General features: G+C 38.6%; 20 protein-coding genes and 1 pseudogene across 25 annotated transcripts; 7 read left to right on the forward strand and 14 right to left on the reverse strand.

Moving 5' to 3' along the window:
* Positions 1-1,308: 1,308 nt before the first annotated feature.
* LOC106645661 (uncharacterized) lies at positions 1,309-4,365 on the reverse strand (annotated as a pseudogene).
* Positions 4,297-7,192, forward strand: LOC106642362 (uncharacterized). Its single transcript, XM_089595379.1, has 3 exons — positions 4,297-4,464; positions 4,541-5,425; positions 5,493-7,192. Exons 2-3 carry the CDS (start codon positions 4,546-4,548, stop codon positions 7,178-7,180), a joined length of 2,568 nt encoding a protein of 855 aa, XP_089451505.1. The 5' UTR covers positions 4,297-4,464; positions 4,541-4,545; the 3' UTR covers positions 7,181-7,192.
* Positions 7,193-7,282: 90 nt separating this feature from the next.
* Positions 7,283-8,870, reverse strand: LOC149373909 (uncharacterized). Its single transcript, XM_089595380.1, has 4 exons — positions 8,546-8,870; positions 8,203-8,464; positions 7,867-8,124; positions 7,283-7,795 (listed from the first exon to the last, which is right to left on the reverse strand). The coding sequence occupies exons 1-4, from the start codon at positions 8,582-8,584 to the stop codon at positions 7,491-7,493; spliced, it is 864 nt and encodes a 287-aa protein (XP_089451506.1). The 5' UTR covers positions 8,585-8,870; the 3' UTR covers positions 7,283-7,490.
* A 2,833-nt stretch (positions 8,871-11,703) lies between these two features.
* LOC149373910 (uncharacterized) lies at positions 11,704-13,291 on the reverse strand. Its single transcript, XM_089595353.1, has 4 exons — positions 12,967-13,291; positions 12,624-12,885; positions 12,288-12,545; positions 11,704-12,216 (listed from the first exon to the last, which is right to left on the reverse strand). Exons 1-4 carry the CDS (start codon positions 13,003-13,005, stop codon positions 11,912-11,914), a joined length of 864 nt encoding a protein of 287 aa, XP_089451479.1. The 5' UTR covers positions 13,006-13,291; the 3' UTR covers positions 11,704-11,911.
* A 2,831-nt stretch (positions 13,292-16,122) lies between these two features.
* On the reverse strand, positions 16,123-17,710 carry LOC149373911 (uncharacterized). Its single transcript, XM_089595352.1, has 4 exons — positions 17,386-17,710; positions 17,043-17,304; positions 16,707-16,964; positions 16,123-16,635 (listed from the first exon to the last, which is right to left on the reverse strand). Exons 1-4 carry the CDS (start codon positions 17,422-17,424, stop codon positions 16,331-16,333), a joined length of 864 nt encoding a protein of 287 aa, XP_089451478.1. The 5' UTR covers positions 17,425-17,710; the 3' UTR covers positions 16,123-16,330.
* A 2,820-nt stretch (positions 17,711-20,530) lies between these two features.
* On the reverse strand, positions 20,531-22,118 carry LOC149373912 (uncharacterized). Its single transcript, XM_089595350.1, has 4 exons — positions 21,794-22,118; positions 21,451-21,712; positions 21,115-21,372; positions 20,531-21,043 (listed from the first exon to the last, which is right to left on the reverse strand). Exons 1-4 carry the CDS (start codon positions 21,830-21,832, stop codon positions 20,739-20,741), a joined length of 864 nt encoding a protein of 287 aa, XP_089451476.1. The 5' UTR covers positions 21,833-22,118; the 3' UTR covers positions 20,531-20,738.
* A 2,831-nt stretch (positions 22,119-24,949) lies between these two features.
* On the reverse strand, positions 24,950-26,537 carry LOC149373913 (uncharacterized). The gene is made up of 4 exons (XM_089595351.1): positions 26,213-26,537; positions 25,870-26,131; positions 25,534-25,791; positions 24,950-25,462 (listed from the first exon to the last, which is right to left on the reverse strand). Exons 1-4 carry the CDS (start codon positions 26,249-26,251, stop codon positions 25,158-25,160), a joined length of 864 nt encoding a protein of 287 aa, XP_089451477.1. The 5' UTR covers positions 26,252-26,537; the 3' UTR covers positions 24,950-25,157.
* Positions 26,538-29,368: 2,831 nt separating this feature from the next.
* Positions 29,369-30,956, reverse strand: LOC149373914 (uncharacterized). Its single transcript, XM_089595349.1, has 4 exons — positions 30,632-30,956; positions 30,289-30,550; positions 29,953-30,210; positions 29,369-29,881 (listed from the first exon to the last, which is right to left on the reverse strand). Exons 1-4 carry the CDS (start codon positions 30,668-30,670, stop codon positions 29,577-29,579), a joined length of 864 nt encoding a protein of 287 aa, XP_089451475.1. The 5' UTR covers positions 30,671-30,956; the 3' UTR covers positions 29,369-29,576.
* Positions 30,957-33,775: 2,819 nt separating this feature from the next.
* LOC149373915 (uncharacterized) lies at positions 33,776-35,363 on the reverse strand. Its single transcript, XM_089595348.1, has 4 exons — positions 35,039-35,363; positions 34,696-34,957; positions 34,360-34,617; positions 33,776-34,288 (listed from the first exon to the last, which is right to left on the reverse strand). Exons 1-4 carry the CDS (start codon positions 35,075-35,077, stop codon positions 33,984-33,986), a joined length of 864 nt encoding a protein of 287 aa, XP_089451474.1. The 5' UTR covers positions 35,078-35,363; the 3' UTR covers positions 33,776-33,983.
* Positions 35,364-38,181: 2,818 nt separating this feature from the next.
* On the reverse strand, positions 38,182-39,769 carry LOC149373916 (uncharacterized). The gene is made up of 4 exons (XM_089595347.1): positions 39,445-39,769; positions 39,102-39,363; positions 38,766-39,023; positions 38,182-38,694 (listed from the first exon to the last, which is right to left on the reverse strand). The coding sequence occupies exons 1-4, from the start codon at positions 39,481-39,483 to the stop codon at positions 38,390-38,392; spliced, it is 864 nt and encodes a 287-aa protein (XP_089451473.1). The 5' UTR covers positions 39,484-39,769; the 3' UTR covers positions 38,182-38,389.
* A 1,773-nt stretch (positions 39,770-41,542) lies between these two features.
* On the reverse strand, positions 41,543-48,971 carry LOC149373917 (uncharacterized). Its single transcript, XM_089595200.1, has 6 exons — positions 48,504-48,971; positions 48,301-48,432; positions 47,313-47,567; positions 44,787-45,246; positions 43,377-43,761; positions 41,543-43,284 (listed from the first exon to the last, which is right to left on the reverse strand). Exons 1-6 carry the CDS (start codon positions 48,558-48,560, stop codon positions 42,048-42,050), a joined length of 2,526 nt encoding a protein of 841 aa, XP_089451326.1. The 5' UTR covers positions 48,561-48,971; the 3' UTR covers positions 41,543-42,047.
* Positions 48,972-50,583: 1,612 nt separating this feature from the next.
* Echs1 (Enoyl-CoA hydratase, short chain 1) lies at positions 50,584-54,190 on the reverse strand. 2 transcript variants are annotated; one of them, XM_089595172.1, is made up of 6 exons: positions 53,915-54,190; positions 52,862-52,864; positions 51,686-52,017; positions 51,048-51,372; positions 50,909-50,976; positions 50,584-50,831 (listed from the first exon to the last, which is right to left on the reverse strand). In XM_089595172.1, the coding sequence occupies exons 1-6, from the start codon at positions 54,000-54,002 to the stop codon at positions 50,766-50,768; spliced, it is 882 nt and encodes a 293-aa protein (XP_089451298.1). In that variant the 5' UTR covers positions 54,003-54,190; the 3' UTR covers positions 50,584-50,765. The 2 variants fall into 2 exon arrangements, with proteins under 2 accessions (XP_089451298.1, XP_014212612.2); XM_014357126.2 differs by lacking the exon at positions 52,862-52,864.
* A 1,133-nt stretch (positions 54,191-55,323) lies between these two features.
* Positions 55,324-59,451, forward strand: LOC106642381 (integrator complex assembly factor Brat1). Of its 2 annotated transcripts, none has more exons than XM_089595364.1 (11): positions 55,324-55,544; positions 55,626-55,922; positions 56,001-56,225; positions 56,326-56,741; positions 56,807-57,022; positions 57,084-57,425; positions 57,497-57,695; positions 57,771-57,943; positions 58,022-58,119; positions 58,185-58,446; positions 58,518-59,451. In XM_089595364.1, the coding sequence occupies exons 1-11, from the start codon at positions 55,409-55,411 to the stop codon at positions 59,040-59,042; spliced, it is 2,889 nt and encodes a 962-aa protein (XP_089451490.1). In that variant the 5' UTR covers positions 55,324-55,408; the 3' UTR covers positions 59,043-59,451. The 2 variants fall into 2 exon arrangements, with proteins under 2 accessions (XP_089451490.1, XP_014212634.2); XM_014357148.2 differs by having other exon boundaries at positions 56,001-56,216; positions 56,287-56,741.
* On the reverse strand, positions 59,272-61,422 carry LOC106642360 (uncharacterized). Its single transcript, XM_014357117.3, has 2 exons — positions 61,215-61,422; positions 59,272-60,879 (listed from the first exon to the last, which is right to left on the reverse strand). The coding sequence occupies exons 1-2, from the start codon at positions 61,263-61,265 to the stop codon at positions 59,893-59,895; spliced, it is 1,038 nt and encodes a 345-aa protein (XP_014212603.2). The 5' UTR covers positions 61,266-61,422; the 3' UTR covers positions 59,272-59,892.
* Positions 60,961-97,298, forward strand: stv (BAG domain-containing protein starvin). 2 transcript variants are annotated; one of them, XM_089595365.1, is made up of 7 exons: positions 60,961-61,152; positions 64,891-65,237; positions 93,408-93,611; positions 93,699-93,956; positions 94,042-94,624; positions 94,704-95,047; positions 95,582-97,298. In XM_089595365.1, exons 2-7 carry the CDS (start codon positions 65,028-65,030, stop codon positions 96,224-96,226), a joined length of 2,244 nt encoding a protein of 747 aa, XP_089451491.1. In that variant the 5' UTR covers positions 60,961-61,152; positions 64,891-65,027; the 3' UTR covers positions 96,227-97,298. The 2 variants fall into 2 exon arrangements, with proteins under 2 accessions (XP_089451491.1, XP_014212637.2); XM_014357151.2 differs by lacking the exons at positions 60,961-61,152; positions 64,891-65,237 and adding exons at positions 85,964-86,226; positions 87,424-87,584.
* Positions 71,045-73,625, forward strand: LOC149373918 (uncharacterized). Of its 2 annotated transcripts, XM_089595367.1 has the most exons (6): positions 71,045-72,158; positions 72,229-72,503; positions 72,578-72,799; positions 72,903-73,034; positions 73,117-73,369; positions 73,455-73,625. In XM_089595367.1, the coding sequence occupies exons 1-6, from the start codon at positions 71,162-71,164 to the stop codon at positions 73,472-73,474; spliced, it is 1,899 nt and encodes a 632-aa protein (XP_089451493.1). In that variant the 5' UTR covers positions 71,045-71,161; the 3' UTR covers positions 73,475-73,625. The 2 variants fall into 2 exon arrangements, with proteins under 2 accessions (XP_089451493.1, XP_089451492.1); XM_089595366.1 differs by having other exon boundaries at positions 73,117-73,625.
* A 172-nt stretch (positions 97,299-97,470) lies between the features above and the next one.
* On the forward strand, positions 97,471-99,712 carry sta (stubarista 40S ribosomal protein SA). Its single transcript, XM_014357125.2, has 6 exons — positions 97,471-97,531; positions 97,973-98,135; positions 98,205-98,410; positions 98,620-98,904; positions 99,201-99,443; positions 99,536-99,712. The coding sequence occupies exons 2-6, from the start codon at positions 98,003-98,005 to the stop codon at positions 99,623-99,625; spliced, it is 957 nt and encodes a 318-aa protein (XP_014212611.2). The 5' UTR covers positions 97,471-97,531; positions 97,973-98,002; the 3' UTR covers positions 99,626-99,712.
* Positions 99,713-99,855: 143 nt separating this feature from the next.
* On the reverse strand, positions 99,856-101,301 carry LOC106642359 (SUN domain-containing protein 1-like). Its single transcript, XM_023390151.2, has 8 exons — positions 101,280-101,301; positions 101,070-101,204; positions 100,787-100,998; positions 100,683-100,725; positions 100,455-100,600; positions 100,222-100,389; positions 100,066-100,149; positions 99,856-99,992 (listed from the first exon to the last, which is right to left on the reverse strand). Exons 2-8 carry the CDS (start codon positions 101,197-101,199, stop codon positions 99,858-99,860), a joined length of 918 nt encoding a protein of 305 aa, XP_023245919.2. The 5' UTR covers positions 101,200-101,204; positions 101,280-101,301; the 3' UTR covers positions 99,856-99,857.
* A 330-nt stretch (positions 101,302-101,631) lies between these two features.
* LOC106642365 (abscission/NoCut checkpoint regulator) lies at positions 101,632-103,324 on the forward strand. Its single transcript, XM_014357124.2, has 5 exons — positions 101,632-101,789; positions 101,892-102,091; positions 102,168-102,390; positions 102,452-102,622; positions 102,691-103,324. Exons 1-5 carry the CDS (start codon positions 101,739-101,741, stop codon positions 102,928-102,930), a joined length of 885 nt encoding a protein of 294 aa, XP_014212610.2. The 5' UTR covers positions 101,632-101,738; the 3' UTR covers positions 102,931-103,324.
* A 122-nt stretch (positions 103,325-103,446) lies between these two features.
* Positions 103,447-106,978, forward strand: asun (integrator complex subunit 13 asun). 2 transcript variants are annotated; one of them, XM_014357120.3, is made up of 9 exons: positions 103,447-103,645; positions 103,849-104,123; positions 104,193-104,267; positions 104,345-104,631; positions 104,701-104,791; positions 104,867-105,454; positions 105,523-105,684; positions 105,762-106,096; positions 106,189-106,978. In XM_014357120.3, the coding sequence occupies exons 2-9, from the start codon at positions 103,905-103,907 to the stop codon at positions 106,478-106,480; spliced, it is 2,049 nt and encodes a 682-aa protein (XP_014212606.2). In that variant the 5' UTR covers positions 103,447-103,645; positions 103,849-103,904; the 3' UTR covers positions 106,481-106,978. The 2 variants fall into 2 exon arrangements, with proteins under 2 accessions (XP_014212606.2, XP_014212609.2); XM_014357123.3 differs by having other exon boundaries at positions 103,447-103,562.
* Positions 106,979-117,928: 10,950 nt separating this feature from the next.
* On the reverse strand, positions 117,929-124,369 carry Amun (protein amun). Its single transcript, XM_014357153.2, has 4 exons — positions 122,839-124,369; positions 120,227-120,323; positions 119,656-119,971; positions 117,929-119,543 (listed from the first exon to the last, which is right to left on the reverse strand). The coding sequence occupies exons 1-4, from the start codon at positions 122,988-122,990 to the stop codon at positions 118,996-118,998; spliced, it is 1,113 nt and encodes a 370-aa protein (XP_014212639.2). The 5' UTR covers positions 122,991-124,369; the 3' UTR covers positions 117,929-118,995.
* Positions 124,370-133,220: the final 8,851 nt, after the last annotated feature.

The following is a 133,220-nucleotide window of genomic DNA, read 5'->3' on the forward strand; positions in this document are numbered from 1 at the left end:
TATGTGCCTAGTACCTCAGGGTGGTTCTCAAACGAATGTAATATTTTATTTATGTCTCTATAAATTTTTATTTCGTAGTTGGTTTATTGACGATTTTTTTATTTTTTTTATTGTTTATTTCAAAATGAACCTCTTATTTATCTAAAATTTGTTCTGCACTTTTTTATTGTATCTTGTTACTTAATGCAGAGATAAAAAAAATGTTTTAGAAGAAAAAGTTAAAAATATTTTATGCATTAGTATTTTGTGCTGATGAAAATTGTGTGGTAAGTTGTTACAAAAAAAAGATTGGTTTTTCAGGAAACTTAGAACAAGCCACTGTATGTATTAAATATTAAAAAGATTTGAAGATAAAAGAAAAATAGTAAATCGTTAATTATTTTTTAGGCTTTTTATACTGATGCGTATTTACTAGCAAACATTTTTATTTTCTAATACTAAACGTATATGATGTTGAAAACAGTTGTTACACTGTATTTTTAAAAATAATACAGACACAAAAGGTAGTACAATTTACTTCATACACCTTATCACATGCGTTATACGTATATTTTTTGCTTTACTTTTATGCTATTCATCTTGCAAAAAGTGCACATTCCTTAAAATAAAATTTTTTTTTAACTCATTTCCGACCAATTGTATTTTTCTCATATTTATTGATATAAACATTTCATGCATTTTTTTTCAATACAAAAAATTTTTTTTACAATACAAAATAAAAGTGGGGTTTATTCCACGAGAATAAAGTTTATTGCAAAGTTTTTTAATAAATATATTTCAATACTATAACTTTTTTTTCCCACAAAATTATAGTTATTAGTATTACATTGAATATGTAAAATTAAAGCCGAAAATAACATATGTTAAAAAAAAAATTCAGTTCAAAGTATAAAAAAAAAAAAAAAAATCTCTAACGAACTACGGTAATAACAGTATCCTAATACAATATATACAAACGAATAAAAAATCAATCTAAAGTCCAGAGAAAAATTTATTGGCGCGCGCTTATTCACAACGATTTAATTTTCGGCTCACGATACTGCGTTGACCATAACGATGTTTAATTTTCGCCCTTTATTAGTCACGCAAGTTGTGAAGAAAATGCGTCCATCCACTGTAATGCTGTTGGCATATGGCGGGCTAAATTTGAGTAGAACATCTTGTAATTTATGTAAATTTTACAAATTGGGGACTTGGGGATGGATCGTGATTTAAAAAATACATCATCAAGTACATTTTCAATGACAAAAATTTTATTTACTATACATTTTTATTTATTCGAAAATATATTAAAGAAATTCATGGGGATACAACGAGTACAAGGTAGAAATGGAGTAAAAAAATTATTTGCCATTTTGAGTGATTGCAAAAGTGAGCTTTGATTCCTTAAACGTCCTATCAGACCTACATATACGTATAAACTTACCTATAGGATAAGGCGTGCGTTATTTTCCATAGGAAAAAAGTGCTTGGTCTCCCCATACGGAGAACATATTATTACACGTCAGTCAACGACTGACCTACTCCTGTTCATATCACAATAGTTTACTGCCACGACTCGAAAAATTATCTCAGTAAACGTGTAAACGCCGAAATATCAAAATCCCGGAGTAAAAGATGCGATACATGATTGTAAAAACCGTAAGCGCTTCTGATACTTTGCTCTGGGTATTGAGGAAAAAAAAAATCATCTCAGTACAACTCAGCCATGATCAAAACCACGAGAGAACTCCATCCAGTGAACGGATGGCTACCCCTGCCCTCGCCAACCTCGTCCCCATAGTTTTCCCAGATGTACCCCGTCCTTTTGTACTGCTCGAAAACGTTGTCCATCAAGTTCTTCCTCAACTCCGAGTAAATCTCCTTGGCTTCGGCCTGATATGGTCCATCGACTGTCGAGTAGTGATGCAACGCAGCAACGGCCAGGTAGTTCATGTTGATCCAAATAGCCCCGCGCCAGTACGGCGGATCGTGCTCCGTATTGTACTTGTTGTAGAGGGGCGAAGACCTGGCCAGTGACCTCAGACCCACGCCCGTCCACAACAGGTCTGGTTTCTTGAGATCATGAAGAATCCTGAGCAGGTGGAGCGAGTCTGGCCTCACTAGGCGCAAGAAAAACGGAAAGAGCGATACGTAACCGAAACTCGAGTCGACAAACTGCTTCTTGGGCTGATCCAGCACAACGCGGGTCACCTCGAGCGTCGCCTGCTCGTTGTTACTCGACATCCGCTTGATTTTCCTCAGCTTGACCTGATCACTGTGCAGACCATAATCCGAGTAGCTGTTGCTCGTTGGCGACCAGTGGAGCTCGTTGAGTAGCCGATTGTCGGCCAAGTACTCGTACGTGTTTGCGTACTTGTGTGAAGGTCTCTGGAGGACGTCGGCTACGTTGGCCATGACTTTGGAAGCCATAGCCATCCAACAGCGTAGATCCACGTGACGCTCGTCACTGCTTGGATGCGAGGCTCTTGGGTAATCGTCCAAGCCAGAGGTGAGGGTCTTGGGATTGAGTTCTCTGGTCCCACTGGGGTTCCTTCCTCGCCACCTGTAGGTACTGGGCAGCTCGCCTCTCTGCGTCGTGTTGTACCAGTCGTACCAGAGCTGCAGCCTTGGGTAGAGCTTGTCGAGGAGGTCCAGGTGCCGGGCTGAGAACTCGTCGCGTTTGTGCTCCAAGATGTAGTTCAAGGTCATGAGGAACGTCGGTGGATTGGCGTTGGTGTTGAATTGAACGACAAACTCCTCGGGTACCTTGGCCAGTGCCTCGTCGCCCAGGATCATTTCTCGAGGGATCCAGCCTTCGATGTTCATCAGGTCGAACCAGTGGCTGATCACGTCCATCTCCAGGTCGAGGTTCCAGTGGAGCAGCAACAGTCCGTGAAAACCCTCGTCCCAGAGGAAACCACGTGGAAAGAAGCTTCGGCTCGGCACACCCGTGAACAGAGGAGCCCTCCAGTAGGGCACGGGTCTCTGGGTGTGCTCGCTCTGTACTTGGGACGACCCAAAAAAGTAGCCTACTGAGCCTATCATGTTGGAAAAAGCCAGTTTGGCAAAGTCGATCCTCTCGTCGTCGAAGCCCTTTTCTCTCAGCTTGAATACCCTTTCGAATTTGTCGTCAAACTCCCTCTCGTGACTCACCAGTGCCTTTGGGTAGTTTTCACCCGTGATCTTTTCTCTCTGGTCCTTCCTGCTGTCGCGCTCGAAACTCACCTCCAGCTCCAGAGGGAGATCCGCTGTCACTTGCGTTACAATGAAATTGGGTGACTGGCTGCTTGTTGGATACCTCACCTCTCCGGGCAGTGTTTTACCATCTTTTGCAAACCTCAAGCTGTGAGCCACAGTTTGCGTCAGCTGACTCAAGTTAGGAGCTGAAGTCGACAGGTACGAGTACTGCACGTTTTTGCCCTTCAAAGTGTTGAAGTTTATCCTGAAGAATCCCAGCTCGTCGGTCTGTCCGTCTATGCCCTCCAGCTTGGTTTCAGAGTCCATCACGGACGTGAGGTAACCGTTGGTCTTGTTCTCGATGGCGGCATAGTAAAGCAAGGATACCCTCCTGTCGTGGCTCCCAGTCACGTTGATGTGAGCCGTCCAGTCACCGCCGTGTCTTCCATGAATATTCTTGACGAACGACGTTCTCAGCATCACACCCCTGTCCACAATCTCCTGCACCCCAAAATTCTTCCCATCGTGCTTGAGCCATCCGTACCTGTCCAACCGGTCGTTCTGGTCGCACCAGTGCCTCAACCTGATGGGCTCGTTTTTCCCAGCCTCGTACCACATCAGTCCAGTGACCAGAGAGTACGGCACCCTGGTCTTTGTCCCAAAGTACACCCCCGGTCTGTAAGTGCCCCAATAGTACTCTTGCTTGTCGAGGGGACTCGACTCCGCCAGTTTTTCATTGCTGAAGGGAGTGTTGACTCTCGTCGATTTGAACCCGAGGTAGGCAACGTAAGCCACACCCGCCACGGACGCGACCACCACGAGCTTGTAGCAAAAGGATACGTGCCAATTGCTCGGCTCCGGTGACACCGATGACCCACGGTAGTAATTGCTACCCTTGCTCGAGAATTTCGGCGGACGGCTGTTAGTGTAACCGCCACCCTCGGGTGCTTTTTGTCTACGGTTACGCATTTTTTTTTTTTTTTTATTCCTATCACTCTTTTACTTGTAACCTGATGGTCGTCATTTTGTGTTTATACTTACGCGCGTGGTGAGATTTTTCGTTTTGTTTGTTACTTAATATAACTTTGTGAGTGACTTAATATAATTTTGTAAGCAAACGAAAAAGAAGCATCATCGCCAGTCGCTCTTTTTTTGACATGACTGCAGCAGACGACTTTTCACAACAAGAGCACATAACCTCTATATTATTTTGAGTGAACGCGCGCGAAGTTATGATGCACGCAGTGACAGAAATGCGGTGATTTAAGTATTAATCAAAGTGTCATTAACATTTTTCGTGAGAAGGTAAGAGAATGCACGTGCAAATGTTATTTTCAAATTACGACAGTCGTCTGGAATCATGGAATACGTTTATTTGCAGTTACAATGGCATCGAAGACGCTGTTCGAGAGCGTGATGTGGGGCACGTCCAAGCAGGTCCAGGACATCCTGAACAAGCGCGACTTGCCAATCGACGACAACTACACGGACTACGCGCTTCTGCTAACCTCGCTGCGCCGGAGGCGCAAAGAAGTGGCCAAGATTCTGCTGAACAAGGGCTGCAGGGTGAGAAAAGTCCCCTCCAACGACAAAGCCGACTCGCCCTTGCATCTGGCTGTCAAGCTGGGCGACGTGGAAATCGTCAAGATGCTCCTCGACAGGGGGGCAGCCGTGGACACCGTCGACCAAAACGGTGAGTCGCCCCTGTACTTAGCCATGAAGAAGGGCTGTCACGACATCGTCGACTTGATATTGTCGGCCAGTGACGTCGACTGCGCCAACACGAGCAATAAGGATGGATTGTCGCACTTTCACGTAGCTTGTATCAGGAATAACGTGGGAGTCGTCGAGAATTTCGTGAAAAAAGGGGTCGACGTGAACTGCACGGTGAACTTTGCAGCCAGCGAGCACCCTGGTTTTGCACCTCTGCACTTTGCAGTTGAGTACAACTGCGTGGACACGGTTAAGCTGCTGTTGAGATGTAACGCCGATCCCACGGTTAAAAATGCGGATGACAAGACTCCCCTGTACTTGGCCATGCAGAAACAGAGCAATGAGATGGCGGATGTGATATTGTCTCTGGTCAGCGACAGCGATTCTAATCCCGTGGACGACGATGGGCTCTCGCACTTTCACATTGCTTGTATGAAGCACCACTTGAGTGCCGTGAAGAATTTCTTGCTTCACGGCGTTGATGTCAATCAAGCTGTCAAGCCGACCTCGACTCTGTGGCCCGGGTCCACGGCTCTGCACTTTGCAGTCAGAGGTACACTTATTTTTCTTTATCCCCATTTTACGTTTGTACTACTCTCCATTTTTTACATTTTTTATAGGCTTGTCGGTGCATTGTAAGGATCAGATAGAAGTGATCGAGTTGTTGTTGAGGCACAAAGCTGACGTCAATGCCCAGGACGTGCAAGGCCAAACTCCGCTGCATCTGGCGTGTTTGCAGAGCGACGAGAAAATTTCGAAACTGATACAAGACATCTTTCGCTCGCTGAATGCGGACGAAGGAGTGTCGGGATCGCTGTTTGGTGAAAAACTGTCGAGTGCCATCAGCCAGATAGATCAAGTGAAAATTGTCGACTTGCTGCTGAAGCACAAGAGCGACGTTAACGTGGCGAACATCGTCAACGAGACCCCACTGTTTTATTTGTACAAGTACGATCGCTCGAAAATATCCAACAAGTGTAAGCTCGGCGACGACCTGATAACCCACGTCATCGGAGAGTTTAACAAAAACCGTCGCGAAATCTTGAAAATTCTTCTGAACCACGGTGCGGACGTGAACGCTCAAAACGACACGGGTCAGTCAATACTTCACGTGATCGCGGGTATCAGCAAAAGCTGCGACGACGATCAGAAGGAAGAAGTGGCCGAGCTGGTGCTCAACAGAGGAGCCAACGTGGACGCCAGTGGAAAGTACGGATCGACACCGCTGCACCTGGCGTCTCAAAATGGCCATGTCAAACTGATGGAGCTGCTTCTGCGCTACAAAGCCGATGTAAACACCAGCGAGGCTTTCGATCAGTCAACACCTTTGCACCAGGCAACGACCTACCAGCAAACGAGGGCCATAGAAGTTTTGCTAGCCAACGGCGCCGATGTTACGGCCACCAAGTGCAACAATATGAACGTCCTTCACATAATGGCGCTGATAAACCCGGACGCCTCGCAGGAGCCGGAGTTCATCGAGTCGTACGAAAAGATCATGAACACTTTCATCGAGTGTGGCTGTAAAATCAACGCGCAGGACCTCAACGGTAGGACACCTCTGCACCTGGCTTCCTGGGACAACAACAACGCAGCCACCTGGATTCTCCTGCGTCACTTTGCTGACATCAACATCGAGGACTTTGCCGGTGAGACGCCTTTGTCATTTTTAATGAACAGTTCAGACCCTCGGGACAACATATACTTTATAATCCGGGATTTCATCAACATGCTGAGGTTCACGGGTTTTTACGTGAGCAAAAAAAACGAGAGGTGTTACAATGAGATATACAAAGGTGTGTTTCTCAATACGGAGGATGATTTTTTGGTTCAGTGCAGGGAGGAGATTGAGAGAATGAAGTTCGTTAGGATAAACAACGACACGTCTTTGTATGACATTATGTTTAAGAGTTCCAACGAAATGGTTGTACACGCGGGCAATGAGATACTGGAGGAGATTTTAAAATCGAGCGAATTCGAGAGCCAGTATAACATTTACAAGTATTTGTTAAAGTCCCAGTTTAGAAAGGGACTAGCCAGGAAGCGTTTGTTGAAAAGTGCCAAGGACTCGTTGGAGTTTATGACGGGTTTTGGCTTCTCGGACTCTTGTTCTGACAAAATACTTCAACACCTGTGCAACGAGAGTTTGAGAAATGTGGTGAAAGCAAAAACGGTGGCACTCGCCCACAAAGGGTCGCTAGTGCAACAAAAAACTGCTCACGAAGCAGATAATTCCAGCGACTCGGTGGAAAAAGCACTAGCTTACTGTCAAAGTTTGTTCGACAGACAAATGGAGATTGAAACGTAGTTTTAAGTACACAGTCAGTTTACGCTTGTGATTGTAAATAAAATACATATTTATTTATAAAAAAACTATTTTTTTATTTTAGTTCACTAAACAAATCACATTTATCAATAATACAAGTACCAAAAAGTCCCATTTAAAATACACGTATTAAAATTGTACAATAATTATCACAGAAATCAATAACAATCGTTAGATTTACCCACCCGGTAATTAAAACTTACACCTAAAATTGACTACATTTATACATCATACTTTATATTGCAGCAAAGCGCATTGTCACCCATAACACGACCAAATTAAATTTAAAAATCTACCGCTGAGTCTCGAGGAAAGACGCGTCGTTGCTGCCCGGCTGGGAATACCTCCGGTAATCTCCGCTATTGTTAAAACTATCCTTGCCATCGTCACAAACTTCATCAGTCGATTTTCTAGGCCTGTTATTGTCTCCTGCAGTCCTGCAACAACACAGCGAACCGAAGAATTTCTTGGTCCTCTTTAGGCTGAAGTTTCTGTAACGTCTGCCGCTCCGTTTCTTGTCGCAGCAGCTGGCATCAACAACCGTTTCGACCGTTGCAGGTAACGTGGTCTTGCCCTTCATTTCGTTCACTTGGGATTCTGGAAGGAAACACTTGCTACGTTACAAAAAACTACATCACCCATGGGTGACACATATGATTCCCACTTACCTAGACCCTCAAACTGGAATTTGACCTGCGACTCCAGTTTGGTGAAACGTTGTTTCAAGGACGCCAACTTCTTGCATACAGCGTCATGGGTCTCGAGCAGTTGTTGGTTTTCCCGGACGAGCACCTCAAACCGAGCTTCGATGCCCTTCGATCGGCTGGCTTTTTTCTCGTACACCCCGACCATCTGACCCAGCAACTCGACTTTCGACTCATTCAACCTCGGCTTTGTTCCGATGGCCGTTTGCCGCAGTTGTTCCTCTGTGGCGAGTAAAACAACGTTTCGTTAAAAAAAAACAATGAGATACAAGGTAAACACGTAACAAGGAGAGAACATACCTAATTTATGGATCTTCGCATTCGCAGCCGTAAGTTGGCCTCGCAGCCGGTGCACCTCCTCGGCCCTCTGTACCTTCAACTCGGCGATGTCCTTGTTCCGAGCTTCCAAGAGTTCCTCGAGTTTGCACGTCCTAAACTCCTCGTCCCCGAGGATCGAAAAGTACTCCGTCGTCTCGTGGATGCCCGAGCCGGTAACGTCGAAGAACTCCTCGAAACTCGAATCGGTTGTAACGCCAAAGTCGGGCAGACAGTCGCTCGATACCTGTAAAAATACGTACATTGTTTTGTTTGCTTGCTTTTGCTCGTTGGGTTTGGTTGGTCGAAACGAAGTTTGTCAACTCACCCATCCCGCGTGTACCTCGACCTGCGTTTGCGGTGCCATTTTCCTCTTCGAACCAAGTGACTCGAGAACACAAGAACTGTTCAATGTTCTTCAACGGCCAAAAGTTACTTGATCTTATGCGAGTTGGAAGCAAAACGTCACAACTGCGGAGTGCTCGACCTGAAGCGTTAGCGATCAACCAATGTACTGTAGGACCAACGAGTTGAACACAAGAACTTCTCGGGTGCAGTTTCAGAAAGTAACTGACGGTTCGACCTCTGTCGCCTTGCCGTAGGTAGTCATCAATGCGTCATTGTCGCCCCTTGCGCACATCAGCAACTGAGTGTAACTTTCTCGTGCTTTCTAATTCTTTGGAAATTCCGGGGTAGGAATAGCTGTGGTCGAATGAAAGCTGTGCCATTACGCCAAGGGCACTGATAACATATAGGATTTCTAAAATGGTCATTATTTTCCGATTTGGATTTTTCGTTCTTGTACCCTTTTGTGATCTCTTTGTATATTCTGTACATAAAATCGAAGCATTGAAAATTCGAACATTTTGAAAGTTAAGACATGTCGCCAGGACAATTTTCCATTTGTATAATTATATACGGTCCTGGATTTCAATTTTTCAGCGTCGTTTGATTTTTTTCCAGATTTATCGGCCATTGCTTGAACGTGATATACGATTTTGATCAGGTCAAAAGAAGTGTCCAAAAAAAATTCAAGGAAAAAAAAAACCCAAAATATCGTATTTTTTTCACACAGTCCTTTTGAACTGAAAAAAATTACATCAATACCTAGCAATACATAGTAAATGACGTTGAATTTTATGAATATTAAAACAGTTTTTAGATTTTTGGGGGGTATGGATTACTATAGATATAACGGAGAGATTTAAAGGACATTACATCGCAGATTATTAGATGTTTTTCTCGTCGTTTCCGATTTTAATTCAGGCAAAATCTTTTCTGAATTCGTCACTTCGTTAGAAAATAGGTAAACAAATAATTATTTTGCAAATTATTGTAAATAATTATTTTAAATTCACAGTGAAAAATAAAAATTAAATTGCGAGTGACAAGCCAACAAAATATGAGAATTTAGATATATGTGTTTTAGATACATTAGTACGAAGTTGTAATATTACGATGTTTATAATAATTTTGCGTAAAGCATCGTTATAAAAATCAACTAGTCTTCATAAATTTACAAAATAATAACCACGTACATATACATTGAAATATTTCAATTTTCACATAACAACTGACAATAACCAAAATTAAAAATTATTTTAGTACAGACTTGAGACTGAAAATAAAATTTTATAACTGTTATTAATAGTATGCAATCAGTCGTCACTTTTTTAATTTTAGTTATTAATGACATCTCAGAAAAAAAAAAAAAAAAAAACTAAAAACTACTTTTATGAATTATGACTAATTTAAACTTACAGTTAATAATATTTATTTTTTGTTTCATGTTACTATAAAATTTTCTAATTACTTACAATAATTTGTACAAACTATAACTAATTGTAAATAGTTTTATCGTTATTGAATGATGAAATTAAACGACATTTTTCAACTCAAATTACACAAATCAAAAAAAAATAATAAATGATAATAATCCTTGAAAAATTTTACTGAAAGCATAAAATAAATAATAATCATTAGTAAATAATTTTAGTGTTAGGTCATACACTTGTAATCGTAATAGTAGTGATATCGGTAAGCATGTGAAATAAAAAGTATCGGTTTGCTTGTTTTATTTATTTATTTATTAATTTAAACCATCACTACCAATATAGTTACTTTACATATTACGTAGTAAAACACACATGAAAAAGTCAGTATCCTACGCAAATGAACCTGTGCGTAGATCTAGTAAATTAGCGTTCACTCGACTACTAAAACTTATAACTAAATTTACGTGTGCTTCAATAAAGTATATGTATGAAATGTGTAATAGATAAAATACAAACTTTAAAAATTTCCATATATTCTGATCGAACGAGAATATATATATATATATATATATATATATATATATATATGTTTAAGTATTTTTAATATATAATATGTGATTAATATCATCTTAAACTTAAACATTAATCTAGTTGTATAAATAATAAAATTTGATTATCTAGTATTTGTTAAAACATGCTACTTGTCTAAGAAAATTGACGTATACTGAATTCACAATAGTAAGTGTTGTTACTTTATCACAGTTGAAGATTGTGTCGAAAAAGCTACATGAATCATTTTTGAGGTTAAATGCGAAAAATTAATACACTGTATGCAAGAAACCATGTGGTCAGGTGGACTTTGAACAAAAAAATATATGTATATTAGCTGAAAAAGAATGTACATAAGCGTCACCCATCACCCCGTCTCCCGAACCTCCAGAGTAGATCCACCGAAACGTTTGTAAAATTGGTAACCCCTCAGCGAGCACCTCGACTTCCCCCTCTTAAACCCTTGATTGTTTGTTCTTTAAATCCACAGGGGTTTTTTTTATTACGATTATGTTATATCTCGCAAAGCCGCGTTGCATCGGAGTCAATTTTACAAATAAGTTGGGTTTGGACGTGGTGATGGTACCCCAGAACCCCACCAACTAGAAATAATTACACGGCTTTGGATCCCCAGTCCCAGGGCCTCTGCCCTCCTTTACCCTCGTCTTCTCTAACATTCAAGCCAACCCCACTAGTGGGTTTTGTCGTGTCAGCCGGCAGGGGCATCGGGGGTTTCAGCGTTTTCATCGCCGATGGCGGCCTCGCCGGTGGCTTGTAGTAAGTGGGCGGCGGGGGTACGGGTGGCGGCGCGTCCTTGAGCGCCTCGACGGAGTTGAAGGGCGTTGGGGTCGTCGGAGAGAACCGACTGCCGGGCACCTCCGACAGTGGCGACGAGAGTTTGAGAAATGTGGTGAAAGCAAAAACGGTGGCACTCGCCCACAAAGGGTCGCTAGTGCAACAAAAAACTGCTCACGAAGCAGATAATTCCAGCGACTCGGTGGAAAAAGCACTAGCTTACTGTCAAAGTTTGTTCGACAGACAAATGGAGATTGAAACGTAGTTTTAAGTACACAGTCAGTTTACGCTTGTGATTGTAAATAAAATACATATTTATTTATAAAAAAACTATTTTTTTATTTTAGTTCACTAAACAAATCACATTTATCAATAATACAAGTACCAAAAAGTCCCATTTAAAATACACGTATTAAAATTGTACAATAATTATCACAGAAATCAATAACAATCGTTAGATTTACCCACCCGGTAATTAAAACTTACACCTAAAATTGACTACATTTATACATCATACTTTATATTGCAGCAAAGCGCATTGTCACCCATAACACGACCAAATTAAATTTAAAAATCTACCGCTGAGTCTCGAGGAAAGACGCGTCGTTGCTGCCCGGCTGGGAATACCTCCGGTAATCTCCGCTATTGTTAAAACTATCCTTGCCATCGTCACAAACTTCATCAGTCGATTTTCTAGGCCTGTTATTGTCTCCTGCAGTCCTGCAACAACACAGCGAACCGAAGAATTTCTTGGTCCTCTTTAGGCTGAAGTTTCTGTAACGTCTGCCGCTCCGTTTCTTGTCGCAGCAGCTGGCATCAACAACCGTTTCGACCGTTGCAGGTAACGTGGTCTTGCCCTTCATTTCGTTCACTTGGGATTCTGGAAGGAAACACTTGCTACGTTACAAAAAACTACATCACCCATGGGTGACACATATGATTCCCACTTACCTAGACCCTCAAACTGGAATTTGACCTGCGACTCCAGTTTGGTGAAACGTTGTTTCAAGGACGCCAACTTCTTGCATACAGCGTCATGGGTCTCGAGCAGTTGTTGGTTTTCCCGGACGAGCACCTCAAACCGAGCTTCGATGCCCTTCGATCGGCTGGCTTTTTTCTCGTACACCCCGACCATCTGACCCAGCAACTCGACTTTCGACTCATTCAACCTCGGCTTTGTTCCGATGGCCGTTTGCCGCAGTTGTTCCTCTGTGGCGAGTAAAACAACGTTTCGTTAAAAAAAAACAATGAGATACAAGGTAAACACGTAACAAGGAGAGAACATACCTAATTTATGGATCTTCGCATTCGCAGCCGTAAGTTGGCCTCGCAGCCGGTGCACCTCCTCGGCCCTCTGTACCTTCAACTCGGCGATGTCCTTGTTCCGAGCTTCCAAGAGTTCCTCGAGTTTGCACGTCCTAAACTCCTCGTCCCCGAGGATCGAAAAGTACTCCGTCGTCTCGTGGATGCCCGAGCCGGTAACGTCGAAGAACTCCTCGAAACTCGAATCGGTTGTAACGCCAAAGTCGGGCAGACAGTCGCTCGATACCTGTAAAAATACGTACATTGTTTTGTTTGCTTGCTTTTGCTCGTTGGGTTTGGTTGGTCGAAACGAAGTTTGTCAACTCACCCATCCCGCGTGTACCTCGACCTGCGTTTGCGGTGCCATTTTCCTCTTCGAACCAAGTGACTCGAGAACACAAGAACTGTTCAATGTTCTTCAACGGCCAAAAGTTACTTGATCTTATGCGAGTTGGAAGCAAAACGTCACAACTGCGGAGTGCTCGACCTGAAGCGTTAGCGATCAACCAATGTACTGTAGGACCAACGAGTTGAACACAAGAACTTCTCGGGTGCAGTTTCAGAAAGTAACTGACGGTTCGACCTCTGTCGCCTTGCCGTAGGTAGTCATCAATGCGTCATTGTCGCCCCTTGCGCACATCAGCAACTGAGTGTAACTTTCTCGTGCTTTCTAATTCTTTGGAAATTCCGGGGTAGGAATAGCTGTGGTCGAATGAAAGCTGTGCCATTACGCCAAGGGCACTGATAACATATAGGATTTCTAAAATGGTCATTATTTTCCGATTTGGATTTTTCGTTCTTGTACCCTTTTGTGATCTCTTTGTATATTCTGTACATAAAATCGAAGCATTGAAAATTCGAACATTTTGAAAGTTAAGACATGTCGCCAGGACAATTTTCCATTTGTATAATTATATACGGTCCTGGATTTCAATTTTTCAGCGTCGTTTGATTTTTTTCCAGATTTATCGGCCATTGCTTGAACGTGATATACGATTTTGATCAGGTCAAAAGAAGTGTCCAAAAAAAATTCAAGGAAAAAAAAAACCCAAAATATCGTATTTTTTTCACACAGTCCTTTTGAACTGAAAAAAATTACATCAATACCTAGCAATACATAGTAAATGACGTTGAATTTTATGAATATTAAAACAGTTTTTAGATTTTTGGGGGGTATGGATTACTATAGATATAACGGAGAGATTTAAAGGACATTACATCGCAGATTATTAGATGTTTTTCTCGTCGTTTCCGATTTTAATTCAGGCAAAATCTTTTCTGAATTCGTCACTTCGTTAGAAAATAGGTAAACAAATAATTATTTTGCAAATTATTGTAAATAATTATTTTAAATTCACAGTGAAAAATAAAAATTAAATTGCGAGTGACAAGCCAACAAAATATGAGAATTTAGATATATGTGTTTTAGATACATTAGTACGAAGTTGTAATATTACGATGTTTATAATAATTTTGCGTAAAGCATCGTTATAAAAATCAACTAGTCTTCATAAATTTACAAAATAATAACCACGTACATATACATTGAAATATTTCAATTTTCACATAACAACTGACAATAACCAAAATTAAAAATTATTTTAGTACAGACTTGAGACTGAAAATAAAATTTTATAACTGTTATTAATAGTATGCAATCAGTCGTCACTTTTTTAATTTTAGTTATTAATGACATCTCAGAAAAAAAAAAAAAAAAAAACTAAAAACTACTTTTATGAATTATGACTAATTTAAACTTACAGTTAATAATATTTATTTTTTGTTTCATGTTACTATAAAATTTTCTAATTACTTACAATAATTTGTACAAACTATAACTAATTGTAAATAGTTTTATCGTTATTGAATGATGAAATTAAACGACATTTTTCAACTCAAATTACACAAATCAAAAAAAAATAATAAATGATAATAATCCTTGAAAAATTTTACTGAAAGCATAAAATAAATAATAATCATTAGTAAATAATTTTAGTGTTAGGTCATACACTTGTAATCGTAATAGTAGTGATATCGGTAAGCATGTGAAATAAAAAGTATCGGTTTGCTTGTTTTATTTATTTATTTATTAATTTAAACCATCACTACCAATATAGTTACTTTACATATTACGTAGTAAAACACACATGAAAAAGTCAGTATCCTACGCAAATGAACCTGTGCGTAGATCTAGTAAATTAGCGTTCACTCGACTACTAAAACTTATAACTAAATTTACGTGTGCTTCAATAAAGTATATGTATGAAATGTGTAATAGATAAAATACAAACTTTAAAAATTTCCATATATTCTGATCGAACGAGAATATATATATATATATATATATATATATATATATATGTTTAAGTATTTTTAATATATAATATGTGATTAATATCATCTTAAACTTAAACATTAATCTAGTTGTATAAATAATAAAATTTGATTATCTAGTATTTGTTAAAACATGCTACTTGTCTAAGAAAATTGACGTATACTGAATTCACAATAGTAAGTGTTGTTACTTTATCACAGTTGAAGATTGTGTCGAAAAAGCTACATGAATCATTTTTGAGGTTAAATGCGAAAAATTAATACACTGTATGCAAGAAACCATGTGGTCAGGTGGACTTTGAACAAAAAAATATATGTATATTAGCTGAAAAAGAATGTACATAAGCGTCACCCATCACCCCGTCTCCCGAACCTCCAGAGTAGATCCACCGAAACGTTTGTAAAATTGGTAACCCCTCAGCGAGCACCTCGACTTCCCCCTCTTAAACCCTTGATTGTTTGTTCTTTAAATCCACAGGGGTTTTTTTTATTACGATTATGTTATATCTCGCAAAGCCGCGTTGCATCGGAGTCAATTTTACAAATAAGTTGGGTTTGGACGTGGTGATGGTACCCCAGAACCCCACCAACTAGAAATAATTACACGGCTTTGGATCCCCAGTCCCAGGGCCTCTGCCCTCCTTTACCCTCGTCTTCTCTAACATTCAAGCCAACCCCACTAGTGGGTTTTGTCGTGTCAGCCGGCAGGGGCATCGGGGGTTTCAGCGTTTTCATCGCCGATGGCGGCCTCGCCGGTGGCTTGTAGTAAGTGGGCGGCGGGGGTACGGGTGGCGGCGCGTCCTTGAGCGCCTCGACGGAGTTGAAGGGCGTTGGGGTCGTCGGAGAGAACCGACTGCCGGGCACCTCCGACAGTGGCGACGAGAGTTTGAGAAATGTGGTGAAAGCAAAAACGGTGGCACTCGCCCACAAAGGGTCGCTAGTGCAACAAAAAACTGCTCACGAAGCAGATAATTCCAGCGACTCGGTGGAAAAAGCACTAGCTTACTGTCAAAGTTTGTTCGACAGACAAATGGAGATTGAAACGTAGTTTTAAGTACACAGTCAGTTTACGCTTGTGATTGTAAATAAAATACATATTTATTTATAAAAAAACTATTTTTTTATTTTAGTTCACTAAACAAATCACATTTATCAATAATACAAGTACCAAAAAGTCCCATTTAAAATACACGTATTAAAATTGTACAATAATTATCACAGAAATCAATAACAATCGTTAGATTTACCCACCCGGTAATTAAAACTTACACCTAAAATTGACTACATTTATACATCATACTTTATATTGCAGCAAAGCGCATTGTCACCCATAACACGACCAAATTAAATTTAAAAATCTACCGCTGAGTCTCGAGGAAAGACGCGTCGTTGCTGCCCGGCTGGGAATACCTCCGGTAATCTCCGCTATTGTTAAAACTATCCTTGCCATCGTCACAAACTTCATCAGTCGATTTTCTAGGCCTGTTATTGTCTCCTGCAGTCCTGCAACAACACAGCGAACCGAAGAATTTCTTGGTCCTCTTTAGGCTGAAGTTTCTGTAACGTCTGCCGCTCCGTTTCTTGTCGCAGCAGCTGGCATCAACAACCGTTTCGACCGTTGCAGGTAACGTGGTCTTGCCCTTCATTTCGTTCACTTGGGATTCTGGAAGGAAACACTTGCTACGTTACAAAAAACTACATCACCCATGGGTGACACATATGATTCCCACTTACCTAGACCCTCAAACTGGAATTTGACCTGCGACTCCAGTTTGGTGAAACGTTGTTTCAAGGACGCCAACTTCTTGCATACAGCGTCATGGGTCTCGAGCAGTTGTTGGTTTTCCCGGACGAGCACCTCAAACCGAGCTTCGATGCCCTTCGATCGGCTGGCTTTTTTCTCGTACACCCCGACCATCTGACCCAGCAACTCGACTTTCGACTCATTCAACCTCGGCTTTGTTCCGATGGCCGTTTGCCGCAGTTGTTCCTCTGTGGCGAGTAAAACAACGTTTCGTTAAAAAAAAACAATGAGATACAAGGTAAACACGTAACAAGGAGAGAACATACCTAATTTATGGATCTTCGCATTCGCAGCCGTAAGTTGGCCTCGCAGCCGGTGCACCTCCTCGGCCCTCTGTACCTTCAACTCGGCGATGTCCTTGTTCCGAGCTTCCAAGAGTTCCTCGAGTTTGCACGTCCTAAACTCCTCGTCCCCGAGGATCGAAAAGTACTCCGTCGTCTCGTGGATGCCCGAGCCGGTAACGTCGAAGAACTCCTCGAAACTCGAATCGGTTGTAACGCCAAAGTCGGGCAGACAGTCGCTCGATACCTGTAAAAATACGTACATTGTTTTGTTTGCTTGCTTTTGCTCGTTGGGTTTGGTTGGTCGAAACGAAGTTTGTCAACTCACCCATCCCGCGTGTACCTCGACCTGCGTTTGCGGTGCCATTTTCCTCTTCGAACCAAGTGACTCGAGAACACAAGAACTGTTCAATGTTCTTCAACGGCCAAAAGTTACTTGATCTTATGCGAGTTGGAAGCAAAACGTCACAACTGCGGAGTGCTCGACCTGAAGCGTTAGCGATCAACCAATGTACTGTAGGACCAACGAGTTGAACACAAGAACTTCTCGGGTGCAGTTTCAGAAAGTAACTGACGGTTCGACCTCTGTCGCCTTGCCGTAGGTAGTCATCAATGCGTCATTGTCGCCCCTTGCGCACATCAGCAACTGAGTGTAACTTTCTCGTGCTTTCTAATTCTTTGGAAATTCCGGGGTAGGAATAGCTGTGGTCGAATGAAAGCTGTGCCATTACGCCAAGGGCACTGATAACATATAGGATTTCTAAAATGGTCATTATTTTCCGATTTGGATTTTTCGTTCTTGTACCCTTTTGTGATCTCTTTGTATATTCTGTACATAAAATCGAAGCATTGAAAATTCGAACATTTTGAAAGTTAAGACATGTCGCCAGGACAATTTTCCATTTGTATAATTATATACGGTCCTGGATTTCAATTTTTCAGCGTCGTTTGATTTTTTTCCAGATTTATCGGCCATTGCTTGAACGTGATATACGATTTTGATCAGGTCAAAAGAAGTGTCCAAAAAAAATTCAAGGAAAAAAAAAACCCAAAATATCGTATTTTTTTCACACAGTCCTTTTGAACTGAAAAAAATTACATCAATACCTAGCAATACATAGTAAATGACGTTGAATTTTATGAATATTAAAACAGTTTTTAGATTTTTGGGGGGTATGGATTACTATAGATATAACGGAGAGATTTAAAGGACATTACATCGCAGATTATTAGATGTTTTTCTCGTCGTTTCCGATTTTAATTCAGGCAAAATCTTTTCTGAATTCGTCACTTCGTTAGAAAATAGGTAAACAAATAATTATTTTGCAAATTATTGTAAATAATTATTTTAAATTCACAGTGAAAAATAAAAATTAAATTGCGAGTGACAAGCCAACAAAATATGAGAATTTAGATATATGTGTTTTAGATACATTAGTACGAAGTTGTAATATTACGATGTTTATAATAATTTTGCGTAAAGCATCGTTATAAAAATCAACTAGTCTTCATAAATTTACAAAATAATAACCACGTACATATACATTGAAATATTTCAATTTTCACATAACAACTGACAATAACCAAAATTAAAAATTATTTTAGTACAGACTTGAGACTGAAAATAAAATTTTATAACTGTTATTAATAGTATGCAATCAGTCGTCACTTTTTTAATTTTAGTTATTAATGACATCTCAGAAAAAAAAAAAAAAAAAAAACTAAAAACTACTTTTATGAATTATGACTAATTTAAACTTACAGTTAATAATATTTATTTTTTGTTTCATGTTACTATAAAATTTTCTAATTACTTACAATAATTTGTACAAACTATAACTAATTGTAAATAGTTTTATCGTTATTGAATGATGAAATTAAACGACATTTTTCAACTCAAATTACACAAATCAAAAAAAAATAATAAATGATAATAATCCTTGAAAAATTTTACTGAAAGCATAAAATAAATAATAATCATTAGTAAATAATTTTAGTGTTAGGTCATACACTTGTAATCGTAGTAGTAGTGATATCGGTAAGCATGTGAAATAAAAAGTATCGGTTTGCTTGTTTTATTTATTTATTTATTAATTTAAACCATCACTACCAATATAGTTACTTTACATATTACGTAGTAAAACACACATGAAAAAGTCAGTATCCTACGCAAATGAACCTGTGCGTAGATCTAGTAAATTAGCGTTCACTCGACTACTAAAACTTATAACTAAATTTACGTGTGCTTCAATAAAGTATATGTATGAAATGTGTAATAGATAAAATACAAACTTTAAAAATTTCCATATATTCTGATCGAACGAGAATATATATATATATATATATATATGTTTAAGTATTTTTAATATATAATATGTGATTAATATCATCTTAAACTTAAACATTAATCTAGTTGTATAAATAATAAAATTTGATTATCTAGTATTTGTTAAAACATGCTACTTGTCTAAGAAAATTGACGTATACTGAATTCACAATAGTAAGTGTTGTTACTTTATCACAGTTGAAGATTGTGTCGAAAAAGCTACATGAATCATTTTTGAGGTTAAATGCGAAAAATTAATACACTGTATGCAAGAAACCATGTGGTCAGGTGGACTTTGAACAAAAAAATATATGTATATTAGCTGAAAAAGAATGTACATAAGCGTCACCCATCACCCCGTCTCCCGAACCTCCAGAGTAGATCCACCGAAACGTTTGTAAAATTGGTAACCCCTCAGCGAGCACCTCGACTTCCCCCTCTTAAACCCTTGATTGTTTGTTCTTTAAATCCACAGGGGTTTTTTTTATTACGATTATGTTATATCTCGCAAAGCCGCGTTGCATCGGAGTCAATTTTACAAATAAGTTGGGTTTGGACGTGGTGATGGTACCCCAGAACCCCACCAACTAGAAATAATTACACGGCTTTGGATCCCCAGTCCCAGGGCCTCTGCCCTCCTTTACCCTCGTCTTCTCTAACATTCAAGCCAACCCCACTAGTGGGTTTTGTCGTGTCAGCCGGCAGGGGCATCGGGGGTTTCAGCGTTTTCATCGCCGATGGCGGCCTCGCCGGTGGCTTGTAGTAAGTGGGCGGCGGGGGTACGGGTGGCGGCGCGTCCTTGAGCGCCTCGACGGAGTTGAAGGGCGTTGGGGTCGTCGGAGAGAACCGACTGCCGGGCACCTCCGACAGTGGCGACGAGAGTTTGAGAAATGTGGTGAAAGCAAAAACGGTGGCACTCGCCCACAAAGGGTCGCTAGTGCAACAAAAAACTGCTCACGAAGCAGATAATTCCAGCGACTCGGTGGAAAAAGCACTAGCTTACTGTCAAAGTTTGTTCGACAGACAAATGGAGATTGAAACGTAGTTTTAAGTACACAGTCAGTTTACGCTTGTGATTGTAAATAAAATACATATTTATTTATAAAAAAACTATTTTTTTATTTTAGTTCACTAAACAAATCACATTTATCAATAATACAAGTACCAAAAAGTCCCATTTAAAATACACGTATTAAAATTGTACAATAATTATCACAGAAATCAATAACAATCGTTAGATTTACCCACCCGGTAATTAAAACTTACACCTAAAATTGACTACATTTATACATCATACTTTATATTGCAGCAAAGCGCATTGTCACCCATAACACGACCAAATTAAATTTAAAAATCTACCGCTGAGTCTCGAGGAAAGACGCGTCGTTGCTGCCCGGCTGGGAATACCTCCGGTAATCTCCGCTATTGTTAAAACTATCCTTGCCATCGTCACAAACTTCATCAGTCGATTTTCTAGGCCTGTTATTGTCTCCTGCAGTCCTGCAACAACACAGCGAACCGAAGAATTTCTTGGTCCTCTTTAGGCTGAAGTTTCTGTAACGTCTGCCGCTCCGTTTCTTGTCGCAGCAGCTGGCATCAACAACCGTTTCGACCGTTGCAGGTAACGTGGTCTTGCCCTTCATTTCGTTCACTTGGGATTCTGGAAGGAAACACTTGCTACGTTACAAAAAACTACATCACCCATGGGTGACACATATGATTCCCACTTACCTAGACCCTCAAACTGGAATTTGACCTGCGACTCCAGTTTGGTGAAACGTTGTTTCAAGGACGCCAACTTCTTGCATACAGCGTCATGGGTCTCGAGCAGTTGTTGGTTTTCCCGGACGAGCACCTCAAACCGAGCTTCGATGCCCTTCGATCGGCTGGCTTTTTTCTCGTACACCCCGACCATCTGACCCAGCAACTCGACTTTCGACTCATTCAACCTCGGCTTTGTTCCGATGGCCGTTTGCCGCAGTTGTTCCTCTGTGGCGAGTAAAACAACGTTTCGTTAAAAAAAAACAATGAGATACAAGGTAAACACGTAACAAGGAGAGAACATACCTAATTTATGGATCTTCGCATTCGCAGCCGTAAGTTGGCCTCGCAGCCGGTGCACCTCCTCGGCCCTCTGTACCTTCAACTCGGCGATGTCCTTGTTCCGAGCTTCCAAGAGTTCCTCGAGTTTGCACGTCCTAAACTCCTCGTCCCCGAGGATCGAAAAGTACTCCGTCGTCTCGTGGATGCCCGAGCCGGTAACGTCGAAGAACTCCTCGAAACTCGAATCGGTTGTAACGCCAAAGTCGGGCAGACAGTCGCTCGATACCTGTAAAAATACGTACATTGTTTTGTTTGCTTGCTTTTGCTCGTTGGGTTTGGTTGGTCGAAACGAAGTTTGTCAACTCACCCATCCCGCGTGTACCTCGACCTGCGTTTGCGGTGCCATTTTCCTCTTCGAACCAAGTGACTCGAGAACACAAGAACTGTTCAATGTTCTTCAACGGCCAAAAGTTACTTGATCTTATGCGAGTTGGAAGCAAAACGTCACAACTGCGGAGTGCTCGACCTGAAGCGTTAGCGATCAACCAATGTACTGTAGGACCAACGAGTTGAACACAAGAACTTCTCGGGTGCAGTTTCAGAAAGTAACTGACGGTTCGACCTCTGTCGCCTTGCCGTAGGTAGTCATCAATGCGTCATTGTCGCCCCTTGCGCACATCAGCAACTGAGTGTAACTTTCTCGTGCTTTCTAATTCTTTGGAAATTCCGGGGTAGGAATAGCTGTGGTCGAATGAAAGCTGTGCCATTACGCCAAGGGCACTGATAACATATAGGATTTCTAAAATGGTCATTATTTTCCGATTTGGATTTTTCGTTCTTGTACCCTTTTGTGATCTCTTTGTATATTCTGTACATAAAATCGAAGCATTGAAAATTCGAACATTTTGAAAGTTAAGACATGTCGCCAGGACAATTTTCCATTTGTATAATTATATACGGTCCTGGATTTCAATTTTTCAGCGTCGTTTGATTTTTTTCCAGATTTATCGGCCATTGCTTGAACGTGATATACGATTTTGATCAGGTCAAAAGAAGTGTCCAAAAAAAATTCAAGGAAAAAAAAAACCCAAAATATCGTATTTTTTTCACACAGTCCTTTTGAACTGAAAAAAATTACATCAATACCTAGCAATACATAGTAAATGACGTTGAATTTTATGAATATTAAAACAGTTTTTAGATTTTTGGGGGGTATGGATTACTATAGATATAACGGAGAGATTTAAAGGACATTACATCGCAGATTATTAGATGTTTTTCTCGTCGTTTCCGATTTTAATTCAGGCAAAATCTTTTCTGAATTCGTCACTTCGTTAGAAAATAGGTAAACAAATAATTATTTTGCAAATTATTGTAAATAATTATTTTAAATTCACAGTGAAAAATAAAAATTAAATTGCGAGTGACAAGCCAACAAAATATGAGAATTTAGATATATGTGTTTTAGATACATTAGTACGAAGTTGTAATATTACGATGTTTATAATAATTTTGCGTAAAGCATCGTTATAAAAATCAACTAGTCTTCATAAATTTACAAAATAATAACCACGTACATATACATTGAAATATTTCAATTTTCACATAACAACTGACAATAACCAAAATTAAAAATTATTTTAGTACAGACTTGAGACTGAAAATAAAATTTTATAACTGTTATTAATAGTATGCAATCAGTCGTCACTTTTTTAATTTTAGTTATTAATGACATCTCAGAAAAAAAAAAAAAAAAAAACTAAAAACTACTTTTATGAATTATGACTAATTTAAACTTACAGTTAATAATATTTATTTTTTGTTTCATGTTACTATAAAATTTTCTAATTACTTACAATAATTTGTACAAACTATAACTAATTGTAAATAGTTTTATCGTTATTGAATGATGAAATTAAACGACATTTTTCAACTCAAATTACACAAATCAAAAAAAAATAATAAATGATAATAATCCTTGAAAAATTTTACTGAAAGCATAAAATAAATAATAATCATTAGTAAATAATTTTAGTGTTAGGTCATACACTTGTAATCGTAATAGTAGTGATATCGGTAAGCATGTGAAATAAAAAGTATCGGTTTGCTTGTTTTATTTATTTATTTATTAATTTAAACCATCACTACCAATATAGTTACTTTACATATTACGTAGTAAAACACACATGAAAAAGTCAGTATCCTACGCAAATGAACCTGTGCGTAGATCTAGTAAATTAGCGTTCACTCGACTACTAAAACTTATAACTAAATTTACGTGTGCTTCAATAAAGTATATGTATGAAATGTGTAATAGATAAAATACAAACTTTAAAAATTTCCATATATTCTGATCGAACGAGAATATATATATATATATATATATATATATATATATATGTTTAAGTATTTTTAATATATAATATGTGATTAATATCATCTTAAACTTAAACATTAATCTAGTTGTATAAATAATAAAATTTGATTATCTAGTATTTGTTAAAACATGCTACTTGTCTAAGAAAATTGACGTATACTGAATTCACAATAGTAAGTGTTGTTACTTTATCACAGTTGAAGATTGTGTCGAAAAAGCTACATGAATCATTTTTGAGGTTAAATGCGAAAAATTAATACACTGTATGCAAGAAACCATGTGGTCAGGTGGACTTTGAACAAAAAAATATATGTATATTAGCTGAAAAAGAATGTACATAAGCGTCACCCATCACCCCGTCTCCCGAACCTCCAGAGTAGATCCACCGAAACGTTTGTAAAATTGGTAACCCCTCAGCGAGCACCTCGACTTCCCCCTCTTAAACCCTTGATTGTTTGTTCTTTAAATCCACAGGGGTTTTTTTTATTACGATTATGTTATATCTCGCAAAGCCGCGTTGCATCGGAGTCAATTTTACAAATAAGTTGGGTTTGGACGTGGTGATGGTACCCCAGAACCCCACCAACTAGAAATAATTACACGGCTTTGGATCCCCAGTCCCAGGGCCTCTGCCCTCCTTTACCCTCGTCTTCTCTAACATTCAAGCCAACCCCACTAGTGGGTTTTGTCGTGTCAGCCGGCAGGGGCATCGGGGGTTTCAGCGTTTTCATCGCCGATGGCGGCCTCGCCGGTGGCTTGTAGTAAGTGGGCGGCGGGGGTACGGGTGGCGGCGCGTCCTTGAGCGCCTCGACGGAGTTGAAGGGCGTTGGGGTCGTCGGAGAGAACCGACTGCCGGGCACCTCCGACAGTGGCGACGAGAGTTTGAGAAATGTGGTGAAAGCAAAAACGGTGGCACTCGCCCACAAAGGGTCGCTAGTGCAACAAAAAACTGCTCACGAAGCAGATAATTCCAGCGACTCGGTGGAAAAAGCACTAGCTTACTGTCAAAGTTTGTTCGACAGACAAATGGAGATTGAAACGTAGTTTTAAGTACACAGTCAGTTTACGCTTGTGATTGTAAATAAAATACATATTTATTTATAAAAAAACTATTTTTTTATTTTAGTTCACTAAACAAATCACATTTATCAATAATACAAGTACCAAAAAGTCCCATTTAAAATACACGTATTAAAATTGTACAATAATTATCACAGAAATCAATAACAATCGTTAGATTTACCCACCCGGTAATTAAAACTTACACCTAAAATTGACTACATTTATACATCATACTTTATATTGCAGCAAAGCGCATTGTCACCCATAACACGACCAAATTAAATTTAAAAATCTACCGCTGAGTCTCGAGGAAAGACGCGTCGTTGCTGCCCGGCTGGGAATACCTCCGGTAATCTCCGCTATTGTTAAAACTATCCTTGCCATCGTCACAAACTTCATCAGTCGATTTTCTAGGCCTGTTATTGTCTCCTGCAGTCCTGCAACAACACAGCGAACCGAAGAATTTCTTGGTCCTCTTTAGGCTGAAGTTTCTGTAACGTCTGCCGCTCCGTTTCTTGTCGCAGCAGCTGGCATCAACAACCGTTTCGACCGTTGCAGGTAACGTGGTCTTGCCCTTCATTTCGTTCACTTGGGATTCTGGAAGGAAACACTTGCTACGTTACAAAAAACTACATCACCCATGGGTGACACATATGATTCCCACTTACCTAGACCCTCAAACTGGAATTTGACCTGCGACTCCAGTTTGGTGAAACGTTGTTTCAAGGACGCCAACTTCTTGCATACAGCGTCATGGGTCTCGAGCAGTTGTTGGTTTTCCCGGACGAGCACCTCAAACCGAGCTTCGATGCCCTTCGATCGGCTGGCTTTTTTCTCGTACACCCCGACCATCTGACCCAGCAACTCGACTTTCGACTCATTCAACCTCGGCTTTGTTCCGATGGCCGTTTGCCGCAGTTGTTCCTCTGTGGCGAGTAAAACAACGTTTCGTTAAAAAAAAACAATGAGATACAAGGTAAACACGTAACAAGGAGAGAACATACCTAATTTATGGATCTTCGCATTCGCAGCCGTAAGTTGGCCTCGCAGCCGGTGCACCTCCTCGGCCCTCTGTACCTTCAACTCGGCGATGTCCTTGTTCCGAGCTTCCAAGAGTTCCTCGAGTTTGCACGTCCTAAACTCCTCGTCCCCGAGGATCGAAAAGTACTCCGTCGTCTCGTGGATGCCCGAGCCGGTAACGTCGAAGAACTCCTCGAAACTCGAATCGGTTGTAACGCCAAAGTCGGGCAGACAGTCGCTCGATACCTGTAAAAATACGTACATTGTTTTGTTTGCTTGCTTTTGCTCGTTGGGTTTGGTTGGTCGAAACGAAGTTTGTCAACTCACCCATCCCGCGTGTACCTCGACCTGCGTTTGCGGTGCCATTTTCCTCTTCGAACCAAGTGACTCGAGAACACAAGAACTGTTCAATGTTCTTCAACGGCCAAAAGTTACTTGATCTTATGCGAGTTGGAAGCAAAACGTCACAACTGCGGAGTGCTCGACCTGAAGCGTTAGCGATCAACCAATGTACTGTAGGACCAACGAGTTGAACACAAGAACTTCTCGGGTGCAGTTTCAGAAAGTAACTGACGGTTCGACCTCTGTCGCCTTGCCGTAGGTAGTCATCAATGCGTCATTGTCGCCCCTTGCGCACATCAGCAACTGAGTGTAACTTTCTCGTGCTTTCTAATTCTTTGGAAATTCCGGGGTAGGAATAGCTGTGGTCGAATGAAAGCTGTGCCATTACGCCAAGGGCACTGATAACATATAGGATTTCTAAAATGGTCATTATTTTCCGATTTGGATTTTTCGTTCTTGTACCCTTTTGTGATCTCTTTGTATATTCTGTACATAAAATCGAAGCATTGAAAATTCGAACATTTTGAAAGTTAAGACATGTCGCCAGGACAATTTTCCATTTGTATAATTATATACGGTCCTGGATTTCAATTTTTCAGCGTCGTTTGATTTTTTTCCAGATTTATCGGCCATTGCTTGAACGTGATATACGATTTTGATCAGGTCAAAAGAAGTGTCCAAAAAAAATTCAAGGAAAAAAAAAACCCAAAATATCGTATTTTTTTCACACAGTCCTTTTGAACTGAAAAAAATTACATCAATACCTAGCAATACATAGTAAATGACGTTGAATTTTATGAATATTAAAACAGTTTTTAGATTTTTGGGGGGTATGGATTACTATAGATATAACGGAGAGATTTAAAGGACATTACATCGCAGATTATTAGATGTTTTTCTCGTCGTTTCCGATTTTAATTCAGGCAAAATCTTTTCTGAATTCGTCACTTCGTTAGAAAATAGGTAAACAAATAATTATTTTGCAAATTATTGTAAATAATTATTTTAAATTCACAGTGAAAAATAAAAATTAAATTGCGAGTGACAAGCCAACAAAATATGAGAATTTAGATATATGTGTTTTAGATACATTAGTACGAAGTTGTAATATTACGATGTTTATAATAATTTTGCGTAAAGCATCGTTATAAAAATCAACTAGTCTTCATAAATTTACAAAATAATAACCACGTACATATACATTGAAATATTTCAATTTTCACATAACAACTGACAATAACCAAAATTAAAAATTATTTTAGTACAGACTTGAGACTGAAAATAAAATTTTATAACTGTTATTAATAGTATGCAATCAGTCGTCACTTTTTTAATTTTAGTTATTAATGACATCTCAGAAAAAAAAAAAAAAAAAAACTAAAAACTACTTTTATGAATTATGACTAATTTAAACTTACAGTTAATAATATTTATTTTTTGTTTCATGTTACTATAAAATTTTCTAATTACTTACAATAATTTGTACAAACTATAACTAATTGTAAATAGTTTTATCGTTATTGAATGATGAAATTAAACGACATTTTTCAACTCAAATTACACAAATCAAAAAAAAATAATAAATGATAATAATCCTTGAAAAATTTTACTGAAAGCATAAAATAAATAATAATCATTAGTAAATAATTTTAGTGTTAGGTCATACACTTGTAATCGTAATAGTAGTGATATCGGTAAGCATGTGAAATAAAAAGTATCGGTTTGCTTGTTTTATTTATTTATTTATTAATTTAAACCATCACTACCAATATAGTTACTTTACATATTACGTAGTAAAACACACATGAAAAAGTCAGTATCCTACGCAAATGAACCTGTGCGTAGATCTAGTAAATTAGCGTTCACTCGACTACTAAAACTTATAACTAAATTTACGTGTGCTTCAATAAAGTATATGTATGAAATGTGTAATAGATAAAATACAAACTTTAAAAATTTCCATATATTCTGATCGAACGAGAATATATATATATATATATATATATATATATATATATGTTTAAGTATTTTTAATATATAATATGTGATTAATATCATCTTAAACTTAAACATTAATCTAGTTGTATAAATAATAAAATTTGATTATCTAGTATTTGTTAAAACATGCTACTTGTCTAAGAAAATTGACGTATACTGAATTCACAATAGTAAGTGTTGTTACTTTATCACAGTTGAAGATTGTGTCGAAAAAGCTACATGAATCATTTTTGAGGTTAAATGCGAAAAATTAATACACTGTATGCAAGAAACCATGTGGTCAGGTGGACTTTGAACAAAAAAATATATGTATATTAGCTGAAAAAGAATGTACATAAGCGTCACCCATCACCCCGTCTCCCGAACCTCCAGAGTAGATCCACCGAAACGTTTGTAAAATTGGTAACCCCTCAGCGAGCACCTCGACTTCCCCCTCTTAAACCCTTGATTGTTTGTTCTTTAAATCCACAGGGGTTTTTTTTATTACGATTATGTTATATCTCGCAAAGCCGCGTTGCATCGGAGTCAATTTTACAAATAAGTTGGGTTTGGACGTGGTGATGGTACCCCAGAACCCCACCAACTAGAAATAATTACACGGCTTTGGATCCCCAGTCCCAGGGCCTCTGCCCTCCTTTACCCTCGTCTTCTCTAACATTCAAGCCAACCCCACTAGTGGGTTTTGTCGTGTCAGCCGGCAGGGGCATCGGGGGTTTCAGCGTTTTCATCGCCGATGGCGGCCTCGCCGGTGGCTTGTAGTAAGTGGGCGGCGGGGGTACGGGTGGCGGCGCGTCCTTGAGCGCCTCGACGGAGTTGAAGGGCGTTGGGGTCGTCGGAGAGAACCGACTGCCGGGCACCTCCGACAGTGGCGACGAGAGTTTGAGAAATGTGGTGAAAGCAAAAACGGTGGCACTCGCCCACAAAGGGTCGCTAGTGCAACAAAAAACTGCTCACGAAGCAGATAATTCCAGCGACTCGGTGGAAAAAGCACTAGCTTACTGTCAAAGTTTGTTCGACAGACAAATGGAGATTGAAACGTAGTTTTAAGTACACAGTCAGTTTACGCTTGTGATTGTAAATAAAATACATATTTATTTATAAAAAAACTATTTTTTTATTTTAGTTCACTAAACAAATCACATTTATCAATAATACAAGTACCAAAAAGTCCCATTTAAAATACACGTATTAAAATTGTACAATAATTATCACAGAAATCAATAACAATCGTTAGATTTACCCACCCGGTAATTAAAACTTACACCTAAAATTGACTACATTTATACATCATACTTTATATTGCAGCAAAGCGCATTGTCACCCATAACACGACCAAATTAAATTTAAAAATCTACCGCTGAGTCTCGAGGAAAGACGCGTCGTTGCTGCCCGGCTGGGAATACCTCCGGTAATCTCCGCTATTGTTAAAACTATCCTTGCCATCGTCACAAACTTCATCAGTCGATTTTCTAGGCCTGTTATTGTCTCCTGCAGTCCTGCAACAACACAGCGAACCGAAGAATTTCTTGGTCCTCTTTAGGCTGAAGTTTCTGTAACGTCTGCCGCTCCGTTTCTTGTCGCAGCAGCTGGCATCAACAACCGTTTCGACCGTTGCAGGTAACGTGGTCTTGCCCTTCATTTCGTTCACTTGGGATTCTGGAAGGAAACACTTGCTACGTTACAAAAAACTACATCACCCATGGGTGACACATATGATTCCCACTTACCTAGACCCTCAAACTGGAATTTGACCTGCGACTCCAGTTTGGTGAAACGTTGTTTCAAGGACGCCAACTTCTTGCATACAGCGTCATGGGTCTCGAGCAGTTGTTGGTTTTCCCGGACGAGCACCTCAAACCGAGCTTCGATGCCCTTCGATCGGCTGGCTTTTTTCTCGTACACCCCGACCATCTGACCCAGCAACTCGACTTTCGACTCATTCAACCTCGGCTTTGTTCCGATGGCCGTTTGCCGCAGTTGTTCCTCTGTGGCGAGTAAAACAACGTTTCGTTAAAAAAAAACAATGAGATACAAGGTAAACACGTAACAAGGAGAGAACATACCTAATTTATGGATCTTCGCATTCGCAGCCGTAAGTTGGCCTCGCAGCCGGTGCACCTCCTCGGCCCTCTGTACCTTCAACTCGGCGATGTCCTTGTTCCGAGCTTCCAAGAGTTCCTCGAGTTTGCACGTCCTAAACTCCTCGTCCCCGAGGATCGAAAAGTACTCCGTCGTCTCGTGGATGCCCGAGCCGGTAACGTCGAAGAACTCCTCGAAACTCGAATCGGTTGTAACGCCAAAGTCGGGCAGACAGTCGCTCGATACCTGTAAAAATACGTACATTGTTTTGTTTGCTTGCTTTTGCTCGTTGGGTTTGGTTGGTCGAAACGAAGTTTGTCAACTCACCCATCCCGCGTGTACCTCGACCTGCGTTTGCGGTGCCATTTTCCTCTTCGAACCAAGTGACTCGAGAACACAAGAACTGTTCAATGTTCTTCAACGGCCAAAAGTTACTTGATCTTATGCGAGTTGGAAGCAAAACGTCACAACTGCGGAGTGCTCGACCTGAAGCGTTAGCGATCAACCAATGTACTGTAGGACCAACGAGTTGAACACAAGAACTTCTCGGGTGCAGTTTCAGAAAGTAACTGACGGTTCGACCTCTGTCGCCTTGCCGTAGGTAGTCATCAATGCGTCATTGTCGCCCCTTGCGCACATCAGCAACTGAGTGTAACTTTCTCGTGCTTTCTAATTCTTTGGAAATTCCGGGGTAGGAATAGCTGTGGTCGAATGAAAGCTGTGCCATTACGCCAAGGGCACTGATAACATATAGGATTTCTAAAATGGTCATTATTTTCCGATTTGGATTTTTCGTTCTTGTACCCTTTTGTGATCTCTTTGTATATTCTGTACATAAAATCGAAGCATTGAAAATTCGAACATTTTGAAAGTTAAGACATGTCGCCAGGACAATTTTCCATTTGTATAATTATATACGGTCCTGGATTTCAATTTTTCAGCGTCGTTTGATTTTTTTCCAGATTTATCGGCCATTGCTTGAACGTGATATACGATTTTGATCAGGTCAAAAGAAGTGTCCAAAAAAAATTCAAGGAAAAAAAAAACCCAAAATATCGTATTTTTTTCACACAGTCCTTTTGAACTGAAAAAAATTACATCAATACCTAGCAATACATAGTAAATGACGTTGAATTTTATGAATATTAAAACAGTTTTTAGATTTTTGGGGGGTATGGATTACTATAGATATAACGGAGAGATTTAAAGGACATTACATCGCAGATTATTAGATGTTTTTCTCGTCGTTTCCGATTTTAATTCAGGCAAAATCTTTTCTGAATTCGTCACTTCGTTAGAAAATAGGTAAACAAATAATTATTTTGCAAATTATTGTAAATAATTATTTTAAATTCACAGTGAAAAATAAAAATTAAATTGCGAGTGACAAGCCAACAAAATATGAGAATTTAGATATATGTGTTTTAGATACATTAGTACGAAGTTGTAATATTACGATGTTTATAATAATTTTGCGTAAAGCATCGTTATAAAAATCAACTAGTCTTCATAAATTTACAAAATAATAACCACGTACATATACATTGAAATATTTCAATTTTCACATAACAACTGACAATAACCAAAATTAAAAATTATTTTAGTACAGACTTGAGACTGAAAATAAAATTTTATAACTGTTATTAATAGTATGCAATCAGTCGTCACTTTTTTAATTTTAGTTATTAATGACATCTCAGAAAAAAAAAAAAAAAAAAACTAAAAACTACTTTTATGAATTATGACTAATTTAAACTTACAGTTAATAATATTTATTTTTTGTTTCATGTTACTATAAAATTTTCTAATTACTTACAATAATTTGTACAAACTATAACTAATTGTAAATAGTTTTATCGTTATTGAATGATGAAATTAAACGACATTTTTCAACTCAAATTACACAAATCAAAAAAAAATAATAAATGATAATAATCCTTGAAAAATTTTACTGAAAGCATAAAATAAATAATAATCATTAGTAAATAATTTTAGTGTTAGGTCATACACTTGTAATCGTAATAGTAGTGATATCGGTAAGCATGTGAAATAAAAAGTATCGGTTTGCTTGTTTTATTTATTTATTTATTAATTTAAACCATCACTACCAATATAGTTACTTTACATATTACGTAGTAAAACACACATGAAAAAGTCAGTATCCTACGCAAATGAACCTGTGCGTAGATCTAGTAAATTAGCGTTCACTCGACTACTAAAACTTATAACTAAATTTACGTGTGCTTCAATAAAGTATATGTATGAAATGTGTAATAGATAAAATACAAACTTTAAAAATTTCCATATATTCTGATCGAACGAGAATATATATATATATATATATATATGTTTAAGTATTTTTAATATATAATATGTGATTAATATCATCTTAAACTTAAACATTAATCTAGTTGTATAAATAATAAAATTTGATTATCTAGTATTTGTTAAAACATGCTACTTGTCTAAGAAAATTGACGTATACTGAATTCACAATAGTAAGTGTTGTTACTTTATCACAGTTGAAGATTGTGTCGAAAAAGCTACATGAATCATTTTTGAGGTTAAATGCGAAAAATTAATACACTGTATGCAAGAAACCATGTGGTCAGGTGGACTTTGAACAAAAAAATATATGTATATTAGCTGAAAAAGAATGTACATAAGCGTCACCCATCACCCCGTCTCCCGAACCTCCAGAGTAGATCCACCGAAACGTTTGTAAAATTGGTAACCCCTCAGCGAGCACCTCGACTTCCCCCTCTTAAACCCTTGATTGTTTGTTCTTTAAATCCACAGGGGTTTTTTTTATTACGATTATGTTATATCTCGCAAAGCCGCGTTGCATCGGAGTCAATTTTACAAATAAGTTGGGTTTGGACGTGGTGATGGTACCCCAGAACCCCACCAACTAGAAATAATTACACGGCTTTGGATCCCCAGTCCCAGGGCCTCTGCCCTCCTTTACCCTCGTCTTCTCTAACATTCAAGCCAACCCCACTAGTGGGTTTTGTCGTGTCAGCCGGCAGGGGCATCGGGGGTTTCAGCGTTTTCATCGCCGATGGCGGCCTCGCCGGTGGCTTGTAGTAAGTGGGCGGCGGGGGTACGGGTGGCGGCGCGTCCTTGAGCGCCTCGACGGAGTTGAAGGGCGTTGGGGTCGTCGGAGAGAACCGACTGCCGGGCACCTCCGACAGTGGCGACGAGAGTTTGAGAAATGTGGTGAAAGCAAAAACGGTGGCACTCGCCCACAAAGGGTCGCTAGTGCAACAAAAAACTGCTCACGAAGCAGATAATTCCAGCGACTCGGTGGAAAAAGCACTAGCTTACTGTCAAAGTTTGTTCGACAGACAAATGGAGATTGAAACGTAGTTTTAAGTACACAGTCAGTTTACGCTTGTGATTGTAAATAAAATACATATTTATTTATAAAAAAACTATTTTTTTATTTTAGTTCACTAAACAAATCACATTTATCAATAATACAAGTACCAAAAAGTCCCATTTAAAATACACGTATTAAAATTGTACAATAATTATCACAGAAATCAATAACAATCGTTAGATTTACCCACCCGGTAATTAAAACTTACACCTAAAATTGACTACATTTATACATCATACTTTATATTGCAGCAAAGCGCATTGTCACCCATAACACGACCAAATTAAATTTAAAAATCTACCGCTGAGTCTCGAGGAAAGACGCGTCGTTGCTGCCCGGCTGGGAATACCTCCGGTAATCTCCGCTATTGTTAAAACTATCCTTGCCATCGTCACAAACTTCATCAGTCGATTTTCTAGGCCTGTTATTGTCTCCTGCAGTCCTGCAACAACACAGCGAACCGAAGAATTTCTTGGTCCTCTTTAGGCTGAAGTTTCTGTAACGTCTGCCGCTCCGTTTCTTGTCGCAGCAGCTGGCATCAACAACCGTTTCGACCGTTGCAGGTAACGTGGTCTTGCCCTTCATTTCGTTCACTTGGGATTCTGGAAGGAAACACTTGCTACGTTACAAAAAACTACATCACCCATGGGTGACACATATGATTCCCACTTACCTAGACCCTCAAACTGGAATTTGACCTGCGACTCCAGTTTGGTGAAACGTTGTTTCAAGGACGCCAACTTCTTGCATACAGCGTCATGGGTCTCGAGCAGTTGTTGGTTTTCCCGGACGAGCACCTCAAACCGAGCTTCGATGCCCTTCGATCGGCTGGCTTTTTTCTCGTACACCCCGACCATCTGACCCAGCAACTCGACTTTCGACTCATTCAACCTCGGCTTTGTTCCGATGGCCGTTTGCCGCAGTTGTTCCTCTGTGGCGAGTAAAACAACGTTTCGTTAAAAAAAAACAATGAGATACAAGGTAAACACGTAACAAGGAGAGAACATACCTAATTTATGGATCTTCGCATTCGCAGCCGTAAGTTGGCCTCGCAGCCGGTGCACCTCCTCGGCCCTCTGTACCTTCAACTCGGCGATGTCCTTGTTCCGAGCTTCCAAGAGTTCCTCGAGTTTGCACGTCCTAAACTCCTCGTCCCCGAGGATCGAAAAGTACTCCGTCGTCTCGTGGATGCCCGAGCCGGTAACGTCGAAGAACTCCTCGAAACTCGAATCGGTTGTAACGCCAAAGTCGGGCAGACAGTCGCTCGATACCTGTAAAAATACGTACATTGTTTTGTTTGCTTGCTTTTGCTCGTTGGGTTTGGTTGGTCGAAACGAAGTTTGTCAACTCACCCATCCCGCGTGTACCTCGACCTGCGTTTGCGGTGCCATTTTCCTCTTCGAACCAAGTGACTCGAGAACACAAGAACTGTTCAATGTTCTTCAACGGCCAAAAGTTACTTGATCTTATGCGAGTTGGAAGCAAAACGTCACAACTGCGGAGTGCTCGACCTGAAGCGTTAGCGATCAACCAATGTACTGTAGGACCAACGAGTTGAACACAAGAACTTCTCGGGTGCAGTTTCAGAAAGTAACTGACGGTTCGACCTCTGTCGCCTTGCCGTAGGTAGTCATCAATGCGTCATTGTCGCCCCTTGCGCACATCAGCAACTGAGTGTAACTTTCTCGTGCTTTCTAATTCTTTGGAAATTCCGGGGTAGGAATAGCTGTGGTCGAATGAAAGCTGTGCCATTACGCCAAGGGCACTGATAACATATAGGATTTCTAAAATGGTCATTATTTTCCGATTTGGATTTTTCGTTCTTGTACCCTTTTGTGATCTCTTTGTATATTCTGTACATAAAATCGAAGCATTGAAAATTCGAACATTTTGAAAGTTAAGACATGTCGCCAGGACAATTTTCCATTTGTATAATTATATACGGTCCTGGATTTCAATTTTTCAGCGTCGTTTGATTTTTTTCCAGATTTATCGGCCATTGCTTGAACGTGATATACGATTTTGATCAGGTCAAAAGAAGTGTCCAAAAAAAATTCAAGGAAAAAAAAAACCCAAAATATCGTATTTTTTTCACACAGTCCTTTTGAACTGAAAAAAATTACATCAATACCTAGCAATACATAGTAAATGACGTTGAATTTTATGAATATTAAAACAGTTTTTAGATTTTTGGGGGGTATGGATTACTATAGATATAACGGAGAGATTTAAAGGACATTACATCGCAGATTATTAGATGTTTTTCTCGTCGTTTCCGATTTTAATTCAGGCAAAATCTTTTCTGAATTCGTCACTTCGTTAGAAAATAGGTAAACAAATAATTATTTTGCAAATTATTGTAAATAATTATTTTAAATTCACAGTGAAAAATAAAAATTAAATTGCGAGTGACAAGCCAACAAAATATGAGAATTTAGATATATGTGTTTTAGATACATTAGTACGAAGTTGTAATATTACGATGTTTATAATAATTTTGCGTAAAGCATCGTTATAAAAATCAACTAGTCTTCATAAATTTACAAAATAATAACCACGTACATATACATTGAAATATTTCAATTTTCACATAACAACTGACAATAACCAAAATTAAAAATTATTTTAGTACAGACTTGAGACTGAAAATAAAATTTTATAACTGTTATTAATAGTATGCAATCAGTCGTCACTTTTTTAATTTTAGTTATTAATGACATCTCAGAAAAAAAAAAAAAAAAAACTAAAAACTACTTTTATGAATTATGACTAATTTAAACTTACAGTTAATAATATTTATTTTTTGTTTCATGTTACTATAAAATTTTCTAATTACTTACAATAATTTGTACAAACTATAACTAATTGTAAATAGTTTTATCGTTATTGAATGATGAAATTAAACGACATTTTTCAACTCAAATTACACAAATCAAAAAAAAATAATAAATGATAATAATCCTTGAAAAATTTTACTGAAAGCATAAAATAAATAATAATCATTAGTAAATAATTTTAGTGTTAGGTCATACACTTGTAATCGTAATAGTAGTGATATCGGTAAGCATGTGAAATAAAAAGTATCGGTTTGCTTGTTTTATTTATTTATTTATTAATTTAAACCATCACTACCAATATAGTTACTTTACATATTACGTAGTAAAACACACATGAAAAAGTCAGTATCCTACGCAAATGAACCTGTGCGTAGATCTAGTAAATTAGCGTTCACTCGACTACTAAAACTTATAACTAAATTTACGTGTGCTTCAATAAAGTATATGTATGAAATGTGTAATAGATAAAATACAAACTTTAAAAATTTCCATATATTCTGATCGAACGAGAATATATATATATATATATATATATGTTTAAGTATTTTTAATATATAATATGTGATTAATATCATCTTAAACTTAAACATTAATCTAGTTGTATAAATAATAAAATTTGATTATCTAGTATTTGTTAAAACATGCTACTTGTCTAAGAAAATTGACGTATACTGAATTCACAATAGTAAGTGTTGTTACTTTATCACAGTTGAAGATTGTGTCGAAAAAGCTACATGAATCATTTTTGAGGTTAAATGCGAAAAATTAATACACTGTATGCAAGAAACCATGTGGTCAGGTGGACTTTGAACAAAAAAATATATGTATATTAGCTGAAAAAGAATGTACATAAGCGTCACCCATCACCCCGTCTCCCGAACCTCCAGAGTAGATCCACCGAAACGTTTGTAAAATTGGTAACCCCTCAGCGAGCACCTCGACTTCCCCCTCTTAAACCCTTGATTGTTTGTTCTTTAAATCCACAGGGGTTTTTTTTATTACGATTATGTTATATCTCGCAAAGCCGCGTTGCATCGGAGTCAATTTTACAAATAAGTTGGGTTTGGACGTGGTGATGGTACCCCAGAACCCCACCAACTAGAAATAATTACACGGCTTTGGATCCCCAGTCCCAGGGCCTCTGCCCTCCTTTACCCTCGTCTTCTCTAACATTCAAGCCAACCCCACTAGTGGGTTTTGTCGTGTCAGCCGGCAGGGGCATCGGGGGTTTCAGCGTTTTCATCGCCGATGGCGGCCTCGCCGGTGGCTTGTAGTAAGTGGGCGGCGGGGGTACGGGTGGCGGCGCGTCCTTGAGCGCCTCGACGGAGTTGAAGGGCGTTGGGGTCGTCGGAGAGAACCGACTGCCGGGCACCTCCGACAGTGGCGACGAGAGTTTGAGAAATGTGGTGAAAGCAAAAACGGTGGCACTCGCCCACAAAGGGTCGCTAGTGCAACAAAAAACTGCTCACGAAGCAGATAATTCCAGCGACTCGGTGGAAAAAGCACTAGCTTACTGTCAAAGTTTGTTCGACAGACAAATGGAGATTGAAACGTAGTTTTAAGTACACAGTCAGTTTACGCTTGTGATTGTAAATAAAATACATATTTATTTATAAAAAAACTATTTTTTTATTTTAGTTCACTAAACAAATCACATTTATCAATAATACAAGTACCAAAAAGTCCCATTTAAAATACACGTATTAAAATTGTACAATAATTATCACAGAAATCAATAACAATCGTTAGATTTACCCACCCGGTAATTAAAACTTACACCTAAAATTGACTACATTTATACATCATACTTTATATTGCAGCAAAGCGCATTGTCACCCATAACACGACCAAATTAAATTTAAAAATCTACCGCTGAGTCTCGAGGAAAGACGCGTCGTTGCTGCCCGGCTGGGAATACCTCCGGTAATCTCCGCTATTGTTAAAACTATCCTTGCCATCGTCACAAACTTCATCAGTCGATTTTCTAGGCCTGTTATTGTCTCCTGCAGTCCTGCAACAACACAGCGAACCGAAGAATTTCTTGGTCCTCTTTAGGCTGAAGTTTCTGTAACGTCTGCCGCTCCGTTTCTTGTCGCAGCAGCTGGCATCAACAACCGTTTCGACCGTTGCAGGTAACGTGGTCTTGCCCTTCATTTCGTTCACTTGGGATTCTGGAAGGAAACACTTGCTACGTTACAAAAAACTACATCACCCATGGGTGACACATATGATTCCCACTTACCTAGACCCTCAAACTGGAATTTGACCTGCGACTCCAGTTTGGTGAAACGTTGTTTCAAGGACGCCAACTTCTTGCATACAGCGTCATGGGTCTCGAGCAGTTGTTGGTTTTCCCGGACGAGCACCTCAAACCGAGCTTCGATGCCCTTCGATCGGCTGGCTTTTTTCTCGTACACCCCGACCATCTGACCCAGCAACTCGACTTTCGACTCATTCAACCTCGGCTTTGTTCCGATGGCCGTTTGCCGCAGTTGTTCCTCTGTGGCGAGTAAAACAACGTTTCGTTAAAAAAAAACAATGAGATACAAGGTAAACACGTAACAAGGAGAGAACATACCTAATTTATGGATCTTCGCATTCGCAGCCGTAAGTTGGCCTCGCAGCCGGTGCACCTCCTCGGCCCTCTGTACCTTCAACTCGGCGATGTCCTTGTTCCGAGCTTCCAAGAGTTCCTCGAGTTTGCACGTCCTAAACTCCTCGTCCCCGAGGATCGAAAAGTACTCCGTCGTCTCGTGGATGCCCGAGCCGGTAACGTCGAAGAACTCCTCGAAACTCGAATCGGTTGTAACGCCAAAGTCGGGCAGACAGTCGCTCGATACCTGTAAAAATACGTACATTGTTTTGTTTGCTTGCTTTTGCTCGTTGGGTTTGGTTGGTCGAAACGAAGTTTGTCAACTCACCCATCCCGCGTGTACCTCGACCTGCGTTTGCGGTGCCATTTTCCTCTTCGAACCAAGTGACTCGAGAACACAAGAACTGTTCAATGTTCTTCAACGGCCAAAAGTTACTTGATCTTATGCGAGTTGGAAGCAAAACGTCACAACTGCGGAGTGCTCGACCTGAAGCGTTAGCGATCAACCAATGTACTGTAGGACCAACGAGTTGAACACAAGAACTTCTCGGGTGCAGTTTCAGAAAGTAACTGACGGTTCGACCTCTGTCGCCTTGCCGTAGGTAGTCATCAATGCGTCATTGTCGCCCCTTGCGCACATCAGCAACTGAGTGTAACTTTCTCGTGCTTTCTAATTCTTTGGAAATTCCGGGGTAGGAATAGCTGTGGTCGAATGAAAGCTGTGCCATTACGCCAAGGGCACTGATAACATATAGGATTTCTAAAATGGTCATTATTTTCCGATTTGGATTTTTCGTTCTTGTACCCTTTTGTGATCTCTTTGTATATTCTGTACATAAAATCGAAGCATTGAAAATTCGAACATTTTGAAAGTTAAGACATGTCGCCAGGACAATTTTCCATTTGTATAATTATATACGGTCCTGGATTTCAATTTTTCAGCGTCGTTTGATTTTTTTCCAGATTTATCGGCCATTGCTTGAACGTGATATACGATTTTGATCAGGTCAAAAGAAGTGTCCAAAAAAAATTCAAGGAAAAAAAAAACCCAAAATATCGTATTTTTTTCACACAGTCCTTTTGAACTGAAAAAAATTACATCAATACCTAGCAATACATAGTAAATGACGTTGAATTTTATGAATATTAAAACAGTTTTTAGATTTTTGGGGGGTATGGATTACTATAGATATAACGGAGAGATTTAAAGGACATTACATCGCAGATTATTAGATGTTTTTCTCGTCGTTTCCGATTTTAATTCAGGCAAAATCTTTTCTGAATTCGTCACTTCGTTAGAAAATAGGTAAACAAATAATTATTTTGCAAATTATTGTAAATAATTATTTTAAATTCACAGTGAAAAATAAAAATTAAATTGCGAGTGACAAGCCAACAAAATATGAGAATTTAGATATATGTGTTTTAGATACATTAGTACGAAGTTGTAATATTACGATGTTTATAATAATTTTGCGTAAAGCATCGTTATTAAAATCAACTAGTCTTCATAAATTTACAAAATAATAACCACGTACATATACATTGAAATATTTCAATTTTCACATAACAACTGACAATAACCAAAATTAAAAATTATTTTAGTACAGACTTGAGACTGAAAATAAAATTTTATAACTGTTATTAATAGTATGCAATCAGTCGTCACTTTTTTAATTTTAGTTATTAATGACATCTCAGAAAAAAAAAAAAAAAAAACTAAAAACTACTTTTATGAATTATGACTAATTTAAACTTACAGTTAATAATATTTATTTTTTGTTTCATGTTACTATAAAATTTTCTAATTACTTACAATAATTTGTACAAACTATAACTAATTGTAAATAGTTTTATCGTTATTGAATGATAAAATTAAACGACATTTTTCAACTCAAATTACACAAATCAAAAAAAAATAATAAATGATAATAATCCTTGAAAAATTTTACTGAAAGCATAAAATAAATAATAATCATTAGTAAATAATTTTAGTGTTAGGTCATACACTTGTAATCGTAATAGTAGTGATATCGGTAAGCATGTGAAATAAAAAGTATCGGTTTGCTTGTTTTATTTATTTATTTATTAATTTAAACCATCACTACCAATATAGTTACTTTACATATTACGTAGTAAAACACACATGAAAAAGTCAGTATCCTACGCAAATGAACCTGTGCGTAGATCTAGTAAATTAGCGTTCACTCGACTACTAAAACTTATAACTAAATTTACGTGTGCTTCAATAAAGTATATGTATGAAATGTGTAATAGATAAAATACAAACTTTAAAAATTTCCATATATTCTGATCGAACGAGAATATATATATATATATATATATATATATATATATGTTTAAGTATTTTTAATATATAATATGTGATTAATATCATCTTAAACTTAAACATTAATCTAGTTGTATAAATAATAAAATTTGATTATCTAGTATTTGTTAAAACATGCTACTTGTCTAAGAAAATTGACGTATACTGAATTCACAATAGTAAGTGTTGTTACTTTATCACAGTTGAAGATTGTGTCGAAAAAGCTACATGAATCATTTTTGAGGTTAAATGCGAAAAATTAATACACTGTATGCAAGAAACCATGTGGTCAGGTGGACTTTGAACAAAAAAATATATGTATATTAGCTGAAAAAGAATGTACATAAGCGTCACCCATCACCCCGTCTCCCGAACCTCCAGAGTAGATCCACCGAAACGTTTGTAAAATTGGTAACCCCTCAGCGAGCACCTCGACTTCCCCCTCTTAAACCCTTGATTGTTTGTTCTTTAAATCCACAGGGGTTTTTTTTATTACGATTATGTTATATCTCGCAAAGCCGCGTTGCATCGGAGTCAATTTTACAAATAAGTTGGGTTTGGACGTGGTGATGGTACCCCAGAACCCCACCAACTAGAAATAATTACACGGCTTTGGATCCCCAGTCCCAGGGCCTCTGCCCTCCTTTACCCTCGTCTTCTCTAACATTCAAGCCAACCCCACTAGTGGGTTTTGTCGTGTCAGCCGGCAGGGGCATCGGGGGTTTCAGCGTTTTCATCGCCGATGGCGGCCTCGCCGGTGGCTTGTAGTAAGTGGGCGGCGGGGGTACGGGTGGCGGCGCGTCCTTGAGCGCCTCGACGGAGTTGAAGGGCGTTGGGGTCGTCGGAGAGAACCGACTGCCGGGCACCTCCGACAGTGGTATATAGATGCGGTCGTCGGGCGTCGTAGCCTCGCTCTTGGGCGGGAGGGGGCGGGGCTGCTTGGGGTATCCCGAATGGACCAGCTGAATCGGACCAAACACTTCATCCGTGGTTGGCGCACTCTTCACGGCCGTAGACTTATACGGTGGGAACGCACTGGCTGGCGCCACGTTGTCGTTGGTCTCTTTCTCCTCGGGTCGCGGTTCAATCGGCTGGGGCGATTGCCGTCCGCTAGTTGTCTTCAGAAGCGGCCTCGCGGAGTCGGGATCCATGCTCGCTCGGCGGCTGTTCGTTTCCCCTAACCTGACCGGGCTGGACTGGTACGAGATGAGCTTCATCGGTATCATTACGTTCTTCTTATTGGGATCGTTGGGTATGGTAAGGATGTCTTGGGAATCGAGTCGCATGCTCACGGTCGAGAAGATCATACTGCCCCGTCTCTTGGGACCGATAGCGCACTTGTACTTGACAAGTAGTACCAGGACCGTCACGACCAGGCAAATGACGGCCAGTGCCGTAACTACAAAGAACAAAGTCCAGTCGCTGTCGAAGAAGGAATTGCGAGGGTTCGGGGGCACGTACGGCACATGGATCACCCGGACGTTGATCCCGTAAGCCGTGATATTATACCCCGACTTCCTGAATGGAGAGGTCAGTGTGGTGAAGCGGTTCGTGTTTATTTCGGTGAAGGTGATGTTGGCGTCATCGACGACGGTATCCTCCGCGAAGGCCAGTGGGGCCAAAAAGCTCATCTGCCTCGTAGTGTTGGCGCGGTGTTCTATCGTTATTTGGTTGAAGGCTATCGGGTAGTACCTCATCAAGTCCTTGGGATGGTTGAGCCGACGTTTGCCGCAGTGCTCAGCCTTATCGTACGGGCAGGACATCACCGCGCACAACTCTATATCCACCAACGTGCCGTTTGCCAATCTATACGTTGACTGGAGAACCACCATGGAATACCTATGAGAACAAGAAAAAAAAACAATAATTTGTCTCACGGAGTCTTTGTGCAAACTTTGTCGAAGCTGTAATGCAACATATTGGTTACTTACCCGTGGAGCAGTCTGGCGTTGGTTGGCTCGAACTTGTGCGTGAGCTCGGTTTCAATCTGGAAGTTGCAGCAGATGTCGCCAGCGCAGACATCCGTGTTGACGGAGTCCTCCAAGGCGTCCAATGGCTCAATGGCGAGTGATCCGTGCTTGGCCAACTGTTTTAGGGACCAGCCTATTGGCATGAGCTCTAGCTTGGGCTCTTTGCCCTTGAATACGGGCAAGGTTGACGCGTTGAAGGTGTACGTGGACAGTTGTAGGGGGCGCGCCGGGTGGGACGGATTTTTGGTGGATTTTATGGGTATGGTGGTCCAGAATATGGTGTTTGGCAGGTTGTTGGGTGCGGATTTGTCGAGAGGGTCGTTGTCACCCAGGTAGATGCCGCTGTCTGGGGAGAATAAAGAAATTATTTTTTTAACAATAATAATTTGTGCGTTGATCACTAAGAACATTATAATTGGGTGCTTACGAATTTTTTCAATATTTTTTTCTAGACGTACTTTCGAGGAAAAAAACATAATTTCATTCCACAATTTAACGTCGGCTCTTAGGGGGTCGCTAATTGAATTTCATTTTTTTTTTAAAGACATGTGAGTTTTAACCATCCAGGAGAAATTTTTTAACTGCTTTTAAAAAGTTTTAATTTATTTAAGTGATAGGTTACATGCAATGTAATTGAATCAACCCCATAAGAGCCTGTGTTCAACTGTGTAATTGAATGAGTGTTTCTTTAAAAATACATCTAGAAAATAATATCGAAGAAATTCGTACGCACATAAAATGTTTTTAAAAATAGTTTCAGCTTTATCTAACACCTTTTTTTGATAGAATCTCCTTAATTGCTCGATTACAAATATTTCAAAAATCTAAATAAAATAATGTGAAGTTTCGTAAATACAATGATTTGTTTATTTTGAAATAATTTCTTTGATTTGTTCGTCATTAAATCAATAAGTAAACGAATTTAATCACAAGTGACACGTTTGCATTAAAAAACTTGAAAGCATACAATATTTGTATAAAACAACAAATTGTTCGTTTAAACAAAAGATCATTTATTTTGCAAATATTAATAAAATATTTTGTTTGTCAAAAAAAAAAATAAAATGTTTCAATGGTTGACGAATAAATAACTCTAAAAGAACCAAAACAAATAAATTATTCGAATAAGAACAAAAAAATATGTAATTTAACTCAAGAAAGAAATGATATTTTAATAAAGCCAAAAAATTAAAATAAATAGTCATCGATGAGAATGTAAAAATGGTGCCAAAACTTAAGAAAATATTAAAACAAAAAATAAATCATTTTTTGAACGCCAATTAAATATGTAGTATTTTTTTAAGGGATTAACAAATAAACGGTGATTATTTGTTGGATGAAAAAAAAAAAAAAAAAAAAAATCAAACTCACCGCCGTCCCACCCGTAGCCGGCCACCAACAAATGGACATTGGCCCGTTTAGCCCAGTTGGCCTGATCCCTCGTGCTGGTCATGAAGGGCAGGTCGAACTCAGAGGTGCTCATGAGTACATCCGTGACTCTGGGGTCGTCCGCGTACTTGTCGGTGATCCTCGGCTCCATGATGTCGAGGCCAATGAGCAGTCCAAACGTCACCCCAAAGTCCGCGGTGAAGGTGACCATTTCGGGCTCGGGGGGCACGTCGAGCCACGGCTCGTCGAATTTCGTGGACTTGCGGTAACGGGCGATCAGCCGACCCTCCCGGTCGAAGACGACGCTCGTGCTGTAGAAGTAGAAGTCGTCGTCCGGGCAGTTGGGGTCCGTCTCGTTGCTGCAGTCGACGCGCTCGTAGTGGTTCGCCACTACGTAGATTTGGCTGCGCGACGCGAAACACGAGAGTTGGCCCAGTTGTTCCTGGAGAAAATAAAGTGCGTTTTGGTTTAAAATTTGGTGGGTTTTTTTTTTCTTTTTTTTTTTAACGTGCGGAAAAGAGATGGTTTTCGCACGAGTGTAGATGAATCAACTACGTTAGGTTGAATATCAATACTCAGTGTGGGGAAAACTGTACATTTTTACAACAAAGTATCATTATTTTATGGATTTTTCAATACTTGAATAGACAATTTTTTCCAGAATAAAGCACGTTTAACTTTTGTTCATACTGTTCTCATTAAAATAATGAAAAAAAAAAAATTTCAATATAATATATATATATTTTTTTTAGGGTACTTGAGATAAAATTTAATATTTAATTACTTATGAAATACTGTGATTCTTTTTGATTCCAAATTGTTTATTCCTTTGAAATTGTCATGCGTTGTTTTGGTTGGAAAAATTTAGTTAGTAATGCATCGTATGCTGTAGATCGCACAACTTAGTCCAAAAATTATTAGCTTAGACGTGTACGACTTTAGATCGGGATTTTTTTTTTAACGTTAACAACTTAACTTTAAAAACTCTTATTGTGCAATATTTTAAAATTTTAAGTTTATCTTTAAAAAGTTTCGTTGATTTGTTTATTAAAATAACTACAGTCTTATACAACTGTAGTAGGAAAAAAATACGTTATCATTTCCTAAGGTATTCGAAAAATTCTTTCCAGACCTTGTTTTTTTTTTCAATTTCTTGTAACAATGAGAAAAACAAACGGCTTTTTCAGAAAATGTTAGGAAATAGCGTAATCTCTAAATTTCTAGGAAAAAGACGATATGTCGAAAAATTGTTTTTCAGCTGATTAGCAGTTAACTCAAATTACTTTTTGATGAATTACTACTGAGACTGACGAACGCTACATTTCAAGGAATATTTTAACAAGCAATTAAAGTAACTATCCCGTATACCATGTAATCGCAGCGATTACACTGAAAACTTAAAGAATAAACAACGATTTCAGAAGTAGGTGTAGAACTTTTTTTTAGAATAGAAGTATATATTTACTTCGTCTCTTCGTTTATGTTCGTAAGAAAATAAAATCGTCATCATGAGTTATTTTAATCTTTGATGATAAAATACCATAAAAACGTTGTAATGACAATTTTTCTTTTTTTTTCAATGCATAATAATGTGTCTCTGCAAATGCTCTACATGACGCTTTATTTTATTGGACACGCAGCCGATGATAGAGCTTTATTATAAGAAACACTTATAAGTCATTTCTTAGATAAACTACACTGGTTTGAGCCAAGAGATTTCAACTTGCCACGTATCGGCCAAGATAGTGAACATTGGATAGTGATTGCCAATTGTTCATAAAAAATTTCAAATAATCATTACGATACACCCCAGCCGATAAAATTGCTCTGGGGAACTCAATTTTGTAAAATACATCGAGTGAACAGTCAAAAGGGGGATTTGTTAGCAAAAAATGCTTGCACGGGTTTCAATCACAGCTATTTTTAATTACGACGGTAATCGATGTCGAATAACGCATCAGAATGAATTTTAATTTAATTTCGTTAAATGATGCAGATTATTGAGATTACATTGTTCTATCAAGCCATTAAGCACTCACATATTATATACCTGTACACGCGCATCGATGTATAATATACACGTGCAGATAAATAACTCAGAGTTTTTTGTAACAAAAACTTTTTAACGATTACTTATTAAACTGTTCTAAACAGTAAAAATTATCATTTCAATAGTAAAAAGTCACTAGATTATGGAACAGTACCATATTAATTACTATTCTAGCACAGTCATTTTATATTTTTTTTTTCTCTCTGTGATGATTGAAATTTGATGAGCACTGAAAAGGTTGGTTGTTCCCCTTTGATTTTTACACTCTCAATACTACCAAAGATTTTCCATGAAAAAATAAAAAAAAAATAAATAAGTTTGTACGTAGTCTCACATAACGGTTGCAACAAAAAATAACTATAAATCATTGCTGCAACTATTTAGAAAAAAAAAGAAATACAGCATCTTTAACCCTTACAAAGTTACCTTTATAAAAAAAACCCCCAAATTGTAATTACCATCGGGAGACTATCATCTCCATAAAGATCGCAAAGCACCGTGTCCATGGCTTCTTCGAGCTGGGCCGCATTTTTTTTGTAAAAATTTCGATATTTAGCGGCGTACAGGGCCATATTCTCATCGAATTCTTGAGACTGAGAGTCGTTAACATCCCGCCGAAAGGGGGTATAACTGTTCAGGCCATGATTCGGTAAATTTTCGTTGCTGGGTATCGGCGTCATTCCACCTTCTGGAAACACGATGATGTCAACATTCTGTGAAAAATAAAAAAACACAATGAAGCGTCTTACCAACCGTGTGTGTGTGTGTATATATATATACGTATGTACACACGTCTCTAATAGTAATTAAGCTTATCGACAAATTTTCGTATCGCGAGTGAAAGATGATTATTAAAATTCCATCGAACTTTTTTTGCCTCTCCGACGAACCAAATATGCCCCAAAACGCGTCCCCCATTATAAGTACTCATAAGTACTCACGTTTATCTTTGAAATTGAGGGTGTACTCATACATCGTTACGTTAGGGTCGAAAGTGCAACTTTCCCTAATAAGTAATGCCGACCGAGTATAGAAGACGACACTCGAAAAAAACTTACAACGTGGAAGATATACTTTAACATGACGCCACGGAAGGAAAAAAAAGTACAACGAACAGCCCAAGGAGGAAATGCCGCACTTTCGACCCTCGAGCCAGGAAGGAAAAGTATTTAATGGGGAGTCGAGGGGGGAATGGAGGGTCTCCCATTTCAAGATCTATGGTAAAAACATAACCTCCTAGGAAAAGGAAAAAACCCGTACCCCCTGGTGGCAAAAAACCTAGCACCTTCAGCGGTGGCGAACTTGAGAAAAAAAATTGTATGTACTATCTACGTTCGTCTCAAACATGGCGATCCCAAACCCCCCCGGGGGGGCCACGCCACCACGTTAGTTGGCATAGGTAGAAAAAAAAAAAAAAAAAAAAAGGAAGAAATACAATATACGTACTTGACTCTTGGCGTACTCGATGATGGATTTGTAGCTGAGGGTGTTGGCCAGGTCGATGTTGTCGGCGTTCAAACCAAAGGGCAGGGACATGTATTGCACCACGGCGCCGACGTACGTGTCGCGGCTTCGTTCCTATACAGCCGAAAAACAGAATACTTCAGTAAGGGAAAAAAAAAAGGAAAATCCTCGATCGGCGAAATTACCTGTCCCAGAACAGTGGCGGCAGCAACCCCGAACAGAATACACCGAAAGAGCAGCATCGTCTTCGTACAAGACGCACTCGCGTTTTTCTCGCAGCCCAAATGCAAGAAGACTGATGATATGGCAATTTGAAAAACAATGTTCTTTTCCAGTGTCGCTCAACGGACTATGGCAACGATCTTTCAACACGTGCCTCCAACTGTACACTCTAATGTGATTTTAAGCTCCGACTAACGCGCGCACCTAGGCTTTGTCGTGTAGTGATAAAAATTTTCGTTGGGACATCGCGGGGAGGGGGAGAAAGAAAATTTTTGAACAAATGCTTCCCCGAATCTCAAAGATGTACACGGCGGCGATAGATAATTAAATTTTCATTCCGCGCCGAAAGTGGAGAGGTGATGAGTGTCGTACTTTTCCCCGAAACGGTAACTAATGACACCGGGCGGTGGACGATACGCAACAATGTTTATACATTTGTTAATAATGACGGTTTCGTTCGCAACGTACGCTGGAAGGAACAGTTGTATATGTTTTAAAATACACTCGACGGGCAAGAGCAATTTTTCCAAAAGCATACGCGTCACGGAGACAATGGGCTTTTAACTGCTTCTACGATAACCGGTGCTCGCCTCGAAATCGAGGGCGATTTTGTCGACTTTCGAAAACTTTACACCAAAGGCGCTATCACGATATGTATTGGAAAATCGAACAAATGTTCGATCGACTTTTGTAGGAAAAAAAAAATTTGTCTGTCGTGGTATGAACAAGTTCCGTTTGTCCTGGTGGCCAGAGTCGTCGCGTTTCGTCGTCCCTTACCTGTCCACGAGGATTTTCAAACAGAAGAAACGTCGTGAATCGCATATCCGTGTCTCACATGGCATCTTTTGCAACATCCGTGTGGTAATTCCACAACTTTTTCTTGAACTTTCTGAACATCTCGTGTCGCGCATCCGCTCTGGAGGCTCCACAACCTCACCCCCTTCTCCTGTGTCGTTGTTTTCGTCGTCGATAAAAACCAAGGCCTTGTCATCGTGCTTAATAACTTTCAGCAGTTTGGGGTACGTCACGTCCATCCTGAATGACTCAACGACTTGTCCTTTCGTGCCCCCTGACGGCCTGCCCAGTGACTCTTCCAACAATACTTTCACGGCTGACTTCAATGTCACCTTCGAACTCCTCGTCGGCACTAAGCTACTGTACTATAATCTGTACTTGAAACTACTGTTGGCAGAGCCTATACTTCGATCCCGCCAAACCTAACCTCATACCGGCATTTTTTCTTCGGTTGGAAGTGTGTTGTACGTTGGTCAGCGCGAAAAACAATTCAACAGAGAGAAACTACAGCAAAGCCCGTGAGTTTGACCATAGTTCATTGTTCATGGACATGTATATTTATGTCAAAGCAGCACCAAGAGTTGATGGAGATGGAATTTCATCCCAGCGGAGCCCGGTAGAGTCTGAAGAAACATAATACCGGCATCTTAGGGGGAGTCACTGACGAAAAGATTTAAATCCTGTATCGAGCGTACATAAGAAGGGCATGTATTCATGCGACGATCGCGTGTAGAGGACATAGAGACATAATAATCTCTATGGTAGAGGAGGCCATTATTTCTGGCCAATCGTCACCGACCGAGATACTTACCGAATGCAACCCCAAAGTCTGTTGCAAGAGCCCTGATCGACGTGGTTTGAACTGACGGGTCTAGCTACGTATGGCTCGTCGTACAGGTAAAAAGCGATTCTGGCGAGTTAATGAGAGATCGAAGTTTTTTTTTCTAATCAGGTGCACACGCGATTTTTCCTCCTTTTTTTAAAAAAGTACAAAATCGCAAATCGATCGAAAACGATCTTTGAATGAAGAATTTGACTTTCACGAATTGCTCGCTATAAAAACTGTATGTGAGTATGTACAAACTATACATTTACGTTGTCAATTAGTTATGTAGATATACATCAGTTGGATCGAAAACGCAATGTTTAAATCGTAAAAGTTTACGTCATTGTTTAGGAACACAATTAAAAATGGATTGTGAATATCGAATATGGATGATTTAAAAAAATAACAATAACACAATAATGTTGGTTGGTAAACTTTATATTTTTATATATACAAATGTCAAATAAAAAAACACATGTTCAGTATAAACTTGGTATATAAAAAAATAGATAAATGCAATAACATTCATTCATACATTTTTATTTTTGCAATATTTCATTTGATGAAAAAAAAAGGCATCACATTACAAAAGATAACAGAGCTCCTATTCATTTTTGAAGTTTGGAGAGCGTTTCTCGGTGAAGGCTTTCATGCCTTCCTTCTGATCCGCCTGTGTACAAAGAAACAATAATCAATTAAGACGTAGAAGAAGAAAAAATATTCATATAAATGTTCACAAAAACTCACAGTTGCAAAAGTCGACCAGAACAATCGCTTCTCGTAGTCAATGCCTTGCTGAAGAGTAGTTTCGTAAGCTAAAACACGATGATTGGGAAAATTAAAGGTGCTGTAAGAAAATGTTGACAAAGCTGAATAATAAAATTACCCTTGTTCACAGAATCCTTGGCCAGGGCGACAGCGACCTGGGAGTGCGAGGCAATTTTCTCGCCGAGCTTGACGGCCTCCGGAACTAGCTGTTCAACGGGAAAAACTTTGCTGACGAGTCCGCTTTCTTTGGCCTCTTGGGCGGTTATCTGATTGCCGGTAAGAACGATCTCCATGGCCAAACTCTTACCGACGGCGCGCGTCAGTCTCTGAGTACCACCGGCTCCGGGTATCGTGCCGATCGCGATTTCTGGTTGCCCAAACTTGGCCTTTTCGCCTGCGTAGACGATGTCGCACATCATCGCGACCTCGCAACCACCACCCAGCTGTGGCAAAATCGATTTTTTTTGTTTTTTAGAAAGCATTCTAACTTTGACTTTTCAACAGAATCCTATCTTATCAGCAAAGTGCCTTTTTTAGCAGTGTTTTATACGGAACGAATGTTATTTGATCAAATAAAAAATACTGATCCGAAAATCCTTTTAATGTTAGAATTGAAGTATTTACTTCAAACATCACCCGACAATTGTGAAGTGAATAAAACGTTAGATTAACATTTATTAGAAAAGACACGTAGTCGGTAAAATGGATTTCTGTAGTCATTTTTGCCGAAAATGACAGTATAAAAAAAAAACTCACAGCGTAACCATTGACGGCAGCGATGATGGGCTTCTTGGCTTTGGTAATGCCGTTCCAGGGCTCCAAAAATTTTGTCTTGACGTTGTGCGAGTAGGTGTTGTCCATCATCTCCTTGATATCGGCGCCGGCGGCGAAAGCCTTCTCGTTGCCCGTCAGCACCACGGCCCCGATTTTATCATCGGCGTCGAGCTCCTCGATCGCGTTGTTCACCTCAGCCATCAACTTGGCGTTCAAGGCGTTCAGAGCCTTCGGCCGGTTAAGCGTGATCAGGCCGACGTTGCCCTTCTGACCGACTTTTTCCACCTTGATGAACTCGTAAGCCGGAGCTGGTGCTTTTTTGGGGGGAAAAATCAGCTTTGTCATACAATTTTTTTTTTGATCAGGTGTATGTGCATGGACTTTGTCGTTTTATCTTACTATACTCGTGATGTACAATACTCAACAAAATCTCTCCACCCATAAATAGCACAGTTCAGTCAATAATTATTGTCTATTAAGCTTCCTATTAATTATAACTGTATTTATCTCTATAATCAACTACAATGGTAGCTATAATTGACTACAAAGTGGCTATAATCATGTACAATTATTAACTATAAAAAGTAGTGTATAAATTTCACGCTAATTCCAAACAACAAAAATTATTTAATCATCTTTTTTTTCTTTCGGGTATATCCGTCATAATGGGCGCTATTATCCATATGATAAAATTAAAACGGAGAGGTTCAAGTATTTTTGATCAATAAACAAAAAAACGAAAAAGTTTTAATGATTAAATTATTTTTTTGGAGAACAAAGTTTGTTTGGTTCTCTTCCGAAACATAATGCGCTATTTTATTATATTGGCTGGAAAAACTTTTTTTTTTATTTTTAATTTGAACGCAAAGTGTGTTTGAATGGCCAAGTGAGTAAGTACAATTTTTTTCTGGGAATTAACTTTTTTTTTTTTCTTCTACTGATTACTTCGTTCGGGAGCTTGAACAACGCAACAACTGAGTATCAGAGATAGCAGTGCTTCTATGTAATTGTAGATTACACGTTTATTTCGTGTAATGTATTTTGATGGTACTATTACCAAGTTAGTTTGACGAGAAAGATGAGCACTTCTTATCAACGAAATGTGTTTTTTGTTGATAGAGCCAACAAAAAGTGTTTCGTGAATGTAAACAAGATTACCGGCTTTCTCTTGATTTCTCGAATTTTTACGTGTCTTTTTCATTGAATCGTTCAATGATGTAGCTTTTAGTAACCTTTTTTTCGCTTTGTCCGTTATATTAGGCATTAAAAATTTTACAAATGTATGTATGAATGTGGAATTGAAAAGAAATACACGTGTGCGTCAGTGCGTGTGCAAAATAAAATGGAAAAAACAAGAATCAAAATAAAAGAACATCAGAGCCGGTTATGCTAATATATAGGTGTCTCGTTTCTCTCACATGGTATTCGTTATACGTGGCATGTATATACGAATGAAAAAAAAATTAAGTTGCCGTAATAAAGCAAAACTAATTTATGTTTCATTAACTACGTAAAATCAAGCAAATTTTTTTTTTTTAATTGGTACATAAAAATATTTTTGAGTAACAATGTTGATTGGATTTTTGATAAGAATTTTCATAACGATTATGTAATGGAACGATTGGAACGCATCAGAGGAACAAAAAAATTACTACGAAAAATTCACCTTATCAATGATATGATTTACTATTATACCAACCCAACTCTCCTGCACATTATTTTGAAAAGATATTCGAATAAAAAAATACTCAGCTACTCTGGTTACAAAAAACAAACCAAAATATTAAATTACAACAATACATGTTGAAAAACGTATCGACTTTTTCGAAAATCAATTGAGCTTCGCGAGTAAGTATATATATAGATGGAGCGCGCGGTGGCTCGGTCGGCTAGGTCGGGGATTGGCACGCGGGAGACCGTGGTTCAATTCCCGGCCAGTGCGACTTTTTCGGGCAAGTACCTCTGTGTCTTTCACATGTGCTTTTTCACCACGCAATGCTCCTCGAGGAGGGTTTAGGCGACCTTCTCGCAGCATCATTGCCTAATTCCCCCTACCCCCCTCCTGTAATGGGAGGCCTCCCATCCCTCTTCCCTTCCTTCTCCAAAGTGCTAAGTGCCCATAGTAGTGCCCTTATTAAAAAGGAGCCGGACGTAGAGCACTATAATATAAAAAAAAAAAAAAAAATATATATAGATGATTGATAAACTTACTGGAATAGAATTTCGGAGTCTGGGCGGCACACTTGACGAGGTTAGACACTCGTCCGGCCAACAATCGTCCAACAGCTGGATTAACCATTTTTCAAACGTAGAATATAACAAATTAACACCTAAAGGATGTTTAAAAAAAATAAAATGATTTCAAAAAAAAAATAAATAAAAAAACAGCTTTCGCCTTCCTTTGCTCGGCAATTATACTACTGATGACAAAAAAACACTGCTCTCTGCGGCAACAGTGCGATGCGGAATCGGTGCGTCTGAGAGCCAAATACTAGCCTCACCCTGTATGTTGTACACAAAATGTACTAAAAAACACTTATCAATTTTTGTGATAACATAACGAACAGAAATACATTTGCATGTATAGCTTCAACATTAGTTTAAAAACTTTTTTTTTATTTGTTGCAGAAAAATGTTATTTTTTTTTTAATAACATGTACTTGGTAATTTGGTATGCATCAAAAGTGTAATGTTTGATTAAATTTTAGATTTGTAAGTTTAAAAAACACAAGTCGTCACGTGATCAAAGCTTTTATGTGTTGATTGGGTGATTGGTGGAAATCGATCACGTTATTATTTTCAAGAACAATATTTAAAAACAGTAGTAATTTGTATGGTACATGATGTGACAATGGAATTTAATTTGTTTGTACTGCATTCATAACAAAGCAGTAATAAAAAATCATCTGTAAAACTAAGTTTTTCAACAATAGATTTACATGAAATTAGAGTCTCATAAGACAGCCTAGAACAAAATCTTCAAACTTTTGCAATTTTTAAAACTCGTTTGACAATTGTAAACCTGAAATTCAAAAAAATACACTCAACCAAAGTCGTCTGCTAACCTAGAAAACAACAAGTTGTTGTGGTGCGTGCAGCATTGCACATGCGAGATTGCAATTTGCATTACATTTTTAATTCGTCAATTGGGCGAAATTTATGCTATAAGTACGAATAAATAAGGCAATAGATATGAAGAAAATAAACACAGAAATTTTAAGATGAAGCTATCAGTTTTAAAAGAACATATCAACAGCTGAAAAAAGGTTCTATACCCAAGTAGCTGCAATTGTTTGGAACTGTAATACGATGTACATGTGCAGATATCAAAAAAATACGACGGCTAAAGATGTGCGTTATACGGCCGTTACATCACCTTTTTAACTACATTTATCGCCGCACTAATACAAGAACAGTAAAGTAAACAATTTTTAACAACACCGGACCAACAAAACCAGTAGGTACGATCCTGGTAAATAACTAGTGGACAGTTTAAACTAGTTTGTCGAATAGTTGTTGTGCTTGTACAGTGATTTGTAAAGTATAATTGGTGTATTTATGAAAATATTAATCAACACCGATATGGACAGATTTTTTTATATCACCAGAATAAACTGATAGTTAACCAAGATTTTTTTTAAGCATCCTTAAACGCAAGCTTTGCTTCGTTACTTTATCAGCTGCTGAATTTTTAAGTTTTTCACAATGTCAAACTTTGAAGGTAGTTCCCACGAAAAACTAGAGCAGGTTTTAAAGTTGTTCCTACAGCCAAAATTCCATGTTGTGTCTACTACATACTTGGATCTGTTATTAACTCACATCAAAGATGCAGTTAAAAATGGTATCGTGCATTGTTACAAATATATATAAAAGTAAAATAAGTATGGTATGTAGTGACTGACGTATTAATTTTATTCTTTAGGTGACAAAAAAATTTTCCAAATCATTCAAGATTGGTTAACTACTGTATTGCACACATGGAATTCAAACTGCCAGCCAAGTCAAAATTTGATAGTTTTTACCATCAAATTGATTGGTACCATATCTGTGGAAGAATTAGATTTTTTGCGTTTGAGCCAAGATGGTTTACACACTAGGATGTGCGAAATATTTGGATATGAAACCGAAAATTCTTCTGCATCTATTAAAATGGCTTTTTCAATGATGCTTGTTAATTTACTTGAACACCAAAGTGGACGGTTGTGGATAGCAAATACAGGTATTTACAATAATTTTTTACATTTTCAACTACAAAAGAAAATTAATATTTTACTCAAATCATCAAACGTCACTTTAGGAGCTTGGAAACAAATCTTGGTATATGCCCAACAAAATCACACGATGTACGTGACAAGAGAGTGCCATAAATTTTTGTCCAAATTACTTATTTTGGAAAACAAAAATGAAGACTTTTGCCGAGAAATGATTCTAGCAATATCAGAACCACTTATGAAAGTGACAATCGACTCACAAACAACAAACAAATTATCAGATCAATTGCTATTCAATACGAGTAAGTGTAGCTGTAACGAAATTAAATTGATATTTTATAAAATCAGAAAAATCGAACGATTTTATTTCAGATAAGCAACTTCACAATGAACAAATGAACCTTTTACAAGCAACAATAGAGCTGTTGCTGCAAATTATAGATTACACAACATTCTACGATTTTACAAACCCAATTCCTGCAATGTTTGAGAAGCTTGTGTCTATGGAGAGTCGTGTGAAAACTGTATTTGAAACGACCATCAGTACTCCGATGGTTAAAGTGGTGCACAAGCTCGTCAAACTACTTATTTTTGTAAAACTGAGATCCTCGGTTAAGGAGACGGATGAAGTTATCCCTGACAAGATTTATGAACAATTCACATTTGGGCTGTATTATCATGCTATGATGTTGTTATCCAAAAACTATATAACAGATTTTGTGCTATCCAAGAAATTAGGGTACGAATTTTGGAAGAGATTAATCAAAACTAAACCCTTGAAAATACCAAAGACTTACAGGTTTGAAGATCAAAATGTAGCTTTGATGGTGAGCCAAACTCCAAATTTTGTTGCAATTCAACCATTTATGTTTTATAATATCACACTGTACAGATCTTGCCGTTAACTGCGACGTTCAAGCCTGAATATATGAAAAAGCACTATCTTTTTGAAGAATTTATCAACAAAATGTTTGATATCACGAGCACACCTGTACAGAGACTTGCTTATGCTGTACGTGATGTCATATTGAAAAACGACCTACCCATGGAGGCCATATGTGTTGTGACAGTTAATTATTTGTTAGAAATGGCTGACATAATGGACAGGGTAAATAATAAAATCGACGAATAAATGAGATGAGTCATTTTATATTATTTTCAAATTTTAGGAAGCAGCTGTGATGGTGTTTCAAGTTTTGTGTCATTCCTTAAAAAATTTTGTAATGGACAGCTCGCAAAATAACAAATCGTGCTTTCCAACAGATAATTCGACAGTTGATGGTACAGTCACCAACAACAGTGTACCAAGCAGTGTGTTTAAGAAGCAAATAAGAAATTCTTTCCTTGACGGTGACCCGATCAACGATAAGAAGATGTTGCTGGCAGCTTTGCTCAACGGTTTAAATACATTTACCGAAAAGTACAAGCTGAAATGGCAGGAATGCGTCGAAACCATCTGTATGCTGTCCATCGCTCAAGATATACTGAACCACACAGGTGTTGATTCCAAGGTGCATTTTAAATTTGATTATAAAATTTAGTTTTCATATTTGCATGATGATTAATGAGGGAAATTTTTCAGATTTGTATATTGGCTTTGAAAACGTGTAAGCTGTCGATACAAAACTTCATGCCGCCAAATCTTGCATTGCTCGTCGATTTCGACGAGTACACGAAACAAATCGGCCCTACTCTGTTCAAAAGAATACACGACACAAACTGGGAAGTGCAAGACAGCGTACTCGAAATACTAAACACCATCGCTTGTCTTTCTGAATTCAGTTAGTACCCAATGACTTGTTTTCATTAAAAAATACATTGACACCAAAGAATAAAGCAACATAACATTTTCTCAGAGTATCCACCTTATCAGTCATTTCTGTTGGAAAATCGTTTCTTACAAGTTGCCATTGACATTGTCAAAAGAGGAGGCGAAAGCTACGTAAGAGCCTCAGCTTTGACCTTTATTTCTACTGCAGTGCGAATAAATACGCTTTGGGAGAAGCTCTTGAGTCAATTGAATTTACTGGTATGTTGCGAAAAAAATGTTTAAGTATTTTTTAAAGAAAAGAATGGTCAAAGTTTAATCAGATTTGCAAAATTTCAGGATATCGCCATAAAAATCCTACACACGGAAAGCGAAGCTATCGTCAGACGAGAAGCTGTAGCTTTGATAAAAGCGCTGTACATTCACAGAAAATGGCAGTAAGTATCGATATTATCATATACGTTTTGATGAACACAAAAATCTAAACTTTTTAATATTGAAGGAAACCAATGATTGACACGATGAGCAATGCAATGACTGTAGCGGCAGTTCTCGATCTCCACTGGGAGGTGAAAGTTAACGCGCTGGATTATTGGAGACATTTCATCACGTCCCATTTAACCGACCAGGGTATGTTGGATGGTCACTTTCCCGCTTGTACATTTTCCAAACAGCACAGAAAGATCGTCACGCTGGATGCGACAGAAATTAAGCAACGACTGAACAAAGCTCTCGATGAATTGTCTCAACAAAACTGCCTTGGAGTACGTTAAATAATAGTACACAAACATATATATTTACAACCAGTTTTTAAAGAAAATTGTCCGTTTCTTAGGTCTTGCTGGTTACGTTAAAGGACGAAAGCGACTTGGAGGTGTCCAGGACCTCGGCCAACATAATTGGCAACCTTCGCAACATTTTGCTTAAATACATGATCGACGAACCAGAGCAAAAATCTATTCCTCTCAAAGACATACCAACTATCGACAGCAGTTATAAAGTGTGTCCCCAAAATACTGCTCAATCCAGTCCATCCGTGGAAAACGTTAACGATGCCGTTATCGAAGCTATAGTCGACGCGAGCGATGCAAATCTGTTGGCTGCTATATACAATGAGACAATGAAAATGGACGAAAGCATTGAAAATTCAGAGACAATCAACGGAAAGGAGACACTTGAGTATATAAAAAGCATCACGCGTCCTGAATTTCTGAATGCGATTCTCAAGTTCAATCTTGATGAGTACATCAAAGAGCGCAGCGAGTGGCTGCAGAACTACACCGTGAGCTTTAACTCGGTGCTGGATGATATTCTAGTCATCAGCAATCAGAAGGAGATAAACACAATGGACTGTTATTGAAGATTTTTTTTTTTATTCATTATGCCACAGAATGCTATATTTTTTTAATTTTTATCTCTTCAGACTTTGCTGTTAAGTACGGGAAATCTTTCTTCTGCGCCTTGGCTTGCTTTGGTTGTTGTTTAAAGTAATAGAATGGGTGTACAAATAAAAGGTGTTGAACATGGGATTTTTTATTATACACGAAAAATCTTGTATATTTTTATTAAAGAGATCATAAATTGACAAGTTTTAGAAAAATATTTAAAGTTTAATGTATTCGTAAGAACAAAGTGCCTTAATAATGTATATTTATTTAAATGTTAGTCGAACGCTCGATCTTATTGATAAATTGGAAATAATTTACCTTTTGTAAATTTCATTATGGGTAGTCAAGAAAAAAATAATTATAAAAATGCGATTTTGATATTCGTGACAGATTATGGTTTTGTAAGAAAATTTTATAATAAAATTATCCTTACAGATAACTTTTTATTCAATAGTGACTTTATACAATTAAAATTTCATACCATTTTGTAGTACTAGTTATTTTTTGACTATTAATAAGAGAAAAAAAATACAATGATAGTTTATCGAAATATACACACGTGTTAATGAATTTCAAAAGGAAATCTCAAGTGTAGGATTAGTCACAAAATTGTTTTGAAAAAACAAACTGGTAATCAGACCTTCATAATCATATACAAATCAAAGTAACCGTCTAAAAATGTGATTGAACACCTTATTATCGAATATTGATCCATTTAATCCTAAAGATCTGATAAATTTGAGTAATACCAATAGAATTTTCTTTTAAAATACAATTACAAATCCCGTATATATATATACAAATAAGTATGTATATATACTCTCACAAAATATTTTTTCTCCTCAGTGACTTTTTTAAAGCAGACAGCCGTTTATAATCTTCAAGTTCATGACACAGACCATTAGCACTCCGCACAAAGTCTTCCATACTGATCTCTCTAGTCCAACAGAGCTCTTTTTTGAGCACCCTCATGTCAATAAACCTATCAAACAAACTTACATCTATGGAACTCTTTTCGAATCCCCTCAACTCTTCCTCCTCTTCGCTTTCAACTTCACCCTTCACCACCACTTCCTTTGGCACTATAGGGATATCAATATACCTCTCCACTCTGACTAATGGAACGGAGCAGCTTTTAGGTACAATGGCTATTTGTACTCCTCGATCCCTTTCCTCCTCCTCCTCCTCCTCCTCCTCCTCAACTTCTTCAATTTCCTCCTCAACCTCTTGCACTTCCTCCTCGACTTGTTGCACTTCCTCCTCGACCTCTTGCACTTCCTCCTCGACTTCTTGCACTCCCTCCTCGACTTCTTCCTCTTCCACGTCTTCTGTTTCCAACTCTATCACTTCTTCCACGGGCTCCACTTCGTTTAGCAAACCATTGTGAACAGCGATCTCATCGTCGGTTCTCGCTTTGCTCAATTGTACAGTGCAATCGATGGGCGACTCGGTATTGTCACCCTGATCACCATTGACCCTCAATATACTACTGGAGAGGTAATAAAACTGGGAAGGCTTTTTGGAAAGGCTGCTCCAAATGGAACGTTGCTCCGCGTTCTCCTTTTCCATTTGGGAAGACGAGGACTTTTTTGGAGCACTGACTATCTTGACCAGGCCCTTCCAGCCTATCACCGAGAGAGACAGCTCCTCTGTGCTGTGCTGATAGGTCTGGTGCCAGTGCAACTCCGACAATGATACCTTGGACGACTGACAGACGACGCATTGGAAGCGCGTGTCCTCGAGCTTCATCCTCTTGGCTGCTGCTGATGCTGGCCGTGCTGGAGCGGCGGTGCCGGCATTGCTGTTGTCCTGCAAACAAACGTGTTCTCTCGACTTAACCACAATTTTCCCAACCGGACAATTGTAGCTTCTGTTTTTGCTATATACTCGCAGTGTGTGATCAAACTCTCGTCTCGTCAGGTGCAAGTACCTATATATATATACACGTATATAGTATACACTTGTGAACGTCAGTTGACAATCGAATATCAAGAGATCACAACAGTGGATACCAAAATAACAGATGTTCAAATGTTTACGTGCTCAACAATACGACATACTGGATGAAAAAGAATATTATAGGTATGTGTCATTTGTTTGTCACGGGTGACGCGTATACAGTGTGCATTATACGTTTGACTCACCTTCTTTAAGTTAAGTACCCGTTCGGAGCCGTTTTGACTGTCGGTCAGCATCAGTTTTGCTTGAATTCATTAAAACAGGAGATGGTTGTTGGGTTAAAAATTACAACTCAGTTATTGCGCCGGAAAAACGTTAAAAGTGTATGTACATGATGTAATTATATACGCGTTTGTTTTAAATAAAGATCCGTGAAGTAAACTAAACATATACCCAAGCGCCGTGTAATATATCACAATATCTATATGGCTATGGCGCGCGTATATAAATATATATATATATTGCACACACACAAAAGGAGAGAAAGGATAGATGAGGTTACGTTGGGTCTGTCAGCTGGTAAGTAGGTACGAAAAACGCGCGTTTCAAAATATACCGCGAACGCGTGGAATATACCATCAGCTGATTTGTTGTAAAAACTATATTGATACTTTTGTTAATTTTTCTTTCCATTATTATAAAATTACTTTTTTTAATCGCACCGTTTATGGCAATTTGTAGAATTTAAGGTTAAAATAAATTAACCTTGTGATATTTCCATACATAAAACATTTCAGGAAAAAAATACTTGCAATATTCAATATCCAACAAACAATTTTATATTATTTTACCACGAAAAAGTCTCCATTACAGGTATATAATATTTTTTTTATAACTTTTTTACAGAAAATATTTTTTTCTTCTTCATCTAAGCGCATTCTTTTTGTTGGAACAAATTGTTTCCTGATTAAAATTCACAATAAAAAATTTTCTAGCAAACACGTGTAGGTACTAAAATTTAACGTAAAGTATTTAAAATTAAATATATCAAAAAAAATTTTTTTGTTCTTTAACTTTTTTATTTTAAATTATTATACCTTGTTGTTGCTGGGAAAATTTTTTTAATTTCTATGTTATTAAGTATTAATTGAAAAAAAATATTTCAGCATTTATAATGTGTTGTACTTAGAAAATAATTATATTGAAAAATAACATTGTTAAAGTTTCCGTAAAAAGTTATTTAACATTTAAGATGATAAATCTTTAGCAAAAATTTTTATTGCAAAAAATTGAAAAAGTATCATCACTTAAAACTGTATACACTATTTACTACATAATAAATAAAATATTCCATACGGTAACGCATTTAACCGAAATATACAATAGAAATCTCGTTATGAAAAGACAAAATCCTCGCAATCTACACAATGAAATAAGCAGGATTAAATTACAATGTTTAAGTTTAAATTATTGAGCGTATAATTCGTCCTTTATTTCAGTGAGATGAATAGTATTTGCAAAAACTATTTATTAAACTGGACTTTAAACGTATTTCTAAAACATCAAAGCAAAAAGAATTCATAAAATTGTATATGTATATAAATGTCGACCTAAAATTAAACTTTCGCGATAAAGGTGAGAATAAAGAAAGCAACTACATCCATACGGTTGAAAAAAAAAAAAACAACGGATCCATCAACCTTCTTTCATATACTTTTTATTTACAAAGGAAAAAAAGCACTCCTCGCACGAGTGACCTCAATGCAATGTGTGTAGATCACTAAATCACATTTCTTTCTTTCATAAAAGAGATAAAAAAAAAAACAAAAAAGAAATTTGTCGCTCGTCCATGCAAAAATAACTTTGCTGAACGAGAAAGTTTCACTCGAGTGTGCTCCGATTACGGTGTATATTTTTTCTTTGCGCACTAGGCATTTTTTTGTTCTCTGTTCACAGACTATGTTTTTCAGATAAGTGGACCGGTAATTTTTGCTCGAAAGTTTCGAACGATTTCTAGATGCACTAATTTGAAAAAAAAAAAAAAATCTAAAATTTCTAGATTCTCACGTGTTCTCTATAAACAATAAAAAGTTTTTGTAATTTAACTACATTGGATGTTGGAAATAATGCATCTTATGTTGAATGTCTCATTATTTCCAACGCTAGTGGTAAAATTACTAAAAAACTTTTACAGTGTATACAGTACCCCCCAAAAACACGAGTAAAATTTTTTATTGGCAAGAAATCGCTATGAAGAAAAAAAGAAAAATCGAAAAAACTACCGATAATTTTTCTCGACAGGTGAGGTAATACATCGATTTTGGAAAAAAAAAAAAAAAAAAAAATCAGGATGATTCCTTGCGATTTTATTCAGATAAGCGCGGAGTGAAAAGTTGCTCTCGCACGGAGAGTTAAAACACAGCGCTTGCGCACACCAGTCCGATTGGCTGCCGGTGAACTAGTACCTCGTCGTCGAGAACTTTTTTTCCTTCCTCCTTTCGTGCACCAGCGATTAGTCGAGCGGCGCGGGCCACGCGGTAAGGGTCACATTGCACATACACCAACGTTCCCGGTTATTTATAACCGTAGATAAATACTACCTCGCGGTCGGCAACAGTTTTTGTGATTTTATTGAGGTTTTTTTTGTTGCAAAAATTAAATAATAAAAAAAAAAGGTGAATTAATATTAATTAATTTTGTTTGTTTTTCTAGTGTTGTTCACTCATTGTTTCAAAGTTCATAAAGGTGTTGTTCGCTAGAGTGTGGTATTTTATTTGTAGTTGAGAAAAAAACATCATCCCTACTCCTATCACTCTAATAGAACAAAAAAAAAAAAAAAAATTAATCGTTCTTATCGCGTGAGTGATTTCCCGAAATTGGTGATTACACACTTCGATTTATTGCCTTTAAAAGATACTCGGTAATAATGTAGATATTTTATTAGGGGAAATAGTTATTTTCGCTAGTTTTTCGGCAATGAAAAGTTAGGCTATTCAATGTTCAATATATGTTAGCTGTTTGTATAGTGTCAACACAAAATAGGTAGTATTGTCGATTAACGCGATGATAAGCTGATAAATATTCGGTAAAGTCGTTTCAACGCCATCTTTGTGAATAATTACGCACCTTAATTAAAAAATGCATAATATTGGTCTTTAAAACAACTATCTTTTAAATTTATTTATTGTTATTAAACTTATTTTGGTTTTTTTTTTTTTTTAATTTTTAATATATTTAATCATCAAAATTTATTCGTTTTTAAAATAAACTCCGAAGTACAATGTTCTGTGAGTATCATTAGATCGGTGAAAGCCAAAAGGTCTTTAATTACAAAAAACTTTCTATTCGTGTATTGTAATAATTACTATTATTTTTATTTTTCTTTCAAACATTAATTCACCGAACTATAATTCTTTTAAAGATTATCTCCAAAACGCACGTACTTTTAATATCATTAGATCGGTAGTAAAAAGGGTAAAAATGTTGTATATAATTTAAAAGATTTTTTATGTATTTATGATAAATTTTAATAAAAATAATTATTACTATTGTTTTTATTCTAATTACTATTTACTCAGTATTTCATCACGAAAATGTATGGTTGATTTTAAAATAAACGAAACACCATGCACTTTCAGTATCGTGAGATCGGAAAAACGTGTAAAAAAACTTTAATTTCTTAAACTTTGTATTAATCTTCTTGTTTTAAATATTTGGGTATTAATAATTCTTAAAACCAAACTATTAACCGTCTTTGAAGCCATGACTTTTTAAATATTAAAAGTTTGCGTGTTTGGAGTAAAAATTATAGTCGAGAATTAGGTGAAAAAAAAAACAATTTTCCCGATCGCGATTAAAATGAGAATTCGTCAGTATACCAACAGAAGCCGGTGCATGTACTAACCCCAACATTTCTAGTAGACGCTAGCTCGCCAACGAATCCAGCCAAAAGGAACGAAAAAGGAAGCATTGTCCACCAGCAACCATAAAAAAAAATCATCAACTAAATCAGGAAAAAAAAAAAAAGAAACAGAAAATAAGGAGCGAGACATCGAGGGATGTCGTACTACTTTCGCGAGCGTCCGCGTTTCGGCGAGCGATTTCGTGGAAAATCCGGGGACGAGCTGCTTCAAGAATTCAAGCAGCAGCTTGACGAGGATCGCCCGTTTTTCGAGACCCCAACGACGACGGGGACGACGACCGCCGGTACCAATGGAACCTCAAGGCCGGCGAGGGATCCCTTCGAGCGTCACACTTCGTTCCCGAGGGTGAGTTTTATTTTTTTTTTTTTTCCCCTTTTACTTGGCTTTTCATGCACTTATGAATTGCGTATTCTGAACATGTTTTTGGATAAAAAGTACTACGAGATTTGAAGCTCGTCGAGATAAAGCTAAAAGAATAAATTAAAAAACATCAATTTACGGAGCACTTTGGTAAAAAAAATTTTTTTAATTTCTCCCATTTAAAGCTTTTTTTTACTGATTTTCCGTCATTAGAGAATTTTCGTAAAATATATATATATTTTGAGCAGACGTGGGCATAATTATTTTTTTTTTCTTTACCGAACAAAGAGCATTGTTTTGTCTAAAAAAAAATGTTATTAATCACTATTTACAGTACAATATTAGTAGAAAAAGTTCTTTTTGTCAGATAAGTGCGTTAAAATATTAAAATAACTTTTTATTTCAAACTTTGCCTATTTTTGTTCTATCCCCACCCCCCTCTAGTTGTAACGTAATGTTTTTGCTGGGCTCTGCGATATTAGTAGAAATTGAAAAAAAAAAATGTTTCTAATGTCAACAATGTGTTGCACTATCAACCAAAAAAAAAAAAATTGTACTTAAAAAAAATTCTTCAAAAACGTTTTCGAAATCCCCTGTACGGAGAGAGCTGCTGAAATTGCCAAAAACAAAGATTTCTAGAACATAATCAATCCCAAAGGATTTAAACGCACCTTGACTTAAAAAAAAAAAATAGCAAATGTAACTTTTTTTTTTAACGAAACCCGCTCGTCACACCCCAAAAAAAAAACCCCACAACTGCAGTCAACGTACGCACGTGTGAATCAATCCTCTTTTCTTTATTCTTTATCCTCGGAAATACACGCTCTTCTCTTCCCCCCCAAATAATAAGATTGTACCTATACGTGTACACTTACACATATACCCTCGATGTTGCGTATCATAACTATGTAGGCCGCTTTTTAGTGCGCATTCAGAGTCCAACGAACCCCCAACTCGTACATATACATATACATATATAGACACGTCGACGCCTTTTCATCGCGATAAATCGTCTTCGCGTCCACATATTATATACACACAAGATATGGTGCAACTCTCCTTTTGAGATATATGCGCTTCCGAAGCCAAAGATTCGAGGATGCGCCGGCCCCCGTGTGTATGTAATATAATACGCTCTTAGCGCTTGTTGGACCGGAAAATATCGCGCGATATCAAGGCGATACGTATTCGTTTTCCGTCACTTCGAGTGTACGTATAATACACACGAGGGAGGGAGATACACATGTCACACAATGCCATCACCCTTGTGTTTGTCAACGAAAACGGGGGGGGGAAAAAGTATTATATATATATCTCTTTCTCGTCCCTTTCGTCTCATCCAAGTCTTAAATATCTTGCGCGAGTGTCTGACGTATCGGCGGGAGGTGTAAAAGACGATTGGTACAGCGAGCTTTTAGGGAAGTATATATATATATGTGCGCGTGCATCTGTTTGCGGGGAGAGTCAATTTTGTTTGAGTGCGGGTGTTGGGGTCGTTGGCCTTTTTTTTTTTTGGGATGCTTTGTGGATATATCCCCCGGACGGAAGGGAAGGTGGTGTATATACTTTACATCGCGGCACTGTGACTGATGCTTGGAAGAAAAAAAACTTGTCCGCAACGAGGGGGTTTTGTATCCAGAATAAGGACGAAAGTGCCCTTTTTTTTGTCCAATGGTTTTTTACGTGCAGGTTTTTTTTTTTTCAGAAGCACCGGGTGGAAAAACTGAATGGTTATCCGGTACCGCCATCCGGAGACTATTTGCCGTTTTTTACGATAAATTTTATCGTATAAGTGCGGTGTTTTTTTTTTTTGTCACTTTGTCCAGCAATTATAAACAGTAAAATTTATACGGCTAAAAAAGTAGAAAATCCCGATGGACGGCAATTTTTTTTTGTTCTTTTCTCTCTCTCTCTGAGTGCGGGCACTATTTTTTCAATGTAAAAATAAGCTACGTCGCGTAAGGTTTTCAATTTATCATGCAACTGGTTATATTAAATGTCCATTTTTCAACTTCAAATGATAAAAAAACAAAACAAAAAAAAAAAAACAATACGAAATGGATGCATTTTACAATGATCGTGTTTAATTATGACACGAAAGTATAGTGTTTGCTTCTTTTTATTCGATTGTTCCGAACCACAAATTATATCGAGTCTCTCGATCCTTCCCGTAACTCTGGGTACTCACACGTGGACATTGAAAAAACTGAAACTTCAAATCTATATACAACACTTGTTTTTACCAATAACCCTTATATATATGTATATATTAAGCGCAAAAAAACGTGATCTAGATATAATCGAGGGCGCAGTAAACCGCCAAACTGAGTCACACTGAAAAAAAAAAACCTCGACATCAGCACCACGCGCATATAATATATAACCCACAAGCACTTGATATTAAAATCCTCCTCGTAACATATTATATTCTTCCGAAGGAACGCCGTTAGCGAGAGAAAATATATGCATCGACAGCTGTACCTATCATAACATTCAACGTCAATGTCCAATCGACACTTTTCGTATGTGTATATACAACGTGCCAAGTATACGTGTGTATATATAGTGATGCTAAAAAAAAGAAAAAAAAAAGAAAAAAAAATCCTTAGTCGGTCAGCTTCTATATACACGATGGATGATTAATCGACCTCTACGAGACCATCGCGGGTACATATATTTATATTTAGATCTCTAGCTGACTGCTTACCTTGATTTATTTGCCTTTGGAAAAAATCCCTTTGGTATGACGAGCGCGGCTGATTAGCCCGTGTGCGGGGGATTATCATCTCTCTGCTCGCGTAAGCACGTGACTCTATAATCGCGCTCACACTTACGAAAGATGTTCGCGAAGGTGGCAGGGGGGGGGGGGAAGAGAAAGGAAAACTTCGTGTGCGCATATAGTATACGCCGGAAGAGACTCTTTTTTTTTTTTTTTTTCCTTACTCGCGGTTATACTTGCGCGTGGGCGGGGTATACAATTTTCACGAATAGAGCCGCCGCCACATTATATCGCGGGAGATAACAAGTATAACGGAGTCTCGTAAATCCCCTCTGCTGTAAGTTGCGGTGACTGCGTTGTGTATATATAATACACGCGGTTCAAAGTACAGAGAGTCGGTATGAGTCAGAGATACTATATATATATATGCTTGAGCTTATCGTTTGTTGGGGATCTTGTAATATGGTGTGCGTCTATATAATATATATGGGTGTCGTCTCGTTGTCGCGTGAACAAGAATCAATCAAAGAACTAAAAAAATGAGATTCCTCGTGTACATCACCTCGTTTTAAAACTTTTTTTTTTTTCTTTTTTTGTTTTAGACCAAGGATTGTGATTATTATTTTTATTGTTCACGCGTGTTTCTATTCAAGTTTTGTTGTTTTTTTTGTCAAACAATACGATTTTTATTATATTATACTGTTGATTGTCTCTGCAACGAAAAGTACGATATATCGTTAATTCTCTCGAGAGTAAGTACATCGTGGGGGTTTCGTCATTTATATATGTATACGATCGGTACGGGGTTGGCGCGTAATGTCCGTTGACACGAAATTTTCTCATCAGTGGACGCTCGTTGGGGCAAGGGTGGGCGCGCACATTTTCGGACTCGATTTGTTTATTGCTTTGTGCACACAGTCACGCGTGTAAGTGGACCGTTGATCTAATTTTTCCTTTTTTTCTAAAATATACCTTACAATGAGGTATATCAAACCTTTTGTATATTAGAAAAATAGGTACTTTCTGAAATTACTAGTTTTTCGCGTCGTGCGTTTTTGACAAAAATTGTAGCGCTTCCTTTGGGGGGAAAAAAAAAGTTAATCTTGATTGGAAAACTCGAAATGATATGGATGTGCTGCTGAAAAATGTCATTAACTCTATAAATGGTTTTTAATACGTTTTTATTTGTTTGTAACCTCGTGCGAATGTGTACGCAAAATTTCATAAGGAGATGGAAAACTTTTACAACCACTTTCATAAAAATTGCGTTTAGTTGTGATGCTTTCTTTTTCTACATGTCATTCGATAGATTTTATTGCTATTTTTAGATCGAAAAATCACCTCAGAGGTATATATTCTCAATTTGTAACAAGAATGAGCTTACTTTGACGTTTTACAAAAAACATTTTACCAGCTCCATCGAATCAAACAAAAAAGATGAAAAAAAAATCAACGACGCATCTGCAGGTGTGTTCAAAATCCGCGGTGTATAAAAATACACACCCCGAGTCAATTTTTTCAGAAAAACAAAACACAATAAAAATTTTGTACAGTTTCCCATCAATTGTCACAGTACGATTTCTATACTCAAACGCTTGTTTTTTTTTTTTTTTTTTTAAATAAGTACTACCATTACACGTATTGCATTAATTGTTCTATGGTGATGAAAAAAAATGCAACGTAATCGTTCTTTCCGTATAAACAGTTGAAGACAATTTCCGATGCAAACGCACGGAGGAAAAATCGAGATAACACCCCCGTAAATATACATCCAAACCGTGCACCCACGCGTGTATGTGTATACCGATCATAGATAAGCGCGATGAGGCGGTTAAACCGATATTCCCCCCTCCCGAAAACGTCTCTTTTGCGAGCGCCATCCCCCCACACAGTACACCTACCCATATATACATATACATCATTGTGCGTTAAAAGGACCCCCCTTGTCTCGCGTATATAATATATTGATCTCGTTTAAATTCAAGTGTATAGGGGGGTAGGAGAGCTCCCCAATATATATACTTTCGATGGGGGGCTCGTTTAATTGCATTGTGTCTTCCTCCTCGTCGCTTTTGTTCGCTTTTGCCATCAGCTGCTGATTCGCCGGGAGAGAGCAGTTTTTCATTTTGACTTTCACGTTAATCAGCTTTGCAACTGCGCGGAGGCGTAAACATTTATACTTACGCCATTCGTGTGTGTTAACTTACGTTACACCTGGACCGATCGTTACAAAATTGTAAAGAAGATTTTGGTCTTGCTTCCACACCATCGAATTTTACGTGCATTGTTGCATATAGTAATGGTAGAACGCATCGTTTGTTTGTGTGGCTAATGTTTCTTAGTAGTTTTGGTGCTGTATGGGCGAAATCGGTATCTTTCAATACAGGTAACAAGTGTGTGAACAACGTGTTTTTTTTTCTTCAATTTTTATCGTGAGAGGGTTCAAAAAGCGCGTGAAAAGTGCACGTGCAAAGAAAACAAAAGTCAAAGGAAAATAGAGAGCGCCCCTAAAAATGAAACTTTACACAAATGTTTGTACTTACATATACGTTTACATATGTTTTACAGCTAATAATAAAAACACACAATAATATTTCCATCAACATATTTATGATGTATGTTATATGTTATATTCTTTGTGATTGTAAAAAAAAAACACTCCCTAAGTACATAGCTTTTTTTTACACGTCATAAACTTTATTTGTCAAGTGAGCGCCCTGAACCAGATGCCGGATCAAAAAAACAAGATAGACTCGAACTCGCGTACTTACCTAATCGTTGTTTATTGTTGTTCCGAAGTTAAGATATATTTGTGCAATACTTTTTCAACAACACAACGTGTCCGCTGTGTGTTCTATTCTCGCTTAACTGCTAAGTTAATGTGCGTTGTTGCGATAAGATAAAGTTGCGATTGTGACATACGTACAAGTATACTCTAGTATGAATTATATCTCGGTTTAAAGTCTCTGTTAGGTTATGTTACGCCGATTTAACCTCTATAGACTTGTATGTGTATAAATATATGTTAGTGATATGTTGTGTACCGATTGCTGTCTGCAGGATCAAAATTTTTTCTTTTACCCCATAATCTAGTGTTTATCAAAGTTTTGTGTTTGTTACGACTGTCAACAATATACAAAGTATCTGGACCATCTCGTGCACCACACACAGCATAAAGAAAAAAAAAAAAATGAACACCGAACGACAGCAAATCGTCAAGCAGTTGGGTATCCTTGCCTCCCAAAAGTACGAGTTCAAGCTCGGCAAGCGTATCATCTATAAATCCAGAGAACGGTCAACAAGCGCGAGAATCGAAGGTGACAATCTTTTCAAGCTATCGGAACACACGCCACAGCAGCACGAAGACATACTGCACTTCTACTCGCAAAGCGTAGCCCTAGCTCCCGCTGGATCTCAAGAACTGGCTCTCGCCTACTCGAGCAGATCTGCTATTTTGTTTCATTTTTGCAAGGACAAGCACAAAAGCCAGTGTATACCGGACATTGACAGAGCACTGGAAATTACAGAGGATGATGTACTAAAGATCCAATTGTACTGTCGCAAGGTTACTTGTCTGACTTTGGATGGTTTACCTGGTAACGAGCAAGCTTATAGCAGAGCAGTTGAGTGCTTCAATAGAATTACCGACAGCAAGAGACAGCTGTCCCTTGCCAATTTGATTTTAACTACTAGATCGCTTTTGGACTCCAATGTGCGAGCTGCAAAAAAATACGACAACAGCAAGTCCAAGGAATGCCTGTTTGAAAAGGAAAAGCAAAACTTGTTCAATGTTGTGAAGATGAAGTATTCCAAAGAACACGGCAGGCACTTGATCGCCAAAAAGAACATCAGACCTGGGGATGTCATTATGGTGGAGAAACCATATGCTGTTTTTCCCAATGACACGTATAATCCAATGTTGTTCTGCGCTCATTGTTTGGCTGTGACACTGACGGGCATACCTTGTGATTTCTGCAGCTCGTTCATGTTTTGCTCGAAAAAGTGTAAAGAAGAAGCTTGGATAAAGTATCACGAGTGGGAGTGTCCCATTATTCCTCTGATAAAGGAGCCTGAGACCACCACCATGTGCTTGAAACTAGCTGTTAGAATTTTCATCATGCTGATCAAGGAGGCTGGTAGTTTGAATGAACTTAAAGCTGAGTTGATGGAAATTGAGGCCGATAAAGGTATCTTTTGGAAAGAGGTGATCATTTTCTGTTGACTTGATACTAATTGAATATTACTGTTTAATCTTAGACAGGTTCAAAAGGTGTTATTCCATCACTAAACACGAAAACTTAATTAAGTTTATGTACACTTTGTCAAGTAACAATACAAAAGATTTTAAGGACGCAATCTTGGAGAGTTTGACCAAAAGTTTGCTTTCCATTATTCAATTCCCACCATTTCTGGAGCAATGGGATTCTGAGAATGAAATATTTCATAGTGATCCAACCAAAAACGAAAATCTCATTTTCTTGGGAGCTTCAATTTTAAAACTCACCAAAATTACCAGTGCAAACAAGTTTTATGTAAAAACAAATTATAATTTATGTTTAAAAAATCTAGAATGTGGTTTCTTAAATTTTCATATGCTTTTTATCAGATACAAAATAATCTATTCAGTAAAGAAGAGTCTATCAAGGACCGTGAAATACTCTGCAAAAATCCATATTTGATATTTCCACGTCTCAAGGGTATCAGTTTACAGCTCATTGGCAGCTTCTTCAACAATTGCTGTTTATGTGCTGCTAACGCAGAAAGATTTTACATAGACGATTCAAAAGTCGTGATCTACGCAGCGGAGCCTATTAAAAAAAATACCCAGGTTTGACTTTAAATTCGCGTTAGAGCAGTGCATTGCTGATCCAACACAAAAATTCATTGAACGCAGCTTTGATTGATTTCTATGTACACGTGGTTTTTTTTAGATATTCATTGATTATCTTGGTTTGTACCACCAAAGGCCTTGCGACAACACAAGAGAGATACTCAAAGAAGGCTATGGTTTTCATTGTAAATGTGTGGCTTGTAAATACAATTGGGTTCACTACGCTGAATTGGTAAGGCAACCTTACCATCCTAACATATTGCTTATAGTCTTTTTTTTTCGCAAAATTATTTATATCCATACATTTGTTACAGAATGATATTTCATATTGTAACATGATGTCTCAAATGACTCCATACCTAGACATGATTCATATTGTAGACAACGACAGTCACACGAAGGAAGATTTTGAAAAATTGTTAAGCGAGTTAAAAAAAGGCGTCGAAGACGTATTCAAACGATTGTTAAATCCAATTGATAAACTTCGCTCTTTGAAGAATGCGATATCACAGGCCTATAAGCTAGAGTATGGCAGTACTGAAAGATTTTTTTCAATATCGTGTGCTGGTGAACATGAAGCTTATTTTAAAAATCAATGAAACGCTTTTACCACGTCACAGCCACTTGTGTGCTGAGTGTATTTTTGTTACAGAATTTAAGGCGTTCTCATGATACATGGAATTGTTCAATTGGGAAGAAATAATTCATGGATCATCAATCCGCTGACGATAAATATTCCAAAAAAAAAATGTTATATAATAACACTGGTAGATGGTACGAAAAATATAAAAAAGGTTTGTGTTGATTAATAATTGGTAGTAGTAACATTGTTTCAACCAAAAAGAAGACAAATGTGCAGGTACGTATGTGTACACAAAACGCCCGCACAATGTACACGTTTTTATGATGTTTGAATATCTTCTTTTATTACTCGAAACATTCCAGCTCAGATTTTTCCTACACAGTGTCTTTCGAACACGTCAGCGAGATGCTTATCGTTCGGGGTAAAAAATCAAAAGTATTAATAAACTTTTGTACACACGAATAAAATAAACAGAAAAATTTCGCAAGATGTCAACGCTCGTAAAAGCCATGGAGCTCACGCGTACCGACATCCACGTGGAGAAAACGGTCACGCATTAGAAGCTTTGAGAAAGTTCTCGAGGAAGGCTCCTTGATTCTGTCGCTGCAGCAGCTTGCGAGCTTTACCTCTATATATGCCAGTGTGGCCGGCTGATTCTCAAAATAACCGGGCACGCGTGTCGAGACTCTCTCTCTCTCTCTACTTCGCTTCAAAGAGCCTCGAATATAATATACATTCAGGCAATTAATCGTCCGAAAAAAATTGTTCAACCATTGAATAAAACTTTACAGATGTGTATTGTGCAAAAACTAAAAAAAAAAAATCCAAATACGCGTGTCAATCAACGATGTTAAGCCAAATATTTCACACTCGAGTATACATGTATACGTACATCCCAAAGAAAAACAAGACTCCATCTCTGCGCCATGCTATGACGAGTTTCTTCCCCTTCGTAGATTTTTCCCCCTATTTCTTCCATTTCGCCCCCTTTCGACGTCCATTCAATATTGACACAAAGACGCTCGTGCGGCGGTATTTCTCGTATAATATTCCCGGTTTTCATCGACGAACACCACATTCCCTTGCTGAAAAAAAAATTTTAAAAATAGCCATACAAACGTATAAGCACCGCGTACTCGACTTTATATTACATACTGGACAAATTTCCGCCCATGTGTAAAAAATATTACAGTGAGCACACGAGTTCTATTTAAAATTCGCTATGCATGTTTCTGCTCCTCTTGCTAAGACTCGCGAGGTTTGCCCCATTCGTTATGATATATACGATGGCTAATTTAGATTTTCCTTCTGATACTATTATTGGATGGTAAGGGTGTTGGGATGCAAGCACCCATGTAAAATGTGTATAATGTAGACGTGTTGTTTTGGCTCAAAGTTTTTGTTAACCGTAATTGAGTGTGTGGGGGTACAGAGTTATGCATTAACTTTTTACCTGCGCAGCGTCTCAGATCACTCCCAATAAGCAGGGACACGCTCGAATTTCAGACCCCGCATGTAGGTATGCAGAGAGATGAGGAAAAACTGGTTCTATTTTATAAGTGCAGGCCGTTCGTTCCGCACGGCTTTGGTGAGACAAAGGCTCCCTTGAGTATTTGGGATGTGTGTATATAGCTTAAACCTCTGCCAAAATGCTGTACGCTGATGGCTTGTGCATACAGGTGTTGAGGAGTTGGCGTGTAAGAGCTGCTTTGCCATTTTCTCTTGGTTATCGCGACGTTTGCTCCTCCGGGAGTGCAATTTATTTGTTTTATCGGTTAAAATTTTTTTCCTCTCCTTCGTTAAGTGCACTTTTTTTTTGCTGAGAAAATTTTCTTATTCGTAATACAACACTTAAATAATTTGTTTCTTACGGATAAAGGCAACAAATTGTAAGGATCTTTTGTTCTTTTGGTTTGCAATGCAAAGTAAAAAGCATCATCCGTAACATATAAACTACTAATTGTATTGTTTGCGTTTCTTCATAAAGATACAGCATTAAAAATATACCTCAGCAAAAAAAAAAAAAGTATATTTGCAATGTACAGTTTTAGCACCAGTCACAACGCAGTCCAACGTCCCGTTTTCTAGGAATGAAATGCAAATAGTACAAAAAATAATCTTCCCTCCCATGTGAACACAGAATCATCTAATAATGTCACACAAAGCCTGGTACTGTTGTACACCGTATACACCTGATGCAGCAACAAGGCGCCGTTATAAACTTTCTTTGGCAAAAGTGCTGCAGGCCATACGAATATTATAAATATATACGTACACCTATATGAGTATGTGCTCCGATCCGAGTTGTTATACCACCTCTGTATTGGTACTTATAATAAACACACGCTCCCAAAGGCTTGCGCAACCTTACATTATGTGGGAATGTATAAGTGTATGGGTAAAGCAACGCTGGCTGTTACATCGAGACGCTCAGCCGTCCCCCTCTGGTCTTTTGTGTCTCTCTATTCTTTTTTTGTGTCCAACACGTTTTGTACATTCCTTCGTGGGTGTACTTTCAAAGGGTTTTAGAAGGAATATTTTACTTTGTGATGATTGACTTTGATGGAAATAGTTAAGAATTCCCTTACAGTTTACTGATTGTGGGTTTAATTTTTCGTTGGCTAACAGCTCAAAGTTTTTCGTTGTTTTCGTGTCATAGAAGTTGCCAGAGTTTTAATTTTTTCCATGAGCATATTGATGCGTTAGTTTTTTTTTTTTATTTGTCTATACATTTCTGCAGCACTAAGAGAAACAAAATTTTGTGGAACCTGTAGAAGTACAGAGTCAATTTTCTCTAGAAATAAGATATTGCCTTACGTTGTAAATATTTTCGTGTTTGGAACAAATGTTTTCTTTAAAGTGAGAAAATTTAATCTTATATGTCAAAAGTTCTTCAAGAGAAATGTATTTTTGATTCTAAAAAAATGTTCTTTTAGTATATAACCCAATGTTTGTGCCATCTACTTTTTTTTTCGTTCGTTTGACTCAGGGAAAAGATATTTAATCAAATAATTTTGAAAATCTACACGTATATTTTTAATCTTCTAGAGACACGAAATGCATTTTTACAAAGTTGTAATTATTTGTATACTATTTACCTAGTAAAAAAAAAAAAAAAATAAATAAATAAAGTTTCAAATGAAAAATCCTCGTCATTTAACGGGTTCGTTGTATACCGGCAATATTACGATTTAAGCTGTGATTTCCGGTGCACAGAGTGCACATAACAGCTCACAAACTACCACTTAAGTACACACATGCCCACAAATTATGATCGTCATCGGTTGTCGAAGGAACGCCAGTCATCAGCGTCACTTTGAATTCCTCAGAAAATCGAGAAAAAAAAATCGACGACGACGAGCGCATAAATCAACAGCCTCGATCTCTTTTCACCGGATGATTCAGCAGCGAGCACAGTGATCCTTTGACAGACTTTATACACTTTTTTTTTCCTGCGTAAAAAAAATGTATACACATGTGGCTCGACGACACTTTTTATATGGTTGTAATTTTAATTTTTATTTCAAGGGTCATTGACTCTTACACGTAACAGCACGATTATCCATAAATAATCAGTTTAAATAATATTTAAAGATTACTAAACTTTAGTTTTTTTTGACACATTTCCTCTATTTTCATGTAATTGCAATTTTACAGCTGTATATAAAAACTTAATTTAAAAAAAAAAAAGCAAAGTTATACGTAAACAAAAATTTTATTGTATATGTATAAATATTTAAAAATCTTTTTCCACATAAATGAGATCGAGGGAAAAAGTCGCGGTCGATTATTTTTTGTAATTATTAAATTCCAACGAAACGTATGAAAAAACATTGGCACAACACGCGTCGACATTCCGATCTAAACGTATACAATCGCGAGAACAATCAACGAATCTTTGCAAGAAAGGGGGACACTCGGAAGATTTCCATTCGCATTTTTCCGTCCAAACGAGCATATAGTATCCACACGCGGATGCGTGTAAAAACGAATGTTTTAGTCCCGGAAAAAAGGAATACCTCATTGCCGCCAAAGTGAAATTTCACATGCGCATTTGCGCAAGTCGAGGATACTATCCCACGGCGAGCCTAGTCGCCAAAGAGACCACTCCCTTTTATCGCGAGCCGCGTACGCAGTGTTACAATAAAAGCGCGAATGGCTCACGCGGCTTTTTTTCTCTTCTTATTACCTTTTTTTTTTTTTTTTTTATCTTTTAGGTGCTCCGGTGTATGGTTTTGCAAGAGCACACACCTATTCGTATCGTGTCGACGATAGCGCGGGGCTCGATTTTTTTTTTTTTTCTTTGGCTTCCTTTGTGTTCTGTTACTGTGACCATTGCCAAACAATTTTTTTCATTCCTTATCATGATACTCTTTTTTTTATGAATAAATAAAGGCCATAGCACTAGGAGTTATTTGTATGTTTGATGGTTACAAAAAAAAAACTTTTTTCTCATTGATTTTATAAACTGATCAACTAAATCGACAAAACTAAGTAACAATCTTAGTTTCATTCTAGCAAATAATAATCGTAAGTACTAACATCACAAAGACAAAAAAATAGTATTGGATAAACTGATGTTATTTCATTGTTCGGAAACTTTTTACTCTTTGCTTTGTCGAACAGTGATTTTCACTTATTATAATTCAACTAACGATATAAAAACTACGATAATAATATATCTACTTAAAAATTTCTAGCGCTATCACCATATTATTATTGTGATTTTTTTTTTTCTCGGAGCACTTTTTGCGTCAAAAATAAATAAATAAACAAAAGTGTAACCCAAAGCAACAGAGCAGAGCAAAATATCTTCCCAGAATCAGAGAGAAGCGCGAAAGGGCGCCTCGAGCGGCTATACGCTCCGACTCTCTCTCTACTCGCTTCGTCGCGTTGCATAATCAATATGCATGTATACTTATACTAGTTGCAAGCTTTTCTTATTTTCCCGCATATACGACTCGATTACGACTCAATAACCATCCATTAAATAACAATCGTCAAATATGTTCCTCATGACATATAGATGGACGCGATCGTTGAAAAATCGGTACGATCCATGTACCGATCCAATGCATTTTGGGATATTTGTTCGCTCGAAATTGAAAGAAAAAGAGAGGGCATATACCCGAGGAAATGTATCTCTCGAGCAGCTGTGCACAAAGTGCCAAAGTGCTCGCGTGGATGAATGAAAAAGTCGAAACTGCGGGAAAGTGTATCTACATGCAAAGTTTAATATGCGTATATATATATGAATGTACGCCGACGCGCCAACGCTCCCTCTTTCTCCTGTCTGTACATTACTCCTCGTATAGCTATATCTTTCATACTCGTCGCTCTCGTTGTACAGCTGCCGCGCGTGAAAGAATGTACTTACCGATTTCTTTTAAAAAAAATGTCAAGCATATAACTCGCCGAGAGAGCGAAACTTTGGAACTTTAATCACCAAACGATCCGTACACACGCGACCCATTTCAGTTGTATTTATAGCTTCGCTGTAACAAATTCAACGCCCGGTCTTATCCTATGCACATGCTACGAATTTCATCCCCGAAATGTAGCGCGTATATAAGCTACTTAGCAAATATAATGTCTTCCGTAAATATACCTGGAAACCTTTTTGTTGTACTTTTGTTTTGTTAATTCATCCACAATCAAGTGGTAATCCTTTGGTAAGGTTTATGACAACTCCGTATGAAAAAAAAAAAAAAAATGAAAAATGAATAGCAGCGTATTTATTGAAAAAGTTATAATGTTGATTAGATGCGTACACTGTATACAGTGACACGTAACAGCGGGCAAAGTGTATCGGCAGAAAACGAGTGAAAAATAAAAAATAATAATAATACGCGTTTAATAAAAAGAGATGAGAGTATGAGAGAGTCGAGAGGAGGAGAGAGGACAGAAATAGTATAGTCTCGGAGATCGGCGAGCGAGGCGCGCGCGTGTGAGTGTATTGTACACGCACAAACCGAAGGGTGTATACCTATATACCTACGCGCGCGAGAGAGCGAAACTCACGCGAGATACTTCCTCGTGGTTCGTGCGCTCCTGGTAGATCTATCGATCGGGGTAGATCATCGATCGTCGGCGTATCGATGATCCGGTGCGAGCGAGAGATCGGCTAGTGTTTTTCGGTCGATCGGATGGTTTTTCGGGGTTTTTGGGGCGTTTTTTTCAAAAGGTTACATCGGTACGGTGGTTAAAGATCGGTTGGGTGTTGTCGGAATTGCCGATCTACAAGGGGGACCGGATAGGGTTCGCGATCGAGATGCGACAACTATATTATTTATACTTGATTTGTTTTTGTCATCAGTAACTATTTGACAAAAAAAATCGGTATGGTGCGTTACAATATTTTTAAATGGTTTATTTTTATATTTATTATACCCTACCTGGCTTCCAAGGACGCGTATGCGAGCATTATATAAATTAAACATCGACAAAATACATACCGATCACCGCGTGTGCCAACATCTTTTATTTCGTAACGATCGAGGCTTAAAATATGTGTAACATATCTTAGGTGGCGCATGTATAATATATGTGTAGATGAATAAATGATCATTGCACATAATTATCTTTATCTAACCACTTTGCATTTCAATGTGGATCTACATAACTATACGGCGCAGAAATAATTTTTTTAACATTTGAAAATTGCAGAAAATCGAAACGAAAGTGGAATATTACTATACACACAACATATATATATATATATATACTTATATGTTCTTGTAAAAACGAGCGCTTCTCGATCAACGGTCATTAAAAAAGTATTTCTTGCCGTTTTCCGATCTCAGTTTGTTTTGGTCCCGAAAGATGGCAACACGTGTGTGTGTGAACGGATTGTTGTTACACACAGTCTGGCTGTATATGTATATTTCATGCCAATAAAGATACTATCTATCTATTGTTGTTACACGCGTTAAAATTTACCAAATTAAGTCTAATGAATTTTCGTTTTGTTGATGAAAACTCGCTCTTTTTTTTAACATATAATCGATAATTCACTTGGCTTGGACTACAATAGTAAGTAGGTTTTTATTGTACTTTTTTGTTTAATTGGGAACCCTTGCGCTACCACCTATCGCGTTTCGCCTTTTTTCCTGGAACTCTTTACCTCGTTGCGGAGTTTCATCTCAATTTTATCAAAAATGGCTTGATGAAAATGGCACCTTGTGATGAGGAAAAAAAAATTTTTTTTTCAAGGAATCTGATTTTCCTCCCTTTTTTACGGATGAGCAACGAGTGACGACCTTTGAACTAAGAGCATACGATGGGTTACTGCATCCCGTGTGGTTCTCGTTAATGAGAGTGCCCGAAGGGGCAAGGAAAAAAAAATATGATGTCCCATGGTCACTTGAATGAAAATTTTATCTAGAAAAATTTTTGACCGAACGGACTCGTTTACGTGTACTTATACAGCACACAAGCTATAGTGTATACGAATCGATTTTCACGCCCAAGATGCATGAATAAATGTGCAGTGTATGCAAATTAGAGATCGCGAGCTGACTTTCCTTCCACTGCAGCTGTGGTGTAATTCCATCCTTTATAATCAGACTTGGACATGCATTTTTTTTCAATTTTTTTTTTTGCAGTATAATATGATACTGTATTTTTGCTAAAAAGAAATTTTTTTTTTTTTTTTCATTCACATTTTAAAACACAGTGATTGACAAAAATTTTTCTAGCAAAAACGATTCATTCAAATTTAAAATAAAAATAAGAGTCAAGTTATTTGACAAGTGTTTCAACATTTCATTTCCAATATTTTACAATAAGCTTAACCATCTAAAATGCACTTATAAGAGGTAAAATAAAAATTTTCTTGGAGTTGTATTATCAATAATAATTAATAAAAAAATAAAAAAATTTCAACAAAAAATAATGCATGACATTCAGGAAAAAATATTTAGTTTTAAATTGTTTGATAATTCAATAATAATTGTGCCCAAATCTGTTTACAGTACTTACTCAACATTTGAAAACGATGGGATTTTTGGCATTGCGGGATAAAAAAAAAAAATTAGATTTCCACTGATAAATTAAACTTAATGAGAGTGATTGCGTGATACATTTTTTTTCTTGATCCTCCAGATATGACTGTTAGTTAATAATTTAAGGAAAAGTAGAGACAAAAATGTATCAACCTTTTCTCACATAAATAAAGAGCTACAAATATTTTCTGAAATGTCAAAAAAAAAAAAGAAAAATGTCACGAATCACTGATTTTGATTTTTCCATACTTCTGGAGGCTTGTATCCCAATAAAATCTTTTCAAAAACGTTTTTTATTTTTTATTTCCTTTTGAAAGGACACGAAAGTGCTCGTTTTTGTACAACAACTCGTCGATAAAGTGCGTCAAAATACTCGTAAAGGTCCTCTCCCGACTGTACACGCACGTACGGCTTCTCTGGGGCTTCTCTTTGTCATAGCCATCAGGTTGGCGGGGTATATGACAAGGGATCGGATGGCGAGCATCTGAATAATTTATCGTTTCTCGGAGAAGAACGACAAGTGGTGCTGCTTGTACACTCCCGCACGTCCGGGTCATACCAATGAATTTACGAGCCCGTCTCTCTTCATTAGATCTCGCGTTTTTTCAACGACAACACGCGTTGTATAGGTGGCACATACACGTACACCCTTTTTTTTTTTATAAGTACATGGCCAAAGGATCGAAAGACACATAAGACCAGAGCTCTCGCGATTGAATCGCGGATCGTTAAATAAAACTGCAATGACCTCGTCGTGTTAGGATTTATCGCGTTTGACCAAATTTGTATACGAGCTGAGCGAGTTGAATGCCGTGGAATATGTGTGTGGTTTTTAGACAATTGCATGGGAAAACGTGTGTGGAAGGACATAAGTGCGATTAATCGTAAGATTTGCATTTTTATCGATTTTTTTTTTCTTTTATCCCATTCGCGGGTCGAGTTGGCTTTTGTGTTGGGATTTAGGGTCGATTTTTCTTCACGATAAGTAAGGAAAATAAATGCGTTCCTCGTTTTGCTACTGATTACTAATCTTATGGTAGTAAGAAAAGAAATGTTTGTCATCGATTTTTTTTTTGGTTAAATATATATCATGTGCACTCGGCACTACAACCTTCAATGTCCAGACACTTTGGTAAAATGCTCTCAATAAGTATGTAAATATTTTGCACTGCAATAATTGTTTGTTAACTAATTTTAATTATTAAAATTATATTGTTACATCCGACAAAAATTCATGATCACATTATTCTTTTCAGATACAATAATTCTTTAGTTCAATCATAAAAAAAAAGAATTGGTAAAGATTTTGCACACTTTACTGATTTAAAAAAAAAAAAAAAAAAAAATCAAAGATTTATATAAAGAAGTAACTGGCGAGTGCGTGATACATTTAAAGCGACGCGACGTCGCCTGCAGTCTCCATTGCACATATACCAAAAAGAAACAGTTGGCCAGCGGCCGAAAAACCTCGATCGTTCCTTATACCGGAAGAAACTGCACGGGATAACATCTCCCGAAAAAAAAAAAAAAATAAGTAAAAACGAAAAACACGTCTCTGAACGCGTATGTGTAGCCAAAGATGGTGTGTGTACACAGTACATGTATTACTCGATTCGTGATCGATCGATAGCGAGACCTTGACTGCTGCCACCGAGTTTTGTCTTCCTCGTTAATTGTACGTGGAAATACTTGTCATTAGAACCTACGTTGGTACAATACCCAGGTAATCAAAAGGATTTTATATTTCGCTCAAAAAACGCATCGCAAGATCGGTAAGCTTCGAAAACGAAACAAAATCGAAAACCTGTCCAAGGACGTGGATCTGCCGAAAGAGTCATATCGAAGCTTGGCATTAAAAAAAATGAGTACAGTGATCTATAAATAAAAATTGACAAAAATAAATCCCCACCAGGCTGCACGAAAATAAAACGATTAATCAATCGGTAACTATTTGCCCGAAGAAAAAAAAAAATATGATACAGGTTCGCGAATCGGTTCATCTAAAAATACCGTCCCAGAAATACATTACAAGTGCATCACTTGACAATACCAACGTGCAATGATTCGTCGAAAAAAAAAGCTTCGTATACGATGATTCATCGTCGCTTTTGAGCTCCGCTAAGGAGAAAAAATCGGCACCATTAACAAGCGTGTAAACGGGCAGAGTGTGTGTGCAGTGTACAGGCGCCAGTGGAGATGGATGCGGCCAAGTGCAACGAAAGATCGATTTTTTAGATGTGAGAGAGATCGGTTCGACCCTGAGATCGGTATAACGTGTGTAACGCAACTGCGCGACCCGCCCACGTGCACCGATCGCGTAACGCGACGCGCAAGAGGAAGCCGAGCAAGCTCCTTTGTTTCTGTCGATGTAATCGGTAACTCTATATGCCGATCGTAAATTTTGCACGTTCGATGAACTGCCTGTGTTTTGGATGAAAATAATTTAAACGGCGATTTGTTAGGAATCGCGTGTGGGTAAAAAAACAGCCGATGAAAAGTTGTTTTAGTTTTCGAAGATGGAAAAGAAAATGATATACAGTGTACAGAGTTCAAGGGAAAAAATTGACCGTAAGCATGTCTCTGGTCGACAAGGTCGATCGCCCTTTTTTCTTCTCTTATTTACTATTGTGTGTGTGTGTGTATGCACGGCTCTCATAACAGCAGTATATATTCAATCAGTGTGGCTATTAAGTCATGTTTTTTTTTTTAATCCAAGGACCATTTGGTGTTATTTTCGGGATGCGTGCAATGCAATTATATTTCTCTAGTAAGCTGCAACTATTTTTTTGTACGTGTATTGTAAATTTGTTTGATTTGGTATCCAAAGAAAGTACGTCCTAAAAATTTGAGAATAATTGAAAAAATAACAGTGGTATATTATATTTGTGATTTTATGCTTAAAATTTTGTGTAATTCATCCATTAATATAACAATCTTTGTAAATAAATCATTTTTACTTTGTTGAGAAAATCGTTTTGTACAAATGATTGAATTCCTAATATTGTACTTTTTAAACAAATTATAGCTGATTAGACAAAAAAAAATATGTTTAATTGGATAATGATAATTAAACATTTTTTTATTACAAAGAGTATTGTTTTATTATCATGATGTATTATAAAAAATAATTGTTACATTATTCTTGACAATAACGTACATTAAAATCACAGTAATAATATTTTATTGGACCAAAGTGTGTCATTTTTTCATTGGGGTATGTATTGAATTTTTGGCAACGATTACCTTAAAATACAAGTAACAAAACGTTGCTTTATATGCATCACAATTAAGGTCGACATCAAAGTACACTTACCACCACGTACTAAACGAATTCATCGAAAAAAACAATTACAGTAAAACTCAATCGGATAAGTAAAGCTTTAATAGTAAAAAAAAATCTCGTCTTTTTAAGTAGAAAAGGAGCGAGAAACCGGTAAACTCAGGGCGCAGTCGCTAAAAATACCCAACTCCACCATAAATCGCTCGCAGTTGATCTCGCGTTTTTGAAAAATCAACAAATTAAAAGCCGAAGAAAAACGTGTCTGCATCGAACACACGCGAACCGGGAAGCTGCAACTCAGCGCCCGTATAGGCCGTAAAAGGCGAGGATACGTGGGGCAGTTAAAAAAAAAAAAAAAAGGCGACAGACCTTCGTTGGTTGGGTTTGCTTGTTAGAGTTGCCGAGATGTCGTGGGCGGCCGGGGAGAGGAGACAGGTGAATCACTTGTCGAGGAAAAAGAAAAAAGCTTACACGTCTGTTTCTTTCTTTATCCTCGTCTTGTTTTGCATTTTCCATAAGTTTGTACGAGTCGCCAAGTTCTCCATGTGACTTAACTTTTTTTTATTCATTAACCATATGAGAAGGTTGAATAAAGCAAAATGTTGCGAAAATTAATATTTTTTTGAACAATAAATTTCGCGCCAAAACTAAGTGACATCTCGTGAGAGTAGCTTCAACTATACACGATCATCTGTGTGTAATCAGTGACGTAGCAACTGTTGGTGGATGGAGAAAAACAAATATTACACATTAATTTTTAATAATTTTTTAGAGCTCTTAAAATACCTTTAGTACTCGAAATATTGTACATAAATACACGCAGTGACGTTCGCATTCCGTGAATGATCAACTACTGTTTCGGTCTCAAGTGCACTCGCCTGTCAAGTACCTTGAGTTATTTTAATGATGATGCGATCCAGAAAATAATTAACATACTTTCGCTGGAACCCAAACATTTACATAATATTCATGATGTAACGATCGTTAGCGTGAAAAAGACAAGTATTTTTCGATAAAACTAATTGGGAATTACGTTACTTGTCATAAGTATATGTACATGTTTTCATTGAATGCACACTATAAACATAACGAAAATGTACACCTGTTGAAAAAACATAAAAGAAAACTATAAAAAAAAGGAGGGGCACCGAAAATTCAAACTACGAGTGTGAGCCTCGCTCGGAACGTTCCAGCATTTTCTCGAGCTTCTCGAAAAAACGTTTCTCTCGTACGGGTGCGCCCCCTCAACGATTCAGCTGTCTCTGGCATTTAACTCGAGCTAACGACCACCTCGCGCTTCAGTATCCCAGTGATCGCCGAGAGCATAACATTACGTGATTATCGTCGCTCAAAGTGTACTTTAAAACTGTTTACCTTTGATTATCATCAGTGAAGTTTAATTATCAAGATTGCAGTAGTTTTTTTTTTTGGTTAAGTGATCAGTGTTCGAAATCACACGCGAATTTGTTTATCGCGAGCACAAGGGTTGTTTGGTTATTGTTTCGAGTGATCTTTTTCAAGAAAAGCCAAAAACAGGACAGGAGATAATTGTTTATCGGTAATTTTTGCTGTGTTATAATATACTTGTAAAATCCGCAGTTTATTTGAGTTGGATGTACATTGTATTGTGGGTGTATGTTTTTCTTGTCAACTTTTTTCACTTAATTTGAGCACTTTGATATTACGTATTACTTACTCTTTGAAAATACGAGTGGTCCTCTCTTTTTTTTCATCGTTTTTCATTCGTTTTTTTTTTTTTTCATACATTATTACACCACGTACTAGTTAGAGGTTAGCTTGCTTCGAGACCATTCTTTGCAGGTATTCTGTTACTTTTGACAGTCATATCGAACATTGCGTCGGTTGAACGGTTAAAGTAAGTATTTAAAAAAATTCAAAACTCTTTTAATTAAAACGGTGTTTCATTACAAAGTGTCTATTTTTGTATTCTCGATTTTGAACTTCCAAAATAGGTAGCCAAAAATTATTGTTTACTCTGAGGGACATTTAAATTTCGGGAAGAAAAAAAAAAAGTCGATGAAAACCGGTTTATCCGTGCGATCGAGTAAAGTTAAATTTAAATATCCCAAGGTTACTATAAATAAAGCGTCGCTTAAAGTATACACGAGCTTCATTTCGCCGCAAACAATAACAATATTTCACGTCCCGTCCGAGTTTTCTTGAACAAACATTTACTCGCGTCAATTACAATAATTTTGCCTCTCGTATTTTCAATGAGTTTAATTACTCAAAATTGTTTTTTTTTATTTAACCACTAGAATGCCTGTGTATATTGTATATTATGTGTGCACACTTTTTTACAATTTAACATTAATCCAGTTTGCGCTTTCTCTTACTCATTTATATTTAAATGTTTAGCTGCTTGGTTTTTTTTCTTTTTTTTAATACACGTTTACTTTACATGAAAATCGATTTTTAATCGCTAAAACTTGCACGCAATGCGGCCTTCAATCATGGTTTGAATACGGAGATGGGGCTAGTTGTTTTTTTAATTTTTGTTCGATTTATTACAGCTAGCAAAATCTCTTAGTTATAAAACTAGCTTGCAGCAAAATACTAGAAGCACCAAAAAGTAGATGGTAAACAAAAAAGCTCGCTCGCGTACGTCCTTACGACTAATTAATTTGAAAAAATATCATCCCCCGATTTATTGATTCAAAAGAAGTGAGAGAAAGCGCGATAAGTGATAAAGATCATAATGAAATAAAGAGTTAAAAACAACGGTTTTGTGTAGGTTGCGCGCAAAAAAAAAATAGTTAAAAGAGATAAGTAAGCACTCATTTGAGAGCCGTGCAACAAAGTAGAGTAGCTGCGACCGGCGACATGGACTCGCCGGTCATCGTCGACAGTGCAACCAAATTCGGCCGAGGGCTCGATCTGGATCGCGACTTTCCTGTAAGTTCATCACTGCTCCACTTAGCAGTTGACAAAAAAAATTTTACATGTTGTATTCGTAAGTTTATTCAATAAAATATTTTTTCATATAATACCAGTGTATGTTGAGAAACATTTTGTCCAAGTTATTTTTTTCAAAACATAGAAATATATGAACCACGTGATATGTATGTATTTTTTTTTTTTTCAAATTATCTAATAAAATATTTGGGTCTGTAACACTGACGAATATCAACTAGAGTTCAAAATATTTATTTTTCTTTCCCACTAGAATGCAATATGCCACTAAAATTTTTACCTGACAACAGCATTCGAAAAAGTACCACCTTAGTCTATTAACATAAGTTTGTTACTGTAGTTGATACTTTTTTCTCTAGTATTTATCTTTATTTGTTATAATTGCTTGACAGGTTTCATGTATAGTACTGTAAAAAAGTAACTTAGAGCACAATGTTACGTCCCGAAAAATTTTATTTATTATAATATTTTTTTATCATCGAGTATTTATTGATTAATTAATCACACACTGTTTCGATACAGTTAATTAATGATTAACCGACAATTCAAGGCGAAACGAGTACACATACGAAAATCCGGTTGGTGCTGATTCACGACTTCTGTGATGTGTATTTTTATTTTATTGTATACCTATAGGGGGTACCCACAATTTTCGGGATTCCTTGGAAATTTTCCGCTCGAACGTTTGCCCCGAAGGACAATTGATTTTGTCTCAACACACGTAACATCTCCTCCTTCGGTCTTTGCCCTTATTCGGCGCCACGTTTCTGAACACGCGCTCAAGCATCTCGTGTGCCCGAATAATGTACTCACACGTGACCCCGTTCGGCCAATATTTTTTATTGATCGATGCAAACTTAATAAATTTTACTTGCGCTGCTTTAATACGATAATTTCTCGTTTTGTCCTTCATTAATAAGGTTTTATACTTTTATTGTTATAATTGATCATTGCAGATTTGGCAATAGTTGCTTTAACAATTTTTTTTCTTTGAAACTGGAAAAACTTATTTTACTAGCAATAAATGGTCAAAGTTTTTGAAAAAAACCGTATTATAATTTTCATAAACTGCCCTATTCATTCTTGTTGGGTATGAAATTACCAGTAGCAATGAAATAAAATTTTCCAGTGAAATTAATTAACTATACAATCCTATTCAAGCTTATTTGTAAAAAAAATAAAAATGTATGAATTGCCGAGCATGTGTTGGTATGGCATGCGAATTGGTAGAAATTGATACGTCGTAATGGACGAAGTTTCATTTAGCAAAAAAATAAATTTAAAAAAAAATGCACCTCCCAACTTAAGACACCAATCAAAAACGCAGAGCACCAAGTGCCCATACTTATAATCTTCGTAAAAACGTATATATATTATGCACTTACGCGCAGGTTAGAAATAACTTTTCCGAGAGAGAAGAAACTGCATATACATACACAGAAACGAGAAAATGACGTGCCACGCGCGCAGCTTCTTTTCTTATTTCGCGATCGAACCGATCGCGCTTACATGTATTTGGTCCGCGCCCAGTTTTTGTGTGTATTTTTTTTTTACGGTGTTGCTCATTTTTTTTCTTTCAATTTTAATATTTTTCATTGACTCCTTCAAGTGAATGTGACGAGGAAAAAAAGTGCCATGGTTAGACGCCACAGTGTGTATTAATAAGCCTCGAGCGTATACCTTGAAAATCAGTGGGTAGGTATGTTTGTGTGTGTGTTTTTTTTCCTTTCGATTGAAAGCCAGAAAACGAGCAAACCGAAGAAACGACACCCGCGCCTTCTCGAACATTCCTACCGAACGTTATTTTTATCTTTGCCCCGCGCGCTAGAGTTTTACCGGAGTCGCGACGCTTTTTTTGCCTTCGCGATTTAGTTTGGAAGCTTACCCAAAGGGTTTTTTTGGGTTTGGATGGGAAAGAAGGGTGCAGTGTTTTTATCATTTGTATTCAGCTTCGGACGTGGCTAACGTGCCTCGCAACGTTTTTAGTGCTCAGCCGAGGAGGATGCAATTTTTATTTTACACGTTTTGATGATCCACTTGGCTTTTGGTTTTTATGCAAAAAAGAAAACGTTGCAAAGTAGAGAAACAAACATTTTGTGTACCGAAAAATCCTCGACAAAGAGTAAAGAGAGCCGAGACCCAAAATCAACAGAAGAAGGAGCGACCGGTGCCATAAAATATTGTTTTCGTGCGCGATTCGCTGAAAGGAAAGAAAAAGGTTGACGTATGCCCACGCGTTTTTGTATCGAAGGAGTGTGGAACAAAAAAACGCGCGCCCATATCTTTCGTTTCGCCGAATTATAGTATAGGACAAAACGGTTAATTCTTTTTTTTTTTTTCTTTTTTTTCAAACAAACTTTATTTTGCAAGCACTTTGTGTCTCGCTTTGTGTTCACCTGATACTGAAAAAAAAAACAAAAATGAAATTTTTCTAGCGTGTTTTTGGCAGCTATTAAGTCGTAGTAGTTAAATGGACGAAAATTAACAATTTTTAATCAAACGTCTGGGGAAATCATTACAAAGGTTATTAATTTTTTTTTTAAATTCGATTCCGTGGAACAATATCTATCCATTTACTTCGTCATTTGCGATGTCCAATGGAGCGCTCCAACGTGCAATTAGGTGCAAATCAAAAAAGTGATTCACCGAAAAAATTATTACATATCAGCTCCATACGCAAGGAAAAAACGAAAACTGGCTACCGTATAAAGACACATCATTTTTTTTTATTCAAACAAACGTGAAAAAAAAAAGAGAGTGACTACAACGCGCTTTGTTTGCGCATACCTGCGGAATTACGAAAGTCGAGCCGTACGCAAATATTTGAATGTCGCCTTTAAAAAATGTTATCAACTCGATGATATTAAGTTGGAAAAATCCAAGCATGAGTCACCCCGAAACTTTGAGCATCGACAAGCGAGCGTGTAAAAGATCCAAAATAAAACCGGCACGTGCAGTGCTGCGGGTTTGTTTACATGCCGCGATGATGATGAAAATCAAATAGAAAAAAAAAACAAACATGTGTATTGTGTACACACTTCAATTACCAATCGAGTGCACGAAGAAAAAAAAAAAAAAGTGGCTAAACAGATGGTAGAGGGAAAAAAGTGAATCGTCGGGTAGACAGGTACAATTCAGCGCTCGCGCGGAAAGCCGCGGTCACTGCTATAAATAACGTATACTCACCTAAATGAATACACATATACACACACGGAGGAGACATCAGTTCGAGAGAGACCGCGACACTTGTATTTTTTTTTTTTTTTCTTCCTCTCGGATTTTACAAAACACATTACAATTTTAAGACCAACTTTCAATCTGAAGCTCTCGTGTGGTGCGCATGGATATTTCAAATTATAATCCATATACCACAGACAAGTCACCAACTTGCGGTGGATGGATGTTGCTCGTAGATGGTCTTTTTAAATTTCGACCTAAAAGGCAGTGGTGTAACCTTGTACGGCTCGCGTGTGCACCATAAATCGCATTGTAAGTGCAACTTTTTGGCACAATGTATATATTTTAAGACGCTCGGAGAGCGCCCCGGCAGTGACCTTCGCTTGGCTGCACCGTGTTTTTTTTTTGTTTTTTTTTTGTTTTTTTTACACCGTGACAATAATCGGGCGCAGTCGACCTTGACCCAGTATTGTAAGGAATTGCACGTGTAGTACCCCCCCTCCTTTTTTTTTATTTGTAGTACGTACCGTCGAAGTAGTTTTTTAACCAAGTGCGTGGGATGAAGGGAAACTTGTTTTGAATCGCACAAATGACATTAAAAAAGAACAAAACAAAACAAAAAAAGTGACCATTTCGGTGCGCCAATCCAAGTGAACGTGGCAGAGAGAGGGAGAAAAAAAAACACTTCGCACGAGTTTGCCAAATCATCGGACTAATTTTAAAAAATTCTCTCGCATGCGAGTAAAAAAAGTGTTGATAACTCTACCGATTTTTTTTTTTTTTTTTTTGCTCGTTGCGTTTTTGTACGAAAAAACCTTTGACAGTAACATGTATATACCGACGTCGTTAGCGCCCACACCGGAAATTCCAAAAACCAAGCTCACACATATGGATGTGTTAGGCCTCGTAACTAATGCTTTTTTTTTTTTTTTATATGGCGACTACGTCACGCTCACAACACCAACGCCGACTTTATAATATTACACCCACCCACGCGAATGACGCGCGCGCGATGATGATGATGAGGTCGACGCGACGACGATCTTTTTTTTTTTTTTTTTTTTTTTTTTTTTTTTTTTTTTTCCATCTGTATGTGCGATGCGATGGCGGTCCACGTAAAAGGTAACGCGTGCCGAGAACGATTTTTTTCCCGAACCTTATAGACAAATACATCTGTAGGTTCGCGCAGGAAAAAAAAAATATAAACAACGCGCACTGGACTTCCGTGTATTGTCGGCGACGGCAACAATGACTTTGCCGAACATGTATATTATGCGGAAGAGCTTACGCAAGAACAAAAAAAAAAAGAATCCTAATAAAAGCCGAGTAGGAGTGTCAATTAAAATTACGCACTTTAATGTAAATATGGGAGCCCGAGAAGAAGAAAAAAAATGTTTTAGCTTCGAGTCGCTAATCGATTTCGGAGGCTGTACCGATGTTGGCTTCGGGTGTGTGTGTAACCTGTACATGTATGTACCTTGAATTATTTAGTGCACCGCAGTTCTCTTCCTGTTTGCATAATACAATAATTTATGCGCGTAATACCGGTAAATTGGTGAAAAGATGCAAGAAGATCGGTATCGCGATTCTATTTTTTTTTTGTATGGAAAATTGTAAAATGCGTTAGGGGGGAAAAGGATGTATGAAAGAGTTGCAATATACCATTACTCTTTTTTTTTTTTTTTATATTTCTTCACGTGAGTCAGTTGGCGTCGGTCTTTTATGGAGATTGAAAAGCTATACGTACGAGTGTAAACCGGTCGACGATGACTATATGATGACGATTTCTTTTGCTTTTCCCTTCTTTTTTTTCGGTTTTTTGTTGCTCATAGCGGAGCGACTCTCGCGCGAAGGAGTTACACGGTAAGAGGTTGGAAGAGCTTCGTTTGTCCGTTTTATTGAAAATGTTGGTATATAGTGGTTTTTTTTTTTTTTATTCGATCATATTGGTCGAAATGTTAGTGCACAGCGTTGAGAGAGAAAAAAAAAGTTTCCAAGTAAACATTTACTAAACTAGTACAAAGTGTAAATATTTTCTCTTCAAATGAGGATATTTTTTTTTTACAGTAAGAACAGTGCCTTTTTTTTATCTCAGTTTTTTTTTATTTTAAAGAATTTTTTTCGCGTATAACAAAAAAAACAAATCTTGAATTACCGAGGGTTAGATATGCAGCTTTGCAATGGTAGTTACTACCAGTGATTGATGTCAATGATTCAATGTTAGTCGAGCTTTTTTTTATACAATTTTTCAGTAATTTGTGTTAAATTTAATTAATTGAGTATTAGTTCAACCACCGGATAGTAAACTTTATTTGCTTAAAACTTTATTGTTAAGTATAGCGACGGAGAAAAACAGGTTTTCAGCACAAAATAGCATATCGTAGGTCCACTGAATTTGATCCGATCAATCACATAAGATCAATTTTTTACTACTAACAAAGCAAGGCAAGCAAAAAAGTTGCCAATTATATATATATACTACTAACTTTTTTTTCTTTGTGAGAATCAACTTGACTCGCACTGTTTCGATATCTTAGCCCCAAGTACTATACTTATGATCCAAACCCCACAACAATCTTTGGTAACTCAAAAAAAAAAACGATAATTTTTTTTTAATTCATTTTCCAGGGCTTTCCGTTCGACGACGAAGGTTTCGGCCGCCGAGGTGACATCCGCTCCCACCTGGACAACCTAGCCGCCCGCCACCCGGAGTTTGCCGACCACCTTCTGGGCCCACCCTGGGCCGACGTGCCCTTCGGAGGCGGCGGCTCCCTCCACCGCAACCGCAACCGGCGCGCATCCGCCGCCAACAACCACCAGCAACCCGACGAGGTACATACGACTCTCTTCATATGTGTGCCAAAATGTAGATTTGTTTTGAATAAAAAACCTAAAAAACTATCTTGCATCGAATCGCAGGACGCGCGCTCTCACACGAGCGGGGGCAGCGGAGCTAGTTCCCACGGCAGCGAGCCTGAGAACGTTGCCGAACACAAGCCCAAAAATCCCCCGGGGCTGCGTACCAACCATACCCTCGACATCGGCCAGCACCAGCACAACATGGAAAATCCCCAGCAGCAACAGCGCAACGTGAGATCGATGTCCGCGCCCCCGGAGAACCGCAACAACCAAAACGAACACCCGAGATTCGTCTCGAGGGTCGACATCACGCCACAGGTTGGTGCTGTTGAACTTGAGACTTATTTCAAGAGTCGAATCTGTTCAATAGTCCAAATGTCTAATGGTATCTGTTCGTGCGCAGGGTTCGCAGCAGCAGCAGCAGCAGGCGAACCATCAGTCGCCGCAGCAGTCGCCCCAGCCGCATAACCGCGAAAAATCGCCGGCGCCCCAGCAGCAGAAGCCTCAGGCGCAGCAGTCACAGCCGAGTCACGGTACAGTGAGGCACATACCGATTTTCGTGGAAGGCCGGGACGAGCCGGTGATCACCAGGAACAAGGATCGCCGAGTCCCAGAGGCCCCGGCGCCGGTCGCCGACGAGCCGGACTTTCCGCGGCGCCAACAGTCGCCGCCCCACTTCCAGAGGCCCTCGCACTTCACCAAGCAAGTGCCTTCCAGCTGGACGCACTTCCAGGATCCCTTCTTCGAGCACTCGAGCAGCCCTTGGCCACCGAGACACCCAGCCCGGGACTCGCCCTTCGGCTCGTTCAGGCACACCGACAAGCAACCCAGACACACGCAACAGTTCCAAGAGCCCCAGCACCAAACGAGGCGACAGGCACCACAACAACATCAACAGCAGCATCACACGCCAGCACAGAGCGAGCCACAGTCCGAGCCGCAACCTCCCAAGCCCAAGACACAGATTCAGCCGAAAGACCCACTTGGTGAGTTAGCACTTGGTTGCAAAGAGACGAGTATTTTTGTTGATTGTGATGGAGGTATTAATAAACTTTCATCCAACAGAGAAGGTTGCGTTGGTGCAACAGGAGGTGGACGCGCTGACTGAACAAGTTAGGCTTTACACGGGCAACTCGCGAACGGACAAGCAGTACATGTATCTGGACGAGATGTTGACGCGCGAGTTGATAAAGCTCGACGACATTGAGACCGAGGGCAAGGAGAACGTGAGGCAGGCGCGAAAACAGGCTATTAAGAGCATACAGGAGTCGATTAGTTTGCTCGAGTCGAAGGCCCCGTTGCCAGGACAGCAGCAAGAGTCTCAGGTCGTGGGGAATGCCGTTGACGAGCCCATGGAGAGCGATCCGAGCCAAGATGGCAAACCTGCCGAGTCCATGGACACTTCTGAGGTGAGTCATGACTGTTTCCGATACTAAAGGAATTTTATTGGGAGGAGGATTATTTTGAGTTGACAGGAAGCGCTGATAATTTTTTTAAAATTATTTAAAGGTTGCGTCCACCTAAAAATGGTTTTAATAGTGACCACTGTTTGGCAGACTAGTTAGTAAAAAATTTACGTTACAATAATAATGTTGCACGTTGTCATGGTGTAATAAATCTATATATACGTACATGTACCTTTCATTTTATGTAACCCTCGTTACGCACATAGACACATCCACATTATTATGTTTTTATTTTGCCTGTTTACAAATTAAATAATCGTTAATTTCGTTTTTCTTTCATTACAAAAATTATTGTTTACGCAAACGTCATGTGTATTTAATTTCATTAAAAAAAAAAATATCGATATCTCTCGCTTTTTCACGCATTCTTATCGTTTAGAAACTATCGTAGATTGTTTATTAATATGCTCGAAAAAACCAAAACGATGATTTAGATGCATGAAATTATTTTTATAAAACAAAGCTTGTACATTGCAGCCGCCAGCGACAGAGGAACAAAAAGCGATTCCGCTGCCAGCGCCTACCTCACCGACCAAGGCTACAGCGCCGGAAGAAGCGAAACCTCCCGAGGAGCCAGCCTCCAAAATAACCGAGCAAAAGCCAGAACTAGAACAGCCAGTGGAAAGCAATACTCAAACTAGTGAAGCTCCAAGCGCGCCAGTTCAACCTGACCCGGCTGCTACGGTACCTGCAGAAGCTAGCCCTCAGGAACCGCCTCAGAAGGTAGAAGAAGTCAAGACCAGCGAAGAGCCTATGGAGAGCAACAGTGTTCCTTGCTCTCAGGCAGAGCAGCAACAACCGGACGTAGAGATGAGGCAGCCTTCGCCTGCAAAAGAAGTGCAGACTAGTGTGGAACCTGAAAAGGCTAGCGAGGCTCTGGCAGTGCCTGTCCAGGAGGAGAAAAAGGTCGCCGAATCTGAGGAACAAAAAAATCATCCAAAGTCAGAGACCGACGTTGCCACAACTACCGTTGCTACCACTGATAAGCCTAAGAAGGAGCCGCCACCGGTGCCTGCCAAGGCAGGAAAGTCACCTAAGAAAGCAAAGAAGACCCCGAAGAAACAGCCACAGCCCGAGCCCGTTTCCCAGACTGCAATACCCATGCCAGCTCCTGGACAGTAAGGTTCAAGAGAACAAAGACTAGCCCTTAGACGTTTTTTGTTGATTCGTAATCGTACCGAGGACTGAGAAAATCGGGAAGCTTTGCTGTTATCAATATTTTTTGTTTGTTAAATACCCATCGACACTGCATGATCATCATCAGTCCAACCATTAGGTTTTTTTTTTTTTTTTCACCTTGTGAACTGAATAAATACGCACGGGATTGAGTAAAAAAAGCTGCGCTAGTCGTGGTTTAAAGTGCCGATGGAGTCGAAAAGCCTCTCGAGATTGAAATAAAAAAAAAAGATAATAAAAACAATGTATGGACTGTGAATGAGTGAGTCTATTAAAAAAAAAATTTGCTTCCTTTGCATTATGTACGTAGGTGCCATGAGACAATTTTGGTTCGTTCTATTTCTTGGTGCGAAGATAGGCACGGTCTTACGGTTCAAAGGAAGCTTTTGTAGATACTTTTAATAAGAAAAGAGAAGAAAAAACTAAGTGGACTTTGTAGATCTTGTAGAGATTGGTTGTTCTTTTTTTTATAAATAAATATTTATACAAATATACATGTATGTAATTGTGAATGTCTGAGAGACGCAAGCCTCGAAGAGAAGAAACATCGAACCATAAATTCGTATCTCCGTATAAGCGCTGTTTGGCTTGCATAAACTTAAAATCTTGAAGCACCATGTTTTTCCGTTTCTTTTGTCTTATCTTTTTTTCAAATTTCTGTAGGAGAAAGCGTTAGATAGCGCTGTACTCAAGCGAGAAATGTAGATTACGACAGTCTTCTCAGCGAAATTGTAGCCTCGAATGTTTGATTTTCTGTATTTCTTTTAAAAGCGAGCGAAAAATGATTTTCACATAACAAGAATCCTTTATCTTAATTTATTTCATCCGTTCGAAATATACTTTGGCGATGCGGTTGCTTCGAGAGTGTGTTGAGAAGTTGAACGCATTTTAGCACATTATTTAAAAAAATTTGTCATTACGTGACCTTAGGCTATGTGTTCGAGGAAATATTTAGGATCTAAGCATTAAGTATTTGATGAAGAGATAAAAATTGAAAGCGAATAAAAACACTTGTATTTAAAAATATTTGCATTTTATTATTGATAACAATCTCCCACCTTTTTTTTATTCCTTAAAAAATATAATTTATAAATTCCTCGCTTTGTTGGCTATTTGTAAAATCGCGCCTGCCGCCATGTGCCAAATGGCGTGACCAATCGTAGCGACACGACCGTACATGCTGCCGCCGAACGCCGACTTGTAGAAATATTCCTTTTCTCACAAGAGAAACTCCTAAGTGGCATTAAACACGTAAGTTCCCTTCTGTTTTTAAAAGTTTTTTATAGTATTATTGATACTTTTTGACAAAGTTTGATTTCAATTGAAGCACAAAGCCGTACTTTACTGTTAAATGTAGTTAGTTTTTTCACTAATAAGTTTTTACATTAAATTCAGACTCCAAAAGTTGTGCCGAGTGACACGTGCTAGATAACCTACAAAAATACATCTTGTATTATGTTGACATCCATCGTATGCTTTTTCAACTAAGAAGTCTGATCAGTTTCTTTTCAATATTAAATATCATTATACGTTGATTATTTAGTCAATAACATGCTTAGCTAATCGACATACAAAATTGTTGAATATTTTCAATGTGTAACGTTTGAAGGTTATATCGACAGTGCAACTTGGATATACTAAATTCAATTATTTAAATTTGCCATAAATTATAAAATTATTTTCATTTATCAGGTTGACTCGTAAGTAAATCACAACGTAACAATGTCAGGAGGATACGACCCACTAGCTCTCAGAGAAGATGACGTTACAAAGATGTTGGCTGCATCCACGCACATTGGAGCAGAAAATGTTAATTTCCAGATGGAACAGTACGTCTACAAACGTCGTGCAGGAGGTAATGTATATTATTTTGCTTTATCTCATGTAAAAGTACTGAATTGCGATTTCAACTTCCATTTTTAAGGCTGTAACATCATTAACCTGAGGCGCACCTGGGAGAAGCTTCTCCTTGCTGCTCGTGCTATTGTGGCCATTGAGCACCCAAGTGAAGTCTTTGTCATCAGTTGCCGTCCCTTCGGACAGAGGGCTGTCCTTAAATTTGCCTCTCACACCGGAGCAACCCCCATTGCCGGACGTTTCACTCCTGGTGCTTTCACTAATCAGATCCAGGTATTTTCTTATTTTGTTAACAATTACAAGGTATATCTTTATTTGTAACGCATAGTATGCACTCTTGAAACGTGATGACAAAATTTGGTACAGAAATAACATCTGTTGATTTTAATGGCTTAATCTTTGCTGAAATCCAACTATTCTATAAATTACATGGTTGACTGTTGTCCAAGCAAGTGATACAAAGTGAAAATCCATTATTTCAGGCTGCATTCAGGGAACCAAGACTGCTCATAGTCACAGATCCAGCGACCGATCACCAGCCCATCACTGAGGCCAGCTACGTCAACATCCCAGTCATTGCCTTGTGCAACACAGACTCGCCCGTGCGTTTCATTGACATTGCCATCCCATGCAATACCAAGAATTCTCACAGCATTGGTCTCATGTGGTGGCTTCTCGCTCGCGAGGTCTTGCGCCTCCGTGGTTCCATCCCTCGGGATAAGTGGGACGTTGTTGTCGATCTGTTCTTTTATAGAGATCCCGAAGAGGTAGGCTAAAGTTGATTGTTTCCTACATTTTTATAAAAGGTATTTTTACTTAACAATACTCGTGATAGGTTTGCATTGCATAAAGAAAACTGGTATTTTTTCAAAGTTGAATTTTGACAAATTTTTAGTTGTTTTTGCGAGTACTCTAGAAATAAAACATGATGTTAAACTTACATGTCCAGAATCAAACCTGTTGGTACATAATGGCTTAATCTTTGCTGAAAAATTGTTTGGGTATTGAAAATCTTTGCCCTTAATGGCCAATCGAAATTAATTGAATAATTTTTAATTTCCAGGCCGAAAAAGAGGAGCAAATGGCTAAGGAGCAAACGCCAGCTACCAAGGAGTTCGCACCGATTACCGATGCTGGTCTGTCCGCTTCAGACTGGCCCGTTGAGGTTGTCGACCCCAACGCGCCACCCACCGAAGTTTGGGCCGATGATGTTCCCGTCGCTGCGGCTTCCGTTGCTCCTGTTGCATCAGTTGCCGCTGCTGCTGCTCCAGCTCCCTTCACCGCTAGCACCGACTGGGCCGCTCCCGTAAGTTTTTTTTACATGGAATACTCATTGATAGATCACATCAGTACTTTTTATTTATATAGTCAATATTGATGTAAATGTTTTCTTTGCAGGTTCAAGATGAATGGGCTGCAGCACCTGCGCCAGCAGAGACCATGACGCAAGGCCAAAGCTGGGGTGGCGCCAGCAGTAACTGGTCGTAAATTTTTGGGTTTCATATTGTTAACCCAAAATGTTCTGACCAAGCTTTATATTCGAGATCTTCAATAAAGCTGACTTTTTAATAACGACACACCGATTTATCTGTTCCCTCAGTCTTTAGTGTTACAAAATTAGTCTTTTTTTTTCTAAGTTACTTATTACATAATTACAACATTTATGTACATTTGGTACTTGAAATTAATTCTTCTTATGAATAGGACACTTATAATAACTTCACACTTTATCTAAATTGTTAATGTACATCTTGCCATGAACTTTAAATCTGTAGACACAGGTGTATTCCGGATTGCCCCAGTTAGATAAAATTTCGAGTATAACTCTTTTGAAAGCTGTTTTTATATTTGGCTTCTGTAAAACATTTAATACTTTATGATCACTTGTGATAAGCAGTGGAATACAGCTGAAAATCAAGCACACAAACCTTAATTTCAAAAATCTGAGAAGGGAGTCCTGTGTTACTATACGTGAATGAGCCAATGGTAATGTACTCGTCTTCAAGTTTACCCTGCAATAATTATGAAATCTCAGTTATAAAGGAAACTATTCAAAACAAAATTAAGGCTTGCAATAGTCATACCAGCACGTTAAAAGCCTTAGGAGCCTCATCAATACTTCCGGTCAAAGATGCACTTGCCGATATATGCTCCAAAGTGACGCGTTCTATGATTGCTGGGTGGGCTAATTCTATCTCAATTTTTCCATGTGATCCGCGGAACGACCAGCATTGTCCGGGTTCGACCCAAGGCTACAAAAATAATAAAGTTAGCAATCAAGTAATACATTTTTTGAAATGAAAGACTAGCTACATACCTGGATAACTTTGCGAGGTGTGTAATGATTAACTTTCCAAAGGGGTATTCCAAATATTGTCACTTGATTTGACTCTGGCTTGGTGTAAGAATGAGTATCTGGAGTATCTACTACGAGCCCGCCCACAGCCTCCGACGCGAAATCTGCTAATGAATTTGCACCTGAAAACAGTGTACAATTACATTTTCACTCCATTGATTCTTTAATAATATCGATTGTGCCTTTTACCTAGATTGCTCCGACGATTGTACAAATTTGTCAATTGATTATTCTGAAATGAAAAAAAAAACATTTATTCGACAAAAGTAAAAAAAATATGTCAAAAATTTTACCATTTGATACAGTGTCTTTTTAAGATTCCTGGACTCGCTTTTGATTCTAATCAGCTCCTTTCTCAGCGGTGTAATGGCCTCTGATCGCGAGTCGTCGCCGATTTCAAGGTACTTGCCGGCCGCTGGTTGGTATTTTTTGCAAACCGGGTGGAAACCGACTTTCTGATCGATGTCGAATTTGCCGTAAGCAAACACGTAGGTTAACAGCAAAACTTAAAAAAAATAAATAAATAAATAGTCGTAAAAGTATATTGTGCACATGAAATTGTTTATATGTAATTACTAGCGCCGAGAGTCATGAAAAACATAACTTTCACTATGGGAGTTATAAAGTCGATGAACTTGATAATGAACCATCGTGTCTTGATCATCAGCCAAATATCAAAAATCACCAGAGTCTCGAGAACCATCATTGGGTCTGAGAACAACAAATTTTTCGTTCCAGTACCAAAAATCAGAATTTTCATTTTATGAAGTTTTTTCATATACTTACGGTTTTGGTGCTTTTCCTTTACCAATCGCTCCATCGTTTACTGTTTTTTATTCTAAGCTGCTAACTTGCACGGAAATAAACTAAAAACCTATGAGAAAGTTTTTGCGGTTTACACAAAATTATCAACGACACGATCCTCTTAATGTTGTTATTAACACTGTCTTATTACTTAAACGACTCCCTTTGTACTTAAGTATTTAAAATACCTATACAATATTTACGAGTTTGTTGTTGAAAATATATACTTAGTTTTTGTGTTTTTTTCGGCTCTTCACGAGACTTGACTCGTTTGAAAAAGCGAGCGACTGTTGTCGGTCTCCCCCACCATTCTCACACATTTACACATCTATGATAACCTCAAAAGAGTGTGTCAAAAGTGTAAATATTGGGTTGTTTTGTTAAATTACTAGTAAACATTTTCGTTCGAGGTTTTATATACTGCCAGGTCAAAATAAAAAAATGTCGTGCTGTAACACTTGTCAATCAAAATTCTCGTTTTTTTCAAAAGAAGTAAGAGTTTTTCCTAAATACTCTATTTCAAGTACTTTGTTGTGGAGACAATCAATTCTTTGGTAATGAATGAAACAATTGTCGCTTATATTTTGTTTGTAGCATGGCTGTCCAGCGTGTGGATTTTCCTACTGCTCCAAGTGCCTTAAGTACGAGCCTGAGGATAAAAAAAGCAAGCAAAAAATTTGTGGCCCTTGCTTTCACAAGTCGAAAATCAAGAAATCAACTCCTATTTCTATAGAAGATCTGCCCACTCCGAACGGACTGGACGAACCCCTGGTTCCCTTCAACCTTGCGACAAAGTTAGTATTCCACTCCATTTATATGAAAATAATAAAATCGAACTACTTTGTAAGCCTACTTGTTGTTTTGTTGTAGAGTTGGAGCTGAAAGTGCTCTGAAGCACCCAATTACGGTTTATTATAACAGATTGGATAAATTGAGATCTGGACTGGATCCAGCTGATCAAGAGATCGTCAACAGATTGAAAAAATTGAAAGACGAGGACAGGCAGGTACCATCTGTAACTGAAGATGAAATCAGGCGTAGATTGGCATTGTTGAGAGATCAAGATCCTAATGTTGTCAACAAACCAGTTAATGCAAGTATCAAACATTTTTTTCAATTTTTTACTTTTATTTAATGATGAATTTTATTTACAGTTGAATGAAATCGACATTAGAACAGATAAACAAAAAGTTGACGACTTGATTAGTCAGTATCTTCAGGAACTCGAAATTTCAAAAAATGTCTCTGACGAGCCTCAGAACGTTGATAGTGAAATTGAAGCGCGTTTAAAAAGTTTAAAGGAATTCACCGTGAAGCTGCCATTGGTAAATAACATCTATTATTCATACACAGTTTATATTTAGTATTATTTTTAATTACATGATATTTTCAGCCCCCCATAGATTTTAGTCAATTCGGCACAAGTAGCAGTGGTGAAGACCGACCAATGGATTGTTCTGAAGACACTCACGATGACTATTCAGGTGACAACCAGTGTTGCATGTGTAATAATAAGAAAAATCTCGTCAAATGCAAGGGTTGCACGGATGATTTGTACTGTATCGGTTGCTTCAATGACAATCACGATGAATTTGAGTTGAAGAAACACAAGACAGTCCCATTCAGACCATAAACAGCAATTTGATCCACACTCGGAGCATATTTTGCCGATTTCACATGCACATGCGAAAAAATCATGTTTTTAAAAGTATTTATATATTTAAATCATGTTGATGATACATATTGGTTGTACAAAATTTTTCAAGTATTTTTGTAATCACGTAATTTAACAATACTTGTTATTAATCATTACACTTATATACTTAGAAAAAAGGCAAACTTTATCGAAGAGATTATACAGATGTTTTAACAAATTTTTCGTTTTTAAAATATGATTTAATTTTATAGTGATCTAGATGTTATCCATATTTGTAAATGTTGTTTTGTTTTTCAAATTATTTATTTTCCAACAGACACCCTGTCATTTTTTCCGATTTACGAATAAAAAATTGTACACTTGAGATAAACATGATAACATTTTTTTAACAAATCCAGCACAATCTGAACGCTAAAATAAACATAGATATATATATTTGTATATATTTTTAGTCAAATTTATCCTCAATTCCTCCAGTAGTGGACGCAGCAGTGCATGAGACGCGACGATCCAAAGTTTGTACTAAACGTCTGCTGCCTCTGCTATGTCGTCAATTAAAAGGATCCCGTCGGTGTGAAAAAAGATATATAATGTATTTAGTTTTGCAAGTATGTTTAATCCAGACACTGTTGGTTATTTATAATCTCCTAGTTTTGATTTCTTTGATGCTTCTGAACCGGTTTGAACTAGGGTTTGTATTGATAGTTTGATTTGCCTTGTTCATAGTAATTGTTTGTTTTTATTTTATTTGTACAATTCATTATTTTCAATCATACACTTTGTTTTCAAATTATCGAACGATAAATATTAAGTTTTGGACAAAGAGAAAGAATTCCCGATGTTTTCAAAACAAAACATAACCTCGACGTTGCATTTGATTACACACACCTACAGGTACAGTTACAGTGCAGCTTATTAAATAAACTGGAAAAAGTTATGCTGTAGTCGAAATGTATCCGGAAAACCACAAAACGATCTTCGTGCTCGATCACACGCCCTACTTTAGCATCTCGACCGAAAGTCCCCTGGACTTTGACTTTTTGAAAACTCGGGGCCATGGGAATCAAATTATGCTGCCTCCGATCAGCAAATCGCTATGGACCACGAGTATAGAAACCTCCATGGAATACTGCAGGATCGTGTGGGATCTTTTTCCGTCCGGCAAATTGGTAAGGAACACGCACTTTTTCCACCTAGAGTTAGTGAACAATTTGCTGGATTTTCCCCAATTGTTACAGATCAGATTCGTTGTGAGTGATCATTCGGCTCGCATCCTAAATACGTGGAGTCCCTCACAACAAAATTTAACTCATGTAAGTACTTGACCCAATTATTAACATCCAGTGTCCAATTGTTGGTTGGTAAACAATAACACCAATGCATTTCTCAGTTGATGAATGCAATGGCAATAATCGGAGTACCGCACAGGGTGCATCAGCAAAGCACCGACTTCTCTGTGATACATGGCTTGAGGGTAGCCATCGAAGCTCTCTCGGAGATTTCAGAGACCCAACAAGAGAAAAGGATGGCAGGGCCAGAGGCTGCTAGTAAATTAATGAACAGAGGACGTGTGATTTGTATCACTAGTGCAAGGGACGATGCGAGCTTGAAAAGCTTGAAGAATATATTTTTGAGCCAATTGACGGCTCAAAATAAACAGGCTGCCTCGTCTGACACGTGGGTCCAAGAACCATATTTTTAATTAATTGTACATGTACACGGTAACCAAACGAGTCATGCTTACAGGTTGATTCCAGTTCATCACTGCCACCTTGTTATATTGAACATATACCCTTGTAACATAAACTCAGAAGTAACAAATCAAACTTTACAGGAGGTAAAAAGTACACAGTTGCATTTATTTATCTTTCAAAAAATTTGAAGAGGTGTATTAAGCAATTATTCTTTGCAGGTCTCTTCCGTTTTATCGATGGAAGTGCACTCCCTCAAAGCTACGATCCTGCACTCGAAACTCTCTCACCTGATCCTCGAGCACTACGATCTCGCCAGTACAACCGTCACTGGTATCCCGATGAAGGAAGAACAGAACGCCAGTTCTTCCGCCAATTACGACGTGGAGATATTCCACTCGTCGGACGCCCATCTGGCAATTCTCAAGGGTAACGCCCAAGACTCGGCGCTGGTGAAAACGTTCCGGCGCTTCGAGGAGGGCATGGAGTACGAGACCGTAACTCTGAAATGGTGCACACCCAGGGGCTGCAGCGCTTCCGAAATGCAACTGTGCAACGCCATGCACCGCATCACCCCCGTGGATGTCAACAGTAGGCCGTCCTCGTGTTTGATTAATTTCCTACTCAACGGCAGGTCGGTCATGCTCGAAATGGCCAGGAAGAGCGGCAACAAGGCTATATCCCACCTGCTGGCATCTCACGGTGGTGAGATTTTCATTCACACGCTGTCGACCACTAGAAGCGTGCTCGAAGATCCGCCCTCTGTGAGCGAAGGGTGCGGCGGCCGAGTTACCGATTACCGCATCACGGTGAGCGTCAGTTTTTTTCAAACGATTCTAGTTCAAATGATTCTTACTAAAATCCCAACGTTTTACAGGATTTTGGAGCTTTTATGCGAAGTAACTTGTTAGTGCCTGTGAAACGGAGTCCTGGTGACACGTCCGAAGGGCCCGCCGAAAAAATGAGGTTGCGCCTCGACAGGCACACGAAGTATTGGCCCATCGTGATCTCGAACACCATAATGTACAACCTAAGATCGGTAACTGCTTGAATGATGTTTTCTTAAAAAAAAAAAAAAAAGAATTCAATTTTTCATCGGTTAAATTCATCCTACAGATAATCGATCCCCTTCCCGACTTGATACTCAAAGAATCGCTGACAAAGGACGAAGTAATGCAGTGCAAACAGATAATCTTCAGTGTTCTGCAGCTCGAAGCCAAACACGAGAACTTGCCCGTTCCGAGTATAGGCGGAGGCAGAGGCGCGAAATCCAACTGCAAGCGCGAGGAACAGTACAAGCTACTGTGGAACGAACTCGAGACTTTTTTACGCATGCACTCGATAACTTCGATGAATCATCTGGAAGTTTTCAATTGCTTGCTCGAAGTGAGAAACAAAGACGACAAGGACAACAAGGTCGAGCTCGACCAGGCACTCAGAGAACTTGAAGGGTATTTGTTGTTTTTTTTGTATAATTTAACGTTCAAAGGAAACAAAAATTAAATTGGGTATGGGTTATAAAACGAAAAAATATTCGTTGCAGTCTCGGCAAGGAAGAAACGACAACGCGGGCCACAGTGATTCGCGCGACGACGGATTCGCCAATGTCACCTCCGCCCAGCGGCTCAACGACAACGTTAGCCAAGCAGCTTCAAAAATCCAGCCTGTTGGCGACCAAGAGTCTACTGGACATTTGGCTGCACCGTACGGCACCACGTGATCGGCGTCCGGACTTTCATGGCCGTGCCGGTGGCCTAAAGGCCAAGCTCTACCCGAATCTTAAAGAAAACGGGGGCGGCCAGGCAACTCGCGGTGAACCCGTCGTAGAGGCGTGACTGTGCTGGGGACAACAAAGTATTTTTTTTTTTTTTTACTCGTTAGACTTTCTCAACGTGTTTGTACATAAGAGTGTAGATAGGAAGCTGAGAGGAGGAAAACCATTACTTTTTATTACTCAACGGCACTTTTGGATTTTTAATCGCGGCTTCGTTGACTCTCTTTTTTATTTATCGACAACGACACAATCAATTTCCCGTTGACAGTTTTTTTTTTCATCAGATTATATTTGCCTAAGGAGTCAAGAGAGTACTTTTGAAAAAAAGAAACGATTTTGTAAATTTTATAGAACTTTGATACGAGAAGAAATCGTGAATAAACCAAGTTGTCAAGAGAACTGGATAATCATTGATGCTGCAAATCCTGATATACTTTTAACCAGCACATTATGCGTACAGCCACGCGATAAATCGAGCCATCGGATAAAAAAACCACCCCAAGTGGTACATGGTTCAACGATCAAACAGAAAGGAAAAAAAAAAGAAAAAGCCATTCGACCCATATTATCTAAGCACACGCGTGCTTGCTATGGAAGAGAGAGTGAATTACTTCGATGCAATGCATGGTTTGTGTGTGTGTGTGTAGGTAAATATATAATATACATGTGCATAGTCGAGGGCAAGGGCAAAAGGCGACGAAAGGGAGAAGCTTTCGAAAGCGAAAGTAATAAAATAGACTCCAAAGGGATGGCGTAGGGGGAGGGGGAAGAAGTAAGGGGGAGGTGGTGAAAATAGGTGGTCCGCCTGTAAAAGAGCATCGCGAGAGAGAGAAAAAGGAGTGAGGCAACGCGTGTATATATTGTATAACCCGAGAAAAAGGAAAAGAGAGAGAGAGAGAGAGATAAAAGAAAACAAGCACACAAAGTTTCAAGTGAGGAGGAGGAGGAGGAGGAGGAGGAGGTGGTTGTGGGTTTGTCGGTTTTGTATGTGTGTGTGAGTATATAAATACACGACGGGTTAAAGGGCGAAAGGAAGAGTAAAGAGAGAAAGAGAGAGGATGTCGAGTGTGCGTGACGTAACGGTTCATTCATCCCGGAAGCAACGGCTACGCGACGACAACATCCCCTTGATGGCCAATGTACGTAGGTATAGGTATATGTATGTAACTTACACGTGTGCGCGTACGTGTGTTCTGATATCTCTTTCGTTTTTTTTTTTCTTTTTTTTATGTTACGCCGCAATGCTGTTCTCCTTCTGGGACCGTTTTTAGTGGGAAATTTTTTTTGTGCTTACGACTCAGGATTGGGGTGAAGATACTTTTAAGGAGCCAATACGTTTTTATGTTTTTTTTTTTTTAACATAAACGTCGAGTCTATTGAATTAATTATTGTATTTTTTTTCATCCAAGAGAGTATTGTCACAAAAACGAAAAAAATTGAGAATCCCTTGAAAAATCGTTTTCAGAGGTAACATTAAAATTTCAATGATCTTAGGCTTCACTGTTTCCGAGAAGTTAATTATTTATTTACAACATACGCTTATGGGAGAGAAAGAAGTTTTTACTGATTACGATTAGAAAAATAAAACTCTTCTACAACAAATAATTAATTTCTCGGAAATGATGAAGGCCACGGTCATTGAAATTTTAGTTTATTACTCTGGAAACGATTGTTAATTAAAGTTAAAAAAATTTTCACGGGATACCCAAGTTTTCATTACTACAACCGCCTAATGATAAACTAATAGTTATGTAGTATGATAAGTAAAAAGTTCCGAGAAAACTAAAAAGTAGATTAAAGGAATCGCTTAAAATACCTGTTGAATTATTATTTCGAAAAACTCTATTGTCTCAAGATAAATGACTCACCCTGTACATTGCATGGAAAATTGTTGTGTCGATATATTGTAATCGTATACTCGGAACTCATTGATTTCCCAAAAGTATGATAGTCTTCGAAAGAAAAAAAAAAAAAAAATGCCATCGATAAAACGAGCAGTATTTTGGTTAAACCGTTATCGAACGACAATTTAAATTCAACAGTGTATTCTATCTCTGCTGAAAGTAACAAAGTCGACGACGAATAAAAAAAAAACAGAGAGGCATCGTTTGTCTATTCGAACGTCAAATTTATTGGAAGTAACAAAAACGAACCAAACGAGAGAACACGGGAAAAATGGATAGAAAAAAAATAAAATAAAAGCGCAGAACTCAACGCTCGAACTATAGACCCCCTAAAAAAGCGTTCGATTTCAAAGTAATCGTCTACGCGTGCAGCGCAACGGAAAGTGGCGATAGCACTTTTTTTTTATCCTCTGTTCCCCCAATTTTTTGGCTCCCTGTTGGGCGACGCGTGTACGAGAAATGTAATTTTCCAGTCGATAATCGTTATCCCCTCCCTCCCCTCAACCGTTTTGTGTTAACTTGTGGGAGTTCGAACATGCGTTATTAGGATAAGTACCCACTAAGAGTGGTCGATTGGGAACTGGGAATTTTTTCTTCAATTGAGTAACCACTGTGGATTTTATGGTGTTTTTCCATTACTTAGTCGGCAATTTCGTCGGGGGGTTGCCATCCCCCCCCCCCACCTCGTTTTAATAAGATGGTTCTAGAACACTGTTTGAACACGTAATGGAAGCGTTTCTGCACATAATAATTTTCTTGTCGAATTCGCAACTGAAAAAAATAGGAAAATTGTAGCTGATGAGTCAAAACGTGTAAAAAGAAATTTACTTCTCTTTTTTATTTTTGTACTATGAAGTAATAGGGCTGCCATCGATCAATTTGATATCTGACCATCAAAACACCAATCACTCGACCCCATATCGAATTTACACCCTTCAATAAAAAATAAAGAATTATGTGCTCCGCTCGGTTTTCACAGCCTAGAAAGATAATTAAAAAAGAGGGGTGGGGCGAGAACCCTCGCCGAACTGAACCTAAAAAAGTCTGATAAACCCCCGTTCCCCTTCCTACAAAATTTGATAATATCCGCCTGCAAATTGAAAAAAAAAAATTCCACTCTCAAAGTATACCCAGCCAGACTAACGAAGCGAGCTTTTGCAGAGGAGCAGCATCAGCCAGGCGGGGCAAGAGAAAACGCCCCGCACGTGCAGCCATACGTATATACACACACAGCGAGAGAAGACCCCCCCCCCCACCGCCATTGATAATGCATGAGAGAGGGGGGAAGGTATCGATCCTAACCTCCCCTTTTCGTGTGTATAATATGTGCCCCGCACCGGTTATGGCGCCCCTGCTGGGGTCGCATGGCGTCACTGACGCCCCTGTTTTCTCTCGTTTACTCGTTCCTCCAAACTTCCTTGCACTCTCGTGATGAGTGTCCGGTGTTTTTTTTTTTCTCTATTGTGATAAGGCTTTTTTATTTTCTGGGAATCACAATTTTGAGGAAAAACACCGGGGGAGTGGATTTATTTTCAGAAAAGGGGAGGCACCAGTCGGAGAGGAGGTTATATAAGGTAGTGGGGGTCTCTGGCCGAGTATTGATTGGAGGGGCTCTCTCGGCGTTTTATTATTATATCTTCTTTTTTTTTTGTGTGTTTGCGCCTCGCGCCCTCTCCCCCTGCAGTGTCTCGTTTCGATGCCTCGTTAACTCAAAATGAGCTATCGCAGATTTTTTTTTTTTTTTTTTTTTTGCTGGGAGTTTGATTTTTTCTTGATATCTTTTGAATGTAATTTTTATGTATAAGTATACTGGCAAAATTTGCTTTGTTTGATTCGACAGGTATATTTATAATTGTGATGGAAACTACAGGAGGAAATTCCCTTTTCCCTCGTTTGAAAGTTAATATCATCGCGCGTTCGAAAAAAAAAAAACTTCGTGATCTCATTTCAAAGCTCGAATGATAAAAGCACAATTAACAAGAAAAAAATAAAGTATGAATATCGTGCGTAAAAAAAAAAATTATTGTAATTCTCGTGGCAGCTGCAGAGAAATAAAAAGTACCCGCATAATATACTCAATAGCACGAAAAAAAGCGCCCACAGCTGCTGCTGTACTTACATTCCAAAGCCCCGTGTTTTCGACTCTTCGTTTCGAGGCCTTGTATACACAATACGCGTGTGTGTGCAGCGATAAAGATATTTTCGTGCGCTGTCTCCGTTTGTGATATTGATACTTGAATTTCTTTTGGTATTCAATATTCATTTCGTAAAAGTTCAATGATTTGTTGAATCAGTAGAGTTAGGATTATTTTTTCTTTTTTCGATGAAAATAAGGACCCAAAAAAAAAAAAACAAACGATTGACAACTGTGACACATGCGATTACTTATTTTTATTGAGCGCGCGTTGAACATATGTCGCGGGCGTGAGTTATCGTTTCATCGAATTACCGATTTTTCGTGTTACAATTGAGACTTTTGGCTGATTCGAGAAAAAAAGGTGCAAGAATTAAACGAGAATTTTACCCGCACGTACACGGTACATTTAATGGATTTTTCCACGTTAACTGAGATCATTAGTGTATTTGGAGAAGCTTAATTACTTTGTTGTCGATAAATTACGTTAACGATGAAACTATTAACTTGAGCACATTCATGTATTTTTCTGGGATGTAGTCGATGTGGATGAAATTTCAAAAAGCTGTCGTGAAAGTAAGTAACGTAATAGCACGACGTGAATAGTCACAAATTTTTCTCAACGATTTTTCTGTAACTTGCGTTGTTTTATTACATAATGTTTTTCATTTGAAAAAATATGTTCACTAGTTTTTTGTTTGTTTCATGACTTTGACTAACGATACCAATCTAATCAAGTTTCAGCGACGTAGAATCAACTAATGACCAAATCTATTGAAATTTAATTATTGAAACATCATTTTTCGTTAAAATTGTAATGCATTACATGTGTTGAAAAGAATTTATTTTCAGTTACTACTCTGCTTACAACACGTTGGTTGGCAAATTTTTTTTCCAACAAAAATAATGCATTACACTTTTGATGGAAAAACAATTTGGAAACATAAAAAGAGTCAACGTATTTAAATGTTACATTTTACTGTAGACATGTGGTATTAAATTTTTCATATTAAGATTTCATTAATTATAAAGGGCCAAAGATGACGTGACGCACAAAAAGAAAGGTCGATTTTCAGCGATATGGGGGGTCAATAGTATTTCTCATTGCTTTAATGGCATCTCCTGCTTTAAGGTCTCTTTGCGCAAACGATGACATTACTGTACGTATATATTATATACTTGCGAGTTTGTTGAAACAGCTGAATTTTATTTCCAGAAAAGTAGGTCGATATTTTTCTTCTTTCTTTCCTCCCTCTTCCTTGAGATTCTTTTGAGTTCAAAGGACTACCTCTTACTTTCGATTTTACTGTTATACATAAGTACATTGACGACGATTGACTCTGTTGTGGTCGAGGTTCCTGGGTTTTGTTTTTTTTTCCCTTGGCAGACTTTCCTTTTCACTTATCAATTTATCGAGTACACATTTTTAGCCAAGAACAACAGGGTTCTTGTTTTCGCTCGTTTAGGCACCTGTAAAGTGATCGAGAAATAAAGTGTGATTTAAAGTTTAGCCCTTACTTTTTGATTGTTTTGATTAAGTTAAACCCAGCGCTTTTTTCTCTAATGACTTGGCTTACTAACCGCGTTGTTTATAATTGTCGCCATGGGGTTTTCTGATCGACTGAGGAAGGATTATGCCACTTGCCGCACTCAAACAATCATCATATCAATTATTCTCTTTGACGTTTCTGAGCCATTTTGTGACGTTTTATGAATTTGTGACGCACAGGAAACATAAAAAACTCTTACGAACCAACCATAAGAAATATCAGCAAGCATAGATTACAAAGACTTAATCAAAAGAGACAATGGAAAATACCTACCTTACAGTCGACCAAATTCTAGTTCAACGAGAAACACACGATAAGTATTAAAGCTCACTCACTGTATGTCCATACATTGTACTTACACCCCGCCGATGTACGATGCATAATATATATAGGTAGAACGAGCAAATTCCTCCGTTCCTCTTTCTCACGCCCACATTATTATTATTATGTGTATATACAACATCCGTATATCTGTCTCCTCCAACACGTGCACATCACAGAGTGCGAGTAAGGGATTGCGCCCGAACGCCCATTCTCACCCACTACCCCTCTCGGTTCCCGCTAAACGAAACGTCGGGGGGGTTCATGCACGTGCTGCACGCTACATGCAAGAAAGACAACCACGTGCGTTAAAGTACATCACACGCGAACACCCACCTTTGTACACGTATACCGTGTACGAACAGCCGTGACCTTGTCGTCTGTTTCCCCGGTATCGTATATGTATATGAAAGATCTTCCATCTCTCTCGTTCTTTATCTCGTCTACCCCCCTGACTCCCCTTTTTTTTCGACATGCATACATACAAACACACGTGTGTCTGTATGCGTGTATACACTTTAAGCTCGCATGCCATCGCTATAGGCATCATCAGACTACTCCGAACGCTTTCACCCCCGGCCGGCGAAAGGCAATACCTACATACACACACTTCCGGGGAATCCCCGGGATTTCGCGAGAGCGCACCGTTTTGTTCTTTCACTCACCCCCCACCTTTTTTTTTGCATTTCTTTACCACCCATATCGGAATTCCTCGCGTGCATTGACGTAATAGCCGATACACCCATCCTAACATGTGCTTAGTATACAATTTTTTTTCTTTCTTTTTTTCTTTTTTACTTTGCTTGTTTGCACGTCCCTTCTTCTAAGTTACATGTATCTCTCGGGTGGTTTTGCTTTCGTTACTCGTTAGAGATGATTTTTGTACTTACAACCCCCCTTCGCCCAATCGTATGTAAATGTGTTGGGTGTATACTTATAATGTTTGTCCTGTTTTATTTTTAATACTTGTATATATGCGTCCAAGTATGCATACTATATATATGAGAATCGAGTTCAGCGACCGCGAATGCGCCCGTGTACACGTGATATAAACATACTTATTGTGTAACGCCGAAGGAGTAGCTTTTGTTTTGATTGCAAAAGCGCGTGTGTTTTAACCGCGGCTTGTCAAAGCCCGAGATTTTGTTTGCAAATCCATTTTAAAGCTCTTACCGTTTCATGCCAAGGCACGCGTTAACCACTAGCAATGTCAGTTACTCGTACCTATATCTGTCGGACACCACGATTACAAGTCATTTACCCCCTCCTACCACATAGTACATATATATATATACCCACACACTCTGATGGAATCATACGCGCATTGCAAGCTCTCTCTCTCTCTCTGCTCATTCAACCCCTCGCCGGCACTTACACATTAAAATGTCAGTGCCTCGACCTCCTCCTCCTGCCCCCCGTCCCTTTCTTGCTTCTCTCTTGCACTTGAATGTATAAGCAAAACCATCACGCAAACACTAGAGAAAAGTAGATATACACGTATACAAAATTCCATCAGTGTTTGTGTGTGTGTAAAAGAGAGAGAGAGAGAGAGAGAGAGAGAAGAGTCGTGTATATATTTCACCTGCTGCCTTCCTCCTCCTCCTCCTCCTCCTTCCGTCTACTCCACACAACGAACACGAGGGGGATGCCCCCCTCGATCGGCGAGCTTTATCTATATCTATCTCTCTCTCACTCTCACTCTCTTTGTCGTCTACGCTCTGTCTACATAAACGCTTGTATATGTATACACGGACTTCGGGGATAACCAGTAACCACACCACTTGTTTTCCCTGTATGTGTACAGCAGTCGGTGCGTAAAGTAGGTACTTTGAGAGAGAGAGAGAGAGAGGGGCGATTCTGTGTGTGGGTGCCCCTGATATGTGTACTGTGCGCGTGTTTGGGTTTGCATCGAAGGTCGTCGTCGTCGTCGTCGTTTCTCTCTCTGGGTTAGTAGGTCAGTCAGCCGTGCTTCTGCTGGTTGTATATGTATACACGTGCTTGACGTTTCATTTGCCCTATATGCGCGCCCCACATGTGTGTGACCTGTTTTACATTGTGCAGCAACAGCGGAGAGTCCAAGTCGGAGGGGGTGTATATGTATATATGCTTTTTTTCACATACACCTACTTCAGCGCGTTAGTAAATCTGTTTTTTCTTTTACGCTGAGGTCTTTGGAGCTTTTAGTGCTCGTTCCGCGTTCCGTTGAGTCTTGGTTTTTTTGGGATTCCCCCTTTTTCTCGAAAATATACATCTCGCATACCATGTGTATGCTTCTGTAGTGGAAATTGAAAACAAAAGTGTAAGTGCAGCATGAACATAAAAGAAATGCATTGCAACCCCGTGCGCAAGTAAATCTGTTTTTTTTTTTTACGTTGAGGTCTTTGGAGCTTTTACTGCTCGTTCCGCGTTCCGTTGAGTCTTGGTTTTTTTGGGATTCCCCTTTTTTTCTCGAAAGTATACATCTCGCATACCTTTTGTGTACTTCTATGGTAGAAAATTGAAAACAAAAGCGTAAGTAAGTGCAACATGAAAATAAAAGAAAGCTTGCGTTGGAACCCCGTGCGCTTTCGAAGGAATTGCCAAACTTTTTGGACATTTCGACGCAGAAGAACGACGGCCAAGAGGAAGCCGGGGTGAAATTAATTCGCGGAGAGAAAGCCCCGGAGAAGACTTTCACTTCGAGGCACGCTGCTGTAGCGGTGAACAACGTATACTTGCTTTTTACACAACATACGCATGTGTGTGTGTGTATAGGTGGTGCTTTCGAAAACTTTCAGCCAAGAGCTTGGGAAAATGACCAGTTTTCGGATGATTGCGAATGGAACGTGGCGGCGATTTTTATCGCGTCTGGAGGAAAACGGGGCATTCGTGGTATTAAAAGGTGGTGTTTTGCATCTGGGAAATAAAAAGACAGACAACGCGTAATATGTTGTTTCTTATTTATTTTTAAATAATCGGCTCACTACAGTAATAATGTTCACTCTGGTACATAATTACAATCGTGCCTAAATAATCAAACGCGCGAGATCAGGCGACGATCGGAAAAAAAGTCTTTTGCATCCTCATCCTTAATCTCTTCACTTTTTTTTTCTTTTCTCTGCACTCGTTTTCACACCGAAAAAGCGCTCTACATATCGCATCCTTTACATGTATATATATATATATTTTTTTATTTTTCGCTGCCAGTGTCTATTTTTCTCTTGTCAATTGTATACCTATACTCCTCAGAATTCACGTCCAGCACTACTAATAAACCTTTATTTTCAGTTCACACGCTCTTTTATCGATCGTTTAACGTTATTAATCAGTGTACATATCTGCCCTCCTTCGTTTCTCTCTTTTTTAAACATAACATATACGTTGCAAGTCGGTTTCTCTTTTTTTTTTTTCTTACTTAGCACACAAATTCATCGCTCTACTATACCGTAGCTTATTGTAAATTGTTTTTTTTTCTTACCTAATTTATTTCTAAATTTTTAGTGTCTTCGTTATAGCACATAATTAAAAATGGACCAACTACGTAATATGTTAATCGGCGAAAAGTGAAAAATCATATAAGTCGCCGCACACACTCTTTTTCTGCGTTCACGCGCTCTTTCGCTTTTTTTTTTTTTTTTTTTTTGCTGTCACTATATGTTCTTTTTTCGTTTTTTTTTTCTTTTCTTTTTTTTTTTTTATGTATCTCTTTAAGGCCATAAGTGAAGTACCTAAATTTATTTATAATAATCAGCGCTAAGTACGAGTATGTATATAAATTTTTTTTTTGTTCATTTTTTTCGCTTTTATTTCGTATCCTAGGCATGCTGTTTTAAGGTACAGTTTATTTAATGCAGAAGTCTTTCGGTCTAACGTTTTTAACTATTTTTTATTTATTTTTTTTCATTATTCTCGAGGGACCAATAACTGGTGGTTCAAACTGAAAAATGGCACTTTCTGAAAATAAATGCTGGACAAACATTAAACTGAGGCATCACCTGTTTTATTTGCTTTTTTGAATTACAATTTTTTTCTTTTTCTTTTTGCTTATGTATCTTGGGTGGCAGTGCTCGAAATACGGTCATCAAAGTCCACGCAAAAAAATTTGCATTTTGTATTGTATTGTTAAGCAGCGTAAATTTATGAACGATAAAAAGGATTATCGTAACAAATTTTGTGAAACAAAAAGGATTTTTTTTTTTTTAATATTTATTTAAGGTCAATAGTTGAAGCATCCGTGCCGAAAGTTTACTTGGATGAGCGAATTAAAGAGACTGAATGGAGGCGACATCTTTTTTTCTCTCTCTAACAATATGTATAATGTACCACATGCGAAAACACCGCATTGGTATTATTGTAGTATGTCGTAAGAGGGCGAGTTGACATCGCTCCCATATCAATGGGTTTGATCACATACGATTGAATTGATGTATAAAAAAAAAAGTTAAAGTTTTATCCACCATTTTTTTTTCGTGTCGCGCGCAGTTGTGTATTTATATATTCAAAGTTTCACTTCACTACTTTGCGTCCCTTTCAAGCGCATTTTTTACATGTCTATAATGTACGGGGTGGATTTTCGGGTAATGAGTAACGTAAATCAACGATAATTAGAAAAAAAGGGGGAGGGGAATATACTTTATTCGCAGAGAATGGAATGTTTTTGCACACACGTACGAGAACTGAAAAGTTAATTAATAAAAGGAGAGAATAATGCGATATTACGTCATTGGAATGAGGTGAAGGGATCAGAGGAGAGAAAAATTAATAACTAAAAATTCGATTTTTTCTCCAATTTTCTCACAAAGAAGCCTGTGTGTGTATATATATCAACCTTTTTATTATCAATTCTGACGTATACATTGAACGCTTGTAGATTTATGATGGAAAACAAAAATAAAATAAAAATTACGAAGAAACTAGTAATTGTAAACGAGAAGGGATGTACAAAACTCGTTCTCGCTCGTAAAAATAAATTATGAATAATCATTAGAAGGAGAAAATAATAATAATCACGTACTAACTCGTTTCCATCCGTAAGGGCCTTGGAGCCCACGATAGTTGGTATATACTTTATTGTGTAAAGTTCATTGTTTAAAATCTTGTTTTGCACGCATATTACAAGTGGGTATCTGTGTCCTGTGCAGCTGAAAGCGATTACTCTTTATTTTCCCTTTTTCGTCATCATGTGTTTTTGTTTCTCATGTCTCGTGTGTATTATTTTTATTTATTATTATTTTTTTTTTTTCGTATCCGTGTTTATTCACTAAATTACAAATATATATAATATATAGGTATGTATATTTATAAAATTTGAATGAACGCTCACGAGAAAGTGGTCGAGCAGTTACGCGCTCTCGACCCCTTTTTTTCTCCAGTATACATCTCATTCGCTCGGTACACATCATTTTATTTTACTTCTATTCATTTTTTACTTGATTTCGCTTGATCCGCTACAGAACTTTTACATATCGTTTCATCATTATATTTTACGCACTACGTTTTTTTTCTTTTAACTTGCTTCGTCGTCACGCTTGTTTGGGTATTGTGCAAAAATACTAGTTAAATCCCTGTACAGAAGTATTTTTATTCCAGATGTGTGTAGTATGTATTACCATGACTGTGCATTTACTTTTTTTTTTTTTTTTTTTAACAGACCAATGGGTGTACTATCGCGACATTAATTTTTAATAATCCACATTTGCTTCTGCATCTAAGATCCGTTTAATTACAAGGTATTTGGTTTGCAATACACTCTCCGACCAGCAACGTGAATTTTTTTTTTCCCCATCATTTTGCGCCTTTTTGTTTTATCCTCTTCTCGCTTACGCCATTCGCTCACTTGAACTCTCGATCTTCCTTTCAACACTCGTTCATACTCTCATTTGTTTAGGTATATAAATTATGGTAATGATTCGGTAATAGTTAATATTATCGCAACTATAATTTAATTTTTTTTTTTTCCATATTAATTAATATTATTAGCGCCACCGCCCTCGTCGCCGAACTCTCGAGAGACAACAAATTAATCCGCGGATCCTTGCTTTTGCTGCAGTGTACGACCAAGTGTTCGTTTCTTTAGTGGGGGTAACAAGGCTTTTGTTATCGTTAGAAGCTTCAAGTCACCAAAAAACGATTAAAAAAAAATTGAAAAATTAAATGACTCACAAATCATCACTAAAAAAGGGAGAGCCACCGAGGTGAGAGTCTAAAATGTAAATCACGTAGACGATTCTACTTTGAAAAGTGTATTATTAAAAATAATAGAAAAAAAAAATGATTGATCAAAAAGAGACCTGATTAATACACATGAAAAGCAAAGATTTCTTATTTTCATACAATTTCCACTGCCGATACTCCATGGTTGTAATTCCTCCGAATCTTCGAGCTGTAAACGGATCACTGTACGGATGCACTGTCAACAGTAATTCGATCCAATCCATTTCCAGTCTCTCGATAACGGCCACCACCACATTAATCCATAGTACTCTTGAATCTCTTGGTACGTCCGCAATGAAAAAGCATCGTCTTGAAAAAAACTCTCAAGTACGTATGCGACTTTTCGAAGCTCTCTCTCTCTTTCTCGCTTCTGTATGTTAAAGAGCGACATGTTCATCAATTAATAATTGTTGTAATCTTCGGCGAGTGAGGCGGTCGCGGCTGCGAGCGGCTGGATAAAGGCAGTGCTACCAGGTCACTTCTTGCTCTTCTTCGTGGGTGGCTCGTTGACCGAGTCCTGGGACGAGTCCTCCTCAGTGCCAGCCTCACTCTCATCCGTCGGCCTGGGGGTAGCCTCGTTGTTGCTGCTGTCGTCATTCGTGGGTAGCGAGTCATTCGTGTCTTCGTTCTGAATGCCAGTTGTAACCACAGCGTTGGCGGCACTGCTCGGCGTGGCGGGCTTGTCGAGCGAGTCCTCGGTAAAGGAAGTCGTGGTGCTGTTCTCGTCGAGAACCACAGACTCGCTTGGCACAATCGTCGCCGGCGTCTTGCCGTTCGAGACCGTAGTTGTCGCCGGAATTGTTTCTCCCACCTCCGTCGTCGTCGTGGTGGACGTGGCGAGCTCCTGGTTACTGTCATCCGAGGTCGCTGCTGCGTCACCGTTGGTCGGGTGCGAGTTACCGTTCTGTGTGCTGTTCGCGTCTGGTATACCGTCCAACAGCTCGGGCTTCAGATCTGAGGCCACGTAGTGCGTCCACAAGGCAAGCTCCACTCGGTGCGGACTCCAGGTTGTGCCATTTGTATCTGCAAGAACACCACCACCAAATGAGCACACATTTGATAATCATTGGTAAGAAGAAAAAAAAAAAAAAAAAAAAAAAAAAAAAAAAAAAAAAAAATCGGTAAAAACGCTCACTTTGTTTGTTGAGCCTCTGAACGGTGTTCTGGATGTGCTGGACAAAGTTGAGGTACTCCTTGGTCGTGTAGTCAATGCCCTCGATCTCGGGTATGGCCATGAGACACTCGTCGGCCATGAAGGGCGCGTTCTCGGGCGAGGCTGCCGCGAGCAGCGCCGAGGCCATTGTCGTGCCGACACCTTTGAGGTTCGACAGGGCAGTGATGGCCTGTTCCAGGTTCGGCAGCTTCTTGAATGCCTTTTTAGTCTCGGCCATCACCGCACGCGGGGTGTTCACCTTGATCAGGTACGACAACTGCGGGTAAAACTTGCCGCGCTGCAAGAGAAGAAAACACACCGATGTTGCGTTCGTTAAAAATACAATACCTCGGTTTTTTTTTTTTTTTTTTTTACACAGTTGGCCATCACTGATTGTCTAATCTCAACGAAATAATAAATGTCCAAGAGATAACGCGTTCAATGACATTTGACGTTACAATGAAGAAAAAAAAAGAAAAAAAAGTAGGTGACCACTATTTAAAACTTAGTCTTTTGGCAGTACAAAGAGGGGGACAAAAAAAAAGTTACTCACGATTTGCTTCCACTTCATCGTCTGCACCAATTCCTCGTGGTTCAAGTGAGCGTCCTTGCCTCGGGCTTTGATTTTCTTTGGAAGCTCATTTTGATACCTGAAACACAAACATTGGCGCAAAAAAATTATCATAAAATTCCACGAGCAAAAAAAGAAAACCACCCCCTTTCAACCCAAGGGCCCAGACACTTTGTACACGCATAGCCGTGTATGCTTACATCTTGAGAAGAGGGAGAGAAAGAAAGAAAAAAAAAGAAAAAAAGAAGGAAGAGATAAAAAAGTCAATCACCTTCGTTCGGTAAAACGAATACAGCGACGACGAAGAAAGTGAGCAAAACAAAACCAACCAACAGAGAGAGAGAGAGATGGATGCGAAATCGCGCGCGCGGGTGAGTTGAGCGCGTCGCAGGTGCGAGACAACAACGGGAGAGAGAGAGAGAGAGAGATCGCTCCTAAGCAACCTTGACACACAAGTCGCCGGAATAGGGAATGAAAACAACGGTATATATCGTATATACGTGCATGCATGCATGTATATGTATCCGGAGTAACATCAGCGTGCACCACTATATTCCGCCGGTGCAACAACCGGCCGGTCCTTGCTTCGCGGAGGTGACACGCGTGTGTGTATAATATTATACGGAAGAAGAGAAGCATCGGTTATTATACTTATACATTTCCTGTCGCGATCGAAAGTGAGATAAAAACACTTTTTTTCTTTTTTTTTATCGTTTGTGTATATATACGCGTTCGTGGGAACATGTGCTGTGGCACGCCTAATGAGGCGCTTGCGATTGTATATACACACGGAAAATGTCTAAATTTAGCTCGACGAAAAAAAAACGCGCTTTGTTTTCACGCCTTATCTATTATATGTCAAATCGGGAGAAAATTAAAACGTCATATAGATTGTGTTTTCAATTAGCGCAGTCGTTTAACTTTTTTACTCTCCCTCCCTCTACATCTTTTCTTTCCGATAAGGAATTTATACTGTGCTCTCTGTACTCACCAATACACGAGGGATTTTCAATAAATTGTAAAAGAGCACGTGCTAGTTTGCCATGCCGAGGAATTTTATTTTCACTTATTGCGTCGGTAGGTGGGGGGTTGTATAAATGCTATGGGGAGGGGGGGTCGGGTCAATGTTACGGTCGTCGTTGTGTTATCGTCTTGTCGTATCGCGTTGATTTTCGGAAATAAATAATGACGCATCGCGAATCGAGCTGATTTGAAATTGATGCTTAAATAATTGATCACGTTTTCGCTGATTACGAGTATGGGTCAATTAATGCACTCGTTTGTCAACTAGGACGACTGGTATCATTTATTTTGTTCGAATTGCACGTTTCTATCTCGCTTTATTAATGTCATGAAAATTTCGTACCAACTTTTAACAGCGAAATCATCGATTTTAGGTTTTCTTTCTGGAAAATAATTTGGACAGAGCAGGTGGAAACACTCGGTAAATTTACCCAACTTGTACATGATTAGAAAATTTCTTATACACGTGACTGAGTAATGGTGAGTTTTCGAAAGGTTAGGTGGGTGTTTAAGTAGTTGCACCAAAATGAGTCAAGTCGTATTGCCAACTCAGAGACGTGGGCTGGATTCCAAAAGTCAAGCTCATCACTCAAGTATACTAGTATAGCTTATATGAGTCGGAATACACCTCAAAAGCTGAATTTTCTCATTTCCGTAGAATGATGTTTATTTTGTTTGTTAACGCGGCAGAAAAGAAAAAACAAGTTTCAAAAGGCGCTCTCGTCACAGAAAATTCGTCGAGGCGCCAAATGAACCACGAACATTGGAAAAAATATCAAACAATATGAACAATTTTCACACATCCAAAGGGAAACAACTCCGCCAGTCGTCTGCCGTCGCTTCCCGAAAACTCCACGCGTGCAATTATACTTCCCGCATCTCCCTCTCGATTAACGTTAATTTCCCCGAAACAAAGACAAATAAAAATAAAAAAAGCAATCGATTACTTATAAACAATAAGGCACAAAAAAAAATGAATTCCCTTTCTCTCTCTCTGCTTCTTCGGATCGAACGAGGCACCAGCATCACACACAGACGAGCGGCGCAGGCAGGAAACCCCCACCATGCTTGGAAGAAGCCCCGCGCGCCCGACTCCCTCGAAAAACACAAGCAACAACCAACTCCCTTCAACCATTAAAAAAACAAACCAAGTCGATATCATCATCATCCCCCTTGTTGATATGTGCGTGTACAATCATCACGCGATTGGTGATCGTCAGCCTTTGGAGTTCATTGTCCGCCCGCGAGCGCGTCTACGTCCCGCTGGCGCCTCTCCAAACACCCTCGCGGTGTAGTTGTTCCAAAATCCCTCCCCCCCCTCGGAGGCGCGCGCGAAATTTCAAAAAAAGAAAAAAAAACAGCAGATTGATCGTTACCGGGTATACGAGGGAAAAATCGACGGCAAGTGTGTGCGCGTATGGGCGCAAGCGACGCGCGGCCGCAGTATCGCGCAATGGCGAGGCGATGGAACGAGCGCGCCGTCGCCGCCAGACAGTATATAATACACATCGTTTTTCGTGCACATACATGTATACACATATATTAGTGTGGGTGTTAATAAATATACTCACCAGTTGTCGAGTTTGATGAGCTCCTCGGGTTTCTTGGATTTGTGTTTTTGGGCCTTGAGGCTCAGCGCCAGTGGGTAAAGCTTGAGTACATGCTCGAACTGGGTGGCCGTGCCCTCGGCGAAGAAAGTCGCCGTGTCTTTCACGGAAGCCATTGCGTCCCTTTTTATGTGTATGATTTTTTATTTTATTTAAAATTTTTTTTTTTTTTTCAAATCACACAAACGTCCGTTACAAAAGAGCACGAGTGTCGTGTTTCACATCGACATGTGTGCCAATGCTGTGTGTGTGTGTAATTGAGAAACTCCGGAGTTGAGCCGTGCTACACCGGCCTGAAAATACACGGTACGGTCCCCGGCTGCGTTATATACAACACACAACGACGACTACTCTTTGGCTCCGAAACGCTGGTAGTAGCCGAAGATCGCCGCCAGGTGGCTACGCTCGAGCTCTTTTTCTCTCTCTCTCTCTCGCTCTTTCGGTGCGCGAGACTCTTTTTCCCCTCCGCTGCTTTGAACCTTCCACGGACTGTCGATGATGTGTCTTCGTACAACGTTATAATATATCTCTTCCGCACACTTGCATATAAACACGTATGCACACACACACACACACACTCGCACACTTCTTCGAATATACGTTGCCGACTATAGCCACGCGAGAAATTCCTCTTCTCTCTAATGTGGTGTCTCTCTTTCTCTCTCACTGCTCTCGCGAATCCGTGAATATAATGCGGCGTGGCGGGTTGCGCGGGGGGGTGGTATATGTATCGGCTCTCTATCCTCTCTCTGGACACACACGCGCGAGGAGAGCAGCCGCACACACTCCTCGGCTGCACCGCTGCTGCGGCAGCAGACTCCCCCTTATTGTGTATTATTTTCAAAAAAAACGCCCGAGAAAATCTGTTTGCCCGCGCTCTGCCGCGACAATTTTTCACGTTCTGCAGTTGATTATCCTCGTACGTTTGTTGTAAACATACGAACAAGCCGTGTCGGAAAAGTTTGTACCGGCTGATTCGGGCGAAAAACAAACAACAAAGGAAACAAGAAGAAGGGGGGACGGAGAACCTTGTGTATCTGTGTGTGTGTGTCTTTCTCTCACTGCGCTCCACCCCCGTATACTTATTGTACCGTGAGAAACTGACGTTGCCGCTGTCGCTCCACGATTATTTTTTTTTTTTTTTTTTCCCGTCGCTGCAGTGATTCTACGAATTATCTCGCGTGTGAGACATAATATCACTCGGGACAATAACGTAGATCGAATGCCACCGATGTCGTGTCCGTCCTTTAATTTTCTATGTACAAACAAAATTTCAATGGTTGATATTTTTCGCACACTAACTCGATATTAAATAAAAATGTACGAATGCCGCGCACAGCACGGACGAACTTCTTGCTTAGGACTGCCAGCGCTCTGTGGTGCCGTTGCTGGCTATACTCTCCACACTTCTCTTTCGCTTGCCCCTGCTGATGTGTTAGCGCTCGCTTGTTCGTTCGTTGGTTGGCTCGGGGCACGTATATACCGAGGAGCCGTATAGAGCCAGCGCAGCACATCTATGTGGCATAGTGTGTGACGAGAGAGCGAGAAGGCACGAGGCTCCGAAAACGCCGGGTGGGGATCGGTCCGATAGATGGCGCCATTGGTTTGTTGCCCTCTCGCTCTTGTCGCCTGATGAAGCTTTATTCGCTCTCCGTCTTTTCCTCGCCCCTTCTTGGCTGGGCTGTGTATGTGTGTAGGTGTACCGATCGCCCCTGCAGCGGATGGTCTCTCCCCTCTTCCGCCCATAGTCGACCGACCGACCCTATATATGTGTCCCCCTCTCGCACCGCCCACCGTAACGCTTGTACGGCTCTCTTGCAGCGCTCAAAACTCTCGATCGGTTCCCTTGTGCCCAAAGAGTGTGGCGCTACTCCACCGATTTGAGATTAATTTCGATTTTCCTTGGCTCGATTGTACTTACCTTGTAGCTTGTTTTTTTTTTCGAACTTGTCTTGCTCATGGTAAAATCGTTTTTTTTTTTTTTTAATTTATGTAAGCGATGTAAAAGTAATTTTCAATATCACGATTGAAAAATAATTTTTTTTTCAACTCTACGTTAAGCTGCATCGTTTAAGTTACAAACAAAAAACGAGGGTGAGAATGAATTTGGGAAATCGTAAAGGTTTGATTATTTATTAAGAGGCCGTAAAAATAATATTTCAAGCTAACAAAATAAAAACCATCCATGTACTTTTATGTGTCATTCACGTTTTTATCGCTATCGTTCGAATCGCCCCTATGTATGACAGCGCTAAAATGCGGCGTGCAAGCATCTTGTTTACATTTAATAAAGGCGCTGAGTTAGAAAGAACACAATCTCATGAACGGAGGAAGAGTCGTTCGGGCACATAATATGTGCAGTAGAAATAAAAGGGAGAAAATAGTGGAGACGGCAGCTTAAAACGCCGCTGGCGCGTTCTCTCGGGATCCATCGATGTGTGTTTCGCTCGCCTGCTGCGCAACTCTCCCCGTCCTTGTTGCAGTGGCGCGCAGCGTTTGCATTATGTATACGAAAATTTCGACCGTTGGAGCTGTCACTTTAACTCTCGTGTCTCTTTGGCCGAGCACATGCACGCGTGCGAGCACGCAATCCGCGCTTTTGCTTCCCTCAAAAGAGTGAGCGATCACTCCCTGACGCATGATGTTCTTTTAGGTTATGGCCAACTCGCGCCCCGAACGCATATACATGTATACGTTTGTTCTTTGTTCATAATGATTTTCTGTTGTATAAGACTGAAATATATTTTGTGCTCACGCTCTGTTTCCTACAATATTATTTTGTAATAAAATTCAACAATAAGATCGAACGTGACGTTCGAAAGTTCAAAAAAAAAAGGGACGGTTCATTTCGTTGTTTAACGATAAAAAAAGCGAGGGACAAGACGAGCGCTTTTTCTAAATTTATCCATGCTCTGTGCGCGTTATTATACGGCTGTCGGGGCTCTGCAGCCAGACCGCGCACAAGTATAGAAGAGAACGCGCGCTCGTTCGCTGAGCGAGGATGACGAAGCTCGAAAGCCGAGAAGGAGAGTGGAGAGCGAGGGAGACGAGGAGAGCCGAGCGAAAACGGGAACGCGGAGTCCGAGGTCTGCGGCGTGTTATATGAGCGCTGTGCCAAGCAGCAACAGCGGCGGAAAGTCGATTTTACACCCAGCTCTATACCGAGCGCTGGCCGCATGTGTACACCGCGTGCATGTACACCTCAAGCAGTTATTGTAGGTAAAGCGCATATGTTGGCTTAACTGACTTGAGCAAGGATACATATGGAACTGCGGAACGACTTGACGGTAATGATGAACGACGAACATATTTTTTGAATTATTATACAACGTACCGTGTAGGTTTTTTTTTTGCAAACATTCAAGAACCGAGTTAACAAGTGACTCTTAAGCACGCATGCGCTAGATGCTTGTCTACGGTGCGCTACCGCGGTGGGGTTTGGTTCTTTTCTTCGAAAAAGCTCGATATTGTAATATATAACAGAACACGAATAAGTACTTAACTTTCAACGTATATAATAAGGTGAAAGAAAATAAAATATTCCGCGACTTAATCATACCTTTCCCGAAAGTTTAAGTACTTTTTTCAACTACACGGAAAAAACTTGACTTCGCCCCCTGGGTATGTGTTGTGCTCTGCATAAGTTCACCCTTATTTGAATATTAGCAGTTAAACCGAAAATACAGGGAAAATTAAGGCTGTAGAATAAATTAATTTTAAAAAGTACGAAATATCGATGCAAGGTCGTGAGATTATTTAAGGAAGAAGGTTTCGTGACACCAGTGGGGAGAACCTATGTAATATTGTGACAAAATGAAAGTGACAAAAAAAAACTAGTTGAAAGCAAATTTTTCAAGGGAAAGCGGTTGGCGTCCATTTAGTGAAAACCCAAAGTTAATTGAGGTTAGGGCTTCGCTCTGCGCACGTTTAAAATGCATGCACAAACAGCGGCCGCTCCCGGCATTATCCTCCCCTCTGGTTTAAGCGCGACTTCGCCGCGCCTGATATTTCCGCCCCTACGGCGCCGATGGGCGATTGCGCCTTTTATACCATGTCACACACGCGTTGGATTCGCACGCTGGAATTCTGGTGCGCTCCTTCTCTCTCTTTACAAAGAGCACAGAATAGAACAGAGTGAAGCAAAAGCGCTGCTGCTGCTGCTGCTCCCTTCTTTTATAACTCTCTGGAGGCTGTATAGTGTATACGTGATGCTGTCGAGGCACGCCTCGTTCGCCCCCGTTCTGGACGAGGGGCGCAGGCAGCCAGGCAGGCCTTGAGAGGAGACGATGAAGTACACGATTTTCTTCTCTCCAGAGCCCGCCGAGTGTGTTCGCTCCCTCGAACGCTCTTTCTCTCTCTCAGGTTTCCCCGCGTGCCTCGCTCGCTAACTAGTGTACCAACTCTATACCTATAGGTATTTCTCCGTCCTACTCGCTCTCCCTCCCTGGGCTCGGTCGGTCGCTCGATCGCTCCTATATGTGCCAGCTTGCCTTTGCTGCAGCATGCTGCTGGCTGACTCGCTCAACTGGAAATCGATGCTAAAGCCTGGGGGGCACAGCCCCAGCCAACGCTTTCACGTGTAGGTTATGTTGCCCACATACATAACCTAAAGCTCACATGTAAGAGGCACGTGTAAGCACACGAATACCATACACGTAGCTGGTAAATGATACACATATATATGTATGGATGTTGCGGTGTGCGGCGGTGCTTATCGACAGTCGAGTCTCGTCTCCGGTTGGTCAATGCGGGCGGCTGCGTGCTGTTATACCTCGTGCACAACAAGCACATTCAAAACCCTCGCCGATCTGCCGCCAGTTTTCTAACCCTCCGCCCCACTTGCCGCTCGCTAACCCCCTTGAGTAAACTGATATGCCGAGCGCACGACTTATGTACAAATGATGTTTGCGCCGGCAGCATATATACCGGCTTTAATATAATTGCATTTGTATATATATCTGTACAGGAGATTAGGACACGTGCGCGCGCAGCCTTGTTTTTTTTATACTGGCATCGCGCAAAGTCGCGCAACAACGATCGTTCGTTTGTTCGTTCGTTCCTGGCTCACCTATATATATAATCTGTATATATAGTATTCACTGCCTACGTAAGCTGGTTTTTTCGATCTTTATTAATCGTTATATTTTAAGTTACGTACTATTGTAGCAAACTCAATTAAAATTCGTGAAAATTTAAGGTTAAAATCGGTCGAATTCCGCGCTCTCGAAAAGCTGCTTTATCAAGAGAGAAGATTGATGATTAACTTATGCGATGAGCAAAAGAGGGGGAACTCGAGACGGGATTTTCATGAGAGATAAAGCTCTGCGACTGCGGTATACAGTAGTTGTGGAGGGAGACAAATGATGTGTATATATATATATATATATATAGAGAGAGAGAGAGAGAGAGAGAGAGAGAGAAGAGAAAGGAGGGGAAGGTTGTATTTGCTGCTGCCAGCAGAAAACGTCCGCGGTGTGTGCGAGCGAGTCTCATGAGAGATACCTAGCCTATACTCTTCGAGGCTGTTTCGGGTCGCTTCGCCACTGGATGTTGTGTTGGCTTATGCTGTTTTTACACTCGCCCATACACTGAGCCGAGTGCGCTCTCTTCCCCCTTCTTGTTTGCTATACCTATGTACACCGAGCGATAACTTGGAAGTTTTTTTTAAAGTTGTTCGAACGTAACGTTCCAACTGCTGGAAGCTTAACGCTCGAGTGGTTTGAAATATTTTAGGATTGATGAAAAATGTTTTTTAAAACGAAATTTTTGTGTCACATGCGTAAAGAACTACTTAAAAACTATTTTACACCAATGGCTACGTATTAAAATTTAATAAATGTAAAAAAAAAATTATTCATCGCATACAACGATATTTAGTTTTCATGTGTGAATTTCAACTCGAATTTCAACTGCAATTTTGCTGGTAAGACAAGTATGGATAAATTGCAGAACATAATAAAAAAAAATTTTCGAAAAACCAATTAAAATAAAAGTACGGCGACCCGCAAGCGCACGGATCCGCTCCTTCTTAGTCATCAAGCTAATTAAAAAGCTCATCGCCGGGCGTGTATATATATATATATATATATATATATATATATATATATATATATATATATATATATATATATATATATATATATATATATATATATATGTACCCAAGAGCCCGGTGTGCCTCAGGACATCGCAGATCAGCACTCCGGTGTACGTGTATAATAAAAGTGGAGGCGCGGCATAACTCGCTTGAAAAACCACCTCGCGGAGCGGCTTGTATACTTATATACATTGTACTATACGCTTGCTTGCTTCGGTTGATGCTTCTTGCCTGCTGCAACAGCGGCAGCCTGCCGGTTGCGGCGGTCGAATGGAAAGTGCCGAGGCGCGGTAAATTTCCGTGCAGCCTGCTGTTCTCCGCTGCATGCCTTTTGAATGCTCTCTGGCATATACATATATTATATACTTATACGCGCCATCCGGTGGTGAACGTGGCGAACGCTGCGGGTAAATTCTTTTTTTTTTCCTCCCTTGTTTCTTTTGCGGATAAAAAACTTTTTTTACGGGTTTTTTTTTTTTTTTTTTTTTTTTTTTTTTTTTCAATTTTTGGTTAAAAAAAATTTGTATTTTCATAACTTTTAATAACTAAAAAATAATAACGTGCTCGTAACTTCTGGAAATTGCAATTCGTCACAAATCCAAAGAGAAATATACAATAAGTGGCAAGTTGTATGGGAAAACAAGGCAATTGATCTCAAAGTACGTACACATGAGGAAGAGGAAGAGGAAAGCGATAAAAGACAGTAATCAGTATAGCACGAGGGTGCAAAGATCGTCCTTCTTCGTGTGTCCTTTCGAGGAGTGGGAGAAAATAGGGTCGAGAGAGGTACGATTGTGCACGTACATGTGTCTCATATACATATACACTTGGTGGCACTTATTTATTCCATGCTCGTCTACGGTCTTTTTTACTGTTTCATAGGGTATAGGGTAGGACGCATAAACAGGCAATTACGATTCTTACGCCTAAAACTTTACCTTTTCCCTATAGTATACCTTGATTTCTTTGAAAAGTTATTCTAATGTTTTTTTGTGTACATGATTTCAACCTTGAAGATTAAAGTTATCTATTTGGTTTTTTTTTTTTTTTTGTTTTTTTTTAGGTACTATAATGTAAAAAGGAGAATTAGGATATTCGTCTACTGGTAAAATATTACAATCCTATTATTAGTATAATTAAAAAAACTTTCCCAAATCGCGGCTCCTTCCAACCCATACTTTTTTCGGTGTATACTTCCTTTTCATGACGATTTTCGACTGTTCTTACGCCCCTCTTTCTTTACTCAGAAAATTTACATATTAAAAACAAGTACTTTTGTCATTGGGTGCAGTGATATTACGGCATAATAAATTTTTAACGCGGAACCCAAAGCGATAGTTGGGTTATTGGGTTATCACCAAACCATTTCTTTGATAACAATAACCTGTCTACTAAGCAGTTAGTCTAAAAACATAAAAAAAACCCTATTTTTTTCATAGCCGTTTTATTTATTGAAAAAAAAAAAAAAAAAAAAAAATTTATGGCAACAAAGTTCTCCCATAAATTAACGTGATACACAAAACGATATTTCCCCATCCGTCATTAAAACCCGTACAGCATGGACAACTGAAAGAGAACTTTTTCCTCGTTCGAAAGATCATCGGGATAATCCATGTACTGTAAGCTGTATTCCTCGAAAACTTTCGCACCCTTCCTCTCGAAATTTCCAAAGTTTTCTCCATTTCCCTCGTGACCTCAGCGGGTTTTCGAAATTTATGACCTCGTCGCTTTGACGTTGCTATATTTAAATCACCAATATACATGCACTTTAGTTCCATTAAGTCTTGACTGTCACTCGAGCAGTCGAAGCTATACGTTCGAAACGTCAAAAACTTTCATATGAAAGACATTACAGAATATTGGAAAAGCTATCTGTTACTTACTGCCTATGATGATAAAAAAAAACCACTTTTGAACAGATAAACAGTATAGGCTGACGAGCAATTGGGCATTTTTCGTTGTATCGTTATTTCGTTATTTGAAGCTCGAGTATACCGAGAAACCAACCGGATAACAACAGTTTTGCCTCACAAAGCACCTCTACTGTACGTGTCGTCAGACGGAACGGAAACGACGGCCTTAATAAACTTGTATTTATATTTTTTTTCTTTCTTTTAAAGTCAACCGAAACGTTTTCACACGTAATATATAACAATTCGAGAGTTTTATGATGAAACGTAAATTTTTGGACGTATATAGTATACACGCTTCCAAATCAATCAATAAGGAATTATATCTTGGTAAATGCCAGAAGTTAAGTAACGTTAACGCAAATAATACTCGAATGAGTAACCCTTTATCAGGGGTTACTAGGGTTTATACCACATACATATAATAGTGTAAATTAGATGGTGAATTATTGGGGTTTCATTTCAATCCAAATAAACTTTTATTTGAATACGAATAGACAATATTTTGGAATGAAATAAATATCCATTAAATGTTACGTTACAACTAAATTATTTATTTGATTTAAATTAATACTTTATTTGAATAAATATTTATTCAATTGAAATAAACATTTTTTTTGTATTTAAATAAACGTTCATTTAGATTGACGAAATTTTTTTTTTAGTGTGGGTTTTTTCCTGCCCTGTAGGGCATAACCCTGAGTTTGATGCGTTACGGAGGGATATATTATTTGATCGGGAAATCAAAATAATTATAATTATCAAGTAAATTTCTATAGGGACACGTAAATTATTCAATCCGATTAGGTGAACTACTTCTTTATCGCACACATTTTGACACACTACTTTTGAAGTATCACAAGTAGAACGATAATCATAATCCCTGTCAAAGATACCGAATGCACCTATTCTGTGGAAGAAGTAAAAAAGAGCTTGAGCAGGGGATGGAAGGTGTTATGTTATGCAGTAATTTTTGAACAATGCATGGTGTTTAAATACGAGTAGAGTGTTTTTTTAACAATACCAATAAAGCTATGCACGCGCAGCTATGCAACGGCGTAGGTAAAAAACAATTGTTGTTGGGGGAAGGCATATCCGCTCGTTCTGCTGCCGCAGCAATACCCGTGTGGATATACATATATAGAAAAAAAAAAGCTCTGCGCTCCCATGGAATATATATTTGTCCGTACATCCATACAAATGTGTATTTTGATTCACTGTGAGATGAATTTTTGTCGGAAATAAAAGTGTGTGTGTGTGTTTATATGTGTATGAGCGATAATTTTTATTATTTACCCTGGATTTACCCATCGATGGTTTTGTACTTTTATGGTAGTACTTTTTTGTTTACGCAATAGGTATCCTAAAAAACATTTTCTACTCTTGGTCGTTAACGTGCTTTGTTTCTAATATTTAAGATATTATCAGTAATAGTACAGTAAAAGAAAAAAAATAATTACTATGAAAGCAGTTGAACGTTAAATGGATAATAAATAATAAAAATTTTGTATATTTATTGATTTAGTTGTATGTTTTTCATTTCCAAAAACTGCAAAAAAAATATACAAGCAGCATAATAAAATGTACCAAATTTTTTTCAAGATGCTTTACGCGAATCCCTTGTCCAATTAGCTTTATGTCACAATTTTTTTGGTGTGTTTGCACAGGGGCATTGAAAATCTATATTGAATATGATTAATGATTTGAATTAAGTGTAAACGTATTAATTTGTTTTTTTTTTCATCAAAAAAATTGTGACAGTAAGAAGATTTTTGGGTTTTTGATTTTTTTGAGCAGCTCAAAAACCGTCAAGTACACATAATTAAAAAATATATATAATTTTTAGTTCCGCATTATAACTCAAATAAAACAAGCAATATAACACATTACTCCTATACGTCACAATTAGAGGTGTTTTAGTGAATTGAACGTGTAAGTATTGTTCGTCGAACAAAAAAGAGGGGAGCCCGCGTGTATGCGCTCTCGCCTGTTGGTTTCTTTTTTGCCGCGTGTGCTGTCAGAGACTACGATATAGTTTCAATGTCTATCGTACATGTGTACGTATTCATGCACATGTATATGCAGCTGTAGTGGCCGATGGTGGCATGTGTTTGTTTTTGCCGGCTATCGACACGTGCTCCCACGTGCTTCTTAATGATCGTTGGACACTGTAATGGTTGGTATACGGATGTACGGGCGCGTTAATTGGCGGAGGGATTTTTTCTTTTCTAGGAGATCAAGGTTGACTCCTGTTATCTTATATAGCCTGCGGCTTTGTAATGATGGATTTTTGTGTTGATGATAATGTTATCATCAGTTATCGAAAAATCCAATCAGAG

The sequence above is a fragment of the Copidosoma floridanum genome, unplaced genomic scaffold (assembly GCF_036245765.1).
Source record: "Copidosoma floridanum isolate Cflo_tuat_1 unplaced genomic scaffold, Cflo_Japanese_pri ptg000025l, whole genome shotgun sequence".
Lineage (NCBI taxonomy): Eukaryota > Metazoa > Arthropoda > Insecta > Hymenoptera > Encyrtidae > Copidosoma > Copidosoma floridanum.

What these genes read in the sequence shown, in the direction of transcription:
- asun (XM_014357120.3), top strand. Translation starts at nt 103,905, where the DNA reads ATGTATCCGGAAAACCACAAAACGATCTTCGTGCTCGATCACACGCCC. An exon ending in CAGGCTGCCTCGTCTGACAC is followed by an intron (nt 104,632 to 104,700) that starts GTGGGTCCAAGA and finishes TCATGCTTACAG; the next exon opens with GTTGATTCCAGTTCATCACT. An exon ending in TTACCGATTACCGCATCACG is followed by an intron (nt 105,455 to 105,522) that starts GTGAGCGTCAGT and finishes AACGTTTTACAG; the next exon opens with GATTTTGGAGCTTTTATGCG.
- LOC106642362 (XM_089595379.1), top strand. Translation starts at nt 4,546, where the DNA reads ATGGCATCGAAGACGCTGTTCGAGAGCGTGATGTGGGGCACGTCCAAG. An exon ending in TCTGCACTTTGCAGTCAGAG is followed by an intron (nt 5,426 to 5,492) that starts GTACACTTATTT and finishes CATTTTTTATAG; the next exon opens with GCTTGTCGGTGCATTGTAAG.
- LOC149373917 (XM_089595200.1), bottom strand. Translation starts at nt 48,560, where the DNA reads ATGCTGCTCTTTCGGTGTATTCTGTTCGGGGTTGCTGCCGCCACTGTT. An exon ending in TCGAGTACGCCAAGAGTCAA is followed by an intron (nt 47,568 to 48,300) that starts GTACGTATATTG and finishes TATTTTTCACAG; the next exon opens with AATGTTGACATCATCGTGTT. An exon ending in GAGATGATAGTCTCCCGATG is followed by an intron (nt 45,247 to 47,312) that starts GTAATTACAATT and finishes TATTTTCTCCAG; the next exon opens with GAACAACTGGGCCAACTCTC.
- LOC149373909 (XM_089595380.1), bottom strand. Translation starts at nt 8,584, where the DNA reads ATGGCACCGCAAACGCAGGTCGAGGTACACGCGGGATGG. An exon ending in TGCGAAGATCCATAAATTAG is followed by an intron (nt 8,125 to 8,202) that starts GTATGTTCTCTC and finishes TACTCGCCACAG; the next exon opens with AGGAACAACTGCGGCAAACG. An exon ending in ATTCCAGTTTGAGGGTCTAG is followed by an intron (nt 7,796 to 7,866) that starts GTAAGTGGGAAT and finishes GTTTCCTTCCAG; the next exon opens with AATCCCAAGTGAACGAAATG.
- LOC149373918 (XM_089595366.1), top strand. Translation starts at nt 71,162, where the DNA reads ATGAACACCGAACGACAGCAAATCGTCAAGCAGTTGGGTATCCTTGCC. An exon ending in CTATTAAAAAAAATACCCAG is followed by an intron (nt 72,800 to 72,902) that starts GTTTGACTTTAA and finishes GGTTTTTTTTAG; the next exon opens with ATATTCATTGATTATCTTGG. An exon ending in GGGTTCACTACGCTGAATTG is followed by an intron (nt 73,035 to 73,116) that starts GTAAGGCAACCT and finishes CATTTGTTACAG; the next exon opens with AATGATATTTCATATTGTAA.
- LOC149373916 (XM_089595347.1), bottom strand. Translation starts at nt 39,483, where the DNA reads ATGGCACCGCAAACGCAGGTCGAGGTACACGCGGGATGG. An exon ending in TGCGAAGATCCATAAATTAG is followed by an intron (nt 39,024 to 39,101) that starts GTATGTTCTCTC and finishes TACTCGCCACAG; the next exon opens with AGGAACAACTGCGGCAAACG. An exon ending in ATTCCAGTTTGAGGGTCTAG is followed by an intron (nt 38,695 to 38,765) that starts GTAAGTGGGAAT and finishes GTTTCCTTCCAG; the next exon opens with AATCCCAAGTGAACGAAATG.
- LOC106642381 (XM_014357148.2), top strand. Translation starts at nt 55,409, where the DNA reads ATGTCAAACTTTGAAGGTAGTTCCCACGAAAAACTAGAGCAGGTTTTA. An exon ending in CAAAGATGCAGTTAAAAATG is followed by an intron (nt 55,545 to 55,625) that starts GTATCGTGCATT and finishes TTTATTCTTTAG; the next exon opens with GTGACAAAAAAATTTTCCAA. An exon ending in ATCAAAATGTAGCTTTGATG is followed by an intron (nt 56,742 to 56,806) that starts GTGAGCCAAACT and finishes CACACTGTACAG; the next exon opens with ATCTTGCCGTTAACTGCGAC.
- sta (XM_014357125.2), top strand. Translation starts at nt 98,003, where the DNA reads ATGTCAGGAGGATACGACCCACTAGCTCTCAGAGAAGATGACGTTACA. An exon ending in CTACAAACGTCGTGCAGGAG is followed by an intron (nt 98,136 to 98,204) that starts GTAATGTATATT and finishes TCCATTTTTAAG; the next exon opens with GCTGTAACATCATTAACCTG. An exon ending in CTTTCACTAATCAGATCCAG is followed by an intron (nt 98,411 to 98,619) that starts GTATTTTCTTAT and finishes CCATTATTTCAG; the next exon opens with GCTGCATTCAGGGAACCAAG.
- LOC149373910 (XM_089595353.1), bottom strand. Translation starts at nt 13,005, where the DNA reads ATGGCACCGCAAACGCAGGTCGAGGTACACGCGGGATGG. An exon ending in TCGAGGTACACGCGGGATGG is followed by an intron (nt 12,886 to 12,966) that starts GTGAGTTGACAA and finishes GTATTTTTACAG; the next exon opens with GTATCGAGCGACTGTCTGCC. An exon ending in ATTCCAGTTTGAGGGTCTAG is followed by an intron (nt 12,217 to 12,287) that starts GTAAGTGGGAAT and finishes GTTTCCTTCCAG; the next exon opens with AATCCCAAGTGAACGAAATG.
- LOC149373912 (XM_089595350.1), bottom strand. Translation starts at nt 21,832, where the DNA reads ATGGCACCGCAAACGCAGGTCGAGGTACACGCGGGATGG. An exon ending in TGCGAAGATCCATAAATTAG is followed by an intron (nt 21,373 to 21,450) that starts GTATGTTCTCTC and finishes TACTCGCCACAG; the next exon opens with AGGAACAACTGCGGCAAACG. An exon ending in ATTCCAGTTTGAGGGTCTAG is followed by an intron (nt 21,044 to 21,114) that starts GTAAGTGGGAAT and finishes GTTTCCTTCCAG; the next exon opens with AATCCCAAGTGAACGAAATG.
- LOC106642365 (XM_014357124.2), top strand. Translation starts at nt 101,739, where the DNA reads ATGTCGTGCTGTAACACTTGTCAATCAAAATTCTCGTTTTTTTCAAAA. An exon ending in TCTCGTTTTTTTCAAAAGAA is followed by an intron (nt 101,790 to 101,891) that starts GTAAGAGTTTTT and finishes TTTTGTTTGTAG; the next exon opens with CATGGCTGTCCAGCGTGTGG. An exon ending in TTGTCAACAAACCAGTTAAT is followed by an intron (nt 102,391 to 102,451) that starts GCAAGTATCAAA and finishes TTTTATTTACAG; the next exon opens with TTGAATGAAATCGACATTAG.
- LOC149373913 (XM_089595351.1), bottom strand. Translation starts at nt 26,251, where the DNA reads ATGGCACCGCAAACGCAGGTCGAGGTACACGCGGGATGG. An exon ending in TCGAGGTACACGCGGGATGG is followed by an intron (nt 26,132 to 26,212) that starts GTGAGTTGACAA and finishes GTATTTTTACAG; the next exon opens with GTATCGAGCGACTGTCTGCC. An exon ending in TGCGAAGATCCATAAATTAG is followed by an intron (nt 25,792 to 25,869) that starts GTATGTTCTCTC and finishes TACTCGCCACAG; the next exon opens with AGGAACAACTGCGGCAAACG.
- LOC149373914 (XM_089595349.1), bottom strand. Translation starts at nt 30,670, where the DNA reads ATGGCACCGCAAACGCAGGTCGAGGTACACGCGGGATGG. An exon ending in TCGAGGTACACGCGGGATGG is followed by an intron (nt 30,551 to 30,631) that starts GTGAGTTGACAA and finishes GTATTTTTACAG; the next exon opens with GTATCGAGCGACTGTCTGCC. An exon ending in TGCGAAGATCCATAAATTAG is followed by an intron (nt 30,211 to 30,288) that starts GTATGTTCTCTC and finishes TACTCGCCACAG; the next exon opens with AGGAACAACTGCGGCAAACG.
- stv (XM_089595365.1), top strand. Translation starts at nt 65,028, where the DNA reads ATGTCGTACTACTTTCGCGAGCGTCCGCGTTTCGGCGAGCGATTTCGT. An exon ending in ACCACCAGCAACCCGACGAG is followed by an intron (nt 93,612 to 93,698) that starts GTACATACGACT and finishes ATCGAATCGCAG; the next exon opens with GACGCGCGCTCTCACACGAG. An exon ending in AGTCCATGGACACTTCTGAG is followed by an intron (nt 95,048 to 95,581) that starts GTGAGTCATGAC and finishes TGTACATTGCAG; the next exon opens with CCGCCAGCGACAGAGGAACA.
- Echs1 (XM_089595172.1), bottom strand. Translation starts at nt 54,002, where the DNA reads ATGGTTAATCCAGCTGTTGGACGATTGTTGGCCGGACGAGTGTCTAAC. An exon ending in CTGCCGTCAATGGTTACGCT is followed by an intron (nt 51,373 to 51,685) that starts GTGAGTTTTTTT and finishes ATTTTGCCACAG; the next exon opens with CTGGGTGGTGGTTGCGAGGT. An exon ending in CAAGGATTCTGTGAACAAGG is followed by an intron (nt 50,977 to 51,047) that starts GTAATTTTATTA and finishes ATCGTGTTTTAG; the next exon opens with CTTACGAAACTACTCTTCAG.
- LOC106642360 (XM_014357117.3), bottom strand. Translation starts at nt 61,265, where the DNA reads ATGCTGACCGACAGTCAAAACGGCTCCGAACGGGTACTTAACTTAAAG. An exon ending in GGGTACTTAACTTAAAGAAG is followed by an intron (nt 60,880 to 61,214) that starts GTGAGTCAAACG and finishes GTTTGTTTGCAG; the next exon opens with GACAACAGCAATGCCGGCAC.
- LOC149373911 (XM_089595352.1), bottom strand. Translation starts at nt 17,424, where the DNA reads ATGGCACCGCAAACGCAGGTCGAGGTACACGCGGGATGG. An exon ending in TCGAGGTACACGCGGGATGG is followed by an intron (nt 17,305 to 17,385) that starts GTGAGTTGACAA and finishes GTATTTTTACAG; the next exon opens with GTATCGAGCGACTGTCTGCC. An exon ending in ATTCCAGTTTGAGGGTCTAG is followed by an intron (nt 16,636 to 16,706) that starts GTAAGTGGGAAT and finishes GTTTCCTTCCAG; the next exon opens with AATCCCAAGTGAACGAAATG.
- LOC106642359 (XM_023390151.2), bottom strand. Translation starts at nt 101,199, where the DNA reads ATGATGGTTCTCGAGACTCTGGTGATTTTTGATATTTGGCTGATGATC. An exon ending in TTTCATGACTCTCGGCGCTA is followed by an intron (nt 100,999 to 101,069) that starts GTAATTACATAT and finishes ATTTTTTTTAAG; the next exon opens with TTTTGCTGTTAACCTACGTG. An exon ending in CACCTCGCAAAGTTATCCAG is followed by an intron (nt 100,390 to 100,454) that starts GTATGTAGCTAG and finishes TTATTTTTGTAG; the next exon opens with CCTTGGGTCGAACCCGGACA.
- Amun (XM_014357153.2), bottom strand. Translation starts at nt 122,990, where the DNA reads ATGGCTTCCGTGAAAGACACGGCGACTTTCTTCGCCGAGGGCACGGCC. An exon ending in CGATGAAGTGGAAGCAAATC is followed by an intron (nt 119,972 to 120,226) that starts GTGAGTAACTTT and finishes CTTCTCTTGCAG; the next exon opens with CGCGGCAAGTTTTACCCGCA. An exon ending in TCAGAGGCTCAACAAACAAA is followed by an intron (nt 119,544 to 119,655) that starts GTGAGCGTTTTT and finishes GTGTTCTTGCAG; the next exon opens with ATACAAATGGCACAACCTGG.
- LOC149373915 (XM_089595348.1), bottom strand. Translation starts at nt 35,077, where the DNA reads ATGGCACCGCAAACGCAGGTCGAGGTACACGCGGGATGG. An exon ending in TCGAGGTACACGCGGGATGG is followed by an intron (nt 34,958 to 35,038) that starts GTGAGTTGACAA and finishes GTATTTTTACAG; the next exon opens with GTATCGAGCGACTGTCTGCC. An exon ending in TGCGAAGATCCATAAATTAG is followed by an intron (nt 34,618 to 34,695) that starts GTATGTTCTCTC and finishes TACTCGCCACAG; the next exon opens with AGGAACAACTGCGGCAAACG.